Here is a 142,475-nt window from a genome sequence, read left to right on the forward strand (position 1 = left end):
TTCTCCTCCCTGCACCCTCTCTAGTTCTAACTTTCCCGCCCCAGTAGGTCTTGACCAATCGGAGATGGGCTTGTCTCTTCTTTCCCGGCCTCTTGGTGACGTTGAGAGAAGTAACACCTCTGATTGGATATTCTGGAGCAGAAGCCTACCAGTAACTGGCAGACTTTTTTGGTGCAGACGGACCGCTAGTATTATCGCTGGTGATTGGTTGGAGTGGCAAGACAGGAAAATGGCTGCGAGTCCCTCTGTAGTCCCGGTGGTTGTGACTGCTGCGGTGGGGCCGGTCCTGTCAGCGAGCAGCGATTTCTCAAATTTGCGAGAAATTAAGAAGCAGCTGCTACTCATCGCAGGTCTTACCCGGGAGCGGGGCCTACTGCATAGTAGCAAATGGTGAGATGTCGGGGTCGGAAGGGACTGGACTTGGATCCTTGGCCTTTGGGGCTGTGGATCTAATTCAGTTTGGGTGTTCCAGGTCCGCGGAGTTGGCCTTCTCCCTCCCCGCCTTGCCTCTGGCGGAGCTGCAGCCGCCGCCGCCTATTACAGAGGTAAGGACATCATCACTGCCGACGCTCCTTATCAACCCGAAGAGTTACACCGAGTGCTCTGTCGTTGGATGGAAGCTTACTGCTTATCAGGAACGATTGTCAAGGGAATTCAAGCATTTAAAGAGCTGGATGTTCTAAGCGATCTTATCGGTGTGGGTTTGTCGATCTTTGTAAAGATCTGGTGGTGCTTTACTTAAGCTGGAGAGAATTAGTAAACAGTCCTTGTTTTAAGATTTTCAGCCTTTTAAGGTTTTGTACCCCAGCCCGCTGTTCTTAACGATGAGAAGAATCAAAGGTGGCTTTGGTTTTTTTTTAAGATTTTATTTATTTATTTGTCAGAGAGAGAGCACAAGCAGGGGGAGGGCAGAGGGAGAAGCAGACTCCCCACTGAGCAGGAAGCCCGATATGGGTCTCGATCCCAGGGCCCTGAGATCTTGACCTGAGCCGAAGGCGGCCGCTTAACCAACTGAGCCGCCCAGGAACCCCGAGAAGAATCAAAGGTTTTAACAACAGTATGAAACTGGCTTTGGATTCAGATAGTTCTGGGTTCAAATCTCAGCTACACCAGTGACTTTTGGCAACTTACATAATATCCTGAGCCATACGTTTTTCATCTGTGAAATGCAGATAATAATAGTATCTACTTTAAGGAGCTATTCAGAAAATTAAACGAGCTATGAATATATTTTATGTATGATCTATATAACAGGTATTTTTACATAGTCTGTGTAGTAGTCTGAATGATTTCATCATAATCCACTTGTTTTCCTGAAGATGCCATTTTTTGACACCCCCCACATGCACGCACACACTTAAATACAGTGGATATTTCCTACTCCAAAAGGTATAATGGAGATGAGAGAGGGTGGGGAAGGAAAAAAGAAAATGGTGAGTGGATGTGAAAAAGGCCACTAGACTCCTAAGCCGAATGGACACATTTAGGACTTGTTCCAATGAAGAAAACGCTGAATATGTGTTGGTTCCAGTTTTGTTCTGGTAGTATTTGCAGCAAGAAGGATGAAGAGAATGAAGTTATTAAAGTTTTAATCAACTTACTCCTAGAATTTGGGGGGATTGTATGCTTTTTTAAACATATATGCATCATCTATTTTATTTACATACAGAATTATGTCTGTGTTCTATTCTTTTTGCAATACTAACATGTCAAAACCTTTTGAAGTATAAAAAATACAAGTAATTGCACAGTAGATTGCATTTTTGTACATATTTGAAAGCCTAGAAGCAGCAGCAAATGTCATATTAATGCTAGACATTTCCATGACTTTTCCACTTTTTCTTCATCAAATCTATGCTACTTGCTCCATTTTACTGATGAAGAAAGGAATTTTCAGAGAAACTAAGTAACTTCCCTATTAATATCATGAAACCAGGAAATCAAGGAATGGCAATTTGAATCCAGGTCCCTAACACTAAACCTATGCAACTTTACACTGCATTTAAAGAAACAATACGCATTTCTGAATGTCTTGGTTTACTTTTTAAATTTTTAATTTTTTCCCCCAACTTTTTATTTTGAAAAAAAGTTCCATAACCTTAGGGGGCGGTTAAACGTCTACCTTCGACTTGGGTCATGATCTCAGGGTCCTGGGATGGAGCCCCACATCGGGCTCTCTGCTCAGGGCGGGACCCTGCTTCTTTCTCTCCCTCTGCCCCTCCCCCTGCTTGTGTTCTCTCTCTCTCTCTCTCTCTCTCTCCTCCTTTCTCTGTCTGTCAAAAAAATCTTTTTTAAAAAAGTTACATAACCTTAGGTTATAATAAAATAATATACAAAAGTAATTTACATATATATGTATATGTAAATAAATATATGTGCACACATATGTATGCTAGGTTTTTGGGAGGAAAAAAATATTTTTCTTACATCTTAAAATAAATGAATATGCTTCTTTTTTTTAATGAATATGCTTCTTAAATTTGAATTTTTGTTGTCTTCTTCTCTAACACTTACATAAACTTGTCTCTCTTCTAGGAGGATGCCCAGGATATGGACGCTTACACCCTGGCCAAAGCCTACTTTGATGTTAAAGAGTATGATCGGGCAGCACATTTCCTGCATGGCTGCAATAGCAAGAAAGCCTATTTCCTATACATGTATTCCAGATATCTGGTGAGGGCCATTTTAAGATGTCATTCTGCCTTCAGCGAAGCATCCATATTTAATACCAAGGGGGAAAATTGTAATCTTTTAAATAGTTTAGCAGTTTACTTGTTAAATGTACTTTATAAATACTTAACAGTAATAAAGAAGGTGTCATAAAGTTGAAAAGTGATGGTATAAAAGAAAATATTTAAACTATGTATTTTTAACATTTTATTTATTCATTTGACAGAGAGAGAGCACACGCAAGGGGAGGGGCAGAGGGAGAGGGAGAAGCAAACTGCCCACTGAGTATGGAGCCCCATGTAGGGCTTGATTCCAGAACCCTGGGATCATGACCTGAGCCGAAGGCAGACGCTTAACCGACTGAGCTACTAGGTGCCCTAAAATATTAAAACTATTGATAAGGGTGCCTGGCTGGCTCAGTTGGTGGAGCATGTGACTTTTGATCTCTTGGGGTTATGAGTTTGAGCCCCACATTGGGTATAGAGATTACTTTAAAAAATGAAATCTTTATTAGTGTATTTTTTAAAGATTTATTTATAACTCACGACCCCAAGATCACAAGTCGAATGCTCTTCTGACTGAGCCAGCCATGTGCCCTGATAATGTTCATTATTGACAAAGGTGTGAGGTAGTAGACTCCCTATTTTAGTAGTAAAATTTCATAAAGACATTTTGAAAGTCAATTTTGGCAGATTATGTCCATTTGAAATACTATGACCAGATGATTCTATTTTAAGAAACTTGTCCAGTAGAAATACTTCAATATATGTACAAGGATATATGAATAGGGATATTTATTAAAGTATTTTTTGTGATAGCCATAAAATGTCAATAACCTAAATAATCATTGTTAATTCTTGCCTGAAGTATTCCTTACTATGATTTTGCCAAATGATGATTTTCCACACCTTTGTTCTCTCCACGTTTACTGCTTGCCACTTGGCATTCTACTGTACATGAGCTTTCCCTCCCCATCTCCATTTATTTGTTTAATATCAGTGTGAACTCAAAGATTCCTATATTTTTGTTTATAATTTAGTACTGTACTTAATTATCTTGGTGCTCAAGTTATTCCAGATTTGACCATTGGGAGCCCTTGAATTGTTTAAGAGTAGTGACCATGGGGTGCCGGGGTGGCGCAGCTGGTTGAGCCTCTGACTCTTGGTGTCCGCTCTGGTTTGTTCTCATGGTTGTTGGATCCAGCTCTATGTTGGACTCCACACGCAGTGCAGAGTCTGCTTAGGACTCTCCCTCTGCTCCTCTTCTCTGCTCTGCTCTCTTTCTGTTTCTCTGTCTCTGTCTCACTCTAAAATAAATAAATAAATAAACAAACAAACAAATAAATAAATAAATAAATAAATAAATCTTTACAAAATGAAAAAGAGTAGTGACTAGTAGTATTTGCCATTTTGTTTGGACTTGGGCCCTTTAGCTGGAATCAGGTTGCTAGTTTTTAGAATGAGTTTCAAAATAAACTGAGAAAAGACCTTTTCATTGATTTTTCTCTTACAGTCTGGAGAAAAGAAGAAGGATGATGAAACAGTTGATAGCCTAGGTATGAATTTCTTTCTCTTATCTTTTGGGCTAAAGCAGGGGTTGCACACTCAAATGCCTACATGAGCCAGGCAGGTAATACAAATGTGTGAAGTGGACCTAGGAGGTCTGTTACAAATGGGGGAACACAACTTCCTGCTTGTTACATACCTCTGGCTGAGGGCTGCCTTGGGGAAATGTGGGCCTAGTGTTGTCAAGGCTTTCTTCCCTTGGCCCTACCCCATTCTTTGGAAATTGAAGCTGGAAATACAGGTTTTTATTTGAGGCTTGTGATTTTTAAACATTGGTAACTATTTCAAATTTTTAAAAACCTCTGCGGTCCTGGGGTGCCTGGGTGGCTCAGTTGGTTGATTTCGGCTCAGTTCATGATCTCAGGGTACTGAGGTTGAGCCCCCCCACTACAAGCTCCACGCTCAGCTAGGAGTCTGCTTGAGATTCTCTCTCTCTCCCTCCCTCACGTCCCCCCACTTATGTGCGCGCATGCTCTCTCTCTGTCTAAAATAAATAAATTAATTTAAAAAAACCCCAAAACCCAAAAAACAACCTCTGTAGGCCTAACAAAATATGGCTGCAGACCAGTTATCAGTTGTAATTTCAGGAACAAAGTAAATGATTGTGTAAGATGTTGTTGGCCACTTCTCAGCATTTGCTATAAGTTCTAGTTGTAACTTTGGTTGATGTCAAAGGGAATGTCTAGGTCTATGAAATGAACGTTGGCGGTCTTTCCTTATATCTGAGATTTTGTTTCCCAGGTCCCCTGGAGAAAGGACAAGTAAAAAATGAGGCACTTAGAGAATTGAGAGTGGAGCTCAGCAAAAAACACCAGGCTCGGGAACTTGATGGATTTGGCCTTTATCTGTAAGTGTTAGAGTAATTTGGATTTTTCTATATCATTTTCTCCTGAGTAGAAGGGAGGTGTTATGAAACATTAACCTCTCCTGTAATTGTTTCTTGCCTTCCTAGATACGGTGTGGTGCTTCGAAAACTGGACCTAGTGAAAGAGGCTATTGATGTGTTTGTGGAGGCTACTCATGTTTTGCCTTTGCATTGGGGAGCCTGGCTAGAACTCTGTAACTTGATTACAGACAAAGAGATGGTAAATTGAGAAATTTATGTGAAAGACTCTCTTCTCCAAGTCTTGTGTAATTCTGTAATGGGATGGGAAGAGAGAGGTTTGCTAAACCTTTACTTGTAGCTAAGTCCTTGCTCCTTCTCTAATCTCTTTCACTGTTGGAATTTCAGTCTTCCTTTGAAAGTCTGATGTCTGGCTCTTGGCTGGTAGTTGCTGTTGGATTTGTGTGTAGATATATTAGAGTATCTTCTCTTTATTTCATGTTTTCACATTCAAGTTTTACTGTAACTTGTTGTATAGACTAAATGTTAGTATACTTTGTTTCCTCATTCCAAAGATGCCACAGGAAAGGTTTCTCTGATACCAAGGATTGTATTAAAAACATTTTTAAGGTCTCTTCTGGGCTGTCCTAGGACTCTATAAAGATTTACAGATTTGTTAATTAATGAAATAATGTATATGAAACTGCTTTATAAACTGCAGTCATTTTATTAGTCATTGTTAGAGGACATTTTCTATAGAGTTTATTTTGCCATTCTTCAGTAGTTAATGGAATTGATAATATACTTCATTTTGCTGACTTTAAAGAGCCAAAGACTGGTTGATTTCCCCCAATAATGACATGTGCTGCTAAATCCGTGTCTGAAATCTTATCTTGGTTTACTCATATTCAATATTTCTAACTGCCTACTAGAGTTTCATTGAAAGTTTGTTTTATCTTTGAACTCAAAATATGCAAAACCAAGTTTCTGATCTTGCCTGCCAAATTCTTTCTTCCTTCCAGCTTGAGAGACTCCCTTGATAGCATCACTATTTCTCAAGACACTCAGTCTTGATGCCGCACAGTCATATTTGTTCTTTCTCTTAATCTCCTTTCATCTAGTCAGTTGCCAGACCTCGCCATGGTTTCCTTCTTGTATGCATCTCTTTCTCTTAGTTTTCTTTGCCATCTTGGTTTTCAACTTAGATTTATTACTTAAAATTAATAGCTACTTTCCTATCTAGCTTTTCCATTTATACACTCCCATTCCCAAACTATTGTATATACCGTTTTCACACTTAGTCTTAAAACACCCATGTCATTGTGTCATTCTCTTTCCAAAAATTGTAGTGGTTTCCTATTGCATCCCACTTCCTTTTGCACCATAGGACCTGCCCTACCAGTTCAGTCTTATTTTTTTCACTATTTTTGAGCACATAGCCTCCCCTTAAACCAAGCTAGTTTCTTCATCCTATTCACACACACTCATCAGGATTGTTTTGCCTGTCTTTATGTCTTTTTCTCTTCCTCTCTTTTTCTTTTCAAGTTCCATCCATCCTCTAAGATTCACCCCAAATCCTATCTTTTCTTTGAAGTCTTCCTCAACTAGGTCATTCCTCCCTGTTGTGCTTGTGAGTCCTCTTCACTTGATTGAATTGCCCTTATTCATTGTTAGGTGCTCTCATAAAGTTTTGGTGATAAATTTCTTTAGACAATAAAGATAGTTCCTTGATGTTCATTTGGGAGAGAGGTCAAAGTATATTAAGTGTGTCCCTCTCTCTCCTGCTGCCAGCTGAAGTTCCTGTCTTTGCCAGACACCTGGATGAAAGAGTTTTTTCTGGCTCATATATACACAGAGTTGCAGTTGATAGAGGAGGCCCTGCAAAAGTATCAGAATCTCATTGATGTGGGCTTCTCTAAGAGCTCATATATTGTTTCCCAAATTGCAGTTGCCTATCACAATATCAGAGGTGAGTGAATAAGGACAATGAAATACCATCAAATCCTGAAGGTGGCACTGTGTTGTTTTCTAATCTCTCTTATCTTCTTTCTACAGATATTGACAAAGCTCTCTCTATTTTTAATGAACTAAGGAAACAAGACCCTTACAGGATTGAAAATATGGACACATTCTCCAACCTTCTTTATGTCAGGGTGAGCTGCTTTGCTTAGACTTGATCAAGCTCTTCTGTGCTTTAATCTCCTGGGTTGGATTGTCACTGAGTGGCATTAGCTATGAGAAAAATAGTTCAGGGGGTTCCTCACTGATGCTTAGATTGTCTTTCTCTTTTCTTCCAGAGCATGAAATCTGAGTTGAGTTATCTGGCTCACAACCTCTGTGAGATAGATAAATATCGTGTAGAAACATGTTGTGTAATTGGTAAGAGTCACTACTTTTTTTTCTTTTAAGATTTATTTTTATTGTAAGTAATATTAATTAAAAATAACAGTATAAAAGCATCAAGGATTATAAAATTATATATTATAGAATGTAAAAGGTGGGTATAATCCCACCCCCAAGATTGTTCAGTGAACATGACTCCAGAATATTTTTCTGTGTGAATGCTAAAAATGTGTGTGTGGGTGCATGTGTGTGTATAACTTGCTTGCAAAAACTGTATCAGTATACACACTGATTTGTAACTTGCTCTTTTTTTTTTAACTTAACAATATATGTTTTCTATCTTTTTATTTAGTACATCCAGATTTGTGTTATTTTTGATGGCTATTTAGTATTTTATTACACAGATGTGCCATCATTTTTATGTAATCATTTTCTGTTATGCAAGTTGTGGCCACTGTTTGTTAATATAAAAATAGTTTCAGGAACCATCTCTGTGTGTGTGTGTGCGTGCGCGCGCACACACACACACACAAAATGGTGGTTTTATTAATGCACAGGGACAGGACCTGTAGGCAGAAAGAGTTGCTGCACTGGGGTCTTGAGGAGTGGTGATTATATACTTCAAAAGACCTTTCATATGCTAAAGAGGACTACCTACAAGATACCTGCAAGACACTGGAGGCCTTGCCATTGTCAAATTAAGGTTGTTTTCCCCTCTGGCAAGGTATTGGCATTAAGATAGCTGGGAGATTCTTGAAAGAAAGTCACACCTGTCCCACCCAGGAGTGGGGGCGTTGGGGGAGGTTGCAGGGTGTCAGCTTATGCTTTGTCTTCAGCTTGCCTTCTGCTCCCTCATCATTCCCCCCCCCCCAAACAATTTTGACCCTTAAATCTTTAAGGTTGTTGAAGGTGGTAGGTATCATCTTCTTTAACTTCTTCCTGCTGATTAGGGGCATAGAAATGTACCTACCTAGGGTCAACATTGGTCCGTTGGGGAACACAGAGGGGAGTTATGAAAGGGGAGGCAGCTGAATTCAATGTATGTGGTCAACATACATGAATCTCTTTGAGTAGAAGGGATCATCTGTCGAAGTCATGTAGGGATGGAGTCTCAGGACCAAGCAGAGAGATACTGAAGAAGACAATGCATTAAGATTAGTATGGCTATAAGAATGAGAAGTCCAATAAGGAGATGCTTAATAGTTGACCATAATTTTCCTCCAGTCCAGGAGTTTAAAGCAATCACTAAAGGAAAGAGAGATCATTTAAAGCACCAATTTGAGTGTCCATGTCAGTTAAAAACCCAGAAATATTTTTGTGGTAATCTGGAATGTATACTCAGCATTCTGTTTTTATGATAACGCGAGTTCTACCTTTGAAAAAATTAAAACACCTACTGCCATTCTGTTTTGTAAAGCTGCTTTACACATTTGTATTACTTTAGTATTTAATAGAGAAATGTTATTTTGAGTGTCATTTAGGGATTTGACCATGTACTTATTAAGAGCTTCTGTGTGTCAAACAGCAACCTCCAGTCTTAAAGAGGGAACAAAGATGGATGCCAGGTGGTCATACAAGGAGATACAGAACATGTCCACCACTGTTTTAAATCGGGAAGTTTACCTCGGTTGGTAATGATTTTAATAATGCATCTGTGCATCCAGGCAGAACCCAGAGTACAGTGGCCTATCCAGCCTGGGGGAAGTCATGGCCACAAGTTAGAGTTGCATAGCCATTGGGTCCCAGCCAGGAGGCAACCATCTAATACTGGGCCTCCTTGAACTGCAGTCAGGATTTCAAGGGCTACTTGGTTTTGGAGGGCCATTCTTTGAATGTGAAATAATTTCAGGCCCATATTGGATTGGGGAGTTACGGCTTGATAATAATCTCCTTTTCTTTAAATTGCTCCATGGGCATATAGGACTAGGAAGGCATATTTGGAGTCAGTATAAATATTTTTAAGGCTTTTGTCAAATGCAAAGCACAAGTGGGTGCTATTAATTCTGTTTTGGGGGCAGACGTGTTTGCTGACAGGGCTTTGGCCTCAACAGTCTGAGTTAGACTGACTATAGCATACCCACCTTTTCTTACCCCTTTTTCATGACACGACTGCCATTGGTAAACCAATTGTTGTCTGCATTTTTATTAGGGGAATCTTTTAAATCTGGTTGACTAGAATAAGCAAGATCAATGATCTCTGAACAGTTATGCTCTATAGAAGCTATGATGGTTAGGTCCAGGCATAAGGTTAGCCGGGTTTAAAGTTTGACAGGTTTTAGGTATTACTTCAGGCATATCTGTAAGCATTGCCTGGTGTTTAATAAGTCATTTTCCCATCATCCATTGGTGGCTTTTGGTCTCTAAGACACTCTGGACCTGATGTGAAGTCATTACAGTCAGGGACTGTCCCATAGTGAGCTTTAAGGCTCCTTTTACCAGGAAGGCTGTTACACACTTGGCTAAAGCCTTTGTTTGCAATTGTATCTCAGGAGAGGTGGCTTCTAGGATAAATATGACTATGAGGGATGAAACCATCAAGAAGCCCTGTTTGTTTGAGGTCTAGCCTTGACAATATTCTAATTACAAGGAATCACTGGCAAGTGGGAGAAGACTTGTCAAGAGATAAGGGCATCCCCTGGTGCATCATCTGATCAGGAACCATCTTTGTTTGTGTACATTTATTTTTGCATGTTTATGCAACTATTTCTGTATAAAATCTTCTTAACAGTGAAGGGTGGTTCAAAGGTGTGTATAGTTTAACCTTAATATTACTGAAAGTTGATAAGAATTTCTAAACCTCTGAAAAGAGATGAGAGTCCCTGTTTCTCTGTATACGGGTATTTCAATCTTTGCACTATCGACATTTTGGGCTGATAATTTTTTTTGTAGTGGGTGCTGTCCTGTGCATTGTAGGGTGTTAGCAGTATCCCCCTCTTCTACCCACTAGATGCCAGCACCCCCTCTCCCCCCAGTTGTGACAACCAAAGATGCACACAGATACTGCCAACTCTTGGGGTTAGAATCATCCGTGGTTGAGAACCATGGCCCTATGTACTCCACCACACTAGTGTGACCTGATCAGTTGGCATCAACACACCAGTGGCCACTTTTGGATAAAAGTAAGCTTGGTTGTTTGTAATTGAAAGTCTAGCTTCCTTGGAAACGAAAGGGAGATGTCTGTTGCTGGGTGTTTGATGACACTACGTTGAGATCATACATTCATATCTTTCTAGGTCAGGAAGTTCTTAATAAACTGATAGAATTTCAGTCCATCAATTCACTATTTTTAGCCCTTGAGGAAGTTGTGTTCATTATGGGAAAAAAGCATTAAAATATATATATATATATATAATAGGACCTATTGGACATAGGTGAAAGTAGGAATAAATGATCTTTTCAGTGTCAGCATTATGAAGAAAAGATAAAGTCTATTAAGATGAGGGCAGAACTCTCTTTTATTCAGACAACATCTTTTGAGCATCTTCTGAGTGCCATGCACTGTGCCAAATTTGGTTTTGTAGTACCTACCCTCATTGCCTATTGAGGAAGTCTAATAAAATAACTATAATGCAATGGGTCAAGTGTTAGGATTGAGGTAAACTGAAGATACTAAGAGAGTACATATGAAAGATACCTGCTCTGGCCTGTGATTAAGTAAGTCTTCTTGAGAAGGTGGTGCTTGAAGGCTGGGCAGAAGTGAAAGAGTTCAGTAAGGGAGGAGAAGGATTGACTTGGGAAGGGCATTGCACTGCAGAGGGACTGAAGTATGAAACAGGCATTGTGCCTGAAGTAGCTCCGTGTCTGGAAGCATGGTGTGGGTGGTGGGAATGTTCACAAAGGGGCCAAATATTGAAGAGTCTTCTATGCCTTGCTGAACATTCGGATTTTATTTTGAAGGTGATAGGAGTCTTCTGAAGGATTTTGAATCAGAGAGTGATGAAAGTTCTCAGATTTTCATTTTCAAATGATGACTGGAGACAACATGCTGGGAAGATTAGAAAAAGGGCAAGACTAGAAGCAGGGAGACCAGCTAGGAGACTTTTGCAATAATCCAGTCTAGGGATGATGCTGAGAGCTTACACTGAGGTATTGGCACAAGGGATGGAGAGAGGCTGTTGGATTTAGAAGATATTTAGGAAATAGAACAAACAGGAATTGGCAACTGGGTAACAGTGCCCTGTCTGTGAAAAAAGGGAACAGAGATTGGGGAGATAAGGAACAATCTTTTTTTTCACCTCTTAGAGCCAATTAAAATCAAATGAGGCATATATGAAGAGTAATGATTTAGGAGTTTCTTGTTTTTTTAATAATCTTGAGGTGAACGCTTTTTTTTTTTTTTTAGATTTTATTTATTTGAGAGAGAGAGAGCAAGAGAAAGCACAAGCAGGGGGTTTAGGGGGAGGAAGGAAGAAGCAGACTCCCCGCTGAGCAGGGATCCTGACAGGGGGGCTGGATCCCAGGCTCCAGGGATATGACCTGAGGTGAGGGCAGATGCTTAACCACCTGAGCCACCCAAGTGCCCCTTGAGGTGAACTCCTTAATGAACTGTTTTTTTTTCTCCGCATATCTGTAAATGCCTAGCACAGTGCATGACATAAGCCAATAAATGTTTGTTGAATTCAGCCCACCTACCTTAAAAATAAAAAAATAAGGAATATTAGTTTATGACAAAAAATACACTTCAGCTTTTACATTGTAGCCAATTCAGAGGAATTAAAAAAGAGAAAGAAGGATGGAGAGAAGAAAAGAAACTAAGGACCTGAGAGAGAATGAACCCTCATATGAATTCAGTGGTGGCAGGGATCTCCTGTTTGTTTAGTCCTTGCTTCTGCTCTTATGTCGTGATATGAATTGATTGTTTCCTTCTGTGTCTTTTCTGGAGTCCCAATCTCTGAGAGACAGCACTTTATGTATATATAAAACAGCATATACTATAGTGTGGCATAGTTAAGTTTGGACTCTGGAACCAGACTACTCAAGTTTAAATCTTGGTTCTACTTATTACTAACTAGCTGTGTGACCTTGGACCTAACCTGTCTATGCTATAGTTTTCTCATTAATAAAGGGATAACAGTAAATTTTTCTCTCAGGTAGTTGTCATGAGGATTAGATAAATTAATGCCTAGAAAGCACTTACAACAATGTAGATTGCCCAGGATGTTGTATCCATTCATTATATTTTAGCTCTTCCAAATGAGATTTAAAAAAATCTCATTTACTGATCTTTACTCAAAACTTGGCTTGTTCTGACTTCTTTAATATCTTCATCATCCTCATTCCTTTAGTACCTAGGGCTTATATAGGCCTATATCCCTTTTTCTGGGTGGGGAATCAATATTTTGACCTAGAAATATACCATGTTGATACATACAGCTTTCATTCCTTCCTTTTCCCTATTCCCCAGCTAATAACAGTTTAGGTTATTTTTTCATTTTTACCATGAGACATATTCTGCTTCATAGCTACATTAGAAACAGGATTTGTGGGATTTTTTTTTTTTTTTTTTTAAAGATTTTATTTATTTATTCGACAGAGAGAGAGACAGCCAGCGAGAGAGGGAACACAAGCAGGGGGAGTGGAAGAGGAAGAAGCAGGCTCATAGCAGAGGAGCCTGACGTGGGGCTCGATCCCATAATGCCAGGATCACGCCCTGAGCCGAAGGCAGACGCTTAACCGCTGCGCCACCCAGGCGCCCCGGATTTGTGGGATTTTTAAATTATTTAAGTATAATGTATTAGTTTCAGGTGTACAACACAGAGATTTGACAGTTCTGTATATTACTGAACACTCACCAGGATAAGCGTAGTCACCATACAGTTATTACAGTATTATTGACTGTATTCCCTATGCTGTACTTTGCATTCTTTGACTTATTTATTTTATAACTGGAATTTTGTACCTTTTAATCCCCTTTCAGTTGTTCTTTTTTGTAAAAAAACAACTCATTCTTTTTCTAAAAATAGCTTTATTGAAAAAAACAGCTTTATTGTGGTATAATTTACATACTATAAAATTTACCAACCCTAAGTTTACAGTTCGATGAGTTTTTGTAAATTTATACAGTTGTGTAACCATAGCCATAAATCCAGTTTAGAATATTCTGGCACCCTTGGAAGTTCTCTTGAGTGTGTTTGTGGTCAGTCCCCCTTGCGTCCCCCAGCAGCTACAGATTTGCCTTCTAATTCTATATTTTGCCTTTTCTTGAAATTTTCATGTAAGTGGAATCTTGGAATATTTAGTCTTATTGTCTGGCTTCTTTCACTTAGCTGTTTCTGAAGTTACCCATGTTGTATCATGTATCGTAGTTCTTTCCTTTTTAATGTTGACTAGTATTCCATTGTTTGGATATATACATTTTGTTTATCCATTTACCAATTGACATAAGACAAACGGCTTCTGTACCCTTTTTGCAAATAAAATCTTCAACTGAATCCCCAAAGCTTTCACTTGTTCTTTTCAAGAACAATGCTAATAGACCTGTTTTGATTCTTGTGGGAGAGAGGAGCTCAGAGCTCTACCTTTTTATCCCTTGAGGTACCTCTTTAGAAACCTAGGAATATAGTTGGAACACTGCCAATCTAAAGCATACTGTAGAAATTTCCTACCTTTTTTTTGGTTGTTGTTGTTTTAATATTTTATTTATTTGTCAGAGAGAGAGAGCACAAGCAGGGGGAGCAGCAGGCAGAGGGAGAAGTGGGCTCCCCACTGAGCAAGAAGCCCGATATGGGACTTGATCCCAGGATTCTGGATCATGACCTGAGCTGAAGGCAGACGCTTAACCTACTGAGCCACCCAGGCATCCCTTCTTACCCTTTGTTAAGAAAATGTGGATAATTAAGGAGGGCATGTGATGTGATGAGCACTGGTGTTACATGCAACTAAAGAATCATTGAACATTACATCAAAAACTAATGATGTATTATATGTTGGCCAATTGAATTTAAATTTAAAAAAAGGAGAAGAAAAAGAAAATATGGATAAATGCTCTATCCAGATGAAATTAACTGAAGAAAAACTTGAAGTGTTAGGAGACGCCTTTTTTTTTTTTTTAAAGATTTTATTTATTTATTTGACAGAGAGAGAGACAGCCAGCAAGAGAGGAAACACAAGCAGGGGGAGTGGGAGAGGGAGAAGCAGGCTCCCAGTGGAGGAGCCTGATGCGGGGCTCGATCCCAGAACGCTGGGATCACGCCCTGAGCCGAAGGCAGACGCTTAGTGACTAAGCCACCCAGGCGCCCCAGGAAACGCCTTTTTTTTTTTTTTTTAAACCAGAACGTGTGATAGATGCACTATATTTCCCAAGGGAATGATGATGTTCCCTTTATGTACAATTTGGTTTTTCTGCAAACTCTTTGGGGGAATGGGTTATGGTTCATGCCTGCTCTGTGGAATGCTATTTTAGTCGACTTATATTTTTACCTGTCTGGTTATTCATAAATCTTTTTTATTTTTCAATCAGGCAATTATTATAGTTTGCGTTCTCAGCATGAGAAAGCAGCCTTATATTTCCAGAGAGCTCTGAAACTGAATCCTCGGTATCTTGGGGCCTGGACACTGATGGGACATGAGTACATGGAAATGAAGAACACATCTGCTGCTATTCAGGCTTACAGGTGAGTTTCTAGTTGAGGGGTGAGGTGGAGGGGATTACTCTGATGTTAGGAGCCTCTCTTGAGCCTACAAGTCGCTAACCTCGATTCTGCCCTCTTACCAGTCTCTCTTCCATTTCTTAGACATGCCATCGAGGTCAATAAACGGGACTACAGAGCCTGGTATGGGCTTGGACAGACCTATGAAATCCTCAAGATGCCATTTTATTGCCTTTATTATTATAGACGGGCCCATCAGCTTCGGTAAGTCTGACCAGTGAATGATGTGTTTGTTATGAGAAGAGCTCATACTTTTCTTTATCTTTTACCTTTGATAGCTACTGAAGAATCACAGTGAGTGAATGGTTTTGACTCTTAGAGACCTGGGTTTAAACATGCTGTATGTTTTTTGGTCATTTTTTTTGTAGTGTATTCTAATGGGATAATAGTGTAATTGTGAACACAAAGCAATATAATTATATGAAGTATTGGATTAAAGATTAATTACTGTATAGATTTGAAATAGTGGTCAATGATGGTGTTTCCTGAAGGGAGGACTTTAGTTTTTTTTTAAAGTCTTTGCTCCGACTGCCCGTTCCTCTTTTTTCTTAGGCCCAATGATTCTCGTATGCTGGTTGCTTTAGGAGAATGTTATGAGAAACTCAATCAACTAGTGGAAGCGAAAAAGGTACCTGCAATTGGGTCCTGGAGAATTTGAGTGGAAATCAGCAGTTTGGATAAAGGGTTGGACTCTCTGTGCTCTAATTGTCCTTCATTCTGATCTATCTGCATACGAAAGTCTTAAGTATTTATAGGCTCATAGGCTAAAAAGCAAAGTGGGGCTGACATCATCAGTGAGAATATCGGTCTAGTAAAAATGCTATGCATTCTCTAAGTCCACACTTCTGGGTGGCTTGTAGCACTTGAGCCTTTATGTGGTAGGTCATGGCATATGGAACCATGGTCAAAGTGACCAGTTTATTTTTTTGACAGTGTTATTGGAGAGCTTATGCCGTGGGAGATGTGGAGAAAATGGCTCTGGTGAAACTGGCAAAGTGAGTGAAAGGAGTGAAATGTTGTTGTTATTTCTGTTGGCTTCTCTGGTATGGTGCATCACGTGCTTTTTTTTTTTTTATCACTAGCTTGCTTTGAGATCCGATTTGTACTTACAGACCAATTTATTTTGTAGGCTTCATGAACAGTTGACTGAGTCAGAACAAGCTGCCCAGTGTTACATCAAATATATCCAAGATATCTATTCCTGTGGGGTATGTGTCATGAACATGAGAATTGGGTTGCTGATCTCGTCCTGACCACTTCAGTCACTCCTGCTTTCCCTGTCTAGGAAATAGTGGAGCACCTGGAGGAGAGCACTGCTTTCCGCTATTTGGCCCAGTACTATTTTAAGTGCAAGCTGTGGGATGAAGCTTCAACTTGTGCCCAAAAGTGTTGTGCATTCAACGATGTGAGTAGCAGTTCTTTATTCAAGGGTTTGGATTTTAGGCTCAAACTTACGATCTTTACTGTGATCGGAGGGTAGAAGATGTCAGGTGAGGAAGCTAAGTGGAAAGGCTACCTTGACCTGTGAAACTTTCATATCAGCGTTTTAGAACTTGTTTTTGAGAATAGCCTTGGACATATTTTGAAACAGTTGCCTGACTTTGTTTCAGACCCGGGAAGAAGGGAAGGCCTTGCTCCGGCAAATTTTACAACTGCGAAACCAAGGCGAGACTCCCTCTACTGAGATGCCCACTCCCTTTTTCCTCCCTGCCTCACTGTCTGCTAACAACACTCCCACACGCAGAGTTTCTCCACTCAACCTATCTTCAGTCACACCATAGTTGGCTACTTTCAAGCCATCACATTACTAGACCCATGTTAAGCCTTACCTCTGTGTAAGGAACGGTCATGGTCTGTTCTTCCAAGGACCGTGGTTTTTTGTTTGTACAGCTCCTTGGGGACAGTTTATAGAATTACCTTTGGTGTAGACTAATAGAAGAATCCTGGCAGCAACAGAAATTGTCTTTTGCCAGTTAGAAGCACTTCTATTTCCCTTCTGTTCAGAGAGGGGCTACGGATCTTGGCCTTCTTTCCGCCCCCTCTAGAAAACCACCCTTTAACAGCACTTTAGCACAGGCAAGGCTTACAGGAGCAAAGTTTTAATGCTGCTGGGAGTGAGAGATTTCTTAGAGAGGCATGGAAGGGAGAAAAGTTTGCCATTCTACCCTCTGCAGGCAGTAGGGCACTGTGTACCCCAGTAAGGTCAGGGCACTGGATAGACATGATCTCATCATTCTTGGATTTACAAGCATGACTATGCTCTCAGAGGTAAGATTTGAACAGAGTGAAGCTGTACATTTGTTCTTGCTTTGTGGAGACAGTCTTCTAAAACATTTTAAGGACTCTTCCTGGAAGCTTTCAAATAGAAAGGAACTTACTAGAGTTGAATCAAAGAAGGGACAAAAAGAATCTTACTTTGCAGGGAACTGTTGATGGCAAAAGAGCCTATGGAGTTAGCTATCCCCTTACTAAAGCCTCTTTGCTAAAGAGGCAGGATTAATGGATAATTTCATGGACATTCAGGAGTGTTGTTTTGTGACTATATAGACAAGAATAAACTCACCTCAAGCTGGTCTGTTGTAATAAATATTTTTGTTGTAGTTATTTTTCTCCTCATCTCTGACAAAGTGGTTCTTTTCAGCCATCACTTGTTTAGATAAGGTAAAAGGAAGCATTCTTGCTGTGTTCTTGGACGGTTTTAGGCCTGTGCATGTGTATTCAGTAGGAGGTAATATGTTATGACTATAGTGTCCGCTGTAATAAATTTGAACTGTAGATGCCATGGATTATTCTGAGCTCAGGGCCCAGCCTTCCTTTACTGTTTCCAGAACAAGTTTGTTACCCATTCACCTCTTAAGGAATGACACTTCATTTTATATTAAGGAAGGTTTAAAGTATCTAATGTCCCTTGAATTCATTTCTTACAAAGCTTTTCTTGGCTTAGCTGTACAGTAGTTACACATCTCCACTGCCACTCCTGTGCAAGGTTCCAAGGGGCCCAAGTGATGTTTAATTTTCAATTTTTTCCCTGTTTTTTAAGTCCTGTTTTAATGAATTTGTTAAAATTGGAATTCAAACAAAAAACATGAAAAAAACACAAAAGCTGTGAACGATATGTTTATTTAATATAACTTTTTGTGTGCATAGAAACCATATAAGTAAAAAAGCATGAGATTACATAGGTGATTATATTACAAAAGGGAGGAAAATAACTAGTGTCTGTATATTGCATTCTGGATACAGTTCCAGGTATTGGTAAAGCTTTTTAAAAGAGACCTATTTCTCAAGCAGTGACCTGCCTCAGGGCAATGACTGCTCTCTCCTTCCCCATAGCCTTAGTATTTTTTGCCAAAAGGCCCAGATTTGAGTAAAGGGGAGCGCCGTGAGCGCAGGATCCGGGCATAAGGGCTGCAGTCTGTTGAGCTTTGGCAGGTGGGTGTTCTAGGAAGTAAATTTCGAAGAAACGGTTTCTTCCCTGGGGGCTGTTGGTTTGGTTGCTGGTTTTCCTGGTTGGCACCAAGGCGCTTTTTGGTAGAAGCCTGGCCTTGGAGTTTTAGTACAGTATGATACTGCTCTGCGATACATGCTGCCTTCTTCCGAAGGTCCAGTTTTACTAGCATCATGTTATTCTGCAGCTCAGCCAGGGTCTGATCCTAAGGAAGGTGAATAAAGTTAAAACAGTTTGGTCTGGTGTATTAGAGAAACTAAAGGGCAAGGTAATACATGCCATCTCCTACTTAGTTACTAACAACTGTTTTTACAAAGTTTAATTCTTTAAAGTTAGAGCTTATTGAATAGCGGGTATTTTCTCTAAGCCCCAAACGAATAGCACTGAATAGAAGGACAATTTCTAATATATGGCATGAGCTTGAATAAGTTTACTTAGACCTCCAAGAGCCCTAGTGCCTATGTATTAAGAGCTGTGTTTAGGGGCACCTGGTTGGCTCAGTCAGTAGAGCATGCGACTGAGCGCAGAGATTTGAGCCCCACGCTGAGTGCAGAGATTACCAGAAAGAAATAAACTTAAAAAAAAAAAAAAAGCTGTTTACTCTAAGTTTTTTTTTTCTTCACTCAAATCAGGGTGCATTTACTGACAGTTGTCATAGCTATCTTGTTAGTGTTTTGTCGTAGTGGTAATATAACGGTTTCTTAAACTCTATGCATTTTGGCTTTTTTTGTTTTTTAAATATAGTTTTATTTTTTTAAGTAGGCTCCACAACCAATGTGGGGCTCAAACTCATGACCCCGAGATAAGAGTCACATGCTTTACTGACTGAGCCAGCCAGGTACCCCTTAAAATCTACACTTTGGATGAAATATGATAATATCTACTTCCATAGGGTTGTTATAATAGAAATTGCTTATAAATTACTTAGCATAATACCTTGTACTTAGTAAATAATTTTATTTTGCAAAGAAGATAAACTACCCTCCCTCAGGACTAGCCCAAAAATCTCTGCCTTTTTCTGCTTCTCATTCTTCTTTCTGGAGTGGGCTGATGAGAGAGAAGGAGATATATAGCCCTAACCTGTTTGATTAAGATGTCATCACAAGTGGTCAAGGCTTGGCGAAGTTTTCCTGCCCCAGTGCTGTGGCAACAGGCTCTTTCTGCTGACTGGAGAGACTCACCCAGTTTCTGAAGCTCTGTCCGTAGCAGCCTTATATTCTGAAAAGTAGGAACCACATTGTGGCCAAGATCGACCAGGAGAATGAACTGAAGGAATTGGATAGCCGTTTGAAGAAAAGTAAAATTAGAAAGGCTAGTCAGCTAAATGAAGTAGACACTCTGCAGGACTGTGCACAAAAAAACAAAAACAAAAACCCTGGTCCTCCTAAACCACAGGTACAGGGTTGGAAGTTGCCTTAGGTAAGAGCCTGGTAACAGAGAAAGGTGTAAATTACCTTTTGGCCCTCCTCTAATTTTTTGTCCACATCAGTGGTAAAGGGCTTGGCTGAGGGTGGTGGTTCCAACATTTTCTGATACTTTCGTAGTTCTGAGGGAAGGAAACAAGAAACTTCAGTATGTAGGCTTTCTAGCCTTGGACATACCTCTTACCTAAATTAATAGTAGCTTGCAGCAAATATAAAAAGTGAGGCCATGTGCATCCTAGAGTGAAAGGTCAGGGGATGTACCTCAGAGTTGAGGAAATTATGGAGTTGGGAGTCTGGAGGCCAAAATTTGAAGAACAGTTCTCTGAACCACTCCAATGCTTTGTGCCCTCTCTCCTTCCTTACCTTCAGAGGTGGAGTTTAGCTCTGCTCTGCACTGTTCCAGTTTAGCTTTAACCTCATGGAGCTGCTGATTGGAGGCAGAAGCTGCCAACCTTTGTGACCGCCGAAGGGACAGTTCAGACCCTGATTGTTGAGGGGCTACTGGCTGCTGTCTGGCTTCGTGCAAAAGAGCTTCTAGTTCTTCAATTTTTTCATCCCGTTCCTAAGAGGGAAGCAGAGAGCACAGTTCCATCCAGAGTCAGACAAATCCTGCAGGAACGGATGACTGAACAGTGAACAAAACCTTCCCTGACAGTTATGCCTCAAAAGCCTGTTAGCAGGGTGCCTGGGTGGCTTAGTCGGTTAAGCATCTGACTTCAGCTCAGGTCATAATCTCCGGGTCCTGGAATCGAGCCCCATGTCAGGCTCTGCCCTCAGCAGGGAGGCTGCTTCTCCCTCTGCCTCTCCCCCTTGCTCATGCTCACTCTCTCTCTTTCAAATAAATAAATAAGTAAATAAAATCTTAAAAATAAGCCTGTTAGCACTTAAGCCATTTCCAGGTCAACCAACTCTTAATTCAAAGAATGACACCTATACAGTACTAAAAAGACTAGAAAAAAACTGAGTTACATATTCTTGCCCTACCAGAGTTTATAAAATCTATTTCCATCAGACAAGCTAGTGATGGGAATCAGTGGCTAGTTGGGGCTGCTTCAGGGCAACTCACCTGAAGCTCTTCTTGATAAAAACTTGTAAGTGACTCCTTGAGGATCTTTAGTTTCTCTTCATACATTTCCTCTAATAGTTCCTTCTGGGTGTCCAAATGTTCACTGTCAGAGGAGAAAAATGGATAAAGAAGATGGGGTTTATATATGTGCGCGCGTGCACACGCACACACACACACACACACACACACACACACACACAATGGAATGTTACTCAGCCATAAAGAATGAAATCTTGCTCTTTGCAATGACATGGACGGACTGAGAAAGTATGTTAAGTGAAATCAGATAAAGACAAAATACCATATGATTTCACTTTTATGTGGAATCTAAAAAACGAACCAAAACACAGACTTTTTTAAAAAACAGACTTAAATACAGAGAACAAACTGGTGGTTGCCAGAGGGCAGGGGGTGGGAGGAATGGGTGAAATAGCTAAAAGGAATTAAAAGGTAGAAACTTCCATTTATAAAATAAATAAGTCACAGAGATGAAAAGTAGAATATTAGGAATATAGTCAGTAACACTGTAATAATGTATGGTTGACAGATGGTGACTACACTTACTGTGGTGAACATTGAATAATGTATAGAATTGTCATATCTCTAGGTTGTACTTGTGGAACTAATGTGTGTCAATTATACTTCAATAATAAGTTTTTTTTAAAGATAGACTGAGTGGCGGGAGGGGCAACAGGAGAGGGAGACAGAGAGTCTAAAGCGGGGTGCGCGCCCAGTGCAGAGCTCGATGTGGGAGCTTCATCTCACGATCCTGAGATCGTGACCTGAGCCAAAATCAAGAGTCAGATGCTTAGCCACCTGAGTCACTCACGTGCCCCCATAATAAACTTTTTTTAAAAAAGAGAAGAGGTAAGGGAGTGAAGATTCTGAGGAGTTGGGAGGACAGGGCTTGAGGCACAACTCTATCCTAGTCCCTATTCCCCACCCTCTGGTCTAGTTGACAGACCCAGAGCGGTCACTCCAGCTGATACCTGCACCACTGTTCCCGTTGTTGCATCTGTTCCACCATCTCATTGCAAATCTCGTCACGGAGCTGCATCTCCAGCTGCAGCTTTTCCTGCCGTTCTTTACAAAGCAATGCTTTCATGGCTTCCACCACCTGCAGGAGCTCCTGGAGGGACACACAGTTCAGAAGTGATCTGAAGGTCCATGCCCTACAAAGGTAAAGGCCCACCTGGAAGACAGCGTGGAAAATATATAGCCATCAAGTTGCTACCCCAGAGCTTTCTTGCATTCTCACCTCCTTGCCATACATGGAGATGTCAACTTCATTTTCGATGTCATCATCAAGGCCTGGATCTGTCTTAGCTCCCATCTCTAAGCTGGGAGATGCCCGTAGACTGTGTTCCTTGATGAATGACTGTAGCAATGGGAATCCCAGGTGCACAGGTGGAGCATGCACAAGCTAGGTGGGGAGGAGGTGGGAAATCAATTGAATTCATAACTAGTCCCTAGTAGATTCCTTAAATAAAGGTACCAGCCCAAATTGAGCACAACCATTACACCTACAGCTTCTTACCTGGCTGGCAATGGCTGAGAACTTGGCCACATGAAGGGTCTCATCATAGGTAGATGCACAGGGATTCACATTGACAATCATGCAGGAGCGGCCTCGACCTGTGAAGAAGCCTTGGAATACTCGAGTCAACTTGCTGTCACGGAAGGGAACCAGGTTCTGTTTTGACCTAGCAGCGGATCAGAGAACAGAGCTGTGAGCACAATTCCAGCCCTTGGAGTATCCCAGCACCATCCCCAGTGAGAATCAGGAAGTCTCTTAGCAAACTGCAGTGCTCCAGACCATCCCAGCCCACGGCTTACAGTCAGAAGCTCACCGATTCTGCTGGTTTTGGCGCAGGGCAGCAATACAACGGCCCAAGGTGTGCAGAGAAGTATTAATGTTTCCTGCTTCCTTCAGCCGCTCGCCACTTTTCTGATCTTTGCAGCGCTCTGAGCCAGCCAGATCACAGAGGGACAACCTTGAATGATGGACAGGATCTGACATAAGGACCCCACATGTTATGAGCTTTCCAGCCCTTCATATAGCTCTGGGGAGGGGAGGACCCACCAAGGATCTCTGTACCCAAGGAAGCAGAGCAAGACTCTAACAGAAGTAATTCCCCTGAGGACCTCCCTTAACCCCTGCTTCCAGTACCATTTATGACCAAGAAGCCCACATTTCTTTTTTTTTTTTTTTTTTAAAGATTTTATTTATTTATGTGACAGAGAGACAGCCAGCGAGAGAGGGAACACAGCAGGCAAGTGAGAGAGGAAGAAGCAGGCTCCCAGCAGAGGAGCCCGATGTGGGACTCGATCCCGAAACGCCGGGATCACGCCCTGAGCCGAAGGCAGACACTTTAACGACTGCGCTACCCAGGCGCCCCAGAAGCCCACATTTCTAAATGGAAAAACTTACTCGCTGATTTTGGGGATGATATCCCCTTCCCCCTGAAGGTGCAGGATTCGTATTGAGAAGATGCTGTGACTGGAAATGAAGAAAAAAAGAAAAGTCACTGTGTATCTTCCATGACCAGGTGGAGGACTCTTGTTTCCTAGAACACAGTAAAAAGTTGACTCCCATAGCCCACTCACCTGCGGCTAGAGTTCTGGTTCAGATGGGTGCTGGCAAAGCTCTGGTTTTTACGACCCACTTTGAGCAGTTTCCAGGCCTCCTCAGCATCCTGAACGTGAATCCAGTTGAGATCTGAGGCAAAGAGAAAGGCATATAGAAGATGGGAGCACCTAACTTGTCCAGGTTTCTCCCAAATCCCGTTTCAGGGTTGTTGGCAGGCTCCCCACCTTCCCATACCTTTTACATAGGGATTGCCATTCTGATCTTCACAGAGCCGCAGAGTCTGCCTCTTGCGCTGTTGGCTAGGTGGTTCCAACAGGTCATAAAGCAGTTCATTGTAGATCTCAAAGAAGGAGATCCAGACAGAGAAGCGAATGTTTGCAGGGACACTCACAGGGGCAGTGTCTGGCTGTGCCCATCGGTGACTCGTTTCTGGGGAAGAAGCCCGTGTATAGGGCAACAGCTCTAGAGTAGTCCATCTCCCCTTTGGCCTGCGGTGGCCTTGGAAGGAGCAGCTTAGGCTGAAACCTCTGGTCTATACCCCTGGCAGCCGTTGGGAGCAAGGGAGTGGGTTTCTACTGTTACTTGGTACAAAGCCCAGTCATGGTACGTACCATCCAGCTGGCTACTGCTGGTCATATGACTGGAGGAGAGCCCAGCGATGCCACTGTCAAAGCTGGTGCTGGTACCCATCCGACCTTCAATGTAGACACTCCTCTTCAAGGAGGTGGACAGCTCCTCCTGGAGGGGCCCAGGGAGAAAATAAGCACAAAACTTTCCACAGATTTGTCCTCTTAGCCCCACCTCTGTGAACACCAGCACTTCACCTCTTGGAGGCCTCCATTTAGCAGGGCCAGTTTCTTCATTTCCTCCTGTCGGATCTGCTTGCTGTCTAGCCAGATTACCTCATTGAAGAGTACAGGCTTCAGATCAGGCGTTGGATGAAGTTGGCCTTGGAGGCTATTGAAGATCAGAGCCAAGGACCGGGGTAGGATCCCTCCATCCTTGATGGTACCTGGAAGCATGTGAAAGATGGACAGCTGAGCGCTCTTCCCAAATTGAAAGCATCAAAAGGCAAAGAAAACATCATCACAGGGGCACCTGGATGGCTCAGTTGGTTAAGCATCTGCCTTTAGCTTAGGTCATGATCCCAGGGTCCTGGGATAGAGTCCTGTGTTGGGCTCCTGATCAGTGGGGAGTCTGCTTCTCCCTCTCCCCTCTCCCCCTGCTCTTGCTCTCACTCTCTCTCCCTATCTTTCTCTCTCAAATGAATAAATAAAAAAAACTTAAACAAAACAAAAAGCATCATTATCCATCATTACAGGCCAATCAGCAATTCTGTGAGGCCTACTACTCACTCACCTTGAATTGTGTGGGTTTTCCCTGAGTTGGTGACTCCGTATGTGTAAATGAGCCAGTTCTGCCCTTTGAGTACATCCTTTACCATCTCCTTCACGGTCAGGTTGAAGAAGGATGCCTGTCCCACTTCTGGCCCAAAGATCTAGAGACAGACCCAATTTCTCAGAGGCCCATCCCTCATCTCCCACTTGCCTCCTGTACAGAGCCAGCAGATGTGTCCCTTTCTGGGTGACTGGCTCTGAAGCTTACTCAGGCAACCTCTTCCTGCAGTGCTGCCAGCTGCTCTCCAAACACTGAAGACTAAACCACTCTCTGCCAGTGCATCTTTCATCCAAATCAACAGATACTTCCAGGTACTATCAAGGATGGAGGGATTCTACCCCGGTCCTTGGCTCTGATCTTCAATAGCCTCCAAGGCCATTGTGTGTGTAGCAGCAGACTACACACACGATGCGACAACACAGTAATCACAAGTGTGGGCTTTGGAGATGGATAGTTCTAGATGCAAGGCCTAACTCTACCACCGACTAGCTACATGGATTCAGCAACATAACCTTCACTGAGTCACAGTATCCTTACCAGGAAGACAGGAACAAGAATGATAATAATAATGGAGATGTTGGGAATTAATGCACATAAAGTACTAGATGCACTGACTCGCACATGAGTCCCCCAAATTATGGACATGCATATATAAGGAACTCACAGTCAAGTAAAAAGCTTCCCCTCTAAATAGAGAATAAAGTTACCCCTAATATGTTGGTCCTTGTTCATAAACCAGTACCTCCATACCTGGGAAAAGGTGAATCTATGGGCAGCTTGTCCAATTCCCCGCTCATTGCTCTTCTGGGCAAAGGAATCCTTGGGTGCCTGTAGAACAAGGGTCTCCACATTCTCAATACGGACACAATCCTGAGAAGGGGTAAAAAAAAAAAAAAATCACAGAAGGAAAGCATACTGGGAACGTTTCCTGTATTGCATCATTCCATCTTAAATCCTCCCTCCTCAGACACTCACCTGATCTTCCTGTCGTTCCAACTCTGAAGGTAACAAGGGCCTAACTCTCAGGTATACTTTCACCTTCTCCGTACTATCCTCAGATGGAACCTGTGACAGAATTCCAGGCCGGAATCAGCAGTTACTTCCAAGCAGATGAGCAAACAGCATATTTCCAGAGATTCCTGCTAACATTATCCCCACTTCACCTCAAATGTCTGTATAGCTAGCTGCTCTACAGTTCCATAATCACTCCAACCCACAGGGGTTTTTCATTGCTTTATCACCCTTCACTGTCTTCAGTATCCTGGAAACATGGCCTGCCACACTGACTTTCTGAATCAGAACTGGTTAAGTAGTATGCAAATCAGCATGTGGTATTACAGCAAAACATAAGCACCTTGGAGGCAGACAAACCTAAATTTGAGGGGCGCCTGGGTGGCGCAGTCATTAAGCGTCTGCCTTCGGCTCAGGGCGTGATCCCAGCGTTATGGGATCGAGCCCCATATCAGGCTCCTCCGCTATGAACCTGCTTCCTCTCCCACTCCCCCTGCTTGTGTTCCCTCTCTCGCTGGCTGTCTCTATCTCTGTCACATAAATAAATAAAATCTTAAGAAAAAGAAAAAAAAAACACCTAAATTTGAGTTCCAATTCCATCATTTAGAAGTATGACATCTTGAACAAGTTTAGATTCTCTGCCTCTGTTTCCATATCTGTAGAATTGGGTTAATAATAGAACCCACTTCATTCACTCAACAGATGTTTAGAGATCTGCCTACTATGGCCTGGGAAATCTAAGGCTCTGGTTGTCCACAGTCAGGGACATTATCAAGGCTCCTGTTCTCATGAAATTTTCTCTATAAAAGAGGAGACTTTCTAGCAGAGTTGTTCTCAACCAATGCCATTTCCCTGCCAAGGGACATTTCGCTGTCAGGGGCAGTTTCTTGGTTGTCACAGTGGGAAGGAGCTAGTGACATCTAGTGGGTAGAGGCCAGGTATGCTGCTAAACATCTTAAAGTACAAGACAGTCCCCTAAAACAAACAATTATCTGGCCCCAAATGTTCATAATGCTGCAGCTGAGAAGCCCCAGCTTAGCATAAAGTCTCCATAAATGGAAGCTACAGTTGATATTGAAAACATACTTAATGGCAGTATGGTCTTGTGCAAATTATTTACACAACTAGGCCTCATGGGGAAGAAGATAGAACTATTAGCCTTCCCTTATAGGACTAAGAGTATGCACGTGAGAGTGGTTCATTAATGGAATGCAAATAATAGTTCTTATGGACACACAAATTTACATTTTTTTAACCTTTCGTGCTCTTAATTTTGAACTGATCTCTCAGACCCCTGGGACTGTTGTCTTTGACCTCATACTAATTCTGCATGGAATGGTAGGCTGAGGATATCACTTTCTGCTGCCAAGCCACTGTCCAACTCTTTTACCTGCTGCTTATCCTCCAGGGAGGTGGAGATGACCGAGCAGTCTGATATCAGGTCCTTGCGTACCACAGACCCTAAATCTGCAGCTGTGGACTCAAACATGGGGGAGACTACAACCTCCTCATCTGACAGCAAGCCGGCTGGCGGAGAAAGGATCCCTTGCGACATGACAGCAGGGGCAGCTTAGGTCTACAAAGAGACAAGAGTGGGTAGGGAGGAGAACCTTAAGGGACAGAAGGGGCTGCAAATTCTAGGTAAGAAATAATTTCCTTGCCCCAGGACACCTTCCTCTCGCTGCCTGAATTCCTACTCCCTTATCTCTTCAAAGGCCAGTACAGGGGTAGGGGATAAGAGAAGGAGTTAATCACGTAATCCAGTCTTAGGCATTTCCGACCGCCAAAAGGAATGAACAGATACCTCGCTCTAAAAGCAGCAGGCCACACTCTCATTAGGGTGCCTCGCCCACCGGTATCGAGGAGGTGGTATAGTTCCCTTGGGGTCCTTCTCCAACCTCACTCAGCCCCCAAGGGAGGACAGAGGTATTAAAAAAAGAAAAAAAAGGATGGCGGCACCTTCGCTTTCTAAAAGCCTATCCCGCGAGGGCAAGAACTGGTACCGCAGCTGGGCTCCGGCACAGCCGCAAACTCACCGAAGACGCGACACTCACTCTTCCTCTGGTACCGGCTCACACACCCTGCTGCCGAACCTGGACTTTCGCCGTCTGAGAGCACAGCTCCACCCACGAGGCGCACCTTTGTTACAGATACAATGTTTTAAATTACGCGCTGCGTTCGTTCGGCCAATCAGAGAGCGAAGCCTGCGGCTACCAATCAGCGCATGGAAGGGGGGTGGATAATACTGGTAGACCGTTTGCTCTGGCTTGACCTCTTCCTTCTCATGTGGGTCCGGGTTACCAACTGACAAGTTTGGAGTAAGGCCGCGTACAATTCTTCGCGCTTAACACTTTTCCTTGGACCCTAGGAACTTTTTTTCTAAGAAACCTAAAGGAAATTCTGAGGCTTCAGAGCCATCTTCTTTAGCATATTCCTTCCCAGGAGCACTCAAGAAGCCTGGTTTAGGGTTTGCTCATCCCGGTGGTTGGGACTACGTTTCCCAGGAGGCATCGCGAACAAACGCTCGGACTCTATTTCCCAGAGTTCCCGGGTATCGGCCGTACCAGACTGTCTTCCCTGAGGGGGTTGGAGACTTCAGGGCCAAGATGGCGGCAGGAACGGGTAGTAAGTATGTCTGCTGTTATTGCGTGGAAGGCCTTTTAGACCAGAGGCTAGGTACCAGCTTTCTGTCACTTGCTTGGGGATTAGGACCAATGATTGCCTAAGATCCCAGGGTCTTGAGAAACCTGCTCTCGACCGTATCGTGAAGACTAACGATTAGAGGCCCAGAAGTGTAGGGTGTTGTGTCTCAGGGAGGCTGCGGAGATTTGAGAGAAACAGCTCAGCGAATCCTTGCGTGTTTGGGAACTCTGCGGGGTGAGAGATAAAGGGGCTCAAGAGGCTTGTGTGTGCAGACGAGGAGATGCTGTAAGCCATAGGAGTAATGTCTCAAAGAGCCGTTCGTTTTCTGGCCAGCGTTTGTGAGGCCCGTGGTCTATCTCTCAAGAGAAATGGGGTGCTTTAACTCTTAGCTTTTTCGGACGCTAGGGAAATTGCGTTTTGTGCATCTCAGCCAGTTTCCTGTTTCGTACATTGAAAAGATCCTTTAGGTCCGACAGCTGCATAGGGGTGGAAGTACTGAGAGAAGTAAACAAGTTTATGCTAAGAAGGAGGCAGGGCCGTAGGCGCGGGGTGGGGGAGGGGAGTGGCTGCTCGGAATCCTGGGAAATAAGCCCTCGCGTTCTGATCCGAATCAAGTAGTCTTAAAAGTGGGCCTATCGGGAGAACTGCCTTATCTTACTCTGACGTTCTCCCCTGCCTTTTTAAAATAAGACAAGGTAGCCATGTCATTTGAAGAAGTAAGTTTTGTCAGATATTGAGAGCAATTTGAGGGGAATGAATAGTGATGGTATTTTAGTAGAGAGGTGAAAATCGAGATTCCGTTATAGTAACTCACTTTGTTCCTACAAGGTGGGATGTTTTGCATTAGGCTTTTAGTCCTCCCTTTGGGTCTTGGAACTGGTACCTCAGTGGTTGTTCTCTAAGACTTTTCTCCTTTTAGAACACAAGCTGCTGAGTACTGGCCCTACAGAGCCATGGTCCATCCGAGAGAAGCTCTGTTTAGCCTCTTCAGTTATGAGGAGTGGAGATCAAAATTGGTAAGGTATCTAAGATAGCTGCATTGTTGGGTCTTAGAAACTGTTGGGTATTTTTTTATTTACACTGGTGGATTCCTGTAGTTAATCATACTAGCATTTAAGCAGTATTTGTTTTTTAACAGCGTTGTTGAGGTTTGATTCCAGTAACATAAAATTAACGTAGTATATACACATAATTTAGTATATTCAGAGTTGTGTGATCATTATCACAGTCTAATTTTAGAACATTTTCGTTACTCCTAAAATAAGTCTCTTACCCCTTCCTTAACTGTCACTTTACAATCTCTCCACCTTGCAAATATCCACCCCCACCCTCAGGCAGGTAGATACTCAGTCTACTTTCTTTCTCTGTTGATTGCCTATTCTGAACATTTCATATAAATGGAATCCTATAATTTGAGGAACAGCTGAACTATTTTTTTTTAATTTTTTTAAAAATATTTATTTATTTATTTATTTTAGAGAGAGAGTGAGAGAGCATGCAAACAGGGGAACGGAGACAATCCTTAAGCAGACTTCCTCCTGAGCATGGAGCCTGACTCCGGGGTTGATTCCAGGACCCTGAGATCACCCTCTGAGCCGTAATCCAGAGTCAGAGGCTCAATGGACTGAGCCACCCAGGCGCCTCCAACTGAACTATTTTTTTTAAATGGCCTCATATTTTTTATATCCCCACAGGCAATGAGTGAAGGCCCTAATTTCTTTGTATGCCTGACAGCACTTACTGTGTGTCTTGCTAGTGGTTATGAGATGGTATCTCGTTGTGGTTTTGATTTGCATATTCCTGATTACTAACGTTGAGCATCTTTTCATGTGCTTGTTGGTCATTTGTATCTCTTTAGAAAAATCTCTGCTCCGATCATTTGGATTCTTTTTTTTTTTTTTAAGATTTTATTTATTTATTGAGAGAGAGACAGAGAGAGAGAGAGAGAGCATGAGTAGGGGAGAGGAGGAAAAGGGAGAGGCAGATGGAGAAGCCGAGTCCCTGCTGAGCAGCGATTCCCAGGACCCAGGTTCCGCACCTGAGTAGAAGGTAAACGCTTAGCTGACTGAGCCACACAGGTGCCCCTATCCTCTGGATTCTTTATATTATTACTATTACTGAGTTTTAAGCATTCTTTGTATATTCTGGACACAAATTGCTTGACAGATAATTTGCAAATATTTCTATTTTGTATGTTGTCTTTTTTACTTACTTGACATATCATTTACAACACAAAAATTTCAATTTTGATATGTCTAGTTTATTTTTTTTCTTCTGTTGCTTATGCTTTTGGTGTCATAGCTAAGAAACCATTTACTTCTGCGTTTTCTTTTCAAAGCTTTATAGTTTTAGTTCTACACATTTAGGTCTATGATCCTTTTTAGTTATTTATTTATTTATTTTTTAAGTAGGTTTGACTCCCAACTGGGGGCTAGAACTCACAACCCTGATATCTGGGGTTGCATGCTGTGCTGACTGAGCCAGCCAGGCACCCCATTTTGAGTTAATTTTTGTGTATGTTGTAAGGCAGAGGTCTCTTTTGCACATAAATATGTCCCAGTATCCAGTATTTGTTAACAACACTATTCTTCCTCTATTAATATTGTCTTGGCACTTAGTATTTCTTTCTATGGACCATAAAGTAGAACTATGGTTTCCAGTGTTTTTTTTACTTCTAGTGCATACCCTTTTATTTATTTATTTAAAAAAATTTTATTTTTTCTCCCTTTGTTTTTTAAATTTTTTATTTAAATTCAATTAATTAACATACAATGTGTTCTTGGTTTCAGAGGTAGAGGTCATTGATTCATCAGTGGTCTGTAATACCCAGTGCTCATTACATCAGGAGCCCTCCTTAATGTCCATCACCCAGTTCCCCATCCCCCCACCCGCATCCCCTCCAGTAAGCTCAGTTTGTTTCCTGTGATTAAGAGTCTCTTATGGTTTGTCTCCCTCTCTGATTTCATCTTGTTTTTATTTTTTCCTCTCTTCCCCTATGATCCTCTGTTTTGTTTCTTAAATTCCACATATGAGTGAGATCATATGATAATTGTCTTTCTCTGTTTGACAAGATTTATTTTAGAGAGAAAGAAAGAAAGCGCCCACTGGGAAGGGGAGGGGCAGGGAGACCCTTAAGCCTACTACTCTGTGCTGAGTGGAGCCCCACGTGGGGCTCCATCTCATCAGGCCCGAGATCACAACCTGAGCTGAAAAACCAAGAGTCAGACACTTAGCTGACTGCACCACCCAGGCGCCCCTCTTTTATTTTTTATTTATTTATTTATTTTTAAAGATTTTATTTATTTATTCGACAGAGATAGAGACAGCCAGTGAGAGAGGGAACACAAGCAGGGGGAGTGGGAGAGGAAGAAGCAGGCTCATAGTGGAAGAGCCTGAGGTGGGGCTCGATCCCGGATCGCCGGGATCACGCCCTGAGCCGAAGGCAGACGCTTAACCGCTGTGCCACCCAGGCGCCCCCCCTTCTTTTATTTTTAACATTTGTCTATTTTTCCTCAGGATCTAATGATGCCTTTTTTTTTTTTTTTAAGTAATATCTACACCCAGGGTGGGGCTTGAACTCCTGACTCCGAGATCAAGAGTTCCATGCTCTATTAAGCCAGCCAGGCGCCCCTAAGGCATCTTTTAATTGTCCTAAGCCTTATAATTACTTAATATTCAAATTTGTGTCTATGTGGTACATCTCTACTACTTTAATCATTCAAATGAGTTTACCGAGACACCATTGTTGGTCACACTTAGCATTTCTGCAGCCTTACATATTTTTCAAATAACTTTTTTTTTTTAAAGATTTTTTTTTATTCATTTGAGAGAGAAAGATAACGAACAAGCAGGGTCCCTGGAGAGGCAGGCTCCCTGCTCAGCAGTGGGCCTCCATCCCAGGACCTCAAGATCGTGACCCTAAGGAAGGCAGCTGCTTAACCAACTGAGCCACCCAGGCACCCCCTCAAATAACTTTTTAAAGGTGAAATCCGGATATCCTAGGTAATAGCTGTTCTTGAACCAAATTAAATGGTAAACCCCAGGACAAAATGAATCACACTAATTTGATAAATATCAGGTTAAAAATAGTATAAGAACACTTAAGTAAAAATGGAGTTTTATTTATTTTTTTAAAAATATTTAGAGAGGGAGTGAGTGGGGGGAAGGGGAGAGGGAGAGGGAGAGGGACATGCAGACTCTGCACAGAGCATGGAGCCCCACACAGTGCTGAGTCTCACAACCCTGAGATCATGACCTGAGTGGAAATCAAGAGTTGGACACTTAACTGACTGAGCCACCCAGGTGCCCCAAAACTTTGAAATTTTAGGGGCGCCTGGGTGGCTCAGTCGTTAAGCGTCTGCCTTTGGCTCAGGGCCTGATCCCAGGGTCCTGGGATCGAGCCCTGCATGGGGCTCCCTTCTGTGCTGGGAGCCTGCTTCTTCCTCTCCCACTCCCCCTGCTTGTGTGCGCTCTCTTTCTCTGTCAAATAAACAAAATCTTAAAAAAAAAACCCAAACTGGTACTCTATTGATGGACATTTGCTAATACAGATATAACCTTGCATAGTTACATACTAACTGAAAGCAGAATTATTGGGTCAAAGAATATATGTGTTCGTAGTGTTTGATAAATATTTCAAATTGCCCTACGCAGAGGTTGTTTCGATTTATAATCCCATCAGTTAATATATCAGAATGCCTCTTTTTCTGTGTCCTGGTTGTTAGATATTTTTGATCTTTGACAGTATTGTAAAAGGTGAGAAATAGTTCTCATCCTTTTCATTTACATTTATCTTATGGTGAGTGAAGTTAAATATCTTCTTGTGTTAAAGAGCCACTTGTATTTATTTTTTTGTGTGAACTGCTTTTTCCCATTTTTCTGCTTATTAGTCTTTCTCTTTAATTGGGGGAGGACTCATTATACATCAGGGAAATTAGCCATTTGTTTGAACTATGAGATGCATTTATTTTTTTTTAAACCAGTGTGCCATTTGTCTTTGCTTATAGCAACATTTTTACATTAGACTTTTATTTATTTATTTATTTTAAAGACTTTATTTATTTATTTGACAGAAAGAGAGAGCCAGCAAGAGAGGGAACACAGGCAGGGGAGTGGGAGAGGAAGAAGCAGGCTCCCAGCAGAGGATCCTGATGTGGGACTTGATCTCAGAACGCTGGGATCATGCCCTGAGCCGAAGGCAGACGCTTAACAACTGTGCCACCCAGGCGCCCCACATAAAGACTTTAAAAATGTAGTTTACTTATTAATTTTTTTAACAGTTCCTAGATTTTGTGACCTATTTAGGAAGTTCTACCCTAGTCTGAGATTATAAAATAATTCTGTGATTTCTTCTAGTACTTTCATGGTTAAATTTTTTTTTTTAATATTTAAATTGTTGATTCATTTGGGGCTTTTCTTGGTCTAAGGTGTAAATTATGGATCAAACTTTATTTTTTGCTGATAGCTAACCATATAATTATTTAATTTATAAAGGAAAAGAGCTGTGTAATACCATTATCTCAAAACGAAATTTAAAAACATTTTTCTGGGGCGCCTGGGTGGCTCAGTCGTTAAGCGTCTGCCTTTGGCTCAGGGCGTGATCCCAGAGTCCTGGGATCGAGCCCCACATCAAGCTCCTCCGCTGGGAGCCTGCTTCTTCCTCTCCTACTCCCCCCGCCTGTGTTCCCTCTCTCACTGACTATCTCTCTCTCTGTCAAATAAATAAAAACAACAACAACAAAAAAAAAACATTTTTCTTTCTAAAGTTACGTAGCTTTTTGGGACTCCTGGGTGGCTCAGTTGGTTAAGTGTCTGCCTTTAGCTTGGGTCATGGTCTCGGAGTCCTGGGATCGAGCCCCGCATCGGGCTCCCTGCTCAGCAAGGAGCCTGCTTCTTCCTGTCCCTCTGTCCCTTCCCCCAACTTATGCTCTTTCTCTCCCCACCCCCCCAATAAATAAATAAATAAAGTCATTAAAAAAATAAAGTTACGTAGTTTTTCAATCACATAGAGAAGTGTGGAGAATAATATATAGAGTATCCATGTACCCAGCCTGGATTTAATAAATCTTAATATTTCGTCATGCTTTTTTTGGATCTTTTTCAAGATTTAAAAATTTTATTTGAGAGAGATCGAGTGAGCACATGTGAGCAGGGAAAGGAGCAGAGGTAGAAAGAGAATCTCAGGCAGGCTCTGAACTCAGCGGGGGGCTCAATCTCAGATCCCTCAGACCAAGACCTGAGATGAAATCAAGAGTTGGACGCTCAACTGACTGAGCCACCCAGACGCCCATCTTTGGATCTTTTTAAAGAAATAAATATAGATAAAATTAAAGCCACATACTCTTCCTTGATCCCATTCTAGTCCTTTTCTTATTTTTGCCTGTTTTTTTTTTTTTGTCTTTACAACCTTTTAAACAGTTGTATGATTACATCATAGTAAAAAATTGTGTCTTTTTTTCTGTTAATATTATGTGGTACATGTTTTCCTTTTAACTACATACATTTTTAAATTATTTTTATGGTCTATTTAACATTTTGTAGAGGTGAAATACCATAGGTTAAACATCCCTTGCAGGCATTTAGGAAAAACCTAACTGTTCGTCAGTCTGGTCAAGTCTGCATGGTGCTTTCTTCTTGGTACTTCCTTCTTTGTTAGATTATTTTTTAATAATATATTCCTAGGAGCTGTATTAGTGGATCAAAAGATAGCTTTTTACTCTGGAATATAGTAGAGATTGCTTTTCAAAAGACATATCTCTTGTAAAAGAACCAAAATCAACATAAAAATACTTGCCCAAATGAACAGAAATAATAATGTACTAGGTTCTAATACCTTCACTTCACCCAGGAAATACATCACCTCGGAAAACTGTTTCACAGGGCCCCTGGGTGGCTCAGATGGTTGGGTGTCTGCCTTCAGCTCAGGTCATGATCTCCAGGTCCTGGGATCAAGCCCCACGTGCTCTCTTTGCCTCTCTCTCTGTCTCAAATGAATAAATAAAATCTTTAAAAAAAGAGAAAAAAAGAAAATTGTTTCACAATGATTCTTTCCCTCTGAATGAAATTTTTTTTTTTTTTTTAATTGTCAGAGAGCACAAGCACAGGAGGTTTAGGGGGAGAAGCAAGGCTCCTCACTAAGCAAGGAGCCTGATGCTGGGCTGGATCCCAGGACCCTGGGATCATAACTCGGGATCCAAAGGCAGACACTTAATCAAATGAGCCACCCAGGGGTCTCCCCTCTAAATGAATTTTAAGTGGTTGTGTTATTTTCCATTGTCACATATTTCAGAATACTTCCTGGTGGCAGTTTATCATTCTAAATTTTGTACTCCAAACCTTGAACTCTTAGCATACCTCCCCCCACCGCCCTTTTTTTTCTTCCTATTTAGTGTGTAATAGGCTTTTCTCATTTTGTTTAGGGTATCAGTTAGTAGAGCAATCAAGCCGTTTGCAGAACCTGGCCGCCCTCCAGACTGGTTCTCTCAAAAAGTAAGTTCCCAAGCAAGTGCTCTTTTAGAGCAGTCTTAGAGATGTGAAGTGGGTTCTCTTCCAGGCCCTGCCATTTAATCACAAGGCTTTTATACCTTGAAGAGGAAGCATAGTTGAGAATACCTTTTCATTTTTCCCACTGTTTGCCAATCAACACACTATTGCCATGTGTGTTCATGTTATAAACTTTTATTATCTGTGTAACATAACATGTAAGAGTCTAAGCTTGGGAGTTAGAAGACCTGGGTTTAATATGACTTCACTTAGCATCTTTGGACCGGGATTCTGTTTTCTCATTCGTAAAGTAGAGATAAAAGTTGCTTCATGATTGTTTTAAAGTTTTAGTCAAGGTAATACTTATAAAGCACTTAGCACAGTGCCTTGCATATGGTAATTACTCAGTACATATTAACTATAAATATTGGCTTTTGGGTTGTTTTTCCCCAAATATACGAATTCTAGGTCAGAAGACTCCTTTTCTCTGTCCTGGTATTGAGTTTTTTGGTTTTTTTTTTTTTTTAAGATTTTATTTATTTGAGAGAGACATCACGAGCAGTGGGGAGGGGTAGAGGGAGAAGCAGACTCTGCTGAGCAGGGAGCCTGATGTGGGACTTGATCCCAGGACCTGAGCTGGGATCATAACCTGAGCTGAAGACAGATGCTTAACCAACTGAGCCACCCAGGTGCCCCCTGGTATTGAGTATTTTTAACTGAATGACCGCAGAGTAATTTGCCCTCCTAGAAACCACTCATATCTTACATGTAGTTTTTTCGCTAAGCCTTAGTCTGATATGGTAAAACTTTGAAAGGTTGCTCCTTTCCAGTCTTGCTCATCATTTTTTTACTTTTTTTCCCATAGCATTGTGCTTCCCAGTACTCAGAGCTTCTAGAGACCACTGAGACCCCAAAGTGAGTACAAAGCCAGGCATTCAAGCCTCATCTCTTTAGTGGAAAATGTTCACTTGGTTTATATCTATTAATATTACTGTTTTATATATCTGGTTTATATCTATTAATATTACTGGGTGATTAAAAATAGAGCAGAAGCTGTCTATGGTTAAATGGTGGAGAGGCTCAAAGAAAGCAATTGGGAGTGAGAACAGATGTTCTCTTATTCAAATGTATGTGTTTGTTTTTAAATGTTCTACAGACGGAAACGGGGTGAAAAGGGAGAAGTGGTCGAAACCGTTGAAGATGTCATTGTTCGGAAATTGACTGCTGAACGAGTTGAGGAACTAAAGAAAGTGATAAAGGAAACCCAAGAAAAATACAGGTACTTATCAGAGAGAATACTAAGTGGTTGGGAGAGACCAAAAGGGCTGACTTCTTAAACTGGTCAGAATTTTTTGACCAAAAAACCCAGTTAACTTATTTCTCTTTCTAGACGGCTGAAAAGAGATGCAGAACTAATTCAAGCTGGGCACATGGACAGCAGACTGGATGAGCTTTGCAATGACATTGTGATGTGGGTTATATTGTTCTTCCTTTTGTACACCTTTCTCTTGTTTTACCGCCTTTTCACCTTAAGTAATCTGGCTTATCTCCTCCATCTGCCATCTCTTTAGACTTGAGTGATTCTGGAAGGGAAAAGCTGCAGAGTGGCCTAGTAGCTGGGAGGGGGGAGTGAGTTGTAGAAGGTAATGTGATGGAATATTTCCATGTGAAGACATAACTTAGTTATAGCTTGAAAGGTGGGTTTGCCTATGAAGAACTGGTAGTTAGGCAGTACACTAAAAATTTTCCCATTTTGGGGGTGCCTGGCTGGCCAATCAGTAGAGGTTGCAACTCTTGATCTTGGGGTTGTGGGTTCGAGCCCCACATTGGGTGTAGAGATTACCTAAAAGTGAAATCTTAAAAAAAATTAAAAAAACATTTCCTATTCTTCTGGTAAGGATTCTTTTTAGGCCTTTCCTCCAGAAAGTGCTAGCCTGGCAAAAAATTTCCTTGTGAGGGCACTGTGACCTACGGAGGAACTAGAGCTGGCTAGGATCTTACTCTTACTTCCCTCTTTAGGAAAAAGAAATTGGAGGAAGAGGAGGCTGAAGTAAAGAGGAAGGCTACGGATGCTGCATATCAGGGTAAGCCGAACCTTGTGACTCTGTTTAACAATTTAACTATACAGTACTGCATGCTAGTAACAGTTGAAGACTACGTTGTAAGATAGAATCCATTGATACCGATTTTCTTGTGCACTTTTCTGTGTCCTCTTTACCAGTATAAAAACATCCTTTTATATCCAGGAAGAAACTGTTGGAAAATGAGTTCTGCTCAGTTCTCACTAGACTTTGAGTCCTTTTAGGATACAAAGGCTTTATAATATAGATGTTGAACATCATTAAGTTTTTAGAATTCAAAGCTCTGTAAAAAGAATTAAGAATAGCCCACTCATTGGGTAAGAACTTAAGTGTTTGTAAGCCTAGGAATACATGGTCTGAGCCACCCAGCGAGGTCTTTCCCTCTTGTTAAAAGCAGAAACTTAATAACTTGTTGAAGAGGACATTGAGGACTGTTTAAACCACTTTCCTACTTCAAGTCCCTTTGAGATAGTTCAGTGAGTTTGCTTAGTGTGAGAATTACACTTAGGAAAAACGAGTTTAAAAAGTTACCTGTCTTCCAGAAGTGTTAAAGATTTCTAATCCAGACTCATAATGCTGCTTTAATTATGCAGCATCCCCATTTGTCCTTTGTTATAACAGAGTAGCGTCTACTTTCATTTATTTAATCCTGAAGACTTAGTAATTGTTGTCTTTTATGTTCTAGCTCGTCAAGCAGTAAAAACACCACCTCGGAGATTACCCACTGTGATGGTCCGCTCTCCTATAGATTCTGCCTCCCCAGGAGGTGATTATCCACTTGGAGACTTGACTGCAACCACTATGGAAGAGGCCACCTCTGGAGTGAGTATATTTTCATCTGCAGGAATTGATCAGCAAAGGGGCAATAAGCCAGCAGAGAGCTGAGTGATGAGGAAACCACTTTTGGCCTAGAGACATTTTCCTCTCTTGGTCTGAATGCTAAAGACTTAATTTACCATGTTCTGTGCTCTAAGATAAGGATGGACCTAAAAATGTTGAGCCTTTTGACCTTTTGGGAGATAGGTAAAATATTACGTTAAGGAGTTGTTTGTAAGTAAACTAGTCTTATAAAATTCCTGCAGAAGTAAGCGATAGTTTTCTTGTAAACAGAATATTGGTAGTGATTAAGCAGATTGTAAAAGGCAGGTTGGGTGGAATGTTTGGGTCATTGTGGGTTTGAGTGGGTGGAAGAGAAAAAACTGGGGGAAGAAAGGAGTGGCTGAGAGCAGGAGGGGTAGAGGGTTTCTGGGCAATTTCACTCAGGACTAATAAAGTAATAGTTAGACACACTAACCCATCCAGATTAGTAGGGAACCTTCCAGAGTTTGAGAAGTCAGATAAAGGTTCTCTGTTGTCTCTTAGGTAACCCCTGGGACTTTGCCGAGTACCCCAGTCACCTCGTTTCCTGGGATTCCTGACACCCTTCCTCCAGGCTCTGCACCCTTAGAAGCCCCCATGACCCCAGTAACAGATGATTCACCCCAGAAAAAGATGCTTGGACAGAAAGCAACTCCACCCCCCTCCCCTCTGCTGTCAGAGCTCTTGAAGAAGGGCAGCCTCCTGCCTACTAGCCCCAGACTGGTATGGAGACTTCTGTGGGTGTTTGAGAGCTGTGGTGATTTAGTACTTTGGAAGGGAGTGCCTGGGACCTAAAATATGACATGGAAAAAAAAAAAAAGTTCAAAAGAGAAAGAGATCTCCTAATTTTAAATGTTAATTTAAAAAACAAAAACAGAAACAAAAAACCAGTAAGTTGATAGTATCCTTGGGTCCTGAGTTACCTGAAACCACAATTATTTCAGTTCTCTTCTCCAGAGAACTCTTGTCAAATAAGTTTTAAAAATTAGAGCTTCCCTTTGGTCTGAAATTATTCTCTTTGGATATTAACTTCATGAAGTTTGGTCAACTGCTGGAGTCTTTTTTTTGGGAAGTGGTAGTAAAAGAAAGCTTGAGTGTAGCCTTCACCTCTATTCTTCCCTGGTAGGTCAATGAGAGTGAAATGGCTGTGGCTTCTGGCCACTTGAACAGTACAGGTGTCCTCCTGGAGGTAGGCGGGGTTCTTCCCATGATACATGGTGGGGAAATGCAGCAAACACCCAACACTGTTGCGGCCTCCCCTGCTGCCTCAGGTAAGTCAACACTTCCGTTACCTACTTTACTTCACAGGTGTTGATCATAGTATTGACTGTCTTTGGTTTCCGGCCTTCAGTAGTAAGCAACTGTCAATCATAGATGTGAAGTTCACCTTTCTTTGGTGCTACTTCACCTGTTAAACCACATAGTGCCCCAGATTGTAAATCCATTCTTGTCTTCAAAGTACTGATAGCTCTAGATGACCACAGCATAGCTATTGATGAGAAGAAGAGTGAAGTTAGTAGTGAAGCTGCTTCCCTGGGGCGTGCGAAATTATGGAAAGGTGCTAGAGATACCTGAGGTTACAGTACAGGGGATTGAGATTCGGAGCCAGAGAACTTGATTTAAGTGTCAGGCGTGCCACATACTGATTTTGTGGCCTTGGATAGATGATTTAACTCGTGAACCTCAATTTCCTCTTTTATTAATTGCAGTGTTAATTAATAAAAGAGGAATTTTTTTTCACAAGGATGTCATGAGAATTAAGTGAGATAGAGAAAGTAAAGCAAGAAAAAAAAGCTTTACAAAATCTCAAACCTTAGATATGGATATTTGAATGGTGTTGAATTTGGGTGGTTTAAAGCATGCTTAACTGCAGAAGTGACAGATTATTCATACCAGTTTTTTGTGGTTTTGTTGTTACTGTTTAATTTTCTTCTGGGGAAAAATTACCACCAATTTTTCACACACATTGTGTGTTCTAGTGCTTTGGGTCATTCCTAACTTAGAAGAAGATCTTTATTAGTAAGTTTGGAAAAAGTGAGGATATAGGTAATGAGCTTATTCAATAGAGGAATTTCTTTCATTCTTTGAGACTAGAAATTTTCTTGGTTGAGTCTTAAAGTGGCTATTGCTTCTTGTTCACATGCTTTCCTCTTACCTCATTTTGTGTACCTCTTTGTCTGTTAGGTGCTCCCACTCTTTCCCGGCTTTTAGAAGCTGGTCCTACACAGTTCACCACTCCTCTTGCTTCCTTCACTACTGTTGCCAGTGAACCTCCAGTTAAACTTGTGCCACCCCCTGTAGAATCTGTGTCCCAGGCTACCATTGTCATGATGCCTGCGCTGCCAGCACCATCCTCTGCTCCGGCTGTCTCCACTCCTGAGAGTGTAGCTCCAGGTGCGTCCCTGACCCACGCCCTGAGCAGCCACTAGGTCCAAAATTTCATCTTGAGCTTCAGTTAGAGAAAACTGACCTAAGAGCATCAACTCCAATTCAAATGCTTCTGTTCTGTTCTCCGTGGACATGTGCCATCTTTATCCTTAGAAAATTAAGAATTTGAGAAGATGTGGGTGGGCATTTATGTTTTGGGGGAAAAGGGCTAAGTGTACAAATATGAGTGGGCTTGAGAATGTGTTCTCACCCTACTTGCTAGATAAAACTGGGGACAAGAAAACATACAGAGATGTAGATCTAAGATAACTTTTTTGAGCTTGAATGTGTGGGTACTTGACATCTGTCTATAGCCTTGGTTGATCTCCAGGTGGTCACTTGGTATCAAATGAGGTTTTGAAATGCATTTCTCTTCCTATTATTCAGTGAGTCAGCCTGACACTTGTGTCCCCATGGAGGCTGTGGGGGACCCACATACTGTGACTGTTTCCATGGATAGCAGCGAAATTTCCATGATCATCAATTCTATCAAAGAAGAGTGTTTCCGATCAGGGGTAGCAGAGGCCCCTGGGGGATCAAAGGCTCCCAGTATAGATGGGAAGGAAGATTTAGATCTGGCTGAGAAGATGGATATTGCTGTGTCCTACACAGGTGAAGAGCTGGACTTTGAGACTGTTGGAGACATCATTGCCATCATTGAGGACAAGGTAACTATTCAGCAAAGGCCAAAAGAATCTCTCATGAGTCTTACATAGGCGTCTCTCCTCAGCCTCTCCTTGTTTCTTGTAGTAGAAATTACATAAACAAACAGTTCTACTTCTTCCCATCTCCCATCTCCTTAGTCCCAAAGCCCTTTGGTGCACACATTGGTCATCTCCCCAGCCATCCCTGTGTTACTGGTTTGCTCAGGACAGGTGCCTGTCCATTGGTCGCTTCTATATGGAGAAGAGGGAGAGAGAAGCTGCAGATTGAGGCCATCTCATTTGGTATAACAGAACTGAGGGACTTGGGCTTATTTCTGTGACTTCAACGGTGTATGTATTATGGGACAGGTAGATGATCATCCTGAAGTGCTGGATGTGGCAGCAGTAGAAGCGGCACTGTCATTCTGTGAAGAGAATGATGATCCCCAGTCCCTGCCTGGCCCCTGGGAGCACCCTATCCAGCAGGAGCGGGACAAGCCAGTATCTCTCCCTGCACCAGAGATGACAGTCAAGCAAGAAAGGCTGGACTTTGAGGAAACAGAAAACAAAGGAATCCATGAACTGGTAGACATCAGGGAGCCCAGTGTTGAGATTAAAATGGAGCCTGCAGAACCAGAACAAGGCCTCTCGGGTCCTGAAATAGTAGCTGGAGTTGTTCCAGCCACAAGTATGGAGCCACCAGAACTCAGGAGTCAGGACTTAGAGGAGGAACCCAGAAGTATTGCCACTGGAGAGATGACTGAAGCAGATGTTTCCAGTGGGAAAGGCGATGAGACTGCACTTACAACTGTGAAGACAGAGGTATTTAAAATCAGGGGCTGGGAGGATGAAGGGTTATACCTTAGATAAGAAGGGACTGTTCAGGCCTTTGGTTTTCCTCTTGCGTTCCTGAATTCTCACATGGTTGATGTGTCCAAAGCCCACAGGTGTGATTATTGCTGTATATGCTTATCCTGTTACTTGTAAGGTGACCATTAGATTCCTGTTACATGGGTAGGACTTAGAACTTCTTCTGTAGTCTTGTCACTGAAAAATAAACTTGTATCAGCAGAAGTGATATATCAGTATTTAGGGTATTTATTCTTTTTGGTCTTCAGGCATCCCCTGAAAGCATGTTGTCTCCATCACATGGCTCCAATCCCATTGAAGATCCTTTAGAGGCAGAGGCTCAGCACAAGTTTGAAATGTCAGGTAAATAATAAGGCCTGGAAATCTGTACTCTGTAACTAACTTGAAATCCTTTGCTTTGGCTTCTGAGGGATTGTGGGTTGTGGGCAAGTAGAGGAGGTAGAATAGGTCAGCATGGAAAGGAGAGCTGCAGGGGATTATTGTCCATAGGTAGGGGGAGGCTAAGGTGGAAAAATCTTCAGGTAGTCTTTCTCTCCTCTGCAGACTCATTGAAAGAAGAATCAGGGACTATTTTTGGAAGCCAGATAAAGGTATTTCAGACTTTTCTTTATTCCTCTTGCTGTGTGACTAGATTTCCTGATAGCACTACCTTTTTAATGAATTATAGTAAACGTGCATCTTACTCTCTGAGATGAGACTGATTAAGGAGTTCCGTGGGGAAAAATTGCAGTGGACATTTAGGCATACTGGCAGTACTGTGGCCACATGTGCTTCCCATCTGAAAGAGTTTGTGAACATCACACAGAGCTTTCTTTTGCACATAATGCGTAATAAAGCTTTGATACCTCCAGAGTGATTTGGAGTAAATAGGGATGCCAGAGTCAGGGAGAACATATAAGAAATCAGATTATTAGTTACACTATCCAAAGAAAATTATCCAGAATTTTCTTTTTAGAATTACTAAAGTAGTAGAAATTAACAGATTTAAAGTAATGCGATGTGAGCTTGCTCCATCAGAGGAGACGCAAAATAAAAACTATTTTTGATAACTTTGTATCCAGGGTCAGAGTTCCTCTCAAGAGCAAGGGGAAAGAAGGAACGCCTCTTAGCTTAGTCTTAAGTAAGTAGCTTTTTTTTTTCTTCCTTTTAAAAAAGATCCTGGGTCTTATTCTTTGTCCAGGTTCTATATTACTTGATCAGTGAGTGTACGTAGATGGTAGTGTAAGTGATAGGGGGCTCAGTCAGGAAGCAGCGTGAGGCCATTTTCTAGAACTGATCTAACCCAAAAGATCATGTTTAATGACGCTTTGCTGGATAGCTTTGCTTGCATTTGTTGACCGGAGCACACTGTGTCTAAGGATGCCCCAGGTGAGGATGAGGAGGAAGATGGAGTCAGTGAAGCGGCCAGCCTAGAGGAGGCTAAGGAAGAAGATCAAGGAGAAGGCTATTTGTCAGAAATGGATAATGAACCCCCGGTGAGCGAGAGTGATGATGGCTTTAGCATTCACAATGCTACTCTGCAGTCCCATACACTGGCAGACTCCATCCCCAGCAGCCCTGCGTCTTCACAGTTGTGAGTATCTGAGATTCTTCTTTGAGGTCAAGACAGTGAAGGTGAGAAGTAGGAGACGACATTTTCTTCAGTCTTACTTTTTCATCTTCCCTTTCTTGGCCTGAACTAATAGCTGACAAGAAATGATTAGGATTTTTTTTTGTTTTTTTTATTTTTTGGACTTATGCGTAGTGGGACTCCTTTGCTCCTTTTATTTCAGCTCTGTCTGTAGTGAAGATCAGGAAGCTATTCAGGCACAGAAAATTTGGAAGAAAGCTATCATGCTTGTATGGAGAGCTGCAGCTAATCATAGGTGAGTTTTACCAATCAGTAGGAACATTTTCTCCTGCTCCTCCTCCGTTTTAGTGACTAGAAAAAAGCCTGGGTGGTTTTATGTGGGATTGGTGGCTTTGACTTTTACAATCTTCAGCTACTTAAATCAGGTTCCCTCACCTGTGCTTCTGAAGGATAAGTCAGTAATTGCACCTTACTCTTTTTGGACAGATATGCCAATGTCTTCCTGCAGCCTGTTACAGATGATATAGCACCTGGCTACCATAGCATTGTACAGAGGTAAGCCATTATCCTTTCAGCATGCTGACTTGCCTGAATTTGTAAGTTGTTCAGTCTTAGTGGATTTTTACTTTAGATGGTATGTTTAAAGCAAGTGTTTTTGATGTGAGTAAAGGTGACCAAGTGGTAAATTGATCATTTCAGTGGCTGGATCACCAAAGATAGTCCAAAAGAATTAACCCTCTTTATTACCTTTCTTAGCCAGTACTTATTACAAAGGTTGACTTTGGTTGTTGGATTAAGTGCATGTTGTAGGGTGAGGAGGGATTGTCATTTCAGTCCTGGCAGCTAAGACTAAGGGTATGCATGAGAAGATATGTATGGTATTAATATATTTGGATCCAGTTGAGTCCTCTTCCCCTCCATTTACCTGTTGCTGTTGTTTTGTTTTTAGGCCTATGGATTTGTCAACTATTAAGAAAAACATTGAAAATGGACTGATCCGCAGCACAGCTGAATTTCAGCGTGATATTATGCTGATGTTCCAGAATGCTGTAATGTATAATAGCTCGGACCACGATGTCTATCATATGGCAGTAGAAATGCAGCGAGATGTCTTAGAGCAGATTCAGGTACTTTGAAGATCTTTAGTGTTTTAGCAAGGATGAAATGAAAATGCTCAGGGGAAGAATTCATACTGATGTCAGGAAAGGGTGCTGGTGGCTTTTAATTGGAATAGTCTTTCAGGGACACAGGAACATAAAATTTTGTTCTTGATGTTGGATTCATGTTGGTTTTCTCATGTTGGTTTGGTAAAAGAATTATGAGAATATTCTGCCTTGGGCAAATACGTGAGTTTACTGAAGTTTTTAAATATTTGGGGGGGAGTAATTTTTTTTATAAAATGGTGAATGCATATTTTTAAATTACATTAAGTATGTATATAGTCGACCGTCAAATGGTTTCTTCTTCCTTTTTTATCACAGATAATCTACTTCTGTAGTTGCATTACCAGGGACCGTTTGGGATATTGAACTTCAAGGGATGATGTCTATATCTGCATAGTCTGCTAAATTAAATTACCTAATGGCCTTTGGTTCATCTAGGTTTTTTTTCTCTTCCTCATTCTTAAGAGATAGTTATTCTGTATTACAGTGAAAAAGTTAAGAGATATTTGGCACTTAGATCCTTTAGCATGCACAACTAGAATTAAAACCTAATATGCTAAACTTTCAATCAGTCGAGAAGTATTTGAATGCTGTTTGCAGATGGATATTAAATGAAGTCCCATTTACAAAGCCAAAGGTGTCTTAATTCTTCCCTACTGGGTCAGGTCTGAAGGGCCAACTGTCTTTCTTTTCCCTGTAGCAATTCCTGGCTACACAGTTGATTATGCAGACATCTGAATCTGGAATCAGTGCTAAAAGTCTTCGAGGGAGAGATTCTACCCGCAAACAGGATTCTTCAGAGAAGGTGAGGGGACAAGAAAGAGCCTGTATATCAGTGTTCCAAACTAGAAGTCCGAAGCATCCAAGGAGCCTTAGGTTACTACTTGGTACTTGGTGACTGCTGGGCTTCTATATTTCAATGGTGTACAGACATATAAATCTTTGGATGTACTCATCCAAACGTTGAAGACACTTGCTGTGACTGAAAGGCCCAGTCACTCACATGAGAAATTGTGAGCTGAATGAGTGCATTATTAATTTCTCTGAATGAGTGCTTGCAAGGTGGGGGAAATGACTTTTGCAGCAGTTGGGGACCGTCAGTTCCTGTTCCAGAAAGCATAATGGCCAAACTGCTTTTGGATCTCTTTCCTCTTGTTCTTGAGTTTTTAAATTTTGTCTTTGTGTGTGTGGTGCTTGTGTCTCTGTCCTGAGGTTTGGGGTGCTTGCGGCTGAGAGTTTCTGTGGAACCTGATCAGTGTTTGTTTGTCCTCTAACAGGACAGTGTCCCCATGGGCTCTCCTGCCTTCCTTCTCTCTCTCTTTGTAAGTATTGAATGGCTGCAAGGGGTGGTGTTGCCACAAAGATTCTCAGCTCCTGCTGGGGGTGGGTGGCAGAGGGAAATCCAACATGCAGACTGTGGCAATGTCTTGGACTTCTCTTTATTCAGGTCATTGAATAAGAATCTGTCTCATTTTCTGCATTCCTGTCTTTCTGCATGTGTGTGTGTGTGGGCTGGGTAGGGACTATTTATGAGTTCACTGGACTGAAATGAGGTATTCTTGGTAAGGATCTAGGATGCACCTGCTCCTCATTTTTGACTCCACCTTTTGCCAATTCTTTTCCTGTAAATAAGATTGCTCAGAGCAGCAGCTGCTAGCTGGCTTTTTATAAGTGTTCCTCATACCAACAGATACCTAGCACATAATTTTTTTCTCTTCCCCTAACATTAAGTTGCAAAACTGATGCCTGATACACAAATACTTAGTAAAATTTAAATAAGAATCTTAGTAACAATGAGTACTGCATACAGTGGTGGCTGATAAAATTAGAGCTAAACTTAGTAAAGCTAGCCCTGAAGACTTACTATTTTCCTCTGTGAATTGAACTACCCTCTGGATCTGTGTTCATTATGGGGCACTGAGCATGATGTAATGGAAGAGCATCGGCTCGAAAAATGCATGATCTTAAACTCACTGGATTATCTCTTTGAACCTTGTTTTCCTCATCTGTATAATGAGGTACCTGTCCAGCCTACCTCACAGGGATGTTGTGAGGATAAAATGAGATCAAGGTATGGAACTGGCTTGAAAAAAATTAAAGTGTTAAATAAATGCAAGGTGTTATTTTTATCTTTAATGTCGCCTCAAAGGCAACTTATGTTCATGAGCTCTGAAAATTTTAGAGTCCTTGCATGTTAGAAATGTAAAAATGGCCGAGCCCAGCGGAAGTGTTCACTAATTCATTTTGCCTACAGGCGTCAGCCTGTACCACGGACGGAACACTGTAATCTCCCTTCTTTCTTACTGGCCTGCAACAGTGACTCTGGATCCCCAAGCAATTGGCTGGCTGTTGCAAAGCTGGTTAATAGGATCTTTTATCTATTGAAGACAGCAAAGTATTGCACAAGAGGAAGGAGCTGGGCTGCAGGGAGAGAGCAGCAGATGGAAAGAAGCCTTCTGATTGTCCTGATCTCATGGAAAACAACTGTCAGGAGGTGCTAGGGAACTAGTGCCAGGGTCAGTCTGCAGGAAAGGCCTTTCTTATAGGGACCAGCAGCTGGACAGGTATGTTAGCCAAGAATCTCACTATTCACTGCCCTTTCTGACCCTCCCACCTTTCTTTTACTCTGCCTGTTCCTTTGAACACAGTTTGGGGCCTGGGTGGGATGACTAATAGTCATTCTTTGGGACCCCAGGTGAACCCCAATGACCTCTGGTGGGCAGGAGCAAAATGTCCTGCATTTCCTCTCACAGACTACCAGGAGTTTTTTAGCCTACTCTGTGGGAAGACAAATCTGTACCTCTCATTTCCTGGATTTTTCTGCTGATTCTCTTCCCTCTTCCCCAAGAAACCATATCCCCAGCATTGTTGCAACTTTTCTCTTACCTCCTAATCAACTCACTCATGCTCCTTTTCTTTGTCTGCCTGTCATCTAGGATGGGGGCACCAGGGGGCGCCGCTGTGCCATTGAAGCAGATATGAAGATGAAAAAGTGAAGCTTCAGAGTATCCTCATTGAGCTGAACCTGAAGTAGAAGTAAACAAGATGGAGCTTGGGCTTGTCGGCCCAGTTCCAGAAGTGGAAGTTACAGAAGAGGAGGCACCTGGGCCATGTGACATGAGCTGGGGAAACTCTCTCAGAGAGTTGGAGTAGCACAATTGCCTGTTGTAGGGCAAAAATCATGGGCTGTGTTAATGTCCTAATGTGTAGCTAGCAGATTGTAGCTAGTTTGTACTGTCTGGTGAAGTGTACAGACTTTTTAAAAAAAAAAAAACAAACCAAAACACCTGTGAAGTGTGTGTGTACACAATAAACTGAAAGTAAAGAAAACTCTAGCCTTTGGTGTGTTCTGTGTGTGTATGTGTGTGTGAGAAGCTTGAGATTTTTTTTTGCATGATAATTGTTTTATCACCTGTGGAAATGAGATGATTGGGGGGGGAGTGGTGTTATAATGTGAACTGTTCAACAGCCCGGAGAAGGTAAGATTGAATTTATAATTAATGTTTTAAAATGTTGCATTGTGTATTGATGATCCTATTCAGCTTTTCTTGACTGTTTGGGAAAACTTAAGGTTTCAGAGTTCTGTTGATGGTATTGCTTTTAATTGAAGATTAGAGCATGGACAGAGGTAGCACTGACCTTTATTTCAGACATTTGTCCTACTCAGTGTACTATGTAGTATTTGCAGATGGTATTTCTAGAATAGCATAGCACTGTTTCCTTTCTGATTCTATATGTAGGGCTCTTGTATATTTTAGAATTAATTGCTATTTGAAGCCTAAAATCAGTTTAAGAGTTAGGAAATTTATCATCTGAGTTTATTCCAACTTTTGTTACTAAATAAAAATTAACTCCGTGAAATGAACCAGTTATGAGCCTTTTGTTATACAGAAATGGACATTAATAGGGTATTGTCTAGTACATTGAGTTTTCTTGAAAAAGATGTGTTTTAGAAAGATATTAGAAGTCACAGATCTTTCTGACTTAAACTATAAAGCTTATTAAGATTCTAAGGAAGTAGAAGATACAGTCTTGCGGGGGTGATAGAAATTCAGTCACTCCAGGAATTAGAAGATTAGTAACTATAGTATAGGGTCACCTAGGTAGCTCAGTCAGTTAAGCATCTTACTCTTGGTCTCAGCTTAGGCCTTGATCTCAGGTTCAAGTCCCTCATTGGGCACAACGTTGGTCGTAGAGCCTACTTAAAAAAAAAAAAATCCCAAAGCAATCTACAAACTTGCATGTGATACAAACAGTGAAGCCCTAAATATGGGAGAAGATTGTAGAGGAGATCCATTAAAGGATATAGATTTTGGGTTGGTAGAGAAGGTGACAGATGTGCTTAATAGTAGATTGGATTAAAGGTCAAGAAACTTACCAGGAGGCTATGGCATTTATTCAGGAACAGAGGATGGGCATTGAGAAAAATTACTGTGGTTGAAAATTGAAAAGTGGGCTTGCGTACTGAATATAGGAGAAGTAAAGAAGATTAGGAAAATAGTGTTGATAAGGGGGGAAAGGGAATTTGGGAAGCAAATGATTTTGGAGATATTCAGGAAAGAAGTGATTTTAGTTAGAAATGTTGAGTTGAGCAGATGGTAGGGCACCTAAAGGGAATTGACCTTTGGGTACATGGAAAAATGAGACCAGAAAGCACATAAGAAGTAAAGGTGGAGATACGGGAGCTATTTGAGTAGAGATCAAAGTTGAAACCTCAAAATATAGACATTATTTGAAGTATTAATGAGGAAGCAGAGGCCAAGCAAGCACATAGAAGAAGGATTTCCTGCAACTTGTAAAAGAGAGAGGAGAGGAGTGCCTGGGTGGCTCAGTCAGTTAAGAGTCTGATTCTTGATTTCAGCTCAGGTCTTGATCTCAGGGTCATGAGTTCAAGTCCCTCGTTGGGCTCCATGCTGGGCGTGGAGCCTACTTAAAAAATAAGCGGGGAAGAGGAGAAAGGGGTAAGAAAACCAGGATAGTGTAGTGTAATGAGAGGAAGGGAAGATACTTTTAAAACTTGATACTGTACTCATTCTGAGAAGTGAGTTGGATATGACCAGAAGAATGCCACAGATAATTTTAAAGTATGTTTTGAGGATTCAGTGGTTGATAGATTTAAAATGTCTATACACTGAGCAAAACATCTCTTGTCCCTCAAATGTATTGTCTTCCAGTTGAGTTTAAGGGTGATTTGCGATAGAGGAATTCTGTTCAGCTATCTATGCTTCTGTTCCTTTCTTTTGGAATGCGAGGAAACCCAAGAAAAAATCACTGGGTAATACTTCTGTTACACTTTGACATGGGGCTTTTTCATTTTATTCTTAATGACAAATGTTTCATCTCCTGATATTTCCCTTCAGCTAGCTTTTATTCTTTGTAATGGTGAGTAGAAAGAAGTTTCTGATCCCTTATCTTTCTGCTGGATATTGGAGATGAAAATGCCTTAGAAATAGCTGTATGAGTGAATTTAACGCATTTTTCTGTGTATTTACAGATGGGGCGTGAGTGGGTTTGGTTCGATTCGGAGCAAGACTATCCCAATGACTCTGAGCTGAGCAACGACTGCAGGTCCCTCTTCAGCTCATGGGATTCCAGTCTGGATCTTGATGTGGGCAGCTGGAGAGAAACTGAGGATCCAGGGGCTGAGGAACTAGAGGAAAGCAGCCCAGGGAGAGAACCTAGTGAGCTGCTTGTGGGGGACGGAGGCAGTGAGGAATCTCAGGAAGAGGCAGAGCAAGTCAGCCGTCAGAATCTCCTCCACTTTCTTTCTGAGGTAATGGGGAGCCATTATATCCAAAGTTGAAAGAGTCCCAACCTTCTAAGAGAATGCTTACTCATACATATTTCTACCACTCTTAATATTGTTTACTAAAATGCAAACTCCACAGTGGCAGGAACTAAGTTAATTATTATGTCTCTAGCACTTGGTGCTAATACAAAATATGTGCTGAATATGTACTTTTTGACCAAATGTTGTAAGATCCCATTCATTAGGAGCCCAAGATCATAGGAAGTGGAATTTCCGTGCGCAGAACTGCCTTATGAATATCTGTTGCAATTCATTTTTCAGAGTCATGGGAGATGACACCCGAAGCCTTTGAAGGTCCTAACATTATGACTTCAAGGCAATATTTTACATTGTCCTTATTACCCTGGTTTCAGGTTGAGGGCCAGAAACAAACCAAATTGGACAGTTTATATTTATGTGGCAACTTCACACATTCAGGAGAACCTAGGTGAAGATCAGTGAGAATCCATTTTATGTGTTGCTACTTCTTTCTGCATCATCTGTGGCGAACAAAATTTTCAGCAGTTTTCTAATCTGCCACTCCCAATTGATCAGAGTTGACACTTGACATGAAAAATTAGAGCATACGCTCTTTGAAGAGGCAAGAACCATATCTATCTTGTTTACTGTTAGGTTCCTAACAACTAGTCCAGTGTCTGGGTATCTGGGTTGTTTTATACATTTTGTTTATTGTTTTAAAAGATCTTATTTATTTATTTGATAGAGAGCACAAGCAGGGGGCGTGGCAGGCAGAGGGAGAGGGAGAAGCTGGCTCCCCATTGAGCGGGGAGCCCCTTGTGGGGCTCGATCCCAGGACCCCGGGATCATGACCTGAGCCAAAGGCAGATGCTTAACTGACTGAGCCACCCAGACACCCCTATTATACACATTTTATTTTATTTTATTTTTAATGTTTTTTTATTATGTTAGTCACCATACAGTACATCCCTGGTTTCTGATGTAAAGTTCAATGATTCATTAGTTGCGTATAACACCCAGTGCACCATGCAATACGTGCCCTCCTTACTACCCATCACCAGTCTATCCCATTCCCCCACCCCCCTTCCCTCTGAAGCCCTCAGTTTGTTTCTCAGAGTCCATAGTCTCTCATGCTTCATTCCCCCTTCTGATTACCCCCCCTTTCTTTATCCCTTTCTTCTACCGATCTTCCTAGTTCTTATGTTCCATAGATGAGAGAAATCATATGATAATTGTCTTTCTCTGCTTGACTTATTTCACTTAGCATTATCTCCTCGAGTGCCGTCCATGTTGCAACAAATGCTGAGAACTCGTTCTTTCTGATAGCTGAGTAATATTCCATTGTATATATGGACCAAAACTTCTTAATCCAGTCATCTGTTGAAGGGCATCTCGGTTCCTTCCACGATTTAGCTGTTGTAGACAATGCCGCTATGAACATTGGGGTGCATATGGCCCTTCACTTCACTATGTCTGTATCTTTGGGGTAAATACCCAGTAGTGCAATGGCTGGGTCATAGGGTAGCTCAATTTTTAACTTTTTAGGGGACCTCCACACTGTTTTCCAGAGTGGCTGTACCAACTTGCATTCCCACCAACAATGTAGGAGGGATCCCCTTTCTCCACATCCTCTCCAGCAATTGTTGTTTCTTGCCTTGTCAATTTTTGCCATTCTAACTGGCGTAAGGTGGTATCTTAGTGTGGTTTTGATTTGAATTTCCCTGATGGCTAATGATTTTGAACATTTTTTCATGTATTATACACATTTTAAATGATGGAATGAATGAGTTAATCTCTTTGCATCTCAAACTGAGTCATAGTGGCTGTGTAATCATGTAACATTATTGATAGTAGATAATGGTTTCCACTGGTGTTCCTTTGCACACTATGATTGCAGGTTGCTTATTTAATGGAGCCATTGTGCATTAGCAGTAAAGAATCAAGTGAAGGTTGCTGTCTTTCATCTGGTACCAGACAACAAAAGGGAAGGGAAATGGAAGCTACTGAAGGAGAAGAGTCATGCAGAAAGCCTGAACAGCCTTCAGCTAGGGTAGACCCCTTGGTAGCTAAGAAGTCACTGGAAGAAAATGGAAGGCCAGAGGTGACTCCAGCTCCCTCAGAGATTTGTGCAATTCACCGACTATCCATGGAGAGTGAAGAGGTGAGTGAGTAACTTAAACCAGATGGCTGATTGGTCCTCTGCCCAGGGAGGCAGAACACAGAAGTTACTGCACATAGGTTAACCCCAGAGAGTTCAGCAACCTGGTTGCAAATTTGGGTTTCAGCACCACTTAGCTGTGTGACCTTAGATGTGTCAGTGAACATCTTAAAACCTCAGTTTTTCTGCTGTAAATGGAATAGTGCTCTCTCTACCTTAGGTTTGCTGTGAGGTTTAAGTGAGACATTTCTTGTAAAATACTTCGTTTAGTGCCTAGCTCACAGTGAGCAATCAGTAAAATTTAGAATGCCATTATGATGAGTATTAGACCAGCAACTCCAGGGCCACAAGTCATACAGTTTTAAAAGAATACAGCATCTTTCTAGAAATTAGTATATTGCTCTTTTATTTTTTTTTCTTGGGATACAGAATCACAGTTCTCCAGCCAAATTATTACCAAGAATTCATTGACTAAGGTCTGGTTAAGTCACCTTTCTCTAATCTCTTTTATAGCTTTACGTAATTGACCCTTTCCACCTTAAAGTCAGCCCTCATTTACCCCATGCAGGGTAAATTTACTATCTTGCAGATCGTAAATCTCTTTCTAAAATTCTCCTTGTTTCCTTACATTCCCAGGGGGAGGTTCATCAAGAATCCAAAGAGGAGGACCAGGGTGAAGGGTATGTGTCAGAGATGGAAGACCAGCCCTCTTCAGGTGAGTGTGATGATGGTTTCAGCATTCAGGAGACTCCTCTGGTGGACATCCTTTTCAGCCGTGCTACTTCTTCAAAATTGTAAGTATGGATTTTTATCCAAGGTTGTTAAGATTCAGACTGTTACTTCCGTTTATGCCTATTTGAATTGAAACCATGAACATGAATTACTTTTGTAAAATAATAAAAGGAAATTAAAATTAGAAAACACTAGAAATAGAATTAAATATAATTTTATTGTATAAATAAAAGTCTATGTTTTCCACTTATAAAACAAATCTGTTTCAGGTATCTGGCTGGCTCAGTCAGTAGAGTGTGTGACTCTTGATCTAAGGGTTGTAAGGTTGAGCCCCATGTTAGGCATAGAGCCTACTTTAAAAAAAATCTGTTTCATCAACATTGAGAATCTCTTTCATAAATAACCTTTTTCTATTTTTTTTAAAAAGATTTATTTGAGAGAGAGAGAGCACGCATGAGGCAGGGAGGGGCAAAGGGAGAGGGAGAGAGAAACCTTAGCAGACTGCATTCAGCACAGAGCCTGATGTGTGAGGGCTTGGTCTCACAACTCTGAGATCACGACCGGAGCCAAAACCAAGAGTCGGATGCTTAACCGACTGCGCCATCCAGGCGCCTCGATAACCTTTCTCTTTAATTACTATATTTATTCAGGAAACATTGGTTATTCAGATTGTCCCTCAAGTCTCTTACTGAAACTGTACTTCTTTCAAAAATATTAAAACAGCTCCTTGTAACTTGAAATTAAAAATTATTTTGAAGTTTTGATCTCCTTTGTTTCTTTTTCACAGATCCTAGGAAATTATTTATATAATTGTCTTCTTATAAATAATTATGAAGCTAAAGGGCACACTTTGGAATCTTAATTTTTTTTTTAGTAAAGGGAATTTCTTTTAAAATCAGGGGAAAAAATGTTTTTGTTATGGTAATAAATAGTTCCTTTTCTGGGCCTAGTCTTGTATCTATCTACTGAGGGAAGATAGCATGAAGTGTTGTTTCTTAAGTAGCAGATTTCAAAATTTTATTATGCAAGTAGAACACAGCTTAATACCCAGGTTGTTGAAGAATTGCTTCCTTTGCTTTTCTGTAACTCCCTGTGTAAGTATGAGCAGAGGACATATGATTACTATCCAAAAAAGAGGAAATCTCAAATCTGGGACATTTTATTTCATGACATTTTAGTACCTTGAATGGCAAAATCCACACTCTTATTTTAGGATTTAGGATAAACATGGAATATTTATTAGAAAGCAGTAGATAATAGTAATTGACTCTCCTTGACCAGATGCCTTTAGGGGAGATAGAAAGCTGAGTTCTTATGTTATAATCAGGCAAGCTTAAAACTACTTTGAAAGCTAGATATTCTCCAGGCTCCTCTTTTCTCGGTTCTCTCTTAGTTGGTACTAACTCTCAGGAAAAACAGAAATAGAGACTGTGGAGCGTTACTCCTTTCCTGCAGGTCCTTTCCATTCCCATATTTTTACTTGTAGTTTCTTGGCATGCATTTCCAAATAGGTGGAAATAAAGGTAAGCTAGGGATTATTTCTTAAAATATTGCAAAATATTTTTAAAATTTATGAGGTTACAAAACCTAAGGCAGTACCTTTCATATAATGGAAACTTAATACCAGTTGTGTGGATGTATGAACAAAAAATGCCCTGGTACCAAAGAACTATTATTCATTCTGGGTGACTGACCAAAAACAAAGGAAGAGGTTTGTTTTGGTCTTTAAATGCCTTGTTCTGATAGGGTTCTGGATTTAAGGACAAGTTGATTTTTGTGTACATAATTTAGATGCAGATGAGATACTATATCCAGAAACTGAGTAGTTGTTTGAAATTGCTCAACTTGGAGAAAGATAAAATGAGATGTGAGTTGTGCTCAAGTAGACACACACAGTATGGTTCATAAAGCACAAAGAGGGTATAAAACATTAGGTGTGAGAAGAACCCATTTTGAGAGATTAATGCAGTAGTAGGAAGTATCACATAATGTTAAGCTTTGGAGTAAACAGAAAACTTGTCAACTGGGAAGATTATTAGATGAAATAAAACAATGGACAGTAGCACCTGGAAGAAAAAATAAACTAGACAATTTATTGGCCCAGAGAAGGAAGGGCCATGAAGAAAAATGAAATTTTCTTAGGTATTTTCTTAGTGAAAAGGAGAAATATGTAAATTGTATAGCACTCAGATGAAACATAAGAGAATTCCCTAAGATGTGAAACCAAGTATTTCTTTCTCAGGAAACGTAGGAGAAATGCTTATTAATGTGGCATATTTCTGCATAAACATAGGACCAGATTCATTTCTGAAATACTTAATACTATGAAATATTTGAGCACTTACTATGTGCCAGGCACTTGGGAAGCATCAGTGAACAAAGACTACTTTCATACACAAGTTTTTTTGAGTCACAAGTGCTGAAGAGCAAATCAGCGAGAGTCCAAAAGACAGAAGCATTTGTAGATTGGTAGTACAAAGTAACTACTTCATTAGGTAATAGTGACCGGTAAGAGAATATTTGTAGAGTTTGGGGTCTCTTATGGAAGAATTAAATATGTTTTAACTTCTGGTGTTAGTTCCTTCCCGTATTAAGTAGGGGCACTATATATTGAGAAAATCTCTTTACCTACCTGAGAGAGACAGAATACCATATGTGAAGTTACTTTTTCCTTTCTGTCCTGTTTTATCCCATAGGTCTGATCTAGGCCAGAGTGACCCTGTTCAGGATCACTTGTTATTTAAGAAAACTCTCCTGCCAGTCTGGAAGATGATTGCCAGTCACAGGTAGGTCTTCAAGCCACTCTTGGCCTTCACAGCCACTCTTCTCATTTAGAAGGACTTTCCAGAGTTTCTTCATCCTCTCAGAGTGTGTCCCTTAACAGGTTCAGCAGTCCTTTTCTGAAGCCTGTGTCAGAAAGGCAGGCCCCAGGATACAAGGATGTGGTGAAAAGGTCAGTGGAAAGGGGGTCAGAAAAGGTTGGTTGCTTTTATATCTGTCTTTTCATACTTTATTTCTGATCTATTAGATCTTTTCTTTCTTCTCTTTCTTTCTTTCTATTTATTTTTAAGTAATCTGTACACCAGCATGGGGCTCAAACTCCCAACCCCGAAATCAAGAGTCACATGTTCCACCAACTGAGTCAGCCAGGCACCCTCATCATTTCTTTATGTCGTTTACATTACTTAAAAACTCAAGATATATTTTACACCTGAACAAGTTTGTAAAGTTATGGTAGGATTGGTCTTCATTTGAGAAGGAATGCAGAGAACAAAAGGATAATAATAGGCTTTTTTCTTTTTTATATTGATTTTTAAGTAATATCCATTCATTATAATCTTACATAGCCTTTGATAGTTTTTGATACTGTTCTTTTGGAGCAAAACTTTAAAAAGAGCATTATATTCATCAAGCTGTTGTAGGTATGCTAAGGCAAAGATGGTAATCCAAATGGTTGTTATAAACATTGGTTGATAGCACTACTTTGGATTTTTATAGCATAATTCATCTAAAATGCTGTCATAAATCAGTGTGCTAATAGAGTATAAAAGATCAGGAAAGGACCTTTGGAGACCAACTCCTTCAGTCTATACATGAGGAAAGTAAGGCTTAGAGGTGCTCATGACTTGGGGTGATCAACAGTGAAGAGCAGAGCTAGAACTAAACCCCAGATTCTTAACCTCCTAGTTCAGTCCTCTTTCTACACTGCTGTGTTTTCCCTTATGTACCCACTCTCTGTGTCTCCTTAAATAGTTATTTATCTAAACATTCACTTCATTCACACTCTTCATCTTCACAAAAGGAGAAAAAAATTCTCCTATATAGTAAGAGAAGCAGATGAAACAACTAGTATATGACTACACATTGTGAACGGTCAGTCAGTAACTCTTCTGTGACAGACTAATCATTGGAGCTCTTTACAACTTTGGTATGTGGGGCCAGCACCCCTCCTACAGTGGTAGAGTATGGTGGCTGGGCTTGTGGGCTCCAGAGTCAGACTGCCTTAAGTTGGAATCCAACCTGTGTGACTTTGAGCAAGTACTTAACCTTTTTAGCATTGGTTCCCCACTGCCAGTTGGTGATAATAAGGTACCTAGCTTATAGGTTTACTGAGAGGACCAAGTGAATTAATATAGACAGTACCTGGTACTTGGCAAGGTAAGCACTTGGCTTATTGTAAAAAGTCATATATTAGCTGCTGTTGCCATTTTATTACCTGATGGGAATTAAGAGCTGGTTCTCCAGGAGAGCATATTAGGTCCCACATCAAGGTTTGGTTTCCTGTGGTTTTTCTTGGCCACCTGCAGACCCATGGACTTAACTAGCCTGAAAAGGAATCTGTCTAAGGGACGGATTCGCACCATGGCTCAGTTCCAGCGGGACCTGATGCTGATGTTCCAGAATGCTGTGATGTACAATGACTCTGATCATCATGTGTACCATATGGCTGTGGAGATGCAGCGAGAAGTCTTGGAGCAGATTCAGGTACTGTATGTAGGCTATAAGAAAAAGGAGTACAGGGGCGCCTGGGTGGCACAGTGGTTGGGTGTCTGCCTTTGGCTCAGGGCGTGATCCCGGCGTTATGGGATCGAGCCCCACATCAGGCTCCTCCGCTATGGGCCTGCTTCTTCCTCTCCCACTCCCCCTGCTTGTGTTCCCTCTCTAGCTGGCTGTCTCTATCCTGTCGAATAAATAAATAAAATCTTTAAAAAAAAAAAAAGAAAAAGGAGTACAGCCTCTGGAATCTGATTTCAGAAAGTCTCTGAGAATAAGAGTGATGTTCAAGTGACCTTGTGTTCTCAGAGTTTATGTTTAGATATGGTTAAAGGCCCTGAGGTATTGACATTGTACCTAGTGCTTTGGAAAACTCTAAGTCTGTAGGACCAGCTTTCACAGATAGTGAAGTAAAGTAGTATAGGAAGACAGGCAGCAGTGAAGAAGTCTCAAGGGAGCTGGGGATAGTTAAGTAACTGGAGCTCCTGCTTCCAGTGCCTCAAGTCAAGAGGGCTAAACATGCAGACCAAAGGCTGGAATCACTATCCATTTTTTGGTTGCTATGCCTGTTGATATTAATGTATGTTCACATTGTCCCATCTATAGGGGTAAGACATGGTAGCCAGAAGATGACATTTGGGGGTTTCTTTTCTGGGCAGGACCATACTTAAAAGGAAAAAAAGCATAGTCAGACCTTATTGCAGAAAAAGAAAATTGCATTCAAATCTCTATAGTTTTTAAGATTTATAGCTTGCTATCTGCCTTGACTCTATAGGTGCTGAGTATTTGGTTAGACAAAAGAAGAGACTTAAATAGTTTGGAATGAGAACCAGCCAACCCTGTGGATGAAGGAAAACCTCTTTTGTTAACCAGGAGCTGCTGTCCTGACCTCTTCTGGATTTGGGACCTTTTATTGATACTCAGAAGATCCCAGTATTTGTTTACCAGTTTTCTGTTGTCTTTTCTAGTAAGAAAAATGTGTTAACTCACAACCAAGGAGTCAAAGGTATCTGTAGACATAATATAAAATGGGGAAAGCTGAGATTTGGGGTTATGCCATAAATGTTGCTCACTTCTTTGGTCCATAGGCTTGATTTAGATGTAACTAAATTAAGCCTCTTATAACTGCTCTATAAATAAATGTTATTTCACAAGTTGAAGATTGCTTTTTTAATGATTACAGAATCTGGGAATAAAGAGAACAACATCTAGTGGAATGACTATAAAGTATTTTGACGTGGGCTTCTTATATATACTGTCTGAAATGGGATGGTGTGGGATGAGGGGAGAGTGTCTATGATTTGCTCATTATTTATAAAGTTGATTTAATTGAAGCGTCCTTTAAATGGCTAAGAGGGTGAAATAAGATGAGGAAAATGTTGGAAAATGTCTAGCGCTCTAAGGTTGGCAGGGGGGAATAAAGATGGCTGTAGGCTGGCTCCTCCTCTTGATTGAAAGGAACCACCGAGAGTCTGTGACGCGCTGTGCTGGGATTGGCCCTCTGCCGCCACCGTCCCTGAACTGTGCTTTGCGTCTCCTAGCAACAAGCTGCGGTAGCACGGCAGGAGCCGGCGCCAGGGTGAGTGCGTAGATGAGGGCTGTACTCGGAATCTGGGAGTGCACCTCGGAAAGGCACCGGGACCTGGGGATCCTGCTTACTAACCAGATCCTATGTGTGGTCTTCCAGGAGGGGCGGGCCAGGGGGGCAGCTTACCGGCCGCTGGGTAGAGAGTGGCTGCAGAGTGGCGGACCCAGTCTTCACCTGCAGTCCTGAGAGTCTCCGCCAGGGCTAGTCCCTCAGACTGCCCCTTGGCCTCTGTACGTCAACGAAAGGCTTAGGAAAACCGAGGGCATGAATTAGATGTAGAATAGAAACTGTATTTTTTTAAGTTTATTTATGTATGTAATCTCTACACCTAACCTGGGGCTCAGACCCACGAGACCAGAGATCAGGAATCACATGCTCCTCGGACTGAGCCAGCCAGGCTCCCTGACATCTTATTATTGACACACTGCTTATAGAAAAAGATTCGGCAGTTTCTAACTATAAGTTAATAACATCAAGCGTCTAATAATGCTGTTCTTAATCACAGTTACATTAAATTTGGGGTGGGGATGATGCATGTCATTGCAGTTGGTACCTGTGGAGAATCTCCTAAGTTGTACTCTGAAAAGGCAGAATGGAGATATCAATGCCCCCACCTCAGATATATGTAGAAAAAACTCTGGCTATTATCAAACCGGATATTGCTGACAAAGAGGAGGAGATACAAGACATTATTCTCAGGTCTGGATTCACCATTGTTCAGGTAACTTCTGGGCATGATGATCATGTTTTTTCCCCATCTTTGCTCTTTAAAAAAAATGCTTAAATATGTTAACCTATTTAGTGCCTTAGTACTTAGTATTGAACTTAGGTTTATTTAACTTTTAAGTATAAAAGTTATATGTGTTTTAATTTTTTTTCATACTTCATAAGGATATAAAATGAAAATTAAAATTCCATTTTCCTCCTCCTCTGCTCTCCCACCCAAGTCTCAGTCTCCAAGGAAAGGCATCTACTTAATGCTTTCTGTCCTTGCAGGTTTTTTCTAAGCATTTACAACCCCCCCCCTCCCCGCAAAAGAACAGTCCTCTTCCCTTGACTCCTGTTACAAAGTTGCTCAGATAGCATTCCGTGTTATTACATCTGAATCTATCTCATTCTTCCACGCTTCTATGTAACAGTCCTCTCTGAATACTTGTTCCTCAATTGATGGACTTTAGACTGTTGGTATTTTTTTTCAATTATTAAAAACATTTAGTGCTTTAAAGCCTTATTCTGCAGTTGGTAGAGGTTTGAAAGTGTATGTAAAAAGAGTGTTGTTAAAAGATTATCAAATAGAATGGAATATTTTGAATATTCCTTTTTTGTACCATCCCTATTTGAAATTCCAAGTTTTTTAATTCTCTTATATTTGTATAGTGTCATATTGTCTATTTTGTCAGTGTTTTAAAAAAGAAAACAGAGGGACACTTGGGTGGCTCAGTTGGTTAAACATCTGCCTTCTGTTCCCATCATGGTCTCAGGCTCCTGGGATCTACTCCCACATCAGGCTCCCTGCTCAGCAGGGAGTCTTCTTCTCCCTCTCCCTCTGCCCCTCCCCCTCTTGTGCTCTCTCTCTCTTGCTCTCTTGCTCTCTCTCTCTCAAATAAATAAAAATAAAAGTAAAATGAAAAAAAAGAAAAAAGAAAACCAGGAAAGATAAGGGATTTCAGCTGAGCTTAGAAGGATAGGTAAAGGCTCAGGGTAAGAATGGTACAAGAAAGTGTAAGGAAGTAGTGCAGGAATGTATAATGAAATATTTAATATATTTGAGAGACTCAGGTAAAGAACTTTTTAATAAATTTTGTTAGGAAAATTGGGTAGCCATTAAAAAAAAGTTGGATTCAAATATACTGCATAACCAGGGTAAACTCCAAATGGATCTAAGATTTAAATATTTTAAAATTAAATGATATAAATTCTAGAAGAAAAGATGCATGAATTTCTTTTATTTTGAGTCGGACATCCTTTTTTACTATGACTTATCATCTGGGAGCCATAAAAGAAAAGATTGACCAGACTATAAACATAAAAAACTTATACATAGCCAAGTAAACATCATGAAGTCAAAACTTGAAAGCAGATGATAAACATGGAAAAAAGATTCTCAATTCATAACACAAAGAGCTAATCTCCTTTAAAGATATAAAGAGTTCCTAGAAAAAGATAAAGAATCAATTGAAAATGGGTAGAACAGGGGCTCCTGGGTGGCTCAGCTGGTTGGTTGTCTGCCTTCAGCTCAGGTAATGATCCCAGGGTCCTAGGATGGAGCCCCCTGTTGGGCTTCTTGTCCAGCCGGGTGGGCCTGCTTCTCCTCTTCCCTCTGCCTGCTGCTCCCCCTGCTTGTGCTCTCTCTCTCTTTCTCTGTCAAATTAATAAAATCTTAAAAAAAAATGGGTAGAACATGTGGATGATCACAGAAAAACAGATGCTTCTTAAACATACGAAAAGATGACCAAATTCTAAGAAGGAAAAACACAAATTAAAACAACACTGAGGGGTGCCTGGCTGGCTCAGTTGGTAGAGCATGCAACTCTTGATCTCGGGGTCGTGAGTTCAAGCTTCACATTGGGTGTAGAGATTACTTAAAAATAAAATCTTAAAAAAACAACCCTGAAATACCATCTAGCAAAAATTTAAAGGTAAATGGCACAACCCCTATGGAAGGGAAACTTGCAAGTATCTAACAATATTATAGATGCATCTACCCTTTGACTCAGCAGTTCTAATGCTGGGAATCCCTCTTGTGACCCATGTATTAATATGAAGTGACATATATATGGGGTTTTTTTGCAGCATTGTTTATTTTTTTCTTCCATTTTTAAAATTTAAATTCAATTAACATATAATGTATTATTGGTTTTAGAGGTAGAGGTCAGTGATTCATCAGTCTTATATAATACCCAGTGCTCATTACATCACATGCTCTCCTTAATATCTATCACCCAGATCATTGTTTATTTTGAGCAAAAGACCGAAAAGAACCCAGCATTCAAAGTTTGGTTGAATAGAGGGGCTCCTGGGTGGCTCAGTTGGTAGACCACGTGACTCTTGATCTTGGGGTTGTAAGTTAAAGCCCCCTGTTGGGTGTAGAGATTACTTAAAAAAAAATCTTGAGATGCCTGGGTGCCTCAGTCAGTTAAGTGTCTGCCTATACGGCATAGGTCATGATCCTGGGGTCCTGGGATCAAGTCCCCCGAGCAAGGAGCCTGCTTCTCCCTCTGCCTGCCTCTCCTTCTGCTTGTGCTCTCTGACAAATGAATAAAATCTTTAAAAAAAAATCTTAAGAAAAAAAAAGGATTGGTTAAATAAAGTCTGATGAAACCATCAAATTGAATACTATGCAACTAATTGTAAAATGAAAAAAGAGGAACCTCTCCATCTCCTGTTATGGAAAAAAGCACGATGGCAGAACTGTGTATACAAACAATCTTTTTTGAGAGAGAAAAAGTAATATATATTCATGTTTCCCAGTATTTTCAAAATGAAATACTAGGAGATTAAAAAATGGTTGCCTGTTCGAGAGCAAGGAAGAACAGGGTGGATTACGGAAGGGATGGGAATACAGGTTTTCAGTATATACTTTTTTATAGTGTTTTGAATTTCTTTTTTTTTTTAATTTTTTTATTATATTATGTTAGTCACCATACAGTACATCCCTGGTTTCTGATGTAAAGTTCAATGATTCATTAGTTGCGTATAACACCCAGTGCACCATGCAATACGTGCCCTCCTTACTACCCATCACCAGTCTATCCCATTCCCCCACCCCCCCTCCCCTCTGAAGCCCTCAGTTTGTTTCTCAGAGTCCATAGTCTCTCATGCTTCATTCCCCCTTCTGATTACCCCCCCTTTCTTTATCCCTTTCTTCCCCTACTGATCTTCCTAGTTCTTATGTTCCATAGATGAGAGAAATCATATGATAATTGTCTTTCTCTGCTTGACTTATTTCACTTAGCATTATCTCCTCGAGTGCCGTCCATGTTGCAGCAAATGCTGAGAACTCGTTCTTTCTGATAGCTGAGTAATATTCCATTGTATATATGGACCAAAACTTCTTAATCCAGTCATCTGTTGAAGGGCATCTCGGTTCCTTCCACGATTTAGCTGTTGTGGACAATGCCGCTATGAACATTGGGGTGCATATGGCCCTTCACTTCACTACGTCTGTATCTTTGGGGTAAATACCCAGTAGTGCAATGGCTGGGTCATAGGGTAGCTCAATTTTTAACTTTTTAGGGGACCTCCACACTGTTTTCCAGAGTGGCTGTACCAACTTGCATTCCCACCAACAATGTAGGAGGGATCCCCTTTCTCCACATCCTCTCCAGCAATTGTTGTTTCTTGCCTTGTCAATTTTTGCCATTCTAACTGGCGTAAGGTGGTATCTTAGTGTGGTTTTGATTTGAATTTCCCTGATGGCTAATGATTTTGAACATTTTTTCATGTGTCTGTCAGCCATTTGTATGTCATCATTGGAAAAGTGTCTGTTCATATCTTCTGCCCATTTTATGATTTGTTTATTCGTTTCTTGCGTATTGAGTTTGAGAAGTTCTTTGTAGATCTTGGATACCAGTCTTTTATCTGTAGTATCATTTGCAAATATATTCTCCCATTCTGTGGGCTGCCTCTTAGTTTTTTTTGACTGTTTCCTTGGCTGTGCAGAAGCTTTTTATCTTGATGCAGTCCCACAAGTTCATTTTATCTTTTGTTTCTCTTGCCTTTGGATATGTGTCATGAAAAAGGTTGCTTTGGCCGATGTCGTAGAGGTTGCTGCCTATGTTCTCCTCTAGGATTTTGATGGATTCCTGTCTCACATTGAGGTCTTTCATCCATTTGGAGTTTTATCTTTGTGTATGGTGTGAGAGAGTGGTCAAGTTTCATTCTTTTGCATGTAGCTGTCCAATTTTCCCAGCACCATTTATTGAAGAGGCTTTTTTCCACTGGATGTTTTTTCCTGCTTTATCAAAGATTAGTTGCCCAAAGAGCCGAGGGTCCATTTCTGGGTTCTCTATTCTGTTCCATTGGTCTATTTGTCTGTTTTTGTGCCAGTACCATGCTGTCTTTGTGATCACAGCTTTGTAGTAGAGCTCGAAATCCAGCATTGTGATGGATTTGTTTTTCCTTTTCAACAGTTCCTTGGTGATTGGGGGCCTTTTCTGGTTCCATACAAATGTGTTTTGAATTTCTTATCCCTGTAGGTATATTACCCATTAAATTGCGGGGGGGGGGGGGGCAATTAAATGAAGTATACAAATAAGATAAAGATATCTATTTAAGTTTTTTTAGAAGTCCATATTTTAAAAATAATTAGTGAAAAACTTAAGTAGCTCATGTTAAATATGCCTAAGAATCACAAATATTGATATATCTTAAATAATAGAATAATAGGATTATACTAAATCAGGTGGTTTTGTAACTTCTCAAATTTCTTTTTCTTGACTATATGAATTTCAGTATGAGAACAGATACAAGCACCTATTTTGCAGTAGCTGGTTCTTGACTGGTGAGAATGTTAATTAGCATAAATGCTAATATTTAACACTTTCTTTCCCTAGTCAGCAGTAAATTTCATACCAAAGAAAGATTTGGTATATTGTATGCTTCTTTTTTGTTTTAATTGTGATAAAATATACACAACATGAAATTTACCATTTTTAAGTGTACAGTTTAGCAGTATTAAGTACATTCCCTTTATTGTGCAGCCATCACCACCATCCATCTCTAGAGCTTTTTCGTCATCTGGAACTGAAACTCTGTACTTACTACTCTTCCCAGCCTCTGGTAACCACTACTCTGCTTTTTCTGTCTCTCTGACTTTGACTATTCCAGATATCTCATGTAAGTGGAATTGTACAATATTTATTCTTTGTGTTGCATACTTTTAAAATAGGCTTTATCGTAGTTGGAAGTCCATTGAACTTGAGGCTTTCTTGTTGCATCTAGGGAAAACCTTCTGAAAAATGATGCATCCTTTCAGTAGGTGGCAGTCTTTCCTTTGTTACAAACTAATGGTTTCTTCTCTGGTATTAATGCTGCTTTCTGTGTGAAAATACCCAAATTCCAAAAATTTTTACCTGATCCAGTTTTTAAAAAGATTTTATTTTTAGGGATGCCTGGGTGGCTCAGTCGGTTAAGCCTCTGCCTTTGGCTCAGGTCACAATCCCAGGGTCCTGGGATCGAGTCCCACACTGGGCTCCTTGCTTAGCAGGGAGCCCGCTTCTCCCTCTGCCTGCCGCTCCCCCTGCCTATGCGCAATCTCTCTCTCTCTCTCTCTGACAAATAAATAAATAATTTTTTAAAAAATTTTATTTTTAATCAATCTTCAGACCCAGCATGAGGCTCAAACTCACAACCCCAAGACCAAGAGTCACATGCTCCACTGACCGAATCAGCCACGTGCCCCAACCTAATTTTAAAGTAAGCAATGGAATTACTGGTTTTTGATCAATTTTTTAAAAGATTTCATTTATGTATTTGAGAGAGAGAGAGAGATGGAGACAGAATGAGAGGGGGAGGGGCATACTCCCTGCTGAGCGTGAGCAGCCCTGAACCCAGCCAGACTGGGGGGAGGGCTGGATACCTGGACTCTGAGATCATGACCAGAGCCAAGTCAAACACTTAGCCTACTGAGCCACCCAGGTGCCCCTCATCAATTTTGGTTTAAGAGGAGCTCTTAATTTTTTTTTTTTTAAGATTTTTTATTTATTTATTTGACAGAGATAGAGACAGCCAGTGAGAGAGGGAACACAAGCAGGAGGAGTGGGAGAGGAAGAAGCAGGCTCCCAGCAGAGGAGCCCGATGTGGGACTCGATCCTGGAACGCCGGGATCACGCCCTGAGCCGAAGGCAGATGCTTAACCGCTGTGCCACCCAGGCTGCCCCTAGCTCTTAATTTTTATAATTATGCTACATTAGGCAGCACACCTGCAGAAGGTGGCTTCCCTTGCTTGTTAAGGGGTGTGTGATAAGGGCTTACATTATAACAGATGAAATTTTTATTTTTTTAATATTTTATTTATTTATTTGACAGAGAGAGAGACAGCCAGCAAGAGAGGGAACACAAGCAGGGGGAGTGGGAGAGGAAGAAGCAGGCTCCCAGCAGAGGAGCCTGATGTGGGGCTCGATCCCAGACCACTGGAATCACGCCCTGAGCCAAAGGCAGACGCTCAACAACTGAGCCACCCAGGCACCCCAAAATTTTTATTTTTTAATGCAGCAACAAAAAAACCCATGCCAGTATGCCTAAGAATCACAAATACTGACACATCTTATTTTTAAATAATAGAATCAAGGATTATACTATATCAGGTGCTTTTGTAACTTCTCAGATTGCTTTTTCTTGACTGCATGAATTTCAATATGAGAATAGATACAAGCACCTATTTTGCAGTAGCTGGTCCTTGACTGGTGAGAATGTTATGTTTGTCAGCAGAACCTGTTTACAGCAGTGCTGACCCACCTGGGTAAGCATCTTCCCATTTCTTGCTTTGGGCAGTTTTGATTTCTCACTACAAACCAAGCAGTTTTGCCAAGTTTCTGAAGCCTGAGGACACATGATTGTTTTGGAAGGAGCTTTCAGAGGTCACTTGGTAAATTTCACGCTGTACCGTCAGGAAAATCTAACCCACTCTAGAAAGATAGCTTTCTGCCTTAATCATGGAGACTTTTAGCCTTGACCCAGCAACTTTTCTCCATTCTCATCATCCTTATTCTAGCCAGAAGTTTTTCTTGGTGACTAATTTGAATCCCTCTGTTATATCTTGGGTCTTTTTCTTCATGATCCACCCACCTTTAGTGGAATTGACAAACAGTAGTAATGGACGATTTTTAAAAAGCGTTCAAATAGCTGCTTTTAGAAAAGGATGATATCCAATCGGAAGAATGGCTGATTTCACTCTGTGATTTTTTTACTGATTCATTCATATAATCTCATTTGTGAAGAAAATAACGTTTGTTTGCCATCAACATTTTATGTTCTTTCAAATTGAGAAACTTAATAGCAAGTATTTTAAGATCATAGTGAACCTACATATTTATGGCAGAACCAGGAGAAAGATTACACAACTTTCACATTCCACAGAAAAACTTGTTTACTCCATCGTTATACTGTATTATATTATTTCCAAGTACCACAATGAGACCAGCTCCCTAAAATAATATAGGAAAATTTCACAATTAATAGGAAAATATCACAAATAGATAAAGATGAATTTAGAATATTCTAAAGTCCAATTTTGTTACTTTATACAAAGTATAAAAATGTTGATGATAGTAGTCTTTTTTAAGAAGGAGTTAAGCTGAATTTATCATCAACAAACCATATTTTGAAGTAGGCTGCCAGACAGGAATAGTTTTTCTTAAGTAGGTTAAATAGCTGTTTTTAACTCAAGTGTAATTAACATGCAATGTTGTATTAGTTTCAGGTGTACAATATACTGATTTGACAATTCTATACTTTAGTCAGTGCTTACCACAGTAAGTGTGGTCACCATCTGTCACCATACGACATTATTACAATATTATTAACTCTTTTCTCTATGCTGTGCTTTTCATCTCTGTGACTTCCTTATTTTCTAACTAGAAGTTCCTACCTCTTAATTCCCTTCATCTGTTTCACCTGTGGCCCCCACTAACATCCCCTCTGACAACTACAAGTTTATTTTCTATATTTAAGAGTCTGTTTTTTGTTTATTTGTTCATTCGTTTTGTTAGATTCCCCATATAAGTGAAATCATGGTAATTGTCTTTCTCTGTCTGACTTATTTCATTTAGCATAATACCCTCTGGGTCCATCCATAGTGTCAGAAATGGCAAGATCTTTTTTTTTTTTAAAGATTTTATTTATTTATTTGACAGAGATAGAGACAGCCAGCGAGAGAAGGAACACAAGCAGGGGGAGTGGGAGAGGAGGAAGCAGGCTCATAGCAGAGGAGCCTGATGTGGGGCTCGATCCCATAACGCCGGGATCACGCCCTGAGCCGAAGGCAGACGCTTAACCGCTGTGCCACCCAGGCGCCCCAAGATCTTATTCCTTTCTATGGGTGGGTAATAGTCCATTGTGTATATATACCACATCTTTATCTACTTATCTGTAGATTGATCCTTGGGTTGTTTCCATGTCTCAGCTATTGTTAATAATGGTGCAATAAATGTAGGGGTGCATATATCTTTTTGAATTAGTCGTTTTGTTTTCTTTGGGTAAATATCCAGTAGTGGAATTACTGAATCATATGGTATTTCTATTTTTAATTTTTTGATAAAACTCCATACTGTTTTCCACAGTGGTTTCACGGGTTTACATTCACATCAACAGTGCATGAGAGTTGGTTAAATAACTTTGAGAAATTTATTTATAGCCTACATATAACTTTATCTCTCCCTTTCTTTATAATACAAAAATCTCAAATTTATAATCAAATTTGTATTAATTTCAAGTTGTTAGTGACTTAATGAGTTATTATTGAACTGTCATTTTAAACACTTTTGTTGACTTTGTTTCTCTTATAGAGAAGAAAACTGCATCTCAGCCCTGAGCACTGTAGTAACTTTTATGTGAAACAGTATGGGAAAATGTTTTTCCCCAATTTAACAGCTTACATGAGTTCTGGACCACTTGTTGCCATGATATTAGCTAGACATAAAGCCATCTCTTACTGGAAAGAACTTTTGGGACCAAGTAATACCTTAGTAGCTAAAGAGACTCACCCAGACAGGTAACTTTCCTATGGGGAAAAATGGAATCCAAGTATAAAAATGGAAACAAAACAAAACAGAACACTAAACTGATTTCATTGTAATAGGAGTTTCTTTTCATTTGAAAGTTTTCCTAAGTCAACTTTTTGGTTTTTTGGTTGGGATGGGGGTGGGTTCAGTTGTACATTTTAGCTCTGTAAGTGTCCATCTTAACACCAAATACTCCAGCCTAATTCTTCTCTCATCCTTGAATTAAACTGCCACTGAAGTAGAATTTTTCATAGGAAAATTGGCATGGCTTTTAAAAATAATATAGGTAATAGAAGTCCAGAAAAACAGATTTTTAGCATTATCATTAAAGTTTGGAAGTGCGAGGACATTGAATTCCTGCGTTTTTGAATATACATTGCCTTTTCACTTCTCACAAAAAAACACCTCTTCTTCACCCAGGGAGCTCCTATTTCCCAGTGTATCCCTCCCGCAGATTTAAACATATTTGACCCTCATCTAGATAGTTTTAAGCTTAAATTCAAAATAGATTAAAACTTCCATATGTGAGAAGTGGCAATGCTTCTGTAAAATTCCTAAGTAGAATGCATATGTAAAGAGTAAGGAGAGGATATCACATTGGATGGTCATCATCTCTAACTTACTTTTAGTCTAAGGGCAATTTATGGCACAGATGATCTAAGGAATGCACTTCATGGGAGCAATGATTTTGCTGCAGCAGAAAGAGAAATTCGATTCATGTTTCCTGAAGGTGAGTTACTGATGAGTAATTTAGTCAAGTGCATCTCCCTATTGTTTGCTTTTTCTTTTATTTGGGTGATGTACTGGGAGGGAAGATAAAAGGGTTTTTCTCCAATATATTTTGAAGTTACAGTTACTTACAAACTTGAGGCCAAGAATGGAAAATTCAGTGTTTCCCTCAGAACTAAATTGTGTCCAGTGAGGGAATCTTCTGAGAAGAGTTAACTTTTTTCTTTCTTTTCTCTTAGACTAGCCATGGCTAGGGTTTCTCTTCTCCTTTGTTGCAATTCCTAAAGTTCTCCCTAATGCATCAGTAAAGTTTGTTACACATGAAAAAAATAATCTCCCTTGGAAATTATGATAGATTTCCCATTTTCTCTAACACTTTACTGTTTGCCTAATGAATGCCTATGCAGTTGTGAAATTAGTAGGTCTCTGGCCCATTTTTTGTTTCCATCCTGTTATGGAAGTTGTAAACCTTCTAGAAGTGGGCATAGTAAGGAACAGCATTGAGGTTTTTAGTTTGTTTTCAATATTTTTAGCTCTAGAAGAAAATTTGGTGATTTCTGTTATAAAGAAAAAGATGTAAAGCACGGGAAGCTTTGAATATTTTTTTGGCCTGTTATTTTCTCTTAAGTCATTTAGGCCTGTTCTCAGTATTTTCTACTGACGATTTATTCAAAGAAAACTGAAATCTGTCTTGGAGATTTAAAAGTCCTGATTCTTTTTTTTTTTTTTTTTTTAAGATTTTATTTATTTGAGAGAGAGCATGAGCCAGGAAGCCGGGGGGGGGGGGGGGGCAGAGAGAGGGAGAAGCAGGCTCCCCCGCTCAGCGGGGGGAGTGGGGCTTATCCCGGGACTCCAGGATCATGACCTGAGCTGAAGGCAGATGCTTAACGGACTGAGCCACCCAGGCGCCCCTAAAAGTCTTGATTCTTAAACAAAAACTGGTGGGTTTTGTTTTGTTTTTTTAGCTACTGATTTAAGGGTTTTGTTTTTTTTTTTAACTTTCATTTTTAAATTTTTAAAAAAATGTATTTGACAGAGAGAGCAGGAGACCACAAGCAGTGGGAGTGACAGAGGGAGAGGGAGAAGCAGGCCCTCTGTCCAGCAGGGAGCCCAATGCAGGGCTCAATCCCAGGACCCTAGGATCAGAACCTCACCAAAGGTAGTCGCTTAACTGAGCCACCCAGACGCATCTCATTTTTTAAGTAATCTCTGCACTCAACATGGGGCTTGAACTCATGACCCTGAGATCAAGAGTTGTGTTCTCCACCCACTGAGCCAACCAGGTGCCACACAAAAACTGTTTTATAGCTATTTGTACACAAAAGAATTTGCCTACTTACATGTTTTATTCTTGCTGATCTAATTTCTACCACATATCCCTTCCATTAGGGTATCTGTTTCTTTGGAATTGTTTATTGTGGAAATTTCAAACATAATCAAAGTTGAATAGTATGATAAACCCCCAATGAACCTATCACCAACTTAAATAATTGTGATCAGTCTTAAATCATCTATAACCTCTGCTTCTATTTCAGTGCTTCCATATTATTTTGAAGTACATCTCAAACATGAAATGTCTTTTTAATGTGATACTACTTTAGATTTAGTCTTCTTAGTGAATTAGATTTTTCCTCTGACTCCAGACATCTAATCTCTCTTTGTTTTTTTCTCATCAATAAAATGGAAATGTTATTAGTATTGCCTACCTAGTTAGGGACATTGTTAGGGTTGAATATATAAATGCGTGTAAAATTCTTTGAGTGTTTGGTGCTTATGTGCTCAAATATTAACTCTATTGTTGTTTTGTTTTCTCTAGTCCTTTTCTTTAGAAGCTCTTCTTACTCATAGGGTTATATACCTAAACTGTTATTTTAGATTGCTTTTGATTTTACCCATTAATTTGTCCTCTAGACATACGTTTAAGAGACACAATTAGACATTTGAGAATCAGCAGTTGTAGGATAGATAAAAATGATTAGTTTCCTACCACATTGCAGATCTTTGGTTGTGAGAATGTGAAGTTCTTTGGAGTAAATTCTCAGAGTTTGGGATATGAGCTCTCTCTTGCTTAGCAGTCAGTCAAGAACTAGGTGCAAAACCCTATATGATGATTCACTCAAGGCACCTTTCAAATAATCTTAAAAAAAAAAAAAAAGATGATGTAGAAACAATCCAAAAATGAAGTTAAGAAAATAATTTCATTCACAATAGCATCAAAAATAATAAAATACTATTTCACTCATAGGTGGGATTTACGAAACAAAATAAACAAAACGAGACAAAAACCAGACTCTTAAAAATAGAGGGGCGCCTGGGTGGCTCAGTCGGTAAGCATCTACCTTCTCAGGTCATGATCCCAGGGTTGTAGTATCGAGCCCTGAATCGGGCTCCCTGCTTGGCAGGGAGCTTGGTTCTCCCTCTCCCTCTCCCCCTGCTTGTGTTACCTCTCTGTCTCTCTCTCTGTGTCAAATAAATAAAATCTTAAAAAAAAAAAAAAATAGAGAACTGTTGGTTACCAGAGGGTAGCTATGTGGGGATGGGTGAAATAGGTAAAGGGGATTATAAGGGTACACTTATTTTGATGAACACTGAGCAATGTATAGAATTGTTGAATTACTATGTTGTATACCTGAAACTAATATAACACACTGTATGTTACTTATACTGGAATTACATAAATAAATAAAATACTTAGGAATAAATTTAGCAAGACGCACAATTCTTATACACAGAAAGACATAAAACATTACTGAGAGAAGTGAAAGACTATCTAAAATAAATAGACGTCCCATGTTGATGGATCAGAAGAGTCAATATTGTCAGGATTGCAGTTCTCTCCAAATTGATCAATTAATTTAATGCACTTCCTGTCAAAATCCATACATTCTTTTTTTTTTTTTTTTAAAGATTTTATTTATTTATTTGACAGAGAGAGACAGCCAGCGAGAGAGGGAACACAAGCAGGCGGAGTGGGAGAGGAAGAAGCAGGCTCCCAGCGGAGCAGGGAGCCTGATGCGGGGCTCGATCCCAGGACCCTGGGATCACGCCCTGAGCCGAAGGCAGACGCTTAATGACTGAGCCACCCAGGAGCCCCAAAATCCATACATTCTTTTATGTAGAAGTTGGCAAGTTGATTATAAAATTTGTCAGGAATTGCAAAAGATCTAGGCAAGCTAAAACAATTTTTAAGGGGCACTTGGGTGGCTGTTGGTTAAGTGTCTGCCTTCGGCTCGGGTTGTGATCCTAGGGTCTGGGATCAAGCCCTGTGTTGGGCTCCCTGCTGAGCAGGGAGCCTGCTTCTCCCTCTCCCTGCTACTCGTGCTCTCTCTCAAATAAATAAAATCTTAAAAAAAAAAAAGATTAAAAAAATTTAAAAAATAAAACAATTTTTAAAAAGTAGTAATAAGTTGGAGAACTTCCACTAATCGTATTTCAAGACTTACTATGAGACCATAGTAATTAAGACAGTATTGTACTAGACATATATATCAAAGAAACAGAATTGAGAATCTAGGAATAAATCCTTATATTTATGGTCAGTTGACTTTCAACAGAAGTGCCTAGACAATTTGATAGGGAAAGGTGGTCTTTTCAACAGATGGTGCTAGGACAACTGAATATCCACATGCAAAAAAAGAGAAAGAACTCAGATCCTTGTTTCACACCCCATACAAAACGTAACAACAATGGATCATAGACCTAAACATAAGAGCTAAAAATATCTATAGAGGAAAACATGGAAAATCTTCATGACCTTGAGTTGGACAAAGGGTTTTTGCATATGATATCAAAAGCATGATCCATAAAAAAAAATTGCTAAATTAGGCTACATCAAAATTAAGAGTTTTAATGTTTCAAAGGCCATCATTAAAAATATTGAAAAGATTAGCCCCAGACCGGTAGGAAATATTTGCAGATCATATGAAATAAAGGACTTTTATCTAGGATTTATGAAGAACTCTTATAATTAATTCAGTAAAAAGAAGGCAAACAATTAAAAACCAGGCAAAAGATTTGAATAAGCATTTCACAAAAGATACATGAATAGCTAATAAGCACATGCAAAAGTGTTAGTAATCACTGGGAAAATGCAAATTAAAATCACAATGAGATATCACTGCATATCCACTACAATGGATAATCATCAATGGCAAGGATAAAGAGATACTGGGATCCTCATTCATTATTGTAAAATGGTAAAGCCACTTTGGAAAACAATTTGGTTATTTCTTAAAATGTTAAACATATGCTTACCATGTAACTCCATTGCAATTCCACTCCTCTTAGAATTTACCCATTCAAGAGAAATGAAAACATAAATGTACATAAACACACATGTGAATGTTTCTAGCAGCATTATTTAGTACAGCCAAAAACTAGAAAAAATTCAATTATAAATGGTTAAACAAAATTTTGTATAGCCATACAATAGAATACTATTCAGTAATTCAAGGAACAAACTACTGATACATGCTACGAGAATCCAGGCACAAAAGACAACATAGATGATCTGTTTATATGAAATATCCAGGAAAGGCAAATTTTTAGAAATAGAAGCTCAGTGATTGCCAAGGGCTCGGGGGGGAGTGGGAGTGGGAAATTGCAAACAGGCACAAGGGAACATTTTTGGGGTAGTGAAGTGTTCTAAAACTGGATTGTGGTACTGATTGTACAACCATAAGTTTACTAAAAATTTATTGTATACTTCAGTGGGTGAATTTTATCATGTGTGAATATACCTCAATAAATTTTTTTAGAAATTACAAAAAATAGATGAGGTCCCTGTTTCCTTTGAGTTTATATCTAATGTTCAGAAGACAGCCATTAAACAACAATTACCCAAATAATTGCACAGTTATAATGACTGTGTAGTTACTGTGTGGTAAGTGCTATACAAAGCAATTATAGGATATTATAAGACCCTATGATAAGAAAGGGCCAGCTGAGGAAGTGACATGAGATCCAGGGAAGAACATTCTATCTAGCAGATGGAACAGCATGTCTCTCTCAAGTCATGAGCAAGAAAGAACATGATACATTGTATAAACAAATATCAGAGGAAGATAAATATGAAGTTGGAGAAGTAAGTAGAAAATACATGGTATAGAGTCCTGTGGGCCGTGGTATGGAGCTCTATCTTGACTGTGAATGCAATGAGGAATGAATGAAGCTTTTTAAGGCTGGGAATGGCAATAATCAATTTTTATTTTTATTTTTTTAAAGATTGTATTTATTTGAGAGATGGAGAGAGCACAAGTGAGGGGAGGGGCAGAGGGAGAGAGAGAAGCAGACTCCCTGCTGAGTGGGGAACCCAACAGGCTACAGTGAACATGATAAATGTGGTCCTAACTTTCATGGAACTTACAGAGTAGAAGAGACAGATGACAAATACTTGTGTAACCAAAATAAAACAAAATTATTACAGTGATCAGTACAAAAAAGAGTGCTATAATGAGACTAATAGGGAAGGAACCTTTTACTCAACTCCTTTGAGATATCTCCTAGCTTTTCCTGGCATCCTTGCAAAGGACTGTCCCATTGTTAGTTGTCTCATTGAGGCTGAGCCCATACACTAGTCATATAGAAATCTGTCTTCCCACCCCATTTTTCCTTGGGCCAGTGATGATAAATCTGAACACACGAGATCAGTAGCTTCACTTTCTCATCTTTATCAAAAGTTGCTCATTGATTGAGGTAAACCTCAAATACTAAGACTTATAAAATACATTCTTTCTCTTATAGATTCTTTATTAAACTGCAAGTCTGGTTGACCTACATAGTGTTCAAACAAGACTAAGAAGACTAAAATTTTCCTAGATCTTACATAATTTATTTAAAAACCTGAAAAATAATAATTAAAAAACCTGAAAAATAAGAGCAGGAATGTTAATATACACTATGCACACAGAAATAGGTTTTATGTGTATATTCAGTAGTTTATAAGAGAGCGAAAACTATGTATTTTTCACTGTTGTATCTATACCACTTTGTAAAGTGCCTGCTATTTTGGTGGCAGGCATTAATTTTTGAAATGAATTTCCTAGATTTTACATGTTCTTCATATTTTTCCTTTTCATAATATTGTCCATTGTAATATTTACTGTAAAAAATATGGAAATGGAAATGCAGACAAGGATGTAGTAGAAAACATAATCAGAATCTCCTACATGATCAGTCTTAGCACTTTGATACATTTTTTTGCCAGTCTTACATGGTCTTATTATTTCTCTGTGTGTGCTTGTGTGTTTTTGAACAAACTACGTATGCTATGTATCTAGTCCTGTTTCCTTTTTATAAAAAAAAAATACTTTATAAGTATCATGCCACTAAAATTTTTTCTTTGTAATGATTATATAATGTTTCATCATTTGTGTTAGTTTCAATGGGAATACATTTGTATTTGCAGTGATTATTGAGCCCATTCCAGTTGGACAAGCTGCTAAGGATTATTTAAATTTATATGTAACACCAATTCTGCTTGAAGGACTCACAGCACTTTGTAAGGAGAAACCAGCAGATCCTCTTGTAAGAAATCTTTTTATTCACACTAAAGAAATTGTCTATAGTTTTCATATTTAAAACATCGTGTTTTTTGAAACAGTGAAAATATCGAGAGCATTTTAAAAACTATTTCATATTCATTTTAGATACTTATATATAACTTTTGATTACTTATTCTCTTGCTGTATTTTAACTCTTTTTTTTTTTTTTTTTTTTAAGATTTTGTTTGGGGATGCCTGGGTGGCTCAGTCTGTTAAGTGACTGCCTTAGGCTCAGGTCATGATCACGGGGTCCTGGGATCAAGTCCTGCATCAGGCTTCTTGCTCAGCAGGGAGCCTGCTTCTCCCTCTGCCTGCCACGCCCCCTGCTTGTGCTCTCTCTCTCTCTCTCTCTCTCTCTGACAAATAAATAAATAAATACTCTAAAAAAACCCACACGCCTTATTAAAAAAAAAAAGATTTTATTTAAGAGAGAGAGAACACATGAGCTGGGAAAGGAGCAGAGGGAGAGAGAGAATCCCCAGGCAGGCTCTCTGCTGAGTGCAGAGTCAGAGGCAGAGCTGGATCCCAGGACCCTGAGATCATGACCTGAGCTGAAAGCAGACACCTAACCAACTGAACCACACAGTTGCCCTGCTGTATTTTAACTCTTAAAGAACACTGTTCCTACAAAACAAAAACAATATTATTTCTAAATACATTTTCAGTTACTGTGCCCTTCAAATACAGAGCATTGTTTTTGGGTATAATTTATATAATCAAATGATAAAATTAGGTACATATTTGAATTTTTGATATTTTTATTTTTAATGATATCTAAATTTTTTTTTCATAGAAAACATATTTATTCACATCCCTAGATACTTCAACTTGCTCACTCAGGTGGAAGAATAGTTGGATAGGAGAAACTAGGATAGTGTCCAGGGTCAAATGTCTTCCTTGTTCCTTCCTTACAGGTACTCCCACTCATTTGAAGACTCAGAGATAATTTGGAAGGTTATTTCATTCATTCATTCATTCATTCATTTATTTATTTATTTATTTATTTATTTATTTATTTATTTATTTATTTATTTATTTTAAGTAAGCTTTATGCCCAACATGGGGCTTGAACTCACAACCCCAAGGTCAAGAGTGGCATGGTCTTCCCACTGAGCCAATTAGTTACCTCAGGGAAGGTTATTTTATTTTATTTTTTTTTTAAAGATTTTATTTATTTATTTGACAGGATAGAGACAGCCAGCTAGAGAGGGAACACAAGCAGGGGAAGTGGGAGAGGAAGAAGCAGGCTCATAGCGGAGGAGCCTGATGTGGGGCTCGATCCCGTAACGCCGGGATCACGCCCTGAGCCGAAGGCAGACGCTTAACCGCTGTGCCACCCAAGCGCCCCAGGGAAGGTTATTTTAATATCAGCCCTGACAGAATAGTGTCTCCAGCCTCTGTTGGAGGTTACCATTCTGAAAGGGAATCCCCTTTGGAAGACTAAAGATTTAATCTCTCCTACTAACTGTCACTTTTACCAAAAATAAAAGATAGGCAGGTTATTTCTCTCTCCCTCTCTCTCTCTTTTTTTCTTTTTCTTTTTAAGTAATCTCTATACCCAATGTGAGGCTTGAACTCATGACCCCCGAGATTAAGAGTCACACACAATGCTGCCTGAGCCAGCTATGTGCCCCTACGCAGGTTATTTCTTTAATAACTCCTTTTCATTATGACAACAACATATGTTTACTTAGTAAGAACCCTGATACTACTGAAAAATGTAAAGAAAAAAAAAGATACCCCTGGTTCCATTTCCTAAACATCGTCTTTGAAGTCATCTTGCCTAGATTCAACTGACTCCAGACATCTAACCTCTGATTTTTCTCTTCTCATCAGTAAAATGCAAATAGGTTAGTACCTGCCTACGTAGTAGGGATATTGTTAGGATTAAATGTATAAATGTATGTGAGGGTACCTGGATGACTTAGTCAGTTAGGCCTCTGACTCTTGATATCAGCTCAGCTCTTCATCTCAGGGTTGTGAGTTCAAGCCCCTCATTGGGCCCCACGCCTCTTTAAAAAAAAAAAAACAAAAAAAACCACCAAGAAGTATGAATGCATGTAAAATTCTTGGAGTGTCTGGTGCATATGTGCTCAAATGTTAACTGCTTTTGTTGTTTTTTCCAGTCCTGTTTTTTCTTTGCTCAGGTTTTATTTTTTATTTCTATTACTATCTATAAACATATATCCCATAAATATTACTATATTTAAATATATATTTTATAGAGGTTATTTTAATAGTTGAGTGATTTCTTTTATTACCCTTACCATACTTTTGCTGTTTTAGTTGTTTGCTATTATAAATAGTGTAACAGTAAACATCTTTGAGTATAAGGCTTTTTACACATTGAGATTATATCATTTGGAAAGAGGTCAGAAAGTAGAGGGGTTGCCTAACTGGCTCACGGCTAGAGCACATGACTCTTGATCTCAAGGTTGTGAGTTCAAGCCCCACATTGGGTAGGGAGCCCACTTAAAATAAAAAATAAAAAAATATAAAAGGTAGAATTATAATTCAAAACATATGCAGATCTAAAAAATTTTTTGCCCTTTTCTAATTAAATTTTTGAATAAGTAATATTTAGAACAGTTTTTTTGTAGCAAGCAATGTTTTAATATGGTAAAATTCAAAAATTACAAAAGGATATATCATGAAAAGTAACTCTCATTCCCATTTCTGTTCTTCAGTCATTCATTTACACTTCCTGGAGTCATTCACTCTTAGGAGCCTCTATATATCCTTTCAGCAGAGAAAATCTATACATTTATAAGCATATATATTTTTTCTTAAAAACATGCTTTTACTTAGAAGCATTTACAAATGCTAGCCACTAATTATGCCATTTGATACTTTTTACCTTATTTACTCAATATATATTATAAGTTATTAAATAACACCACAAACAAAATTGCCCTGTTTTAAAAGAAGAGCTCATGGCATTTTCTTGAATTGATGTTCTACAGTTTATTAATTAGTCACATATAGATAGTAGTTTAGGTTGTTTCTACTCTTTTGTTACTATGAACTGCCAACAGTGAAGATCTTCATTCATATGTCTGTGTACCATGTATCTATAGAACAAATTCCTGCAAATGGAAATACTGAGTCAAAAATAATGTTATTTTTTAAAAAAGAATGTTCTTTTGATGTGTTTGATATGTGCATTTTAATTTGGATAAGTATGGCCAAGTTTTGTAGTGGTTATACCATTTTATACTCTGATTGAAAGTGGATGAGAGGGGGCTCCTGGATGGCTTAGTTTGTGGAACACGTGACTCTTGAGCTCAGGGTCCTAACTTCAAACCCCACATTGGGTGTAAAGTTTACTTAAAAAAAAAAAAAAAAAAAAAAAAGATGGGTGCCTGGCTGGCTCAGTCAGAAGAGCACGCGGCTCTTGATCTTGGGATCGAGTGTGAGCCCCACGTTGGGTATAGAGATTACGTAAATAAATGAAAAACTGAAGAAAAAAAAAGAAAAAGTTAGAAAATTCTCCAAATTTATTTTTCCTTTTCATGATTGTTTTGTGTATTCAGAGCCTCTTGAAATCACATATGAATATGAGGATCGACTTCAATATTTCTGCAAAAACTTTTTTGGGAATTTCATAAGGATTGGATTGTATCTGTAGCCCACTTTAGGTAGTAATGACATCTTAACAGTATTAAGTCTTTAGGGCTCCTGACTGGCTTGCTTGGTGGAGCATGGGATGTTTGATCTCAGGGTTGTGGGTTTGAGCCCCATGTTGGGTGTAGAGATTACTTAAAAAATAAAATTTTTTAAAAAAGAAAAAAATAGTATTAAGTCTTTCTATCCATGAACACAGGTTATCTTTACGTTTACTCAGATCTTTAAATTTCTTTTAGCAACACTTTATAGTTTTCAGCATATATGTTGGTTAAATGTACTCCTAGATGTTTTTTTAATGCTACTGAAATGGAAGTGATTTCTTATTTTCCTTTTTGGGTTGTTTATTGCTGATATATAGAAACACAAATGATTTTTGTGTTGGTCTTTTAACCTACAACTTTGCCGAATTCATTTATTAGTTGTAGTAGCTTTCTTGTGGATTCTTTGGGATTTTCTATATATATAGGATCATGTCATCCGTAAAAGGGGATAGTTTTACTTCTTTTCCAATTTGGATCTATACTTGACAGTCTTGCATAATGTAAAACTTAGTGTTTCAGTTTTTTAATGGTCATTTTCTCATTCTCAGAGTAAATTTGCAAGCTAAGTTTTAAATTGATATGTATATATAGAATATATTTATAATTTATAGTATATATACTTAAATGTCTATTATGAGTTTTTTTCCTTTTTTCCATAGATTTGGCTAGCTGATTGGCTACTGAAAAATAATCCCAACAAGCCAAAGCTATGTCACAATCCGGCTGCAGAAGAACCTTAAAGTTCCTCAAAGAACAAATCACGATCTTATTGTGAAAGACATGCTTCTACTTTAAAACAAACAAACCTTCCTAAGGGTTTAAGTAACTACGTGTGAAATAAATTGTTTTCAAAAATATAAGTTTTAAAAGAATGACTATGTTTTGTGCATAAGATAGCATTATCTAAGGTAAAATATGCTTTAGGGTATGATTTTTTTTTCTAATAAGAAAATTGATTTTATCTAGAAGTATTTAGAATGTTAACGAAACAAATGGAAGTATTTTGTGATTGTAAAGTGGTATCCAGTTAGGAGAAGAACAATTAATTTATATAAGACACGCTAGAAACAACTGAAGATGAAAAGACTTATGTGCATCTTTTTTTTTTTTCTTTTAAGATTTTATTTATTTATTTGACAGAGACAGCCAGCGAGAGAGGGAACACAGGCAGGGGGAGTGGGAGAGGAAGAAGCAGGCTCATAGCAGAGGAGCCTGATGTGGGGCTCGATCCCATAACACCGGGATCACACCCTGAGCCGAAGGCAGACGCTTAACGACTGCGCCACCCAGGCTCCCTGAGACTTATGTGCGTCTTGACACTCCCCTACTGTGCCAGGCAAGGGTAGTGGCCACTGAAAATACCACCAGGATGCGGTGGCTGAAGACACAGTTAATAGTATGTTAACTATACAAAAAAAGACAGTGTACAGTTCAAAAACAAGTCTCACGCAGCATTATATTTTAGTTTTTTTTCTTCAAAAGAGGTGAGTTGTGTGCAGGGAGGTTAAATACTTTAGAGATGAGAAAAAAAGGAGAATGCACTTATTTATCATCATCATCATCTTCATCTACATTGTCCTCCACTACCTCTCCATCTTCTCATCCTCCTTTTTCTTGTTTTCAGCTTTGAGGACTTTTCTTTTTTTTTTTTTTTTTGCCACATAGGCTTATTTTCATATTTTGATTTTTCAGCAATTTATCTATTTTACCTATTTTTCCTCGGCTTAGCAGCCTTCTTTTCCTAAGGCTGCTTGTCGTCTGCAGCAGTGTTAACTTCACATGGCTCCCTGTCTCTTTGTAGCATCACCAGTGCACAGGCCAGGATGTTCTCCTTGGATCCGGGGGTAATACTCAACAAGAAAAAGACTCAAGGCAGCCTTTTTGGTGCATCAGGATCCTTGAACTTTGTGTTTTTGTTTCCCCTTTAGGAAGAATAGGTTTCCATTTCTTTTAGAACTGCCTTGTCTGCATTTGCCACGTCTTCAAAGTTACCTTTCTCTTCATCAGACATTGTCTTCTACCTCTCTGAGCTCTTTTAGTAAAACTCTGAGAAGGTGACTGAAGCATCTGGTTGCTTCTTGTGCTCCTCCTGGAATGTTTGTACAAAGGGCGCCTATGATACATTTTGCTTCTTGGTCTCAAGATCTTCTTTGCCCGTGTATAGTCATTTTTTTTCAGTGTGATGCAGAATCACCCAGTGCCCATCTGACTCTCACTTGCCCTGGCCCTGTCTCTTTGGAGCTCAGTATACTGCAATGGCTGTCAGCTTAGGGGATGATTTTAACAAAGATGTAACATTAAGTACTAGAAGACTGATATAAGGTGTTGCTGTATTTTTTTTAAGTTAGGGAAGTAAGACACGGAACTTTTTTTTTTAGTAAATTCTACATGGGGCTTGAACTCATGACCCCGAGTCATGTGTTCTACCAAATGAGCCAGCCAGGTGCTCCAAAACACAGAATTTTAGTTACGATATTTTCCTAAGCGTATATTCTATATCTAGATGCATAGATTAACACAGTTCAGTTTAAAAAGTTTAAGTATATAAATAATTATTTTGTATAAATAAAGTGGTCAGAACCATGTTATGGTTTTAACTAATCCTTTATATATAACTATTTCCTCAACAAGTGCCCTCCAAGTGTGACCAGACAGTAAGGTAACAGTTCATCCTGGTTTGCCTACGACTTCTTTCCTGGTTGTGTAACTAAAAGTCTGCATCCTGGAGTTTCTTTAGTCCTGAGCAAAATAGAATGCTTGGTCACTCTACAAAATAGTCCTTAGGTTAGCATTTCCCAATTATGTTTTTGGGATAAAGTACTAGTTTAAAAAAAAAGTGAAATTCTCAGTTCTTAAATATTTATTTAAGTAATCTCTACACCCAATGTGGGGCTCGAACTCACAATCCCAAGATCAAGAGCCTCCCCCTCTACTGACTGAGCCAGCCAGGCACCCCTCAGTTCTTAAATTTTAATGTACTCAAAAAAATAAAAAACAAAAAAACCAGATTGTAAAGCACTTTTATTAACAGTAGATATTTAAACCGGCCTGATCTCTTCAAAAAGTCAATGTCATTGTAAAACAAAAAGTAGAAATGCAGAGGAACGGTTCTAGATTAAAAGAGACTAAAGAGACATCTAAAACTAAAGCATCTTGGGGCACCTAGGTGGCTCAGTTGGTTAAGCGTCTGCCTTTTAGCTCAGGTCATGATCCCAGCGTTCTGGGATTGAGCCTTGTGTTAGGCTCCTTGCTCAGTGGGGAGTCTGCTTCTGTCTCTCACTCTCCCACTGTGCTCTCTCTCTCTATCTTAAATAAGTGAAATCTTTTTTAAAAAAAAAAGATTTTTTAAAAAGAGAAAAAATAAAACTAAAGTATCTCAACCAAAAGTGACTAAACACATCCTAACCAAATCTAATGAGATCTTCATTTGATCCTGGTTAAATATGCCTGTGTGTGTGTGTGTGTGTGTGTGTGTGTGTGTGTGTGTGTATGATCTTTGGAGGATAATTAAGGACATTTTGATATGGATTAAATATTAGATGGTATTAAGAAATAAGTGCTAAATCATAGGGTCAAAATGATATGACCATAAGAGGAGAATGTATTTCTTTTTAGATGACGCAGTCTGAAATATTTAGGATAAAGTTTTTGATGTTTGCAACTTATTTTCAAACAGTTTGGCAAGAAAGAATTATTTTTATACAGGTATAGATAAAGCAAAATTTCTAAAATAACAATAATTAAGTCTAGGTAGTAAACACCCTAGTGTTTATTGTACTGTTCTTTAAACTTTTCTGTATTTTAAAACTACTCACAAATGAGGTTGAAGAAAAAAGGAGAAAAGATCTGACTGTCCTCATCATAATCCAGTGGTCAATTTTTCACATGATTGATAGGGAGACATTCAGATGTTATATACCTCTTGATTGTACAGGATGAAATATGCTAGTCATCTAGCCAAACATAGTAAGATAGGAGACAAAATGGTCATCTAAAGGACACCATAAAAAAAGCAACTAGAGAGGCACCCGGCTGGCTCAGTTGGTGGAGCATGCGACTCTTGATCTTGGAGTTATGAGCTCGAGCCACATGTTGGGTGTATAGAGTGCTTAAAAATAAAATCTTAACAAAAAATGTTTAAATCTTAAACAAAAATGTTTAAGCAACTAGAAAAATTTAGAAGATGGGATGATCTCCAGGACAGATGCCCCCATCTTCTCAACACATTGGTGTCATAAAAAAAGGGGATTACTTCTTTTTTTAAGATGTAGCCTTGATTATTTTTTATTTTTATTATTTATTTTTAAAAAGATTTTATTCTTTGTCAAAGAGAGAAAGAGAGAGAGAGCACAGCAGGGGGAGCAGCAGGCAGAGGCAGAGGGAGAAGCTGTCTCCCTGCAGAGCAAGGAGCCTGATGCCAGACTCAATCTCAGGACCCTGGGATCACGACCTGAGCCCCAGGTAGACACTCAACTGACTGAGCCACCCAGGTGTCCCAAAAAGGGATTACTTTAGATTTAAAGAGACTTAAGCTACATCATCAGAATCAATACTTGTTTCTAGATTGGATGCTGGTTTCAATGGAGAAGCTGCAGAGAACATTTTTGAGACAAATGGGAAGATTTGAATCGAGACTGAGTATTAGATGAGATGCAAATATATTGTCTTGGAAGGTAAAGATCGTTAACTGGAAAAAACATGTTATAAAGCAATAAACACAGTGTGATCTCACTTTGATGAAAAAAAAATATGTATATGTATATATGTAGAATATGATGTGGAAGGATACCCACCTTCCTTATATTTTATATATATGTATTATATAATACATAATTATATAATCTCTGGAAGATGAGACTATGCTCTTTTTTAAAAATTTTTTTTTTAAATTTTTACTTAGTGGGGCACCTGGGTGGCTCAGTTGGTTAAGCGGCTGCCTTCGGCTCAGGTCCTCATCCCAGGGTTCTGGGATAAAGCCACAGGTCGTCGTCGTCTTGTTGTCGGGCTCCCTGCTAAGCAGGCAGTCTGCTTCTCCCTCTCCCTCTGCTGCTCCCCCTGCTTGTGCTCTCTTCCTAGCGCTCTTTCTCAAATAAAAAAGCCTTTAAAAAAGTAAATTTTTACTTAGCTGTATTTTAAATTTTTCTACAGTGTTCATGTTACTGCTTTTGTAATTCTTTCTAAGGTTTAAAAAGGTCCACCCAAGCATCCAAGCTGTTGATTTCAGCTCAGGTTATGATCTGAGGTTCTTGGGATCAAGCCTGGTGTTGGGCTCCCTGCTCAATGGGAAGTCTGCTTGAGGATTTCTCTCCCTTTCCCTCTGCCCTGTTCACTCTCCCTCTCTCTGATAAATAAATCTAAAAGTAACCCCTCCCCCCAAAAAGTCGAGTGCTTAACCAACTGAGCCACCCAGGCACCCCTAAAAAGATAAACATCTTAATGGATGTCAACTTAAAAGGGTTGGCAACATTTCTTTAATAGGCTATCTATCACCAAGATGTTTTATAAGTTCTTAGTGCTGGCGTATATATGAATTTTTGGATGTATTCCTCCTGAGACTGATATGCCTGCTGTATTTCAAAACACCTTTGGCATCGGTGTTGGGAAGACAAACCAAAATCTTTTTTTTTTTTAATTTTATTTATTCATTTGAGAGAGAGAGAGAGAGACAGCCAGCGAGAGAGGGAACACAAGCAGGGGGAGTGGGAGAGGAAGAAGCAGGCTCCTAGCGGAGGAGCCTGATGTGGGGCTCGATCCCATAACGCCGGGATCACACCCTGAGCCAAAGGCAGACGCTTAGCGACTGCGCCACCCAGGCGCCCCCAAACCAAAATCTTAATAACAACGATAAGTGATAGATTGTTGTATTTTGAGCAATGGCCAAGAGCACATTGGAAAAAGCAAATAGTTTTTACAATGAGATTTCAGTGTGATAGCTTCAGGAGGTCATTTCCACCACGAGAGGTGACTCTTGCCCAAGATAGAGGCAGCATTGTATTACGGCAGAAAAATTCCACACTGGAAGTCAGCTCCAGTCTCCAAACCTACCATTTGTTTTTTAAAAATGGAGGGACGGGGTGGCCCCCACATTGGGCTCCCCGCTCGGAGGGGAATCTTTTTCTATTTGAGGTAATTATTTCATGGGCCACAACTGCAATGTGTAGCATAGGGTGAATAGGAGAACGGGAAGACTGCCTTCTTGTTTACTTCCTAGGTAACTGGAGAGGGGAGAAGACCACCTTCTGACGTCACCTTTTAGGTAGTGCCAAAGTACTACTATGCACACATTTGTCATCGTTAAGCGCTGGTGATTTCATGCATTTCTCTCCCACTGAACGATAGTGTGGTATCCTTATTAACCAAGATGTATCACTTCATTTATTTCCTTTCTCCAGGACTCAAAGAGACCAAAGAAGAAAACAAGCAAGCACCCAACTCTGTTAACGACTTTGAACTAAACAGTTAAGATGTTTCTTTACTTTTGTACAAGTTTAGATCTGGGATGGCATCTAGAAGTTACCATTCTTCTTATACTTAGCCAGAAAACATGGTACATTATGTCTCACCTGGGCATACGGATCTCAGCCTCTGTTTGGGGGATTTTGAAGAGTAGAATATTGCTTGAAGAAGAGAGTTCAGGGCAGTCGTGTATTGGCTGTGGCAGAAGGGTGCCACAGATTAGCTTGATTTGAAAGTGTTGCAGATACTTAACTAGCTCAGAAATACTGCCACTTCTTTTATGCAGTTAACTATAAGAACTCTTTACATTAAGCTTTGACTTTTTTTTTTTTTTTTTAAAGATTTTATTTATTTATGTGACAGAGAAACAGCCAGCGAGAGAGGGAACACAGCAGGCGAGTGAGAGAGGAAGAAGCAGGCTCCCAGCGGAGGAGCCCGATGTGGGACTCGATCCCAGAACCCCGGGATCACGCCCTGAGCCGAAAGCAGACGCTTTAACGACTGCGCTACCCAGGCGCCCCTAAGCTTTGACTTTTGATTCAGAGATGGCTCCATTCTTTGTTGCTCTTTCTCTGACTTCAGATGCTTTTCCTGCATTATTTTTGTTAGTCGCCTAACAATAGTCCCTATCCTGACCTGATGCCTTTCATTTTAGATCCCTAATTGCTTTCCAAAAGGTAATTAAATCCCAGAGACTGGGGCACCTGGGTGACTCAGTCAGTTAAGTGGCTTCCTTGGGCTCAGGTCATGATCTCGGGGTGGGGGGGGGTGTTCCTGGGATCTGTCCAGCATCAGGCTCCCTGCTTAGTGGGGAGTCTGCTTCTCCCTCTCCCCCTCCCTCCCACTCTGCTCTCTCTCTCTCAAATAAATAAAATTTAAAAGAAAATCTCAAGGGGCGCCTGGGTGGCTCAGTCATTAAGCGTCTGCCTTCGGTTCAGGGCGTGATCTCAGGGTTCTGGGATCGAGCCCCGCATCGGGCTCCTCCACTGGGAGCCTGCTTCTTCCTCTCCCACTCCCCTGCTTGTGTTCCCTCTCTTGCTGGCTGTCTCTATCTCTGTCAAATAAATAAAATCTTTTAAAAAAAAAATCTCAAACTCTTGGACTTAAGAGAGCCTTTAACAGAGTTTACTTCTAAAGGCAGAACACAGTGATTTCTGGCAATTTCAGGTAGAAAGTGCAAGTGAGATAGCTTTCTCCCACCTCACCAAAGGACATGACTAAAGGAAAAGATCTCTGTAGAGCAGTCATGTATAGCTTTCCTATTAAATTAGACCCTTAAGTCCATTGGACTAAGATGACTAAATAAAACGATATTGTCTGTTCCTTTCCTGCTTCCAAGGTGACCCAAAAAGTTCTCTCCCATCCAAATCAAGGGTTGATGACACTGCTTTGATTGATGCCTTTTGTTCCCAAACCAAATTGTTTTTTATAGCCCACCCCCTGCCAGCACTTTCCAAAGTGCCACTGCCATCAGCTGCAGAGGGAGCCCCTTCCTCAGGCTTCCTGGTGAGCAGCTGCAGTGTGGTGGCAAGGAGCAGGGAATGGGAGGAGAAAGCAGTTTGCAGACAAATGGGCAGCTAATCTGACCAACAGCCCCATCACTAGAACCATAAAAAACTTCCTTTTTTTCCCACCCACTTGCCTCATCTGCATTTCTTAGCTGAGGTGGGTGGAATGTTCCTTGGAAGAATTATGGCTTCAATATGGTCTATCAAATAAGACTAAAAAAAATTTTTTTTTAACCTTTTTTTGCTTCTTAAACCAGTTCTGCTTATTTGGCCCAATATTGTCAGATCACTAGAGACCTTACAGATATTAAAAGGGCAGGGGCGCCTGGGTGGCTCAGTTAAGTGTCTGATTTAGGCTGAGGTCATGATCTCTGGGTTCTGGGATCAAGTCCCATGTCAGGCTCCCTGCTCAGCGGGGAGTCTGCTTCTCCCTCTCTTTCTGCTTCTCCCTCTCTTTCTGCTTCTCCCTCTGCTTGTGCTCTCTCGTGCTCTCTCTCTCAAATAAATAAAATCTTTTTAAAAAAAAAAAGCAACAGAGAGACTATAATGAATAATTTCATGCCAATAAATTTTACAAACTAGATGAAATAGACAAGGCCCTTGAAAAAAACAGATTACCAATAATGTGTCGATCTCAACTACAATTTCTAGATCCCTCTTTAAACTTTCTATTATTACTCTCTCTGTGGTCAGCTTTTTATTATGAAGCTACCATGCGGAGCTTACTCAATTAGCATTCTTAGCTGTTCTACGAGGATCTGGTTACTTTTCAGCACAAGTTTTGTAATTCTGGGATAGAGAGGGTTAAGCTATTTTACAAGAATAAGCATCTCAGGGGTTAATCACTTATCTTATGTCAGGATTATAAAATCCTGATCCTTCTAGGTGGCCTTTATGTTGAGGCCTGAATGACAACCTCTCTGGACTTTATCTAGTGTTTCTGGTTCTTGTCAATGTGAGAACATTTCGAGGAGTCTTTAACGTATACATGTGGTTAGAGCCTCTTGCACCATAAAATGGTTAGACAAGGACCAATATAAAACAGTCAGTCTACAATGAAACTGAAGCTTTGGAAACAATCACATCCTTTTCAGTGGTGCTTGCTTTTATAATGTGTCATTTAGCAAATGGACTGTGGAGAATTAGTCATGCCAAACTTCTAACCATCCGATGACTGGCTCAGACTAAACATCCCATTTGAAAATTTTTAGGCCTTAAAGTTTCGGTCTTTCAATTCAAAGTTCAATTAAAATAAAATCCTATATTTAACAGGACCCCCAAGTTCTAGTGTAGTTTAACTTGTTTGCACCTTCCAGAGATGCAAGTTCAATACACAAATGGCAAACCATTATGAGCATCCTTCATGCCTCTAAGGGATGTAAGAAAATGTAGTATTTGAAACCATTGTTATCTTTGTGCTGAGAAATCCAGTATACTCGAAGTAAAAATACCATATTATCATGGGTAAATTCACATTGTTACATCCCCCTTTCTATTGCTAATATGGTAGGTCCCAACCCGAATCCACTGTTGTATGTAGAAAGCCAGACCTTTTGTGTAGCTTCCCACAGGCCTGCTCTCTGTCCTCTCCACTCTCCAGGAGTTACCTACTGGACTCTGAGGGCTTGGCCTCGGGCTCTCCGAAGCCATCTGGCTGGCCTTCCCACTGGACTCTGTGCCCTTGCATCTTCTTAGACTTTCCTTCCTCTCACAGCTCCATTATTTTCAAAGTCTGTTTATCTTTTTCTTGCCCTCATCTTCATCATTTCCCTTTATTTTTATCAGTGAGTTTGGTATTCCTGACCTCAACATAAGCTGCTATAAAGATTTGGGTATGTCAATTATATCTCAATAAAACTCAAAGAGTTTGAAATTTTGGAAGCACGTCACAGACTGAAGGAGTTAAAAACAGTGGGCTCACATGCTTTCTTACTGTTGCAGCTGGCCAGGGGACTCAGGTTGAATAGACACTGCCCATACTGAAAATGAGTTTCTTACTTCCACTGGGGAACTAGGTTTGAAATTCATTCTCTTGATTTTGTGACAACCAACAAATATTTATTATCTCGTGTATACCTAATACGGTAAAAAAAAAAAAATCTTATTTGTTAGTCTGGTATTACGGCTCCCACAGTCTGGCCAGTGCTTATCTTTCCCACTTTATTCCAGAATGTGCCTTTATGAACGTTGCTCTATTTAGAGTGGTCTATTGGCTCACCTAGTTCGTTCCTAATTCTCTACATTTGCTGAAGCCAATCTCTTCCTTTACTCCTGCTCCCCCACCTCACAAATACCGGATGACTCTCCTACCCTTTTATGGTTACACAGTTCCTAGCCTAGGAGGCAGTGTCCTATAATTTTGTTCTAAAAAGTGCTTGTTTCTTGTGTCTGTGAAATACTCATGCTTAATTTCTGACTTTTCTGGCACTTAGTAATGTACTCCTTTGACATAATGTAGTTGATAATATGGTGAAATGGTTTAACATTTGGTTTTTGGAAAAAGCAAAGCAGTTTTGTAACATAACTCCTTGACTTCCTAGTTCTGTGACCATGGGAGAAGTTGCTTAACCTCTGAGTCTGTTTCCTCATCTGTAAACTGGGGATAATGATAGTACTGACCTCACAGGTTTATTGTAAGGATTACATGTGATATGGAAAAGCACCCAACAGTACCTTGGAGGCACAGAGTAAGCACAGTCAGTGTTGACTATCATTACTTACCCAGGTATTTTTTTTTAATTAAAAAAAATTTTTTTAAAGTACTCTCTACCCCTAAGGTTGAGCTCAAACTCACGAACCTGAGATAAAGGGTGGCATGCTCTATGGACTGAGTCAGCCAGGAGCCCTTAAGTTCCCATCATTAATGAAAGAACTATCTATTGTGACCTCTCATGTGCCAATCAGTACGCTAAGCACTTTCTTTTGTTATCATTTAATTCTCACAACAATCTTGAGGTTAAAATGATTTGATCTAGAGGCAAAGTCTAGGAATTTTTAGAGCCAGGGTTTTGAACTTAATTATATTTGGCCCTAAAGCCTTTCCATTACTTCCTGGTGCTTTTTCACAGACATGGAAAACCTTGTTTTTCTCATAGGGCCAGTCTGTTGTGTACCGACCAAGTTCATCCATTTAATGGATTTATTCTGAATAAATCAGTAAGTGGAACTTGGAGCTGTACTACGTTTATGCTGCTGCTTTTGGGGGCCTACAATTACACTGTTTTTTTCTTTTATTACTTAAAAAGTATCTCCAAATCCCTTTTCATTTTCCATATTGCCAAAGGCATTAATGTCTTTATTTACATTTAACCACGACTCATTCTTACTCAGCTTTGCCAATGAATATTAAACACCTAATATAACCCCTTCATTTATAGTTGAAGCAAATGAGACTTGGGATAGCTAAGAGACATGCCCAAGGTCACAAATCTAGCTAAAGACTGATGATCCAGGCTCCTGGCTCACATCTAGGGCGCTATTTATTATGCAAGGAGCCCCTTGAGAAGAAGCCCCTGAAAAGATTGTTATTAGAAGCTGTTAACAACTTCCACCTGCAGCCTTTTTGTGGTGTTAATAGTAACCCCTTTTAAAATATACAAATACGCTTCCTTCAGCACAAAATTCAGATTATTGAAATCTAATCGTAAGACTATGTATCTGAAGAACATCTTACCATTGCTGTTTTACAGGCTATAAGTTTCTAGAAACCAAAACTAGTTCTAATTTATTCTGTATGGCTATTGGCATGGGACTTCATATGAAGGCAGAACTGTCAGGATAGAGAAACTTAGGGGCTCAAAATAGAATTTTAGAATTTCAAAAAAGTTTCGCGCATATCTAATGCATTTGAATCCCATCCCCTTCTTTTTATAGTAACGATTTTGAAGCTCAGAAAGTGATTTGCATGATGTTGTAGTAAAATCTGTGGCAAAATCAGCAGTGCTTTTTCCATAATATCAAATTGCCTCCCTTGATTACTTGAAAATTAAAACTAAATTGTGTTGATAGTCACAGAGATAGCAGGAATAAATCCTTTTGGGAAAATAGAAGATAGCCAAGGAAATAAAATCAAATATGACCTTAATCTCCCTTGGAACATGAACCCCCATATTATTCAGGGAACTTCACTGCATGTACAGATTTTCCTGGCTTTTTGATAGTCCTTATGTGTTACTGGCAGAAACATCAGAATTCAGAAAGAGAGAAAAATGGAATTATCTCAGCTAAATGGGAACTTTGAAAAGCTCCAGATTGTGATCTATTCTGAAGTGGCCTCAGTTTTTAACAACTTCTGGGCATGGAGAGGAATCAGGATGGGTTTGGGTCATCCTCTAGGATAATCAACAATTCTTGTCTAACGTTTTAGCCATAGAGGCAACAAAAATATCTGGATGTTCAGTGTGGCTTTAACAATATCTTTATCTTCACTGTTTTCTTTAGGTTGTGGGTTGTGTTGCTACACCTATTAGAGCCCAGGTTTTGGGAGAAATTTTGTATTGTCCATTTTTCAAGAAATTTCCATTCTTCCCAGTTTGCACTCATATACATTCAGGTCAGACTTTTTCTGTCCTACTGTCCTACCCTGCCTGCCTCTAAAGAAATCAGACCTGAGAAGGAGGATTATGACCCAGTGGGGAACTGCATCCATACCCTCAACCCAGCCCTGTCCTTCAAACTCCAGAGATTATTCAGAGTCAACCCCAGGACACTGGTGAGTGTGGGAACCTCTTGGAGGGGTGAGGAGTGGGAGGGTGCCAGGGACCTGAAAGATCCTATGAAGTTTCCGGCCAAGCTGGCCTAGGATTAACCCATCGTTTCCCAGCCGGAGCTATCCCAGCTGTCTTGCTTTCCTGGGGCCTCTCATGTTAATCTATGGAATTGACCAACTGAGTTTGACCGTGACTGGCTTTGTTTTGCAAAACAAAATTGGTAAGGCAGGCCTCATGCTGACTGACTGAATGGTGTCATCAACTCAATTCAAGGGGTGCCACAAAAGCAAGGAAATGAAACTTCAATTTCCTCCTCATGTTAAATGATAGCTTATCATACGGATTATGACCCTTATGGAGCTCAGGGCAAAGTATTTTATTGCTTTTTTTGTGAACAGCAATAAACCACTCTCATCTTCCACTTTTTCCTCTAACTCCCACCCCCACCCCACACCTGATTAAGGCTCCCCCGAAAGGACTGTTTTCTATTGTCAATGGTCAGAGAACCAAAGCCTTGTTTTTTTTACCCCCACCAACCTGTCAGGATTTTACCTTTATTCTAGGAAGCACAAGATTTGCTTTAAAACAGAAACAAACAACCAAGTGGTGGTGGAGAAAAAGCCATTCTGACTTGAGAGCTCCTTTGTAATGTTCAGCTCCTCTTACTGCTTGGATGAGCTTTGCTCCAGCTCTGGACCAGGCAGACATTGTGTGCTGTCTTCCCTGTATTCACACTGCCCCCATACACCTCCTCTAGAGTGCTTACCATAACACATTTTTATCAGCATAAGAGTGCTTTCCTTCCCAATTGGGAAGGATTATGTCCGTTCATTTTTATGTCCCTGACCCACAGAAGGCGTTCCTCGAATGAATAGATTGAAAGAGGCCACCCACACAGTTCAGCTCATCTATTTCCCTACCTGCCAGCAAATTTGTACCTATCTCTTCCCAGATTCCAAAAGAGGTTCAGTTGCTCACCTTCCTCACTGGGCGCTTGTGGACATCAGTGGGAGAGGTGTGGTGTTTCTTTGGACTTGAACCTGTACCTTCTTCCCTTCACCTCCTCCTCTTCTTAGGAAGTCTCATTTCCTTCCATGGCTTCAAAAACCATCTCTATATTCATGTCTCCTAAAATTGCATCTCCATCTTAAATTTCTTCTCTAATTTATTTAGCTTTCCCAGATTTAAGAGTCAATTGCCTGCTTGATGTCTCTACTTGAATGTCTCAGAAAAATTTCAAGTTAACGTGCTTAAAATGGAACTCTTTGCAATTTATTTTTATTTATTTATTTTAATTTTTTTATTATGTTCAGTTAGCCACTGTATAATACATCATTAGTTTTTGATGTAGTGTTCAAAGATTCTTTAGTTACACGTAAAACACCCAGTGCTCATCACAGCACGTGCCCTCCTTAATACTCATCACCCTGTTACCCCCTCCCCCCAACCCCCTTGCCTCTGAAATATTTTTATTTCTTTATGTAAGCTCTACGCCCATACTGGGGCTTGAACTCACAACTCTGAGATCAAGAGTTCCATGCTGTATTGACTGAATTAAAATGGAACTCTTGGGGTGGCTGGCTGGCTCAGTTGGTATAGCATGAGACTCTTGATCCCAGGGTTGTGAGTTCAAGCCCCACATTGGGTGTGGAGCCTACTTTATTATTATTTTTTTAAGATTTATTTATTTGTGTGTTTGTTTAATTATTTATTTATTTGACACAGAGAGAGAGAGTGCAGGCAGGGGGAGCAGCAGAGGGAGAGGGAGAAGCAGGCTCCCCACTAAGCAGGGAGCCCAATACTGGGCTGTATTCCAGAACCCTGGGATCATGACCTGAGCCGAAAGCAGACATTTAACCGACTGAGCCACCCAGTGCCCCGTGGAGCCTACTTTAAATAAAAATAAAATAAAATAAAATAAAATAAAATAAAATAAAATAAAATAAAATAAAATAAAATAAAATAAAATAAAATAAAATTTAAAAGAACTCTTGATTCCCATCTTCCCATTACCCCTAACCTGGTTCTCTCTCATTTTGCCTCTGTCTGTAAGTGGCATCATCTGCCACTCACTAACTAAAGCTAGAAAACCAGAGTTATCCTAGATCCTTCCTCTCTCTCACATACCACATTCAGTCCATCAGCAAATTTTATTGGTTCTGCTTCATTTATACATACTTCTCATCTTCCCTGTTCTTTCTATTCACTCGGTCCCTACCTTTGTCCCAGCCATCATCAGCTCTTGCTAGCCTGATATAATTGCCTTTTTGTCTCCAGGCTTCCATGCTTGCCTCTCTCCAGTCCATTTTCCTTATAGCAGCCTGTACGAGTTTTCTTGCAAAGTAATTAGGATATTATCACCACTTCACTTAAAATCTTTTAGTGGCTTCCCGTTCCTCTGAGCAAAATTCAGATTTTTTACTGGGACCCCCTGGATCTTAGATGATCTGACCTCTGCCTACTTCTCTAATTTCTCCTCATGCCACCACATGCAAACCATGCTCCAGTCACATCAAATTTTGATCAGCTCTTGGAATTTTTCAAGTTCTTTTCTGCTTTGGGCTTGATTGCTTATGATGCTTCTTTCTGGATTATGGTTTCCTGAAGTTCTTATAATTGGATTTGGTACATACTTTCAATATCAGCTTATATGTCAACTTCACAGAGAGCCTTCTCTGACCACGTTTTTTTTTTTTTTTTAAGATTTTATTAATTTATTTGAGAGAGAGAGAGGCAGGGAGAGAGAATCTGAAGCCGACTCGGGGCTGAGTGCAAAGCCTAACATGGGGCTCAATCCAACAAGATCATCTGAGCGAGATCACTTGCTTAACCAACTGAGCCACCCAGGTGCCCTTCTGGCCACCTTTTCTAAAGATGTTGCTGCCTTATTATGACAACTGTACTTATTTCTATCATGACAGTTATCTCAATGTATAATAATTATTTTTTTTAATTTGCTCGTTGTTTGTGTCCTCCACTAGAATGCCAGTTCCATGAGGGCAGAGACCTGTCAATGTCATGAACTCCTGTATCCCCTGCATTTGTGCTATGCCTATAACAGAGTGGGTATTCTGTGAATATTATTTAAGTGAATGAATGAATGAAATAGGTTATAAATAGGAGCACCATATAACTATCATCAAGCCAGGGTACTTTTCGGTGTGAAAGGAGACACAATTATACTTGGGACAATAGACACAAACCATGAAATAATAGAAAGAGCACTGGGGAGGCACCTGGGTGGCTCAGTCATTAAGTGTCTGCCTTCGGCTCAGGTCATGATCCCAGGGTCCTGGGATCGAACCCTGCATCAGGCTCCCTGCTCAGAGGGGAGCCTGCTTCTCTCTCTCCCACTCCCCCTGCTTGTGTTCCCTCTCTTGCTGCCTCTCTCTCTGTCCAATAAATAAATAAAATCTTAAAGAAAAGAAAAAAAAAAGAAAGAGCACTGGGTTTCCAGAAATACCAGAAATCCAAAGTGACTCTGACTTTGTGCCCTACAACAGTTTTTTTTAAGTTTATTTATTTATTTTTAAATAATCTCTACACCCAACATGGGGCTCAAACTCATGACCCTGAGATCAAGAGTGGCGTGCTCTTCTGACTGAGTCAGCCAGGCACCCCTGTGCCCTATAGCAGGTTTATTCAGGGAAGCCAAGTTAAGGTGACTACTAGAGAAAGGGACATGCAATGAAGAGTAGTGTAGAAGGAGAACGGGATGAACTTTTCCTTACGCTTGGGTGTAAGTGATAACGGTATGTTTGGGAAACCACATATGTTCTTCTCCTTCCTACTTTTTTTTTTTTTAAAGATTTTATTTATTTATTTGATAGAGAGACTGAGAGAGAGAGAGAGCATGAGTTGGGGGGGGAGTGAGAAGCAGACTCCCCACTGAGCAGGGAAGGGAGCCCGATGCTGGGCTCGATCCCAGGACCCTGGGATCATCACCCAAGCCAAAGGCAGAAGCTTAACTAACTGAGCCACCCAGACGCCCCTCCTTCCTTCTTTTTATTTGAAAAATTTGGGTGGGGGGGCACCTGGGTGGCTCAGTTGGTTAAGCATCTGACTCTGAGCTTGGCTCAGGTCTTGATCTCGTGAGTTCAAGGCCCACACTGGGCTCCACGCTGGGCATGGAGCCTACTTAAAAACAAAAAACAAAAAACAAACAAACTATATATATATATAATTTTTAAAAATTTCACATGACACATCCAAGCCCTCCCCTATCAGTTACCTATCTGAGTTATTACCCAGCTGGTTGCTCGAGAGAATAGTATGGATCCTTTCCAGAGCAAAGGACCAAGGAGTTGCTTGAACTTGGAATTGGGAGACCTGAGATCTTCAGTTTTGACCTTTACCTGTAGCCAAATAACCTTGGGCAAATAGCTTTCCTCTTCTGCAAAGTGAGAGGATTGTAGGAGATGACTATCTTCTCCATCTCTGAGATCCATGAGCTGTCTAATGTCAGAAGAGCACCCATCACCCACCACATGCAGAGTGTTGTGAGAGGCTTATGGAAGCACGGAAAGGTAACATGGTCCTACGCTCAAGGGGAGACTTGTCAGCTCTATTGTTGAAACAGAGAAAAATACATAATGACTAGATATCATAGGCAGTGATATTTAGATTCTATCAAATAAAAGGCAGGCAATTTCAAGGAGCAGGTAATAAACCTTAAGGACAGAATGTTTGGAGTTGGATAGTCAGTAATTAGGGCAAAAGTATTTCAGGGAGGATGGTCTCCACTGGGACACAGAAGTTGCATGGGAATACTATATGTGAGGAACTATCATAATTTGGTCTAGCTGGGGCTGAGGAAACAAAGGATGAACTTGGAAAAGCTAGTTAGGAGCAGTTACTGTGGGAAGGGCAGTGGGCTGGAGGAAGAAGGGAATAAAGTTGATTAATCACTTTTGGTCTATTGACTTCTAAATTGTTTGAATTTTTATGAAAATATATTTATAGAAAAAATATTTTAATGTTTACTGTAGGATACTGTTAAGTTTAGAAGACTTGAAATGTCAGGCCAAAGAATTGAGATTTTATTCTCTAGGACATTGCAGGGTTGTTGTTGTTGTTGTTGTTGTTTTAAGGATTTTTAAAATTTTAAGTACAATCTGCCCCTCAAGGTGGGACTCAAACTCCCGACCCAACGTCAAGAGTCACAAGTTCTACCAACCGAGTCAGCCAGGTGCCCTTGTTTGTTTGTTTGTTTTTAAATCAAATGGTGATGAATTGAATGTGATATATTAGTAAGATAAATATGGTAACAATGTGTTAAGTGGAGAGTCAAGAGGCAAAATATCAATTATTGAGTGCAAAATTTAGTGCAAAATTCAGGTACAAGGTATAACAGCGTTAGTCAAGACTGGAGGCAAAGGTAATGAAGAGGAGGGTATAGATTTGGAGGCCAAATCTAAAGGAAGATGACTAAATATGAAAAGTTGAGCAGAGGGAGGAGTCAGGGAAGATTCAGGAGTAAGCCTCAGTCACTCAAAATTAGACCACTGCTGGAAACAGAAGTTGAAAGAGAAAATCAGTGTTGTCACCCAGGAGAAATGGTTGGTGAAGCATTAGAGCTGTGGTGCCTAGAATTTGCACAGAGATGGGGATATAGCAGTCATCAGCAGAGAAATAAATCTGGAATTTTGAAGTAGATAAGATCTCCAAGGATGGGGTGCCTGGGTGGCTCAGGCAGTTAAGCATCTGCCTTCAGCTCAGGCCATGATCTCAGGGTCCTGGAATCAAGTCCCCAATGGGGCTCTCTGCTCAGCGGGAAGTCTGCTTCTCCCTCTGCCTCTGCTGCTCCCCCTGCTTGTGCTCTCTCTCTCTCTGACAAATAAATAAAATCTTAAAAAAAAGAAAAAATATCTCCAAGGGTGAGAGCAGAGAAGCAACTGTGTCCTGGTTGTCAGTTTCATGTTCTTGCCCTTGTACCACTGCCAGCTTTGACAGTTGTGGTTCCAGCTGATGGAGGTGGGAATCAAGGCTACCTTGATGAAATGATGGGAGTTAACAAATGAGCTCAGGCCGTGGAGAAATGCAAGTAGGGCCTGATGAGGCAATCAAAGCTCTGTGACAGTGGAGAATAGTAAAAAAGAGTGTGAGAGAGAACTAGTGAGAAACTGGAGTAATCAGGATTATTTAGCTTGGAGAAAAGGAGAGTTTGAAGGCCTGAATCCATACTGAGAGGTCCTAGAGGATTTGGTAGGCTTAAAATATAGCTGTGGTGATTCAGGTTAGACATGCAGCAAATGTCCTGATAAGCACTTTATCACAAGTAAGGAAGGACTGCCTCCCCCCTCTTCCTTGATGGTCTTTCCTTTTTTCCCTTCCTCCCTCCCTTCCTCCCTTCCTTCCTTCCTTCCTTCCTTCCTTCCTTCCTTCCTTCCTTCCTTCCAGAGATTTTATTTATTTGTCACACAGAGAGAGAGAGAAAGCACAAGCAGGGGGGCGGCAGGCAGAAGGAGAAGCAGGCTCCCCACTGAGGAGAGAGCTGGATGCCGGGCTCAACCCCAGAACGCTGGGATGAGGACCTGAGCCGAAGGCGGATGCTTAACCTACTGAGCCACCCAGGCATCCCTCTTTTTTTTTTTTAAACGATTTGATTTGTTTATTTTTTATTTTATGTTTTTTAAAGATTTCATTTATTTATTTGACAGAGAGAGCACAAGCAGGGGGAGCAGGAGAAGGAGAAGCAGACTCCCCGCTGAGCAGGGAACCCTATGCTGGGCTTGGTCCCAGGACTCTAGGATCATGACCTGAGCCAGAGGCAGAGGCTTAACTGACTGAGCCACCCAGGAACTCCTCCCTTGATGGTCTTTCTTTCTTTCTTTCTTTCTTTCTTTCTTTCTTTCTTTCTTTCGTTTATTTATTTGAGAGAGAGAACAGAACGAGAGAGGGAGAGGAAGAGAGAGGGCGCAGGAGCAGGGGTGGAGGGGCAGAGGGAGGAGAGGCAGGCTCCCTGCCGAGCAGGGAGTTGGACTCCGGGCTCCATCTCAGGACTCTGGGATCATGACCTGAGCCCAAGGCAGATACTTAACGGACTGAGCCACCCAGGCACCCCTCTTGATGGTCTTTCAAAACAGAGCGTACAGTCTTCACCTCTTCCTTAGGCTTTTGATTAGGAGCTCTTGTATTAAGAAGCACGTGGCTGAATCAAGTGATCTCTTATGGACAGCAAGAAGGTCCTGGTGAAGAAATGATAAGGGATCTTAGTACCTCAACATAGGTCTGCGCAGGTACTTGAGAATCTGGGGATGTGGGAATGAATTTGGGCTCCTGGTGCACCAGCAGGCCTTTTCCCTTACCCACATGCCTAGTTCCCATACCCCTAGTCTCCCTACTCCCTCACTGACCAAATGCAGTTTGAGGCTTCCTGGAGCCTTGGCCTAATTTCCTCAATACTTGCATGGGTCATCCAATATTGCTTTTGTGATGAAAAGGGCAGTCTGGCAGGGTGGGCAGAACATCAGCCATGGAGAGTCTAGCGTTGGAGTCTAGTGTTATCTCTTCAGTTATCTCCTTTGGTGACATCGGGCAGGACACTTTGCTCCTCTAAAACCAGCTTTCCCCCCTTTTGTTAGGGAATGTAGCAGGATTAGCTGGTTTAGGGCTGTAGTCCTACTCAAAGGTCTTTAACTTCTCCTGAAGTCTTTGGTCTGGTTCTTGCTTTCATTTCACTTCCCCCCAGCCCGAACATCTGTATCTGGGCCCTGAGTCTCTGTCTTTTGTGATCAATTATTATAAGTAGTTTGTGATCTGGGGCTAGAAATTTGTCTTTCTCTGGATCCTGCTTTTCCTTCCTCTACCCTCTAAAATAAACACTCCTGCTTTGACATTCCTTTGAAACTTTGACCTTTAATATAGACCGTAATTGTTAGCCTTTTTCTTTGAGTACCCCCTAGCGAACCAGGATTCTGCCCTCCCAAGTCAGCAGGAGTCAGGCGATCTTGCTTTATCATTCTAAGGAAGGCCTTTGCAAGTCAAAAGTTAGGTTTCTCCATTCTGGAGAAGGGCTGAGAAATTTAACTCTGCCGCTTGCAGAAGAGAGAGGAAGAGGACACCTTTCACTGCATATGAATGGTAGTCATCCTGCAAAGCTGTCATGACAGTTAAGAATGTCACCAGAGATTCCCAGGGCTCCCAGAGCTTAAGTGGTGAAAAGAAAGAGTATGGATTTGGGTGATAGCGGCCTGAATTCAAATCCACCTCCTTGTGTTTAATTTTAGGTTGGGTGCTTAACTAATCTGAGCCACAGTTTCCTCAGTAATAAGAGGGGAATAATTGTAACTCTTTAACTGGATTGTTCCCAGGATTGAAGCATATAATATATATTAAGCACTTGAAACATAGTACCTGCTCCATTACCTCCTTTTCACCGTTACTGTTACAACTGCCCACTGGCAAACCCTGGGGAGATTGGCAGGGGCCATAGGAGCTCCAGGTACAGACCTCACAGTTTTCTTGGGAGTCCCTAATTCTACTCATGGCAAAGGTCAGATGGGAAGGAGGAGGAGGGAGAGGAGGAGGAGGAGGTAAAGGAGGAATAGGACGTGGGAAGGAGAGGAGAAAAAGCTTTGGAGGGACCTGGCAAGCAGAAGCATATTTTCCTTTTAATCTAGACTGAGAAAATACAGGCTTCTATTCTCCAGGTCATATGAAGCGGTGCCTGCATTTGAAATATGTGAATAGGCTCATGGACAGGTTTCCCCTCATTGAGTTGATCTTTTTTTCCAACAGGTTTTCAAGATCCACCATAGATTGTGGCCAATCTGCCTGTCTTGGGCCTTGAACCTATTGAATATAGGAGTTTTACTGTTTTGTCACCTTAATGATAGCCAGTTTGTTAAGGATGAGCCAAAAGGGAAGGAGGGTAGAGTTGTAACTAATGAATTTGAATAACAGTGTAATGCCTTGGAATGAATCCCTGACAGGAAGGTGATGGATGTAGAGAAATCAAAATTCCTTTAGTTTCTGGCTAGGGGTCTACGTAAGAAGATTGGTTGGTGTGATTGATTGCCATGAAGGTAAAATGAAGGATGATGGAAGAGACTTGGAAGAAGTGGGACTATGAGCTTTTCTGGGGAAGTAGGAATTCTTTTCACGGAATTCCCAGTTGCTCTGGGTTTTATTAGTTGAAAACTTCAGATGTAAACCCACAGAAGACATAAGGCATGCTCTTCTTGAATGATCATGTTTGTACAGGGCAGCGGGAATAGTTTCAGAAAATCCCCCCTAGGATTGTTTGGGAATGTCAGCAAGGTGGGGGGGTGGGTAGAGGGGAGATGTCAAAGCGTCAAGTACCTGGGTTCTTTGGATGGAGATTCATTTAGGAATGAAGGGAGAAAATCTAGTTTGTTCATTTCCCTAGCACAGTGTCACAAGTCAGATTTCATGATGGGCACTTTGGCATCTTTGTGTACTGGAGGACTGACCTCAAGACTGCATAATTTTATGATTTTTGTTTTTCTCTGAGCCCCAGGTTAATAATCTTTTCTTTTGGTTGCGTATTTCTTCACCATAATTTTTGTGCTTAGGTACTGCCTCGTTCCCCTTTCCACTACCACCACACACAGACACTTTCTCTGTCACTAACTGTGGTGTCTTGCTGTAAACTTCCTTAGGAGAGAGGTGGAGGAAATCTTCCACTTCCTTAACATAGGCTGCATTTTAATGGATTTCTCCTTGTCTCCGGCATCTATGGGAGTTTTAAATGCAGAAGCAATAGAGACCACAGTGAGTTTTCAAGGTACCTGCTTATAGTTTCTCTTGAGATGCCATCTTCCTTAATATTTCACCTTCCTTTTCATTAAAAAAAAAAGAGGGGTTATTTCCTGTTGGCATTTTTAAAAATAACTCATTCTTTTTTCTAAAAGTGTTTTATGACCAGTATTTTTTAAAATCTTTATTTGTTTATTTTAAAGATTTTATTTATCCATGAGACAGAGAGCAAGCAAGAGCATGGGGTGGGGGAGGGGCAGAGGGAAGAGGGAGAAGCAGGCTCCCCGCTGAGCAGGGATCAGATGCGGGGGGGGGGGGGGGGGGGCTCAATTCCAGGATCCTGGGATCATGACCTGAGCCAAAGGCAGACGCTTAATGACTGAGCCACCCAGGCACCCCTATTTATTTATTTTTAAGGGGGCTTGAACTCCCAACTCTGAGATGAAGAATCACATGCTCTACTGACTGAGCCCACCAGATACCCCAGTAACTCATTCTTTTTGATAAAAAAAAAAATTTTGTTTATTGTAGAGAAATGTAAAAATACAGAAAAATACAAATTACTCTATTTGGTATTACACGATAGCAAATGTTTTCATGTTTTCTTAAGTAAGCTCTGTGCCCAAGGCTTGAGCTCACCACCCTGAGATCAAGAGTAGCATGACTTAACTGAGCCAGCCAGGTGCCCCAGTAGTTTCCTGTTTTTAAAAACAAAATTGGGTTATCCTGAACATGCTGTTTTGTAATTAATTTTATTCACTTAATATATCATATATGTTTTTCATGTTGCTAAGCGTTTCTCCAGAATATTATTTTAATGGTTCATATTCCATTGTGGGGCCATGATTTAACTAGTTTGCCCTACTGTTGAACATTTAAATTGTTTTCTAATTTAAAACGTTCAGCTGAGAGTGTTTCCCCACTCTTGGTGATCAGTCATTTTATTTGTTTATTCAACATATCTGAAATACCTCCTCCCTGCAGGGAGCTTGGCCTTTGCACAGAGGGGAGACTCCCAAGGCTGAGATGCTCAGATTTAGGAGACCAGTTGTGGAGCCCCCAGGGGCTCCCTGCCCCAAGATTGCCCATGGAAGATGCAGGAGTGCAAATGAGGAAGGTAGAATCCACAACTTTCCTAGTCTCTTGTCCAGGTTCTCCCCAAAGCATACAGACACCCCAGGAAGCCCAAGTTAAGAGAGCAAACACACTTTGAATATGGTTCAAGTTCAAAGGGCTTCCTTGTCCCTCAAGTTTCTTAGGTTGCATTAAAATAACATCTTCTAAATCTGGGAGTCTGGATTGTTTTCCTATTGGCCAGTTCCTGGTTCTCAATTATATTATCTCTCAAACACTGATATCTAGGGGGTTGGATATTTCCAGTTCCCTTAGCCTTTTGCATAATTGGAATATACAAGCAGGGTTTCCCATTCCTTTTCTTAAACTATGGTTTCTAAAGGGAGAAATAAAAGTCTCAGGTGGATAGATAGTCTTGTGTTTATTGCAAAATGAAGTTGAGTTCCCAATCTGGGAAAATAACCAAACAGTCATTTTACAGCTCTTTGGGGAAAAAAAAAAATCCCTCTTTGGGTGGGGTGGTGGAGGGGAGACTTATCTAGATAAGTTGGGGTCACCTGCCCACTTCCTATGACCATTCTTTTTCCATGGCTACAGAGGTGGTTTCTGAGCTGGGAAAAGTCCTCAGCTTATGTTTGGTCCTAGTTCCCCCAGGGTTTTGTGGGGAGAACTTTTTTTTTTTTTTTTTTAAGTAAGCTCTGTGCCCAATGTGGGGCTTTAACTCAAAACCCCAAGATCAAGAGTCACATGCTCTACCAACTGAGCCAATCAGGCGCCCTGAGAACTTTTTAAAAGTGCATACTCAGACGAAAACTCTAACACCCTAAAAACCTCCCACTAGGCAGGTCTATGGTCTCTGCCCCCCTTATCTGCGTGAACATGTACTTGGTCTTTCTGGAGCTAGCCAGCATCGGGGAAGGTTGCTCCTTCAGAAGTCTGGACGGAACTCTTTGTTTTTTGCTTCCATTCCCTCTGAAACTACAGTGACAAGTACTTTGACAGTCCCTCTGGATAAGAGCCCCAAACCAAACAACTCTCTAGCAAGCTGCAAAAGGACAGGCACAAAGACTGGGAAATAACTTGCAGGAGAGGTGAAATGGGGTCTGCCCACGTTAGAATGCCAGGCTCCAATTTCAACACTGTCAAGAATATGCTGGATCACCTTGGGCCTCCATTTCCCCGTGAATTGCAGATATGAAGAGGGCTACAGATCAACCCTGTGATTTTCCAGTTGTTTTGAATTCATTCTCTCTGAGAAAGAAACTGTGTCCCCCTCCATTGTCATACAACCAAGCAGCGACTCTGTGTGGGCTGCTGTCAGGCACTGGCCTTGCCTCGGGACCAGGCACTGCCTGGGGAGCTTGAGCAGTAGTACTTGTTCACCACCTGCCTACACTGGTCACACCGGACTGTACAGCACCACTGGAATTTGCAGTTACAGCTGCTGATAGCCTCAGTTCTTCTCTCTTCCACCTGCAGGCCGCACTCCGTGCACAAGCGCCCGCAGCTGCGCTGCTCCCACCTGGATGTGTTGTGGCTGTTCTGCAGACACTCCCGACCTTCTGTGCCATGGACGCCCAGGCTGGAATTGCGGGTACAGTAATCTGGAGATTCCTCTAAAAAGATCAGCTCAGCCTCGGCACTAGGAAGGAAGGCCTCAGTGGGTGCCCAGCGGCCCTCAGCGCTGTTGCCAGCCCGCAACTGCCGCTTATCCATCTCAATTTTCAGGGCCCGGTCATACTTGGCCTTCAGGTAGTCGCCCATCTCCCGGAAGTCAGCCAGCTGCAGCCAGCATGTCTGGATGCTGCAGCTCCCGGAGATGCCATGACATTTGCAGGTCCTCTTCATGATGGCTCTCACGGCCTTCAGAGAGAAAGGGAGAGAGAATGACTCTGGGGAGGGAGGACCGAAGGCCAGCAATTAAATGGGATATTTTATTTTAGAGTTGTGCTGCTTAACTTTGGAGGAGCATCAGAGTTACTGGGGAGGCCTGTGAAAAATGCTATTCCTGGGCCCTACCTCAGATCTTCTCAGCTGGAGTGTTCGGGGTGTAAAGGCCTTGGTAAGGGTGATTTTAAAGCACCCTTCGGTGTTCTTTGGGAAAAACAGGCAAGTGTTGAGGAAGTTGCAGGAATCGGGAAACCTAGGCTCTAGGCCCAACTCCATCACTTGCTGAGCTTGTTTCTCTCTCTCATTGGAATAAGAATGATCAAGAGAGTACTGTGTGAATTAAAGAAGAAAATAGGATCATTGGCACTATTATTGTCTCCAAGGTAGGGGCTGGAGTATTGGTGAGAGTTTGGATTTGTCCTCTTCCAGAGGCAAGGGAGCTCATGCAGTCAATTACTCGTGTGTGTAAATGCCTTGAAACCTCTTCCCCTTGCTCTGGGCAACCAGGTCATCCAGATATAGGTTCAAAGGAAATTTTTATGCTCTTAGCTTTAAATCCAAATTGCTTTCAGATTTGAGTTCAGAACACTCCAGAAGTTTTGGGGGAGAACAGACCCTCCAGAGAAGCCTAGATCAGTCCCAATTCCTCGAAGTCCTGACAGATCTTAGGATACAGGTTGGATGATAACCCCCCATTAATTTCCTAGAACACACACATTGAAATGGTTAAAATTTGAAGTCATGAAAGCAAGGCTTTGGTACTGTATTGTTCTGTGTTCTCAGAAACCTGCCTGTGGAAGGGGCTAGACCATAAGGATTAGTAATAACATTAAAGTAGAAGATCTGAGTTTATTGCCTGGTTCTGATGCTTATTGGTTGTATTATGTTGGCCAAGCTACTTGGCTTGCCCTGAACTGGCTTTGTCATCCAAAGAATGGGGGTAGCCATCCCAGTCCTGATCGGTGGTGTAAGGATGACACATGGGTATGAGACAGCTCTTGGTAAGTTGTGAAGGGCTGTACAGATGTGAGGCTCTTGCCAGTACTGTTCCTGATGGTTCACTTGTGGACTCCTATACCTACCAGCCTGCCTGCCCTGTTGTTGTGAAGATTCATCAGGGCTCTGGCATCCTTTCCCTTTTCCAGGCTGTCCACAAAGAGTTTGGAGATCCTTTCCCCAAATTCCACATTGTCACTGCAGCCTCCCCAGATCCAGCCATGACCTCCTGCACATAAGGAAAGAATAAGTTCTGCACACATTTCCCTGCTAAGTTTCAGGAGAAGAGTCAAGGTCACTTTGGCTAACATAGCCAAACCATCCCCCCAAGAGCTCTAGAAGCATATAATGCTGCTGGTGAGACCAGGAACTGGAGGTGTGCAGGGTGGGTGGGTGAGGTCCTTTTCACAAAGCCAGCTGCTCACCATTCGGGTACTTTCCATCTCTAGGCAATTAGTCTATATAACCTCAGTAAAGATAGGCCTACTGAGCCTGGCCTACATGATCTTAGAAGTTCATTGCAGCTCAAACATTCTCAAATTCTGCACCATTACCCTACAGTAGTCTTGTTAGAGCCACCTCCTCCACCTTTAATGACAAATCTGAGTCTCTTAGATGGTCTACAAATAACTGAGTAGCTCTGGATTATGGCCAAGCTGTTCTCAGCCTGAAACTGGAGGGTCAGCTTTAAGCTCTCTTTGATCTTCTCATTCCTAGATGTCTTGTTGGTTTTAGAGCTCAGTGCTACTTGGTGATCCTAGAATCATGGACCCAGGTTCAACTTGTGGAAGGGTCCAGGAGCTCCCGGTAAGAAGTTGCTGCTAGCATCTAGGGGGTTGAAGGACCTGTGTCCCCAACCTTTCCCTGGAAGACCTTAGCCTGCACGTAGCTCTGCCTCCCTCACTTCTTCCCACCCACATCAGAGCGCACAACTTACCTGTTTTACCATTTTTCGACTCATCACAGCCACAGTTTTCAAAGTCGCCCATGCTACAGTTCTTGGTGATGGTGTACATGACCCCAGCAGAGCTGATGGCATGAATGAAGGAGGTCTCCCTGGTGGCTTTGGAGAGAAAGAGGGGACTGGAAACTTGGACTCTGATGACTCAAAGCAGAGGCTTTGGAAAAGCAATTGTTTCTCTCCCCTGTCCCCTGCCCCTTTTGGGTTTAAGAGGATGCTCTTCTCCTTGAGAGAACAGTGCATGTCTTTCCAGCATCCTTACTTCTTTCAGGCAGACGTGAGTATTCCCATGGGGCTGGGGATAGTAAAACTCAGAGAGTGATGTGACCAAGGCCACTCTCCTCACCATTTGTATTGGGACCAAGACCCTGCTCTTCTGAAATCCAGCCTGGGCTTCTGTTCATTAGCCACTGCTTCTGGTCCTTGGGCAATGGGGGACTTAGGGCCATGGAGCTGTCTTAGGAAAGAGAGAAGGGCCTTTTCTTCCTTCTGACATGAAGCAGGAACTACATAATAATCATAATGATTGTGGCTACCATTTACTGAGCTCTTATCTTACTAAACTCTTTAAAAAACATTGTCCTGTTTCATTTCCACACACTCCCGATTCTGTCTGTATACCCCATGGGAAGATACTTCTCTTCATGCACATCTTCTTTACTCCCTTCCCCCTACCTCTTCTCAGGCAACTCTCTATTGTTTGTATATAAACAAGCTTTATGTAAACTACATACAGTTATAAAGAGGTGCACAGGTTCATACACACATGCACACACACACACACACACACACACACAAGACACAGCTCAATGCGATTTTTCAACTTCTCTCTTTGGATTTTATGACAGCTGGGCAGGTGGGAAACTCCTCAGGGGCTACAAACACAGGGCCATTTCCCTGTTTTTATTTCATACAATTCAGTGCAAGGTAAGTGTATACAAACACACAAATACAGGCATGCTTTTAAAAAATAGAGAAATGGTTACAGTCGTATGGAAATACCTTTGTATTCACCTCATTCAACCCTTACAGTAATGGGGAGCTAAACAGAGCTGGCCTTATTGACCCAATGACAAAACTGGGGTTGAGAGAGGATGTAACTGACTCGGGGTTTCACAGCAAGGAAGTGGCAGATGAGCAGATCACTGATCCCTTTTTCATTTCACTGTGCATAGAGATGTCATACATACAACACATACACATAACTGCAAGCCCACCTCCATGCACACATACCCCTTCATGCAGGTGCACAAACTTACCACTTCTCAGCCTGTTGTGAGTGGAAAGCTGGAGAGCATTTTCTGGGCAGTTCCAGCGTTCCCAAGCAAATTGGAACTTACACTCCTCAATGCCACTCTGGGCACCCAGGGCCACGCTGGTCGTGTAGGTCAGATAGGCCTGGCAAAGGGAAAAGGGCTATGAAGTTCAGCCCTGGCTCTGCTTGGGTCATCTGGGGTTGCGGGAAGCAGACAGGACTCAAATAGGTTAGCTCCCCAGGAAGGAACAATTATGGGCTCCTCTGGGTGAGGGACTTCTGGCACTGTCTCCCCTCCCCTCTTTTCTTTCCCCAGAAGAGCCAGAGGACCATCCTACCTTGGGACCTGTTATCAGGAAATTGTTCACTGACCTATTGAAAAGAGAAAAAGTGAGGCAGTGGTGAATGGGGATGAGAAATGGGGTTTCCTTCGTGGAGAGTGGGGAAGGTAGGGCGGGGGAAGGACTTACCAGGCCAAGGCACTGAAGGTGGCATAGCATATGCCCACAGCTACCCTGAGCATAAACAAGTCCCCCATGGCCTTGCTCACCCCCAGGGGACCAGGTCCAGGCCAGGGCCAACTCCAGAGAAGTGAGGAGAGGGCAGGGTCTTTCTCAGTATTTATGTGGGGAAATTCTGAATGGCCAAGGGGGAAAAATCAACAGCTCTTCTCATTTGTCCCTCACTGGCAGGGCTGCAGGAGCCACTGACCCAATGGGGGACCAGGAAGGAAGGACTCAGCCCAAAGCCTCCAAAGGAAAGCCCCGCCCCACCCCGCCCCACCAGCCCTTCTTCCCTCCCAGCCTGACAGAGGGGCTGAAGGCTTTCCCTACCCTTGAGGTTTCTTTCCTCTATAAATCAGACTTGTCTCTTCCTGCTTCATGGCTCATTTCTCAGAATCTTGTAGCTTGGAGCAGATGAGGTTCCCAACCCTGAAGGTAGGTTACCAGTTTCTCAGAGTTACAGTGTCCTCATCTATCCCTGAGACCTCACTCTTTGTCCTGCCTTCTTCCCCAAGGTGTTAATAATAGAGAAACCCTGTTTGGGGCACCCTCCTACTCATTTTACGAAAGTAAGTGAATACACCTTTCCTGCCTCCTTCCTTGGTGACTGTAAAGTCATGGAATCATGGGACCATGGAACAGAAACACTTCAGAGGCCATCTCTGTAATAGGAGGCCTTCTATCAACATTCCACCAAAGTAAGCTCTGGTAAATTTCCTTCATTCCTAGTAGATCTGTCGTTTTTTAAAATTTATTTTTATTTTTAAAAAGATTTTATTTATTTATTTGACAGAGAGACAGCCAGCGAGAGAGGGAGTACAAGCAGGGGGAGTGGGAGAGGAAGAAGCAGGCTCCCAGCGGAGGAGCCTGATGTGGGGCTCCATCCCAGGACGCCGGGACCACGCCCTGAGCTGAAGGCAGACACTTAACGACTGCACCACCCAGGCGCCCCAGGTCTGTCATTTTATATATGAGAATCAACCTTTGGGTCACCCAGGGCTGTATTTGAGAAAACTAACGCCTTTCTCACACTGCTTTGTTGCTAGGAGGTCAGCTCCTTAGGCAGGAATCTTTCTTTTCCTTTATTTTTTTGTTATTATTATTATTTCTAAGTAATCTCTACACCCAACTTGGGGCTCGAACTCACGACCCCAGTGGAGATCAAGAGTCTCATGTTCTATCAACGGAGCCAGACAGCATCCCAGGAATCTCTCTTTTAGGTTCACTTAAGTGCTTGACATGATGCCTGGATAAACAAACAAATGAATAAAAAAATTGTGACCCCTAGTAGGGACCCAAGACACCATTTAGGTAGGTTTTGGGACTGCAGTGAAGGGGTGGAGATCTTCCTTGGTTGATGGAGCTCTTTTCTTGGATGGGGGAAGGCAGCCCAGAGAGACTCAGAGGAACCTACAAACAGAAGATCACTATCCTGACTCATTACCCTGTGACCACAGATATCCATATCACATCCCAGCCCCCCAGGGCCTGATTTGGGTGAGAAAGCGAGCTCAGACATCTCCCCACCGAAGAAGTTGCAGGCCCCTGTCCTCAGGCTTTTTTACTTTTAAGGACAGTGTACTCAAAGTTTGGGCTAGGATTGGTATCAGTCTATAAACTGTTACCTGTTACCTAAGGACAGAAATGAAAGTGTTTAGAAATTTTTATAGCAATTTGATGTAGTAATTTTATTTTATTAATTTTTAAGTGCTGTTTTGTTTATTTGTTTGTTTATTTTTTTAATACACACCATGGAGCCCAACACAGGGCTTGAACTCAGGACCCTGAGATCAAGACCTGAGCTGAGATCAAGAGTCAGACATTTAACCGACTGAGCTACCCAGGCACTCTGATGCAGTAATTTTAGCTTTGTTGGATCTGATAATGAGACATTTGGGCTCCTGTTTTGTGTGTGTGTGTGTGTGTGTGTGTGTGTGTGTGTGTGTGTGTGTGTTTTAAAGATTTTATTTATTTATTTATTTGTCAGAGAGAGAGAGAGAGAGTGCACAAGCAGAGGGAGTGGCAGGCAGAGGGAGAGGGAGAAGCAGGCTTCCCTCTGAGCAGGGAACCTGATGCGAGGCTCGATTTCAGGACCCTGGGATCATGACCTGAGCTGAAGACAGATGCTTAACTGACTGAGCCACCCAGGCATCCCAGGGGGCTCCTGTTTTGTATATATTTTTTCTGTTTCATTTTTCTAAGAGGATTGGTTTGAACATCACAAATGCAAAATGTCTTTAATGGACTAAAGCTCTGCCTGTCAGCCGTCTGAAAGCTGTCTTCCTCTGCTTGCTTGTGGGGTTCTCTCCTTGGGGAAAAGAAGTATCTGAGACTTCAGTCACTTAGGAAAAGCCCACTGAGTTTGCTTCCTATTTTCCCTGGTCAAGAATCTAATGTTTAACTTTTCTTTCTTTTTTAAAAAATTAATTAATTAAATAATTAATTATTTTTTATTATGTTAAGTTAGTCACCATACAGTACATCATTAGTTTTTGATGTAGTGTTCAAAGCATCTCAGTTGCATATAACACCCAGTGCTCATCACAACACGTGCCCTCCTTAACATCCATCACTGGGCTATCCCATCTCCCCAGCCGCACTCCCCTCTGAAACCCTCAGTTTGTTTCCTGGAGTCCATAGTCTCTCATGGTTTGTCTCCCTCTCTGGTTTCTTCCCCTTCGGTTTTCCCTTCCTTTCCCTGTTGTCCTCCATTCTATTCCTTATGTTCCACATATGAGTGAAACCATATGATCATTGTCTTTCTCTGCTTGGACTTATTTCACTGAGCATAATCCCCTTCAGTTCCATCCATGTTGAGGCAAATGGTGGGTATCATGCTTCCTGATGGCTGGGTAATATTCCATTGTATATATGAACCACATTTTCTTTATCCATGCATCTGTTGAAGGGCATCTCGGCTCCTTCCACAGTTTGGCTATTGTGGACTCAACTTTTCCTTCTTAAGACAGCTGGGTTGACTTCCATGCCACTCACTGTCAGGTCAGAGGGTTAGCATTAGCTTTGAGGTAGTCCCCCCATGCCCCTTGAAAGTGTTTTAGGAATGACCCCACATTCACTTCGTGGGATAGAGCAACTGGATCTTACTATTCTATGTCCCCCACACACCTGGCATTTAAGTTGGTACTTTATAAAAATATTCTTTTTTCCTCCTAGGAAGCAGAGGGAAAGGTAGAAACTTTGTGCATGCTTCTGCTCAGATTCTCTAAAGTTCTCATAATTTCTCTAAAAAGGATTTAGGATGTTGAGGAAATGACTTTACTCCCAGGTATTAGGAGGCCTGGGCTTTGGCCACTAATTTGTTGTGTGACCTTGGGTAAGCTATTTACTATCGCATGGACTCAGTTTTTTCATCTGTAAAATGAAGGAATGGGGGAAATGTTGAACATTGAATGACCTCTAAAGACCTTCCCAGTTTTCTACATGCTGTAATCCTACTTTTTTTTTTTTTAAAGATTTTATTTATTTATTCGACAGAGAGACAGCCAGCAAGAGAGGGAACACAATCAGGGGGAGTGGGAGAAGAAGAAGCAGGCTCCCAACGGAGGAGCCTGATGTGGGGCTCGATCCCATAACGCTGGGATCACGCCCTGAGCCAGAGGCAGACGCTTAACGACTGCGCCACCCAGGCACCCCTGTAATCCTACTTTTAAGGTTTACAGAATTTATTAATCCCAGAGGTAATTATAGATCAGAAATGGGGACGTCTTGTTTTCCCCAGCTGTTTGCATGGAATCATCTTTTTGTCTTTGAATCCTTCAGTTGCCTGTAAGGATAGACCTGTAAGATAGACCACCAGTGCTTTCTTTGGAGTGCTTTGGGGCTATGTCTACATAAGACCCCTCTGCTAGACTGACCAAAGTCCTTCATGTGGACAGATGGGCCCCTGGAAGGGGAGATGAACCAGAGACAGGCACTCCACGTTGGAGTTTACAAGTCATTTACAGTCATTGTGCATCCCTTTCCTTAACACCAGCTCCATTATCTCACTAATTTTTTTTTTTTTGAGAAGGGGGGAGGGGCAAACAGAGGGGGAGAATCTTAAGCAGGCTCCCAGTGAGGAGCCGGATGTGGGGCTTGATCTCATAACCCTAAGGAGAAATCAAGAGTCGAATGCTTAACCGACTGAGCCACTCAGATGCTCCCCTCCTTTTTTAAAAATAGGCTCCACACCCAACATGGAGCTTGAACTCACAACCCTAAGATTAAGAGTTGTGTGCTCTATGGACTAAGTTAGCCATGCGCCCTATCTCTTTAGTTATTAAGTGTGTGATCCAACTCTTGGTTTTTCTTTTCCAGGGAGGGAAATCTGGATCTGAAGACTGGAGCAGATGATGATGGAGATAGAGTGGGCCCATCACAAGGCAATAGTGTCTCTGAATTAGTGGTATACTGGTAAATAGGTGTTTAACAACCAGTGGTGTGACAGGAGCCATGATTGGTAGTGTTTGCTGATATCATGGTACAAATATTCCCACCAGGGCCTTTTTCAAACTACCAACATGGACTTGGGAAGAAATGAACAGTACCACATCATTATATAATATTCTTTCATATATATATAATAGATGTCAATAACCTTAAGAATGTAGATATTAGTAAAATGTCAGAAAATAATTAGGAAAAGATGAATTTTGAGTACTTGTTACCTTTGTTTTTAATATAATTTAATTGGTTATGCAATTTAAATTTTTTAAAGATTTTATTTTTATGTAATCTCTACCCCCAACATGGGGTTTGAACTCATGACCCTGAGATCAAGAGTCACACACTCTACCAATTGAGCCAGCCAGGTGCCCCTATGTAATTTAATTTTTAATAATGGCTGTGTTTAACAACCAGTTTGCAAAATTGTTGAAAATTTACCAATCAGCTTTCTGAGCTGGAACAGACGGCCCCCCAGCATACCATTGGAGCCCTGTGTCCTCCCTGTAGGCCACTGGGAGATACAGTGCAACAGATTTCTATGTGGAATTGAACACCAACTGTTTGTCAGTTCCAGTTATGTGCAAGGCTTTAACTCTTGCTGAACCACAGTCTTGCTACCTGCCTTCAGGGGGCTTAGTATCTGGTAAATAGAGGCTAAGGTGTGTGTTTAACTATTATGTAGGGCAGAAAGAAGAGTACAGTGAATAAATGCATGTACCTCTGGAAAGGTATTCATAGAGCTAGAAAGGAGGTAGGATCATATAATCCTGAAGGCCCCTTCTACCCTTACTGTTTAGGGATGTTGAAGTTTCAAGAGTCCTAGGGGAAGCTCTGGGGACTAGAATCAAGGAGGAACAAGCCAGAGTCACCTTTGTTGTGCCCAACTTCAGAAAATCTAGAGGCCATTCATTGAACCAAGACTGTCTGAACTAGAGGGTCTCATTTTATGAGGTACATGGGGCTCAGAGACAGGGTACTTAACTCAGGGTCACACAGTGAGTTGAGGCCAAGAAAACTTGGATCCTACCAGCCTGGTTTGCTCTGGACTGAGGGATTTCCCGTGGAGTGGGACTTTCAGTGCTTAAACTGGGACAGTGTTGGGCAAACCAGGTGGTTAGTCACCCTACAGTGATGATGGTGTGCATCATAGGCCAATGTTTCTTTCCAAATGTGCACTTTCACTGAACTCCCTTATCCCTGGTTCCCTCGCATTTCTTTTCCAGGCTCCTTCCAGCGCTCTGACCCTACTAGCCACTTCTTAGACTGTGGAGCAAGTTGGGGTGGGGGCAGTGGAGTGAGAGGGTGGAGAGAGGTGGAGGTAGCTGAAAATGCCAGAAGAGAAAGAGATAGGATTTCTGACTTTTTACACTCCTCTGCTAATTAGATAAGGGGGGGGTGGGCCAGGGGGGGAGAATGAGGCTCAGTGCATATTCTTCTAAACTGTGACACTGAGCAGAGCTCAGGGATTTTCAGTCTCTGGTCTCCACCCCTTCTCCTTGGAAACTGGTCTCTTCCCGCCCCCTGGGGATCCTTGACTCCCAGTCCAAATGCCACAGCTGCTTGAGGTCCTGGCCCTCCCTTTGGCCCCTCAGTTTAGCTTCAGTGACTTGCAAAACTCCTCAACAATATGTCCAAGGAAGGAAGAGGAGAATACTTTAAGTTCTCCCTTTCAGATCCAGAGTTCCAGGCGTAGGGGAGAAAAAAAAGAGGCCCTCCTGTTTGGAAAATGGGAGCAGTTGGTTGTCTGTTGAACACATGGGCCTGTGAGGGCTGGGGTCCATTAGAGGGGATAAATCTGCAAGCCATGACTAGATCTGTTTCATGTTTGGAGATGCTTCTTTCATCATTCTGGAAGCTCCTTGGGGCTTGGCCTCCTCAATCCCAACCACAGGAGGACCTCTCATAGGATAGCAGCATCTTTCTCCCATTGGAATGAGGTGCCCAGACAGGAGAAGCTACATCTTCACTATTAGCCTGGGAATGTTTGGAGTTGGAGGAGCTCCTCCAAGGAGAGATTTCAGGTAGTTTAAACTCCTTTTTTCTGTTTTTTATTCTCTCACCGTTCTAAACTCCAATCTCTAGGCCCTGGATAGGACACAGAAATTCCCAATTAATGTTTCTTGATTGTTGGGGAAGAAAGTATGGAGATGATTGTGGGATTTATTAGTTTTCAGAGAAATATTCATCTGTCTATCCATTTATTCATTCTAAAAAATATTTATCTACTGAGTACTCAGTACTCAACACTTACGAGTCTAATATGAATTACCCTTAGTTGATATTTTTATCCTGGACAAGCTCTCAGTCTGGTTTGAGAGAGAAATGTAAACAATTTATAATAATACAATGAGATAAAGTATTCTTTTGGAGCTGGAAATGAGAATAATGAAGGGGAAAAAAAAAATTCCATAGCATGGGACTTCTGATAGAGACCTGCCGTCTGGTGGCAGTAGGTGGTACAACAGGCTCCTTGTTGCCCTGATGGAAGCCCTGCAATTTCAGCCTGTGCGAGCACCTGCCTAATGGGTAGCCAGCCCATTGGTTGGCACTGTGGTGCGTATAAAGCTTCTAACATAATCTCTGTCTTTGAAAAACTTGTAGTGTGCTTGTGAATATAAAACATAATTAAATTATCAGCCAAATATTTGATGTGCATGCATGAACAAATAAATGAGCTTTAAAAAATTTTGTATATGTGATGCATGCTCATTACCAAAAAAATTAAATAAAATGGAAATACACAATGTAAAAATTGAGTCTCTCCCATCCACTCCCTGTAGGCAACCATTATGAACAGTTTAATGTGGATTCTTTTCTCTACATATACAAATGTCCATGTATCCATGTTATTTTAATTTAATTTATTTAAGTAGGCTCCACTCCCAACATGGGGCTTGAACTCTCGACCCTGAGACCAAGAGTCATATGCTCTACCAACTGAGCCAGGCAGGTGCCCTTATACATATGTAATTTTAAAAATAGAACTGTGCTATTATTCCTCATCTTGATTTTATTTTATTTTATTTTATTTTATTTTATTTTATTTTATTTATTTTATTTTTGTTTTTGTTTTTTTTTTCCTCAACTCAGTTTAAATTTTTACCTCAGGGACTCCTTTCTGTGATACTACAAAACAATCTACCTTGTTTTTTCTTAATTTTTATATTAAATCAAAAACATACTCCTTAAAGTTAAAAGTTCAATAGGATTTGTTAAGAAAAACTGCAGCCTTCTTCAACTATACCCCTTTTTTCCTCTCAAGAAGCAACAACTTTCAGTTCTTTTATTTGATGCTGTTAGGATTACTACCATATTTCTTTTTTTAAGATTTTATTTTATTTACTTTTTAAGATTTGTTTTCAAGTAATCTCTACACCCATCATGGGGCTTGAACTCACAGCCCCGAGATCAAGAGTCACACCCTTCACCGACTGAGCCAGCCAGGTGCCCCTACTTCTGTATTTTTTTTTTTTTAAAGATTTTATTTATTTATTTGACAGAGATAGAGACAGCCAGCGAGAGAGGGAACACAAGCAGGGGGAGTGGGAGAGGAAGAAGCAGGCTCATAGCGGAGGAGCCTGATGCGGGGCTCGATCCCGGAACACCAGGATCACGCCCTGAGCCGAAGGCAGACGCTTTAACCGCTGTGCCACCCAGGCGCCCCTACTTCTGTATTTCTAAAAAAAAAACAAAACCTATTTGAATCCTATGTAATAATTTTTCAGTTTTAGGTGTTGTCTATTTACTTCCCACCATGGAGGATGAGAATTTGGCTCTCTTTTCTCTCCCCACCTACCACACACAAATCCATCTTTCTCATTTTCCCATCTTCCAAGATAATTAAATTATAATTTTACTCAGGATGGTGTTCAGCATTTACAATCTGATTATACATGTGGTAAACCAGCCTTACTTTTCTTTCCCTATAAGTCTTTCTGTTTTCCCAGGGATGAATAATTTCCTTTCTTTTGTTGTTTGCTTCTTTTCTATGTAGTTACCACCACTTCAAACCCTAACTGTGCCACTCATCTAAAATACCTCTCAGGGCACTGACTTCTCAGACTCATTCTATCTGGCTCAGGTATTTCTCTGCATTCTGTACAGCTGTCATTTTAGTATCTTTTTCACCATCAGGATAGGGTTCACTTTGCTTCTCCACTTTGTTGTACATCCTGTTTCTTACATATTATATCTTTTTATCTCTGTTTACTCCTCTTATTTTGGTGGGTAACATATTTCAGTAGCTTCCTGAGAATGGGTAGATAGGAAGCACATTTTTTAAGACCTCACATGTGTGAAAATCTTTATTCTACTCTCACTTGGTTGATATTTAAAATTTTTATTAGATTAATTTTTTGATCAGGTATAGAATTGTAGGTTGGAAATAATTTTTCCACAGAATGTTGAGGTCATTGTTCCAATATCTTCCAGTTTCTAGTATTGCTGTTGAGAAATGTATGCCATTTGAATGTTAGTCTTTTGTAGGTTACCTGTGGTTCTTTCTGCCACTCCCCTTGGAAGCTTGTAGAAGCTTTTCTTTATCCTCAGCATACTGAAATTCCACAATGACGTGGATTTGGTTTACAGCTTTTTCATTTCTTGTATTTAGTACTCATGGATTCTTTCAGTCTGTAAACACATGTCTTTTTGTCTTGGTAAACTTTCTTGTATTATTTCTCTGATACTTTCCCTTTATTTTCTGTGTTCTCTTTTTCTACAATTATTTGTGTGTATTTGTGTGGAGGATATCAGAACTTCTTGACTAATCCTCTCATTTTCTCATTTTACCTCTTTTTTCCATCTTTTTTTTGGTTTTGTTTTATTGTTTTATTATCTAGGATAACTCCTCAATTCTATCTTCCAACCTTCATTTATTTTTATTTTAGAATATTTATTTATTTTTAGAGAGAGAAAGAGTGTGTGTATGTGTGCTGGGGGTGGAGGTGGGGGGAGGAGCAGAGGGAGAGGGAGAGAGAGAATCTTAGGCAGGCTCCATGCCCAGTGTAGAGCCTGACATGGGACTCGATCTCTCCACCCTGAGATCATGACCTGAGCCAAAATCAAGAGTTGGATGTTTAACTGACTGAGCCACCCGGGGAACCCCTATCTTCGAACCTTTAGATTAAATTCTTTTTATTTCTGTATCAAATCTTTAATATCTTAGAGTTTTCTCTTATTCTCTGACTAATCCTCTAAAAAATGGTATTCTGAGGTGCCTGGGTGGCTCAGTTGGTAAGTGAGATCACTATTGGAGCAGAAATCAAGTGTTGGATTTTTTTTTAAAAGATTTTATTTATTTATTAGACAGAGACAGAGACAGCCAGCGAGAGAGGGAACACAAGCAGGGGGAGTGGGAGAGGAAGAAGCAGGCTCATAGTGGAGGAGCCTGATGTGGGACTCGATCCCGGAACGCCAGGATCACGCCCTGAGTCGAAGGCAGACGCTTAACCGCTGCGCCACCCAGGCGCCCCTAAGTGTTGGATGTTTAACCGACTGAGCCATGCAGGTGCCCCACCTGACCCACATTTTTAAAAGATCACTCTGGCTCCTGTGTGGACAGTGAATTGGTGTGTGTTGGGGTGAGAGTGCTGAAGACATTGACAGATCTCTCTTAAGAAGAACTGACCAGGTTTTGGTACTTAATTTACCTTTCTCCCTCATTCCTGATCCCTCCTCAGTCCTAGCATTTTTCCAGCCTGTGTGACTGGGAAGAAGGGTGACGGTATTACCTGAGAAATCAGGGCTTCATGGGGTGAGAAAGGTGATGGCAGCAAAGTCCAATAAATGTTTGGTGGGTAGTTGGAAATTTGGTTCAGGAGCTGGAGAGAAAGGACAGAATTTTGAATGTCTAGATTTCAGAGCTACTATGGAGAGGAGATAGTTGAAGCTGTGAGATTGTATGAGGCATCTGAGAGGGGTAATTCAGAGAAAAGAGCAGAGGGCCAGAGACATATCCTCAGCGAGGCAACACCAGCAAAGGAAGCAGGGGCACAAATAGTGTAAGGTGGCAGCACCAGGGCAGCGCAGAAACCCTGGACAGTTTAAGCTGGTCTGCCAGCAGAGCGGCGAACACAGCAACTATATGGCAAAGCTAGAGTTACGGCAGGTTGGAGTACTAGGAAGTCTTGTGGCAGAAACAGGACTTGAATGGACCTTGAAGGACAAGTAGACTAGATTGATGGAGATGAAAGCAGGGATTTCCAGACCAAAAAACCCAAGAACCAAGGTATACGAGAAAATTCTGACCATCAAGTGTGTGTGCAAGGTCAGGGAGTTGTTGGGAGTTTGTGAGAGGAGGCTTTAGTCAGGAAATCTTGGGTGATAAATGTGTATAGAAAGAGCTGAATCAGGGGCGCCTGGGTGGCACAGCGGTTGGGCGTCTGCCTTCAGCTCAGGGCGTGATCCCGGCGTTATGGGATCGAGCCCCACATCAGGCTCCCCCGCTGGGAGCCTGCTGCTTCCTCTCCCACTCCCCCTGCTTGTGTTCCCTCTCTCGCTGGCTGTCTCTCTCTCTGTCGAATAAATAAATAAAATCTTTAAAAAAAAAAAAAAGAAAGAGCTGAATCAGTTAGCTGATCAACATGTGTATTTTTTGAGCACCCCTGCATACCGTGCACCAGGTTAGGTTCTGGGAATGTATCTGTGAACCAAGAGACTGAGGCCCTGTACCTCAGAGCATACCAGTTAGTGAATCAGACAGGTCTCCACAAGCAAGCCGAGGAGTTTAGACTTTATTCTATGAGCTGCTGCTCTCATGTGACCCTATAATGGGAGCTGGGGGGAGGGATGTCCCCAGCCTGTGGGGGACATGGAAGGGAGCGTAGGCAGAGGAAATGCAGGATGGTGAAGAGTCTACGGGAGCGTGTGAACCTGAACTGTGTACACATAGACTACGACGGGTGCACTGGAAAGGAAGGGAAGTGGTTGGAATTTCTGAGAAAGTCTTTTCTTTGGAGAGACTGATGGCTGGTTCATTAACCTTTGCAAGGGAAATTTGCATTTAATAAGAGTAAAGCCTTTGTTTGGCTTAAATTGCAGGAATTAAACTCTGATGATGGAATTATTGGCTTGAGTCAGTAGGAAGAAGAGGTATTTGTTGGAGAGAGGGCAGTCAGAACCACTCCTGGCTCTGAAATACCACCTTTCAGGAGCTGTCTGCCCACTCAGAGGCCAGCTCTTACCTTCCGTGGGACACTGCTTCATTCTCTGGACGTCATTTTGACCATTCAGAAGCAGATGTAGAACTGCTTGGTTTTCTAGAGATGAAATCATTCCCTTCTAATTCCTAAATGATTGTCGCCCTGCTTGCCCTGCAGACTCAACTTTCCTAGAGAAAGCAAGGGAAAGGAAATGAGGAGAAATAGGCAATAGGTAGGAGCATACAGTCAGAAACTGTGTGTAAAACTTGAAAAGGAAGTCAAAGGAAACAGACAAAATTTCTTCTTGAGCTTGGGATCAGCAGGGAATGATGCCGCTTCCTGAAGATATTTATAAAAAGCACTGGACAAGCAGAACCAAGAGGCAGAGTGACCAGCTCATCCTGTTTTTCCCTGAACTTGCCCAAGTTTGACACCTAAAATTCCACATTCTGAGAAAACTGATATAGTTTATCATCCCATTAGGAGGCCTGGGCTCTATCTCTGCATCTGCCTTTACCTCCCTTCCCTTGAGCCCGAGTTTCCCCCTTATTTGGTAAAGTATGGTACCTGAACAAGGTGATATCAAAGAGCCCTTCCAGCACTAATGGAACAATCTGGAAATTTGCCCAAGCTGCCCTGATACCCACTTTCTCTCAGAGCTTGCCCTGAGCTTGGGCAGAACCAATGTCACCACCAGAGGGCGCACCAGAGGGCTAGCGATACGGCCAGTTCTTCCAAAGACCCTCCTTTCCTCCAGATGGAACCTTCTGCGGGACGTTAGTCAGTATCAGCCAACAGTATATTGTAATTATTAGTTGTCACCTCAAAACATAAGTGGGGATGATTATTCCCAGTTGTCAGATGGTTTCAAGGAATATATAAACCAGAAAGAAATAGAGCAGGAAAAATAAATTTCTCAGAGCTTCCCGCAGGCGCTATATTCATTAAATTATAGCCTATACAGTTGTATTGGAATGATGTGTGGTATTCCTACTATATAGAATTTTACCTGGCTAGTAAAATAATGATTTCTGTCTCTCAATTTCTATTAACATAAGTAGAAAATTTTTCTTTCTCTTAAAAGTCTTTTAAGTACTTACTGTTCCAAAAGTGGCCTTTTATGCCCCCTTTACCAGGTCATCATTTTCTGGCAGGAATTTGAAAACCAGTGAATTTTTTAAGTTGTTCCACTGGACTTTTCCAGAGTTAGTAGTCATATAACATAAGAGCCTAGACCCTGAAGCCCTCCTTCCTGGGTTCACATCTCAGCTCTGTAACTGATTAGTATAGCTTGATGTTTCTGTACCTCTGTTTTTATCTGTAAAATGGGGATGATGTTAATAGTACCTACCTCATAGAGACATCATGAAAATTAATTTTTTTTAAATATTGCTCCATACCCAACATGGGGCTTGAACTCATGACCCTGAGATTAAGTCACATGCTCTATGAACTAAACCAGCCTGGCACCCCCAAAGTTGTCATGTCTGAAGTGTTCAGACCTCTGCTTGCCCTTCAGCATGGGGATTTTCATTTATTTTGTTCACTTACATATCCCCAGTGCCTAGAACTTTGCCAGCTCATAGCAGGCATTCAGTAAATATTTGTTGAATGACGGTCTAAGGTTTGGGAATAGATGTTCAATGTAATATGTTGTTATTCTTGAAGTTTTTACAGCCCATGGGATTTATCTATTTTCACCTTTATTTTTTTTAATTTTAATTTTTAAAAAAGATTCTATATATTTATTTGAGAGGGAGAGAGTGCACAAGCAGGGGGAGGGGCAGGCGGGAGGGAGAGGGAGAAGCTAACTCCCCACTGAGCAGGGAGCCCAACACGGGACTAGATCCCAGGACCCTGGGATCATGACCTGAGCCAAAGGCAGACACTTAACTGACTGAGCCACCCAGGCACCCCTTCACCTTTTAATTTTCATAAAAGAAAAATTGAGGTCCGGAAAGAATCTTTCCAATGTCACATGAACTTGACTGGCAGTAAAATTAAATATCAAATCTCTGTCAGACGGGAAAAGCACTAGATGGAACCTCTGTTTCCCCACTTTATGTTTCTTTTTTACCAGTCTAGTATTTATCAGCACTTCTCACGTAGAAGCATTCAGCTTTCATTTGAGTGAATGCCACCCTCCCTGATAGCATAACATCCACTGTAGCAGGCAGAGTCCATGTTCTCCCACACGAACAAAATGCCTTGCCCTGAAAGAAGATAGGTCACTGTGTTCGTGCTGTGTCCTTGACTCCTGCGTTTCCACTCAGTCTGAGGCCTGCTCCTCTTTCCTTCCTCAGAAAGCCTGGGACCCTGTGTGCATAGTCACAACTCCCACAGCCACCCCGGAAATCAACACTGCACTGATTTTGCACTGAGGCTGACCTGGTTTCAGATCCCATTTCTGCTACTTATACCTGTGTGACCTTGTTGGACAAGTTTTTGTGCTTCCACAGCTTGAGTTTGTGCATCTCTAAGGTGGGCACATTGCCATCATCCTCCCAGTAAAGGTCAACATTAGCTAATAATACGGGGCCAACTGATTGTTCAACGTGATGAATGCAAAAAGACCCAAAGCAAAGCATGTTGTAGTTTCAGGTTGGGTTGTCCAGGAAGCATACTCTTGAGATGGAGAGTAGCAGGCAGGGTGTTTATGAGCGCATGCTCTTGGGGTCAACACATGTGAAAGGAAGGAGAAGGAAACAAGACTGGGCAGAGGAAGAAGTGGGTTGTGGCGTAGGCCCAGGGAAGACCTCAGCTGATCTCCCATGGGGAGCTGTAGAGCTGGGAGGAGGTTTCAGAACTGTTGCCAACTGAGGTGAGGGAGCTGGGCCTTTCATGCTCCCATGTTGTCACTTATGCGGACAGGCTGTCCTGGAGGTTTTCTTCCTCCAGAGCATTCTCCAAAGAGGACTGGCAGCTGAGGGTCATGGCAGCATTCCCAGAAGCTAGGGGAGATAAGTCGTGCATTCCTGAAGGGGGGTCTGGGTTGTGCAGTCAAGCATCCATCACTCCCCAGCTCCAGATCCTGCATAAAGATCCCAGGGGCAGGGCCGCCTGGCACCCAGTACATGTCATCATCCCAACCCTGCCATCCATTCCTGACTGAGTGCTTTCAGCTCTTGGCTTCTACAGAAGAAGGCTGTGGGATGTCTTCCAGAGGAGTGTGCAAAAGCAGGGGAGGATTAATACTCAGCCAGGAAATAGTTTTATGTTTGCACAGACAAAAAATTGAATCCAGAGCTTTCTGTTCTGAAAACATATCACTGCAGAGAGAAAATTAAGGGATTTTCTATTTTTCCTGTTCCTTCTATAGCTGTCATGTGGATGGTAGGATGGGAAGATCTGCTATCCCATGTCCCCTTTCTTACCTGCAGTTGATGTTTATGAATAGCTCAGTGGGAACCTGGAACGCAGCCAGATGTTTTCTGGGAGTTATTCTCATGAAAAATTTGTAACTCTAAAATTCCTTCGGAAATTTCAGATATACTTTTGCATGACCTAACCTGTTTGCTGTTTGCTTGTTTTAGTGATTCTAAAACTGCAGATATATTTCTTGCACAAATGGCTCCTTGTTGCAATAGAATTCAAAGACCCACCAATGAGAGGAAGAACCAGCATTCTCCTAGGCATTTCAGAGGCCCTGCCTTGAACTGCCGGATGAAGGTCAAGAGGAGAGGAGACTCAGGAGGTGGGGCTTTCCCTGATGGTGACAAGATGCCCAAGAAGAGCAGTGAGAGCAGTGGTTAGCTTGAAGGTTAGTTCCCCATGGAAGATACTAGAGGGAGGAAAGCAGAGTTACCGTCTGGGCCCCAACAACAGCCTCTGATCTTTGGAGGGCAGCCCTTCTTTGCCTCTGAGGATCACATGAACCTCCATATGGGTTCTTATAGGGCAGATTCTTCTTGGGGACTCTACCCCCTCCTCTTAAACTCACCTACGAGGGAAGAAGGCTGTTGTAATGGCGAGAGCTCCAGACTAGGAGCCTGGAAGCCTGGGCTCCAGCTCTGTCTTTAAGCAGTGTGCACCTTGTTCAGATAATTTGACTTGTGGGGCATTGGTTTTCTGAGTGCTGGAACTATATCAGCCCTGACATCCCTTCCAGTTCTGAGAGACTGTGATTCGAGTATCCTGCAAAGCTGGGGAGAGGTAGCACGGTTAACAGGAAGAGCATATGGGTGCTGAGCCCAGCAGACCTAGGTTTAGATCCCAGCACCGCCACTTACAAGCTGTGTGAACTTTTTTTTTTTTAAGATTTTATTTATTTGTTTGACAGAGAGAGAGACAGCCAGCGAGAGAGGGAACACAAGCAGGGGGAGAGGAAGAGCCTGACATGGGGCTCGATCCCATAACGCTGGAATCACGCCCTGAGCTGAAGGCAGACGCCCAACCGCTGTGCCACCCAGGCGCCCCAAGCTGTGTGAACTTTGTAAATTTTAATTTAACTGTCCTCAGCCTCGGTTCCCAGATCTATAAATTTATAGTCGTACCTACAAGGCAGGTCTGTTTTGAAGTTGGAAGTGAAACAGTGTATGTCCATGGTTCTCAAACTATATCTTGAGGCACCCTGAGTCTCTGGAGTGAACTCACATGGGACCACCATGGGATTGTCAAATTTCTAAGGGAAACAATGAAGCAGAGGTAGTCTGTAGTTTAAACATTAGATGGGGCCACATTCCTTTATGCCTTGCGTTGTATCTTCACAAAGCGGGGTTTTCAGTGTGATAAAAGGCAAGCACCGTATGAAAATCATCGTGGAAAACAAAAGGAGGGTGGTGGTCTCTAGTCTGCTTAAGAAGTTGAGCAGTGTGCAACAGTAAGCACAGTAAGTACTTGTGCTTATTTAAGAATAAAATAAAAATATTTTTCTTTCAATTTATATGCATCGTTTTTTTTTCACAAACAACTACTAAGTTGTTAGCATATTAATGCATCTTAATGTGTTTGGATCTAATTATTTAATAAATGGCCCAAAGAAGTGGTGGCATACTTACTGAGTTTTCCTGTGGCCCTGTGAACAGAGAAAGTTTGGGAACCTCTGATATATGGAAAGTACTTGGCACACAGTAGGTGCTCAACAAATAGTAAAAAAATTATTTTTTATCTTTCTTTTTTTTTTTTTTTAAAGATTTTATTTATTTATTTTTTAAAAAGATTTTATCCATCTTTTTATGTGAGAGAGAGCGTGTGCGTGGGCACAAGTGTGGGGGAGGGGCAGAGGAAGGAGGGGAAGCAGGCTCCCCACTGAGCAGGGAGCCCACCCCAGGGCTCAATCCCAGGACCCTGAGATCATGACCTGAGCTGAAGTCAGACATTTGACAGACTGAGCCCCCCAGGTGATCCAATTGGTAAAAATTATTAAGAAAGCTCGCAGAAGGGAATGGAGAGCTATCTCTTATAGCTTATTTCTTGTAGTGGTGGGAGCCAAGCATGAATCAAGAGGAGTTTGACACATCTTTATAATAATAGTACCAGGCACATAGAGGTGCTGCATAAAGGCCACCTGAATGAGTGAAGGTGTCACAGATAAAAGATTTTGTAAGGTACCTGGGACATGACCACCAAGGTGAATAATAATTTTTTCAGGGTCCCTTCAACTCTTCCTCACATGCTATATCTTGCACAGTGTATTTCCCAAGAACGTCCCCAAATACGAATCCATTCCCTCCAGAGGATTTTGGTCTTTAGTCCCGTTTCAATGTGGTAAAAGTGCTCTTTTGTAGAATTCCAATTTGAAGAGTTTGCCACAGATTCTGAGACGTTTGGAACTTGTTAGGTGCAGTCTGGGCTGGGTTCAAAATAGGGCTGGCCACAGAGCGAAAGGAGTCCCGGTGTGGGAGTTAAACTGTACCAGAGTGAGCTAGTCCTTGGTTTAGCCTCCTTCCCTACAAAACAGCTGTTTTTAAGCCCTTAGGAAAACAACAACATGCAACAGTCCAGCCCTCTACATTCTGTCAGTTTTAAGTTTAAATCAATTTAGAATAAAAGGTATAATTATGTTCCCAAATAGCCTCTGTCTGTAGTGTGGAAACAGGGCTCCCTTCCCAAATATTCAGTCCTCAATATTTGAAATTAGAGTGGTTTTCATGCATTGTTTGCAAATGATCTCTTAGGTGAGAATAAACTTCTACCTGATGGAAATAAGTCTGTCTTAGGAGTTGTGCCTTCCTTTCCCTTGACTTTAATCACTAAATGCAAACAGTTTTTGAAGTGTGCGTAAAACAATCTTTTGTTCTTGGTTCTGTCAAATAATGGGATTTTGATAGCAGGAAGACAGGTTTACTGAGAGCTTTATTCCTTATAGGTTTTAAGTCTAATAGAATGTTTGTCTGCTGATATTTGCTTTTCTAAAAAACGACATTATTTTGGCAGTTTTCACTAAAAATGGAGGCTGTAGCTATGGAGATAACTTTTTAAAATAAAGTAACTTAAAGAGGGCACCTGGGTGGTGCAGTTGTTAAGCGTCTGCCTTCGGCTCAGGGCTTGATTCCAGCGTTCTGGGATCGAGCCCCACATCAGGCTCCTCTGCTGGAAGCCTGCTTCTTCCTCTCCCACTCCCCCTGCTTGTGTTCCCTCTCTCGCTGGCTGTCTCTCTCTGTCAAATAAATAAATAAAATCTAAAAAAAAAAAAGTAACTTAAAGTAACTTGCAGGGCATCTGGCTGGGTCAGTTGGAAAAGCAGGCAAGGACCTATAGTCCGGGTAGTGAGTTCCAGCCCCACATTGGTAGATTTTACTTAGAATTTTTTTTTTTTTTTGCAAAAACAAGGTCAGTTTCTTATCAGTCTGCCCCAAGGCATTTTGGATTTTATTATTCTTTTTGGTCTTTGTTCCTCTGACTGTTCCACTGCAGGTTTAGAACAAGACTGCTAATTCAGTCCCTCTGCCTCCTTTTCTCTAGCTTTCCATTATCAATCTGTGGCTGGTGACTCCTTTTCTGTCCAAAAGTTACCGAAAAGTAAATTTTGGGGAGAGGAGATCTAAACCTTCTGTTAACCACTGTATAACTATGTATGCTTAAGAAAAGTGTTAGGGAGGGGCGCCTGGGTGGCACAGCAGTTAAGCGTCTGCCTTCGGCTCAGGGCGTGATCCTGGCGTTGCAGGTTCGAGCCCCACATCAGGCTCTTCCGCTAGGAGCCTGCTTCTTCCTCTCCCACTCCCCCTGCTTGTGTTCCCTCTCTTGCTGGCTGTCTCTATCTCTGTCGAATAAATAAATAAAATCTTTAAAAAAAAAAAAAAAAAGAAAAGTGTTAGGGAAAGGTCTATTGATCTCCATCCATCTCTTAATTTGAAAATATAAGGAGCAATAGGGGAGCAGTGGGGTCCTCCCTGGGATCTGTGTTCCTGACAAGGGTTAATTTACTCCGAAAAGCCTTGCCCAGAGTAATTTCAGCCAATGGGGCTCGCCCTGATGAGGTAATGCTTTCAGCCCATGCTTCATTGGTTGCCCTTCCTTACTTGGTGTTCTCCCAGAGGCTGGGAAGTGAAGTGGGCTTGCTTTAGGGATAAGAGCTTTTTTTTCTCCTCCCTCTGGCCACTCTCAAGGCTCTCCTCAGTCTTCAATTTTCGGAAGCATGGTTGGTGCAGGCCGTTGCTGAAAACAGGCGGTGCTTACAGCCACTGGAGAAAATCTGATTCCCCTTCTTGAGCGCTTAGATGTCCTCAGCTTGAGCCAGCTCTAGACTGGGGCTCTAGGGGTGTCTTCTAGTCTGGACCTTTATTTTCATCTTTGTGTCAGCGACTAGGATTCTCAGCAATGAGAACACGAGTGAGATGGGGCTGATGCTAAACTCTGAGGAGGTGAGAAAGGAACCAGACAGTCCTGGGACGAATATCTGCCATAATGCTTGTCGTCCAGTGGACCGAGGGGCCCGGCACCATTTCACTTCTTAACCCTCTGTGATCCGGGAGCGGTAGCACTGGCTGTGAGTCGGGCTGGTTGTCCTGGTTTGCCCTGTCCACCCCAACAAAACTGGAGGGGTGATGATTAGGGGAACTGGGACTTCTTATCAGTCATCTCACTCTGTCCATCGTCTTTTACTTTGTCTACCTCTGTTCTGGGAAATTGTGTTGTCTGCACCACAGTGCCTGGTGTAGGTCTTTTGACAAGGAAACAGTTGTTTAGCAGTGTCTCTGAAAGAACTTGGAGAGCTCTTGGTTCTGCTTTTACATCAAGAATCTATCTAAACTTCCTGGGAAGAAGGGAGGGAGCATCTGATTCTAGGTTGCAAATAGGGAAACTGAGGCAGGAAGAATGAAGGAATTGTGGGTGAGGTGGGAATAGTAGGTGAGCGCTCATCTCTGACAACCTGGCTAGTCTATGTGCATAAACCCATGCTCCTTTTCACACACTTAAGACTTAGACAACAGGGGCACCTGGGTGGTGCAGTTGGTTAAGCATCTGACTCTTGATTTTTGGCTCAGGTCATGATCTTGGGATCATGGGACTGAGTCTTGTGTTGGGCTCCATGCTCAGCAAGGAGTCTGGTAGAGGTTCTCTCCCTCTTCCTCCCCACATCCCGCACCCCCACCCCCGCTTTCTCTCAAAATAAAAAAAAAAAAAAAAGAAAAAGAAAAGAAAAGAATTAGATAACAAACAGTGCACCTGGCTGGCTCAGTCAGTGGAGAGTGACTCTTGATCTCAGGGTTATGAGTTCAAGCCCATGTTGGGTGTAGAGATTACTTAAAAATCTTAAAAAAAAATTAAACAACAAAGAAGCAATATGGCACACCCTATATAGGTGGTCTCTCTAAAGAAGTTCTTCATGGCTAACTAAGAAGTGGACATTTGTATACAGTAAAGGATCCTATAACTGCATGGGAGAAAATTGGTAGGTAGAAACTTCTTTTTTAAAAAAATTTTTAAAGAAGATTTTATTTTTTAAAAAGATTTTGTACTTTACTTACTTGTTTTAGAGAGAAAGTTGGGGGGAGAGACAGAGGGAGAGGGGAAGGGTACATTAAGCAGGCTCTGCACTGAGCACGGAACCTGATCTGGGGCTCCATCTCACAACCCTGAGATCATGACATGAGCTGAAATCAAGAGTCAGACACTTAACCAACTGAGTTACCCAGGCGCCTCTAAAAGATTTTATTTTTAAGTAATCTCTACACCCAACATGGGGCTCAAACTTACAACCCCGAGATCAAGAGTCACATGCTTTAACAACTGAGCAGCCAGGTGCCCCAGTAGGTAGAAATTTCTAAAGGGAATTGCAGCTGAACATATTCTTGTGGACTCTGGGACCTGAGAGTGACAGCATTCCAAAGGTTAATGGGTTAATCTGGCAGTTCCGTGGAGCAGGTGATCTGATTTGAAACATAATTTAGTTGTAAGCATGAGTCTTCTGCCCTTCATGGTTGGGCTTTATGGAATGAGACGCTGCAAGTTGAAGGTAATGAAATTTTACTCTATTTTGCTATCTAATCCTGGGAAAGTGGCTCTTTTTTTGTGACCCAGTTTAACTGTCTTGAAACAGGAGAATCACCTTGAATTCAAAGAAGGATTTTGTATGAGTGAAAGACTCCCTCTAAGTATTTAAAAGGGTGGAGATGTCTTTAAAAAAAAAAGGTGGAGATGCCCTTTATGATTCTGATAATACTGTCTGAAGCATCCTGAAATGAACTCCTACCAGGGTCCCACTCATAGATACAAGAAAGGTCTCCCCGTCCTGGTCTAGCCCTCCCCTCCAACCTGAAGCCATGATCCAGGCTTTTAGAGATCTGGATTTATCGCAGAAAACAAAGAAGGGCTAGGAAAAATAAAAAGTAGGTGGCTTCAAAGTTAAATTTGCAGTCATAATATGTGTTCAAAATACATTTGCAAGTGCTTTGTAACGTGTAACATGTTAACATGGTAACAAGAGGGATCACTGCTCCTCACAAGAGCAGGAACTCTGTTCTATTTGTCGCTGGACCTCCAGTGTCCAATCCAGGGTCTGGCACGTAGGACATTTCTTTTTTAACTTTTTATCATTGGAAAATTTTAATTATACGAAGGTAGAAAAAATACTTTAATGCACCTCCATGAACCCAGCTTCAGACTGTTATCAATTCATTCTATAGGCATTTAATTAATGCTTTTGGAAGCGAGTTTAGCAGTTTCTTAGAAAAAATTTACCCATCCTCCTTTTCTTTAGAAGATTATGATCAATATAACAATAATATCAGAAAATCACATTCCAGCCTCCCTCCTATATTTCTCATTGGGTTAATCACATTTGAGAAAAAAAAAAAAGGTGGAATTCTTGGAATTCTGGGTTATTAAATAAGGACCTGTAAAATAAACATCTTGATTTTATAGAGAGCAGAACCTCAAACTGTTTGCTACTCATGCCTATGATTAATAGTTCATTCAATTTCAGAGTTTTTTTTAAAGGATTTATTAATTTTAGACAGAGAAAGAGAAGAAGAATGTGAACATGCAGAGGGAGGGGTAGAGGGAGAGGGAGAGAGAAACTTTAGCAGACTCCACACTGAGCCTGGAGCCCAATGCAGGGCTGGATCTCACAATCCTGAGATTAGGACCTGAGCCAAAGTTAAGAGTTGGACATTTAACCCACTGCGCCACCCAGGCACCCCCAAGTTTTTTAAAAACTCTGAAGCTGAGGGGTGCCTGAGTGGCTCAATCAGTTAAGCGTTTGCCTTTGGTTCAGGTCATGGTCCCAGGGTCCTGAGATCAAGTCCTCTGTCAGGTTCCCTGCTCAGCCGGAAGCTTGCTTCTCCCTCTGACTGCTGCTCCCCCTGCTTGTGCTTGCTCTTTCACTGTCTCTCTCTCTCTGTCAGATAAATAAAATCTTTAAAACAAACAAACAAAACTCTGAAGCTGAGGAGGCACCTGGGTGGCACAGCTGGTTGAGCATTGGACTCTTGATTTTGGCTCAGTCCATGATCTCAGGGTGGAGGGATCAAGTCCTGTGCCAGGCTCCATGCTCAACACGATGTCTGCTTGGGATTCTCTCTCTTTCCCTCTGGCCCTCCTGTCTCTCTCTCTCTCTCTCAAATAAATAAAATCTTAAAATAAATAGATAAAAAAATTTGTAGTTTGGCAGGTGGGTGTTGGAAAGTAACTAGAAACCATTTTACTCCCGAAAGCTGATTTGAAGGGCCATCAATCCTCTTTGACTATGATATGGATGGAATGGGGCCAAGGTCTCCGTGCTTCTTGGTGTTTCTATTTATCTTTGACCCTTGTACTTCGTGTTGGTTCTTTATTTCTAAGAACACAGATAATAGGCATGCAAATCTGAGACGTTTGCCTAAACCGCCTTTGGCATTTTTCAACATTGTTTTCTGGGAAGACCAGGGTGGTGAAAAGCTCACTGGTGGTCTACACTGAGATGTGCATCTACCTATGAGGTTGTGTTTGGGTGAGTCACTTCCCTTTGGGTTTCCACATTTGGGTAAAATGAGGTGGTGGTGGTGTTTTTTTTTTTTCCTAAGTAGGCTGTCCACCCAATGTGGGGCTTGAACTCTTGTGAGAACCCTGAGATCAAGAGTTGCATGCTTTACTGAATGAACCAGCCAGGTGCCCCTAAAATGAGGCTTTTTGATAAAGTGACATAGTAGAGGAAGGGCAGCCTCAAGAGTAAAAAAGACCAGGCTGTGAATTGCATCTCTGTATGTTTCTCATATTTCCCATCTCCAACATGTTTTTTTTTTTTTAAAGATTTTATTTATTTATTCGACAGAGATAGAGACAGCCAGCGAGAGAGGGAACACAAGCAGGGGGAGTGGGAGAGGAAGAAGCAGGCTCATAGCAGAGGAGCCTGATGTGGGGCTCGATCCCATAACGCCGGGATCACGCCCTGAGCTGAAGGCAGACGCCCAACCGCTGTGCCACCCAGGCGCCCCCAACATGGGTTGTTTTAAGACAAACTTTATTTTCAAGCATCTAGTGCAGTGTCTGGCACACAGCCAAGTGCTTGAAATATATTAGTTATCCTTATGATCAAAATGAGGAAGTTGCAAGCAGAAAAATAGGCCATGGAGTTGGATAGATAATTCACTGAATAAGAAATACAACGGGCAAGGATGCATATATATATATAACTCTACTTGTAATTAGGGAAATGCAAGTTAAATAATGTGTACCACTGTTTCTGCTCATCAAATTGGCAAAAAAATAAAAATACACATAATATCCATTGTTGAGCAAAGTTTAAGCAAATAGGCATCTCTTAGAAACCTTTGGAGGGAGATTTCGATAGTATCTACAAATTCAAATGTGTTACTCTTCTAATCAGCAATTTTGTTTCTAGGAATCTGTTATACACAAATATATACATGACTATACAAACACTTATTCCACCACTTTGTTTTTACTTTGTAAAAGAATTTTATTGTGTGGCTTATGTAGGTCTTTGCATTCTATATTTTTTTATAAAAAATTTTTTTCACCACTGTTTTTAATGGAGAAAACTGGAAACAACCTAAATTTTACTAAAATGGATAAATTTCTATGGAATATTATGTGTAAAGCATACTATAGAATATTATAGTATGATCCCATTTATGTCAAGAAAAGCAATTGTGTGAGTGTGCATTATATAAATGTATGGAAAGAGGTCTGGGAGGTTATACTTAATAAAATTTACTTGTGGGGAGGGGAGTAAGATTAGACGGTAAATAGAGAATTTTGCTTTTTATTCTTTATTTTTCTAGATTTTTGAAATTTTCCCAGTGATTATGTATTATTTTTACATTTGAAAAAACAGTTTTAGTTCTTTTTATTTTTAAAGAGTTTATTTATTTATTTGAGAGAGAGAGCATGAGTGGGGGTGGGGGTGGGCAGAGGGAGAGGGAGGAACAGACTTTCAGATGAGCAGGGAACCCGACAGACACAGGCTTGATCCCAGGAACCTGGGATCATGACTTGAGCCAAAGGCAGATGCTTAACTGACTAAGCCATCAGGTGCCCCAAAAAAACAATTTTTAAAAAAGCGTGGAAGTGTGAATTAGACCATCTCTCAGCCACTATGTCAGTTGAGTACTTGTCTAGATCCAACATCAGGGCTGAGTAGAGCCATGCACTTCCTAGGTCTGGAAGGGTGGGGAAAGCTTGTATTTAAGTAGCCAAATTTCCTCTCCATGGTTTGAGGCTTGGACTGATGGACCAGTGAACCCAAGTGACCCCTTCTGAAAATAGCAGGACTGCATGGGAATGAAGGAGAGGTGTTTCAGTAGCCCCCGGTCCTTTCCAAGGTGCTCTGTTAAAAAGGAAAAGAAAAGGAAAAGGAGGGGCGCCTGGGTGGCACAGCGGTTGAGCGGCTGCCTTCAGCTCAGGGCGTGATCCCGGCGTTGTGGGATCGAGCCCCACATCAGGCTCTTCCGCTATGAGCCTGCTTCTTCCTCTCCCATTCCCCTGCTTGTGTTCCCTCTCTCGCTGGCTGTCTCTATCTCTGTCAAATAAATAAAATCTTAAAAAAAGAAGAAAAGGAAAAGGAAAGGAAAAGAAAAGTAAAAAAGAAAGAAAGGAAAGGAAAGGAAAAGAAAAGGAAGGAAAGAAAAGAAAAGAAAAGGTCCTGGGCTTCTTTGGAAGAGTCAGGGTGATCCTAGAGTTGTAGTATCTCAGAATACAAGACTTCTGGGCTGGGAAGAACCTTCTAAGTTATCTGTATGTTTGCTTCCTCTCAGGTCAGTATGTCAGATTTTGTCAGACATGCCAGATCTCTAATAACGAATTTCTCTTTAGGTCCCAGGGAGCGTTCTTGGATTATAGGCGCCCACTAACTTCTCTGTGGTTTGCACATTGAGCTTCTACTACTGTGTACAATATCCAGGTGAGAACACAGACAAACCTTTTATTTAAGATAAAGATAAGGCCTGAAAGAAGGGGAATCCTGTTTTCCTGCTTGTGGATAATTTGCCCCAACTCTGAAAAGAGCTTACATGAAGTTAAGAAAAGTATCACTCTAGGGGCACCTCGCTGGCTCAGTCAGTAGAGCATACAACTCTTGATCTTGGGGTGGTGAGTTCAAATCCCATGCTGAGTGTAGAGATTACTTAAAAATAATAACAATAAAAATAAAATATACCTGAAATTAAAAAATATATTTTATATATATTTTATATTATATATTAAATATTATCTATTATAATATTATTATATTTAATAATATATTAATTATATCATTATATAATAATAATATCATTATATCATCATATTTAATATTATTATATATTATTATACTTATATATTATCATAATATTATATTTAATAATATTATTATATTTAATAATATATTATTATAATATATTATATTGTATATTATTATTAATATAATAATATATTATGTTTATATTATATAAATATATAATTATATTATAATATATTATTATATTAATATCATATTATTATATTTAATAATATATTAATAATGTTATTGTGATTAATTATATTAAATAATATATATATTATATATATTAAAAGCATCATTCCAATATCCTTCAAATCTCCCTGATTTTTAGATTGTACACAGAGCAAGAATGGTGCCCATGTACTGGCAATGGGATGGAATGGTACACATTTCATCACATAACTGAATATTTTAACATTTTAAAAACTGTGATCAATACCAATAGAAGAGTATATAATATGTATACATATATAGTTTGAAAGAAAGTTATCAAAAACAAACCCCTTGTACCTTCTACACAGCTTGGAAGGTAGAATATTACAGAAACTCTGAAGTTCCTTGGTGGGGCTGCCAGCACTGTGGTATAAATTGGGCACTCCACAAAGGTCCTAGTCGAGGGGAGGGAAATCTCCGGAAGAATGGGGACTTTTCCTTGGGTACAGAGGCTCCACCTGCAGCCAGGCTGTGGGCCCTCTGGGCTATCGTTTTCTAATTGATCTGCCCAAAGAACAGTCCTTTTTCTAGTTCCCATAGAGGTCACTTACAGGCTAGTACAGACCTATTTTTGGGGGGTCCCATTTATATGCTCCATACCCTCCACCAGAAGTAACAATTATACTGAATTTTATTTTATTTATTTATTTTTTTAAAGATTTTATTTATTTTATTCGACAGAGATAGAGACAGCCAGCGAGAGAGGGAACACAAGCAGGGGGAGTGGGAGAGGAAGAAGCAGGCTCATAGTGGAGGAGCCTGACGTGGGGCTCCATCCCGTAACGCCGGGATCACGCCCTGAGCCGAAGGCAGACGCTTTAACCGCTGTGCCACCCAGGCGCTCCTATACTGAATTTTAGATTAATTATTCTCTCATTTTTCCTTAGTATTGTTAAAAAGAAACAACAGGCCCATAGAGTCACCTGTGCGTAGCCCCACCAAGACTTAATACCTAACGTAATTGCAATTTCAGCCTCTCCCTGGAGTGGAATTTTAAAACAGTCGATCTGGAATTTCCTGGTCAGCACTAGTGAGACAATATGTCTGATAAAACGCCCAGCCTTTTCCTAAGGGAAGGTGATTTTGCATGAAATAATCCATGCTTTTAACTTCCTTGTTGCATCCTGCTTCTGCCCATAGAAAGCTTCCATTTTGAATGCAGAGCTCCCCTCTATTTGCTAGATGGGATGCTGCCCAATTCATGAATTGTTCAATAAAGCCAATTTTTAAAAAAATTTTATTTATTTATTTGAGAGAGAGAGAGAGACAGCACAAGCAGGGGGAGCAGCAGGCAGAGGGAGAAGCAGGCTTCCCACTGAGGAAGGAGCCCCATGTGGGGCTTGATCCTAGGATCCCAGGATCATGACCCATGCCGAAGGCAGACACCTAACCGACTGAGACACCCAGGCGCCCTGCCAATTTTGTTTTTTAACAGCATTTTACAGTATCTGTATATATCCTTACGTCTCTCTTTTTTTCCTCCTCAAAATGCCACTGGCCTTTGTATTTATTTTTTTGTATTGCTCTACCAAACTGCCACAAACTTAGTGTCTTAAAAATATAGATTCATATGTGGGGGCAGAGAGTATCTACAAAGTCTCTACCTTCTGCTCAATTTTGCTGTGAACCTAAAACTGCTCTAATGTCCTTGTTTTTTAGAAAAAGGCATTAGGTACTAGCATTGAGAGAAACTGGGAACTCTATGTGTGATCTTTGAAACTTTTTATTTTTTATTTTAAAGATTTTATTTATTTATTTGACAGAGAGAGACACAGCCAGCGAGAGACGTAACACAGGCAGGGGGAGTGGGAGAGGAAGAAGCAGGCTCCCAGCGGAGGAGCCTGATGTGGGGCTCGATCCCAGGACTCTGGGATCACACCCTGAGCTGAAGGCAGACGCTTAATGACTGAGCCACCCAGGCGCCCCTGAAACTTTTTTTTAAAAAGATTTTATTTACTTATTTGAGAGAGAGAGAGAGAGCACAAGCAGGGGGAGTGGCGGGGGGTGGTAAGCAGGCTCCCCGATGAGCAGGAAGCCCGCTGCTGTGCTCCATCCTAGGACCCTAGGATCATGACCCAAGCCGAAGGCAGACGCTTAACCAACTGAGCCACCCAGGTACTCCTGCAACTTTTCTTTTTAATTGAAGATTTTATTTTAATTAATCTGTTCACCCAACATTGGGCTTGAACTCACAACCCCAAGATCAAGAGTCCCATGCTCCACCGACTGAGTGGGCCATGCTCCCATCTTTGCAACTTTTCTATAAACCTAAAATTATTCCAAGATATAAGGTTATTTTTCTTAAAAAAAAAACACATGAATTTACTACCTTATAGTTCTATAGGTCAGAAGTCTCAGTTGGGTCTCACTAGGCTAAAATCTGGGCTCTATGGGGCTCTAGGGAGAATCTGTTTCCTTGCTTTTTTTAGCTTTTAGAAGCTGTCCACATACCTTGGCTCATGGCACAGGCACCCCCCCTTCCTCGTCCAAGCCAGCAGTGTGGGTTGAGTGGATCTCACATCAAATCACTCCAAAGCAAACAAAGGACTGCTCCCCCACTTAAGATAGCAACTGTAAGTAGAGGGCCCCCGGGTTACCTCCACTCCTGACCGACTTGGCTGCAAATCAGGGGTGTTCCCATGACCCTCTCTTCAGGTTCAATAATTCCCTATCATGGCTCACAGAACCAAGGGAAACACTTCACTTTCTTTGACTGGCTTACTATAAAGGATATTATAATGGATACAAATGAATAGCCAGATGAAGAGGTATTTAGGGCAAGGTGCAGAAGGGTCCTAAGCTCAGGAAACTGCCCCTGAGGACCTGGGGATAGACTACGGTCGCAACTCATGGATGCATTCACCAACACAGAAGCTCCTCAAATCTTGTGCAAGTTTTTACAGAGTTTATAATCTCCAGCTTCCTCTTTCCTTCCCAGGAGGTCAGAGGTGGGGCTGCCAAGTTCTAAACCTCTAGTCTATTGGTCTTTCTGGCATCAGCCCCATCTGAGGCTATCTAGGGGCCCACTCTAAGTCAGCTTATTAGCATAAGCTCAGGTGTGATGGGAAAAAGGGACTTGTTATGAATAACGAAATACACTCCTTTTACCCCTATTACTCAGGAAATGACAAAGGTTTTAGGAGCTCTGTGCCAAGAACTAGGAAAAAGACCAAATATGTGTTTCTTATTATATCACAGTGTCACACATATACTTTATTTACATTCCATAGCTGATAACTAGAATACTTGCAGTCATTGCTGTATCTGAAGCTCATTATTTCCTTTTTTAAAATATTTATGTATTTGAGAGAGAGAGTGAAAGTGAGCGACTGAACACTGAGCAGGGGGGAGGGGCAAAGGGGGAGGGAAAAGCATGCTCCCCACTGAGCCTGATGTGGGGCTCCATCCCCTTGGGATCCTGACCTGAGCCCAAGGCCAGATGCTTAACCTACTGAGACACCTAGGCGCCCCTCCAGAGAGGACTTTACTTTTGTTTATGCAAGGTGCCTGGGGGCACTAAAGTGATCACCTTTATAATTTTCAGCTCAGGGTTTTCTGGTTCCCACAGATAGTGTGAAATTCTGCTCCCCTCAATATGCTTGTAAAACTTGTTTAGGAAATCTCAGAGGAGAATTTTCTTTTTCTCTACTCCGTCTTCAATTAAGGTGGAGACATTCAGTTTTCCTTACCCTTTCTTTTGGTAGGTCAGGCTTTTTTTTTCATCTTCTCCTTTAGGGATAAGAGTTTGGGGAAAGTCACCAATGTGAAATATGGGCAAGATGTCTGAGACCCAGAGAAAACGGATTCCTTATCCAACCTACGTGAGGTCACAGTGGCTGCCCAGATAAAGTGATACTTAGGACACTTAAACTGGACTTAGGCTTATTGACGTAATTACACTATGTTCCCCACAAGGCAGGAATCATGTCTAGTGTGTTCACTGCTATGTCTCCAGCACTTGGCACAGTACCTGGTACATACTAGGTGCTCAATAAATATTTTTAAGTGCATCAATGAGTAAGAAGTATCCAAGTATTCCAGGTGGAGGAAAAAAATACACATAAAGCAAATAAGGAGAAACCACTAGCAAAACCTTGTTAAAAGACAACAAATTTGGTTGCACTAAGGGCCATTTCTTTTCTCAAGTGTTTTTATGGGACTTGTTTTTGGTAAGACACTCATTTAGGATACAGGCAGTGCCATACTCTAAAAGGGTGATAAGACACATGCATAATAACTGTAATACTTCTCCCCTGTGTACAGTTTGGTTTCTGTCATTATGAAAGAGTGAAATAAGAGTGTAAGCCTTCATATTTCAGAGTTTCTCTGCTGATGAGCTTGGGGACTGGAAAAACACTAGATGCTCTGGAAATCATTATATGCCCTTGTCTTTAGTGGACAAGAGCAGTCAGGTGTAAATATTTGGCAAAAATATGGTTGCATTTAGATTGCCATCTGCGAGGATTTGGGCTGTTAGTTTGCCAGAGAAGGTATGGCCCTAATGAAAGGAGTTTGAGGAGTCTGGCTGGTCAAATGGTAGGAAGATCCAAAAGCCTAAGGCTTCTGAGGAAGAAGAAGGGTATGCAGAATGGCAAGATACTCCTGCCTGGATTTCTGGATTTCTTTTTCCTACCTGAGTAGTAGAATGCCCATGGTTTTGTGAGGGTCATAATCTCATTGAATCTCTGAGCACTTTTTAAATTTCCCTTACATGGATATAGGGAGAGGGGAGAAGAGAAAGGGATATCTTTTTTTTTTTTTTTTTTGTAAACTCTACCTCCAATGTGGGCCTCGAACCCACGAGCCTGAGATCGAGAGTCACATGCTCTACCAAATGAGCCGGCCTGGCACCATCCCCCCCTTTTTAAACAATAAAAGTTCTGATTGTGGAAAAAATACCTAGTTGACTATAGGAATTTAATCAAGAAGCCAAAACAACTGAGTCTCTTTTTTAAATAAAGATTTCATTTATTTGAGAGAGAGAGAGGGGGAGAGAGCACAAGCAGGGGAGTGGCAGAGGGAGAGAGAGCAACAGACGCCCGGCTGAGCAGGGAGCCTGATTCAGGGCTTGATCCCAGGACCCTGAGATCATGACCTGAGCTGAAGGCAGACTTAATCAACTGAGCCACCCAGGTGCCCCCAAAACAACTTAGTCTTATAGCTAATGATCTCATTGGCTTATATTATTGTCATACAGTGAATTCTGAGCAATCAGGCCAAAAATGTGGACTTGGCAAAGATGAGCGTTACTGTCAATTGTTCTAGCTCCCCAAACTGGATGGTACCAGTAGCTGTGTGAGTGAATATGGAAGCTGAAATAAATAGCATGTTAGCTTTGGTTCTATTCCAGAAATATGTAAGATGAAGCTTTTTCAGGGCAGAGATCATGATTATATCCCCTAACACAGTGCCGGACCTGTAGTAGTTGTTCAAGAAATATGTGCTGAATAAATAAATGGCTCAAAGGTTACTTGGGGTTGCTAAGATCAGAACAGTATTTGCCATTATTTTGGATGTTGGCGTGGGATTTGTACACCCTGGAACAGTTTCTTCTCTTTGCAGCGAGTAATATTTTTTTTGTTTATGAAGAACATGCATTCTTGCGTGCTGGCACAATGGTCCTGGGGAAAGTGGCCCAGGCAGATTCCACTGCATTCCTCAGAAGAGCCAGCAATACCGCTCTCTCATGGTGAGTTCCTTCTTTATGAGAAAATTTTAATTTTGTGAAGTTTTTAGTCCCTTTTTTCCCAATATACATGAATACTTCAGGAAAAAAAATTAGTTTGATTGACTTCAAGAGCATTTTACTGCTGTGTGGGAATCCAGGTAGGTACAGCATCATGTCTTGTGCAGTTTCTCTTGCACACAAAACTGCATCTGTTTCCCATACTTATTTATATGTATGTCTTCCATAAGTGGGCAGTGTAAATATGCTTCCTAATTAGGGAGGACGTATGTGCCCATGTATTATAATTCACAAGGTTCAGAATATCTTAAAAATAGCACCAAGAGTTTGGGGTTCTTAGTTGTTGTTGGTTTTCACTTAAAAATAAATCTACAAGTATTTAGCAACTTCTGCCAAGAAAGACTTCCACATGGGGCTCATTGCTAGCAATAAAAACTCAGATGGTGGGAAAACATCTCCAGAGACTTCGTTAGGTCTCTGGAAGAGGTGCAGGAGAGAAGAGTGAAAAAAAATTGTAGTATACAGCTTATAAAACACTTTCATGCATACCAATTCATTTCAGTATTATTTTCCCTATTTTACCAATGGGGACTCTAAGGTGCATTTAGGTTAAGTACCTTGATCAGAGTCACATGGCTACTCAGTGAAAGGACT

General features: G+C 41.1%; 5 protein-coding genes across 12 annotated transcripts; 3 read left to right on the plus strand and 2 right to left on the minus strand.

Moving 5' to 3' along the window:
- Positions 1-208: 208 nt before the first annotated feature.
- Positions 209-17,623, plus strand: CDC23 (cell division cycle 23). Its single transcript, XM_045794606.2, has 16 exons — positions 209-390; positions 473-545; positions 2,536-2,673; positions 4,183-4,225; positions 4,977-5,082; positions 5,188-5,320; positions 6,850-7,027; positions 7,114-7,211; positions 7,356-7,437; positions 14,861-15,014; positions 15,135-15,254; positions 15,603-15,678; positions 15,984-16,045; positions 16,180-16,258; positions 16,336-16,455; positions 16,661-17,623. The coding sequence occupies exons 1-16, from the start codon at positions 230-232 to the stop codon at positions 16,829-16,831; spliced, it is 1,794 nt and encodes a 597-aa protein (XP_045650562.1). The 5' UTR covers positions 209-229; the 3' UTR covers positions 16,832-17,623.
- A 531-nt stretch (positions 17,624-18,154) lies between these two features.
- KIF20A (kinesin family member 20A) lies at positions 18,155-28,137 on the minus strand. The gene is made up of 19 exons (XM_045794605.2): positions 28,024-28,137; positions 27,378-27,563; positions 25,952-26,041; positions 25,727-25,846; positions 24,938-25,076; positions 24,403-24,590; positions 24,190-24,316; positions 23,813-24,007; positions 23,596-23,707; positions 23,420-23,488; positions 22,839-22,982; positions 22,526-22,691; positions 22,247-22,411; positions 21,978-22,117; positions 20,989-21,091; positions 20,286-20,484; positions 19,953-20,044; positions 19,579-19,716; positions 18,155-18,703 (listed from the first exon to the last, which is right to left on the minus strand). The coding sequence occupies exons 2-19, from the start codon at positions 27,540-27,542 to the stop codon at positions 18,386-18,388; spliced, it is 2,670 nt and encodes an 889-aa protein (XP_045650561.1). The 5' UTR covers positions 27,543-27,563; positions 28,024-28,137; the 3' UTR covers positions 18,155-18,385.
- A 278-nt stretch (positions 28,138-28,415) lies between these two features.
- BRD8 (bromodomain containing 8) lies at positions 28,416-59,837 on the plus strand. Of its 8 annotated transcripts, XM_087862231.1 has the most exons (28): positions 28,420-28,612; positions 29,550-29,646; positions 36,049-36,118; positions 36,978-37,027; positions 37,269-37,391; positions 37,503-37,583; positions 38,132-38,196; positions 38,879-39,015; positions 39,556-39,774; positions 40,178-40,322; positions 41,236-41,445; positions 41,866-42,146; positions 42,492-42,944; positions 43,241-43,334; positions 43,536-43,582; positions 44,351-44,565; positions 44,765-44,857; positions 45,049-45,117; positions 45,512-45,689; positions 46,426-46,530; positions 47,003-47,047; positions 51,220-51,498; positions 53,390-53,653; positions 54,287-54,444; positions 57,079-57,168; positions 57,267-57,335; positions 58,690-58,867; positions 59,652-59,837. In XM_087862231.1, the coding sequence occupies exons 1-28, from the start codon at positions 28,594-28,596 to the stop codon at positions 59,700-59,702; spliced, it is 3,885 nt and encodes a 1,294-aa protein (XP_087718357.1). In that variant the 5' UTR covers positions 28,420-28,593; the 3' UTR covers positions 59,703-59,837. The 8 variants fall into 8 exon arrangements, with proteins under 8 accessions (XP_087718358.1, XP_087718357.1, XP_087718359.1 ...); XM_087862233.1 differs by lacking the exon at positions 59,652-59,837 and having other exon boundaries at positions 28,439-28,612; positions 58,690-59,108; XM_087862232.1 differs by lacking the exons at positions 41,236-41,445; positions 59,652-59,837 and having other exon boundaries at positions 28,416-28,612; positions 58,690-59,108.
- Positions 59,838-60,021: 184 nt separating this feature from the next.
- On the plus strand, positions 60,022-82,720 carry NME5 (NME/NM23 family member 5). The gene is made up of 6 exons (XM_045794608.2): positions 60,022-60,455; positions 61,011-61,185; positions 69,971-70,176; positions 70,816-70,916; positions 77,322-77,440; positions 81,785-82,720. Exons 2-6 carry the CDS (start codon positions 61,057-61,059, stop codon positions 81,863-81,865), a joined length of 636 nt encoding a protein of 211 aa, XP_045650564.1. The 5' UTR covers positions 60,022-60,455; positions 61,011-61,056; the 3' UTR covers positions 81,866-82,720.
- A 23,162-nt stretch (positions 82,721-105,882) lies between these two features.
- On the minus strand, positions 105,883-110,232 carry WNT8A (Wnt family member 8A). Its single transcript, XM_045795075.2, has 6 exons — positions 110,165-110,232; positions 110,033-110,066; positions 109,699-109,837; positions 108,416-108,541; positions 107,565-107,707; positions 105,883-106,455 (listed from the first exon to the last, which is right to left on the minus strand). Exons 1-6 carry the CDS (start codon positions 110,230-110,232, stop codon positions 105,910-105,912), a joined length of 1,056 nt encoding a protein of 351 aa, XP_045651031.1. The 3' UTR covers positions 105,883-105,909.
- Between the last annotated feature and the right edge of the window lie 32,243 nt (positions 110,233-142,475).

The sequence above is a fragment of the Ursus americanus genome, chromosome 5 (genome assembly GCF_024610735.1).
Source record: "Ursus americanus isolate L20-20 chromosome 5, mUrsAme1.1.p, whole genome shotgun sequence".
Lineage (NCBI taxonomy): Eukaryota > Metazoa > Chordata > Mammalia > Carnivora > Ursidae > Ursus > Ursus americanus.

Bases quoted from the DNA above. Each gene is read 5' to 3' on its own strand.
- CDC23 (XM_045794606.2), top strand. From the start codon at position 230: ATGGCTGCGAGTCCCTCTGTAGTCCCGGTGGTTGTGACTGCTGCGGTG. The intron at 5,321-6,849 runs GTAAATTGAGAA...TCCTGCTGCCAG, and splicing joins TGATTACAGACAAAGAGATG to CTGAAGTTCCTGTCTTTGCC. The intron at 16,456-16,660 runs GTGAGTAGCAGT...ACTTTGTTTCAG, and splicing joins AGTGTTGTGCATTCAACGAT to ACCCGGGAAGAAGGGAAGGC.
- KIF20A (XM_045794605.2), bottom strand. From the start codon at position 27,542: ATGTCGCAAGGGATCCTTTCTCCGCCAGCCGGCTTGCTGTCAGATGAG. The intron at 24,008-24,189 runs GTACGTACCATG...CTTCTTCCCCAG, and splicing joins CAGCAGTAGCCAGCTGGATG to AAACGAGTCACCGATGGGCA. The intron at 21,092-21,977 runs GTATCAGCTGGA...CTCCTCTGACAG, and splicing joins CAACGGGAACAGTGGTGCAG to TGAACATTTGGACACCCAGA.
- BRD8 (XM_087862233.1), top strand. The intron at 29,647-36,048 runs GTAAGGTATCTA...CATTTTGTTTAG, and splicing joins AGGAGTGGAGATCAAAATTG to GGTATCAGTTAGTAGAGCAA. The intron at 53,654-54,286 runs GTGAGTGAGTAA...TTACATTCCCAG, and splicing joins TATCCATGGAGAGTGAAGAG to GGGGAGGTTCATCAAGAATC.
- NME5 (XM_045794608.2), top strand. From the start codon at position 61,057: ATGGAGATATCAATGCCCCCACCTCAGATATATGTAGAAAAAACTCTG. The intron at 70,177-70,815 runs GTAACTTTCCTA...ACTTACTTTTAG, and splicing joins AAAGAGACTCACCCAGACAG to TCTAAGGGCAATTTATGGCA. The intron at 70,917-77,321 runs GTGAGTTACTGA...TTGTATTTGCAG, and splicing joins TCGATTCATGTTTCCTGAAG to TGATTATTGAGCCCATTCCA.
- WNT8A (XM_045795075.2), bottom strand. From the start codon at position 110,232: ATGGGGGACTTGTTTATGCTCAGGGTAGCTGTGGGCATATGCTATGCC. The intron at 109,838-110,032 runs GTAGGATGGTCC...TCCCTTTGCCAG, and splicing joins TCCTGATAACAGGTCCCAAG to GCCTATCTGACCTACACGAC. The intron at 108,542-109,698 runs GTAAGTTTGTGC...TTCTCTCCAAAG, and splicing joins TCACAACAGGCTGAGAAGTG to CCACCAGGGAGACCTCCTTC.